Genomic DNA, 144179 nt, shown 5'->3' with positions numbered 1-144179 from the left:
AGATCTTCTAAAGCATATTCATTTTTTTTCTTCTTTTCATTATAACATCAATAAGACAGCAGCTCTGCTTATATTTGTTAATTTGGTTTCAATTTATTAACACCCAATTTCTTGCCATTTTGTCCTTTCATTAAACAATATCCTTTTCTTGTATAATGGTACTAACTAGAATTATTTGTTCATGGCTTCAATCATTTTGGATGAGTGTGCACCCCCACCCCAAAAAACCAAAAAAACCTATGGATGTGCTTATCCAAAACGTACAAAACCAAATGTACTAAAACACCATATATTAATCACATAAATATCGCACACAAGAAAAGAGAAGTTTTAACCACTAATTTTTATTTTCAAATTTATTTATTTTTTGTTGGAGAGTTGGAACATGTGGATAATAGAAGATACAAAAGGAATGACGAATAGGATATACCATGTTGAGGAATATAGATCCTTCGTCATACTGTAGGGTGTACAATGCATATCCTGCGGCACAGTAGAGGTCACATGGCACACATGGCCTCTACTGTGTCATAGGATGTGTATCGCACACCTTGCAGTGCAGCAAACGACTTTTATATCATGTTGAGATGTTGGGAGTTAAAGATTTATAATTGTACGTTGGTTTGTTCATCTCCTTAGTACGTTTATATAATTGAGGAGTAATCTTCACTTAATGCTTTGAGGATTTGAATTAGAATCTCCAACATGGTATAAGAGTCAGATCCCTTTCTTATATCCTTTAATTGTGGGGTATTCGATTACTCAAGCTATAAATGATCCTTAAATCTATTACCTTGCACACGAAATGCCTGATTATAAATCGGGTTGGGTCAATCTTGGACTTCAATCTATCGATGTGGGCCAACTTTTGACAAGATAGTGAGTAGTGTCTTAGGCCTTAAATTGGATTGTGGTCTTTGAGAGGACACAACGTCACCTTGAGACGTCAATCTCAAATCATCTCAACCAAATACCAACTAACTCGTCATGTCGATCATACATTGGGAGCTTAGCACCCCCATGGATGGAACAAAGACAACTTTCTTAGAGTGCGTTTGGTAATGTTCAGAACAGTTCTTCTATTCAAAAAGAACAAAAAAACATGAAAAAGTGTTTGGCTTTGCGGTTTGTTTTTTCGTTCTTTTAGAACGAACCGGAGGTCTTGAGCACCAAAAGAACGTTCTTTGCAGACCGTCTCTGAGACGGTCTGTAAAAAACGAGAACGATTAGACGATCTAAAGTCGCCGAAAACCCGTGAAAATGTGATCAAGGTAGCTCAAGTCTCTCTTTTCTTTATTTATGTTTTATTTTTGTTTTTACCTTTTTTATTTTCATCTTTTAGGGTTCACGGGTGAGGGATCCTAGTACTCAACTTTTATCGAATTATGATCACTGAATTATTATGTTGTAGCAGCAATATACTCTATTTCCCTTTGTGCCTTCATGTTTATGCGTTGCAGCCATTCTACTATTTGCTTTGTTGAGTTCAGTGATATTGAACTGCTAGTTGTTCTGTTCTGATCTGATTTTTGTTTTAAGTTCTCTTGTGGAAGACAATTGTGAGAGATTGCTCCCCAAGCTTATTACAGTGTGTCATTTGGGAACCTAGAGTCAGATAATTAGGGTTTTTTTTTTTTTTTATAATTTTTAGCAGTTAACCCTTAGTTTTTTGTGCCCAAACTATCTATTATTCCTATGAATCTGACTGTAGTTCCATTTCCATTCATCATTTGTTTAAGCCATAAAACATTAAAAAAAAAAAAGAAGCAATCCACAACTGAGTTTTAATAATAGGCAAACCTGATCTTCCTCTGATTTGGGTTTTGAACTGGAATTAGTTGACTCTCCACTTTCAATTTCACATTGCTTCAAAGCTCTCTCTTTCATGGAACGTGTTGAAGCAGGGCTTGGACTACTTGAGCTGAGTTCAAGTGGAGTTCTTTGAGTGCCCACATCTATAGTATTCATATTCTCTATTTTCTTGTCTACATTCAAAACCACAAAAATTTGGGAAACTGGTGATATCTCTCAAACAAGAAATATGATCAGATTCCAACACTATTTACTTCAGATCTGTCCATCAGATTTGAGCCAAAATTTGGGAAACCATTCTTCTCCATATAATTGACCTTGGACCAGCTTTTGGACCATATCTGAAACTTTGATTTGCTGTTATTAAATTTATTTTTAAATCTGGTTTCTAAATCTGTCACTGTGAAAACCATCCAAGAGACTTTGAAACAGGTCAGATTTTAATAAGATATTGATCATGAGATGTGATCTTCAGCCCAGAAGGACTTGATTGGATGATATTGATCTGGGTATGACAGGGGAGAATGGTTCAACCCTGAACTTTTGATTTCTGATATGGGTACCCTAGGGGGGACTACCATATGATTGCCCTTTAAATTATAAGTTGATTCAACTTTCATATCCATACCTTTTCTTCCTTTACTTTTTTCCACTCACATAGGAGAAAGGGGATTGGGGAAGACAGAAATTACTAAGAAAGGAAGCAATGAATGGCAGGTAAGAGCAGGGCCCATCTGTGTTATCTCTTAGGACCAATTTCAAAAGGTACTGGCATTGGCACCACCATTTTTCTGTTTGTACTAATAGCCTTTTCTTTGAAAAACAAAAAATTTCTTTACTTCTCATGTCCAAAATAGCCAAGTGCTTCAGTTAGTTAAGATCATTCAGTCTATGGAATCTCTTGGCTTTCTAGAATCCAAAAGAATGGAGAATATAATTTGGTTTAATCTGTTGTGTTAATTCATTGACAACTTGATGGGCCTTTAGCTCAAATTGGTAGAGCACTTGGAACATGAGCATGTTCCAAAAGGATGGTGGTTCGAGTCCACCAAGGCCCTCTTTATTCAACTGTTCATAGCATAGTTAGTTATGCCACTAATCCACTCAAGAACTCAATTTTAATGGCATATTTGAAATTTGACATCTTTTTATACTTACTTTCGTTATTTTAATGAAATATTTTAATTTTATGCTACGGTTGGTAAGAGAAAAGGATTTTACAAGTTTTTTTTAGTATAATTGACAAAGAAATGGCATTATTGTAATTAATATCAAATACGGAAGAACATATTTTACCAAACACCATTTTCGTTCTGAACAGCGTTCTTGAGAACGTTACCAAACGGTAATTTTCGGTCTCAGAATGCCGTTCTAGACCAAGAACGTAAAAGAACGTTTCTAGTCAAGAACGGATGTTCTTTGTTCAGACCGTTACCAACGTAGCCTTAATAGTTGTAGATATGATGATGATCATCATCCATCAGCCTCAGCCTCTTGGCCCTCTTTTATTACTTTTGGTTCTAAATTTTTTTCAAGGTTTAAAACTCATAATAAAACCTTAAAATCTATTGGCTCCGATCTCAAACCGAGAGTTTCCTTTCCCAAAATCCCTGTGAGTCCTTGGATTTAGGTTGTGTTTGGTATGTATTCTAAGTTGATTTTGCATTCTCAAACAATAAAAAAATAACTATTTTTATCATCCGAGCATGCAAAATCGACCTAGATTACATACCAAACATTGCCTAAGATACCATAATCGGATGAGCCATGTGGCTGATAATGATGCTAGCCAAGGTTTTAAAACACAAATTCGGGAATAGAATCAGTCATTGGGGATTCCGATTCGGATTGGATCAGAATCAGTGCTCACTGCTCTAGAACCCCAGAGTTGATCATCATATTCAAAAAATAGGAAATTTCTAGGGTTTTTTTGGTGTGAATCGACTATGTTGGATCAGTGGAAATTAAGATCAATCACGACCAATTCACCAATCCAATTCCTGATTCTTAAAACCCTGATACTTACCCCGCAGAAATTGGATCGGGGGTATAAAATCAAAATCTTTAAAGGCAAAAACATCCGATCCGTAACAATATGGATATCGGTATAATCGGTAACGAATACATGCACCAATACGATATCCTTGAGTGAATCCACACCTCCAAATATTTCATGGTCTATGTTCACCATGATGAATGTTTCATGTCTAAAATATCATTCTATTCTCCACAAAAATATCATAGGAGGAACTTACCTTATCACTAGGAATTGAAGACAATATCTCATTAGATACCTATACATATACCTTATGATGAGGTGGTCTCTTTCTTTCTTCAGTCGGCTGGCATATGTCTTGTCTGTGTGTGTATGGTTGGAGCTTGGCAAAGCAATGAAAGTTTTGGCTAATATTAATCCAATCAAAAGCTGAAAAGATACCAAAAAAAAATAAAAAAATGAGACCAAGACAGAAAATTTTTATGGAGAAAGCACAATCATCACATATCATGAGTGGACCAAAGCAAAAGATGGAGATGTCTAAGGAATAGGTGGAAAGCCACACAAGGTTCAAATACATTGTAGAGGGGATGTCTTTCTCTCATGTAATTTTATTTATATTTCTAGGGAATTCACTTAGCCCCGAAGAGTTTGTCTATACAACGTAAGACAGTTTGGCTCAATTTCACTCCATGATTGATCAAACTTTATATTCCAATAATGCGTCATATATATGCATATTAATAGATTTATTTTTATCCAAAAAGGGAAAAAAGAGAGGTTATGATATAATGTTACATTTATGATTGAATCCCCTACACCCTCCTCTTACGTGTAGGCAGAATGACTGTATACATGAAAAAACAATGAGAGTTTGAATTTTTTCCAAAAAATCTAGTCTAAAGAGTCTATATATTGAGAGGCGAACGCCAAAGAAATTGTATTTTGAAGTCATAAGGGCATGCGGGCAGCTGCATGCCTTGGGGGCATAACATCAAAAGGGGACATGGCAAGTGCAGTGTCCACACACTTTCAATCCAAAATAAGGGTGTCAAATTGGAACCAGGACAGGACCAAATAAGCAAAACAAAACTAAATCAAATAAAAATTGGTTCAATCAGGATATTGAAATGTATGAACCAAATTCGGTTTGGTTCTAGGATAGGAACCATCGGTTTGAATCCAAACCATATTGAATTTGGAAGCAAGGAGAGTTGAATTCTTCACCTGTTAATTGTGTGGTATTGTTCCTTACCAACTAGCTAAGCATACGCTAAAACACTATTAAATTTTTGGACAAGAGATCGGTGTTTGGTCTCTTATCCTATTTCAGTCAATTACCTTTCCTATATATGCAGAACTCTGTTGAAATTTGCGGCATCTACCTCTGAGAGAAAGGAAAAGGGAAAATGCAGACATTCGTGTCTTACTGACTTCTCATTGGACCAACATCTAGTCAGGACTCAGGGGAGCTTAATCAACTCGTAAATTATGCAATCCAGGAGATTTGATCCCTTGACCTCCTAGGGGGCATGAACGAGCTAGCGGTTGTTTGCATCTCTCTTTGCTTCACTCAACCCAAAACAGTTCGAAGTGTGCTTCTGAACATCACTAATTGAAGTGTCTTCTAGTGCTCCACCACATTTCACAACCAATTTCCTTAACCGACTTCGCTAATGGCAATCTCCAATTCTCCATAGCAGTTTTAACTAACAGAACAAACCGCTGACCGTTAATAGTGTGAATCGAAACGCTTCTGCATTTTTCATTTCTAAGGAGATAAGTCATGCTATTGACCGCCCCTCAATTCCTGCAATCTTTTCTTCCCAAGATTTCTGCAACCAAACCCATGAAGCCTCCAACCTATCTTGGTCCTAGTTCTATTCCTGACACCAACAAATTCTCTGTTTGTTTTCTGACGTCCAGTAGTGTCTACAACAGATTCATTTCCATGCCCCGTCTCCTGCTGGTGAAATGTAGTTTGAAAGAGGGAGATAATGAGGGTTTGAAGGATGCGCTATCTGGTATAGTTGATAAGCGAGTAGAACAACTCTTGAACCGAGAGGAGAATAAGGTTTTGTTAGATGGGTTGGAGGAGGCGTCACGTAGGGTGGAGATGGCTAAGAAGGAGCTTGCAGACATTGAAAGACAGGAACTTGAAGCTGCCCAGTTGAGGGATTACGTTGTGCAGCTGGAGAACAGAGCTTCCGAGGTCTCTAAACACCTTCTTGTTCTTCTGTCTTTTTGTCTCTGGGTTTAATGCGAAATGAAATCCGCTATATTTCTTTCGTTGGATTGGGAACGGATAAATTCCTTTTCCTCACGGTATTCTCTTCATTACTCAATTTGTTATATTGAGAAGCTCTGAACTTGTCTTCCTGATTCCTGGAATCGTCATGAATTTGAACTGTTTGTTCTTAGTTCCGAGAGGGGGAAGGGATCTTTGGAATACGACCCAGCTCGCAGAAGTCTGGCTGGAGACCTGTAAGAAGGTGGGGAGTAAGAATCCACGGGGGAAGAAATATCACTGTCGATCATGGGTAGTATTAAGAAACACTGAACTTATCTTCCTAATCCGCGGAATCCCGTTATGAATTTGAACTGTTTGTTTTTAGTTCCGAGAGAGGCAAGAAATCTTTATAATATGAACTAGCTAACAGAAGTCTGGCTAGAGACCTATAGGAAGGTGGGGAGTAAGAATCCACTGGGGAAGAACTATTACTGTCGATCATGGATATGGGTTTGTGAATGATTGATTGGTGGTTTGTTCTATTATGAGATTTTGCCTTAATTTTCCTCTGCATCTTTCAAAAATTTGCACAGTAGTTGTTCTATTGATGAGAACATATGAACTAGCTCATAGGAGATATGAACCTTGCTGGAGGCCTGCATAATGGTGGGGGTGTAAGGATCCACCATGGAAGAACTGCTGTTGGAAACAGAATCATAACGTAGGTTTGTGAACGGTTGATTACTAGCTTTATTTATTGGCCACCCACGAGAGTTTGCCTTAACTTTCTGAAATGAAAGTTTTGACGAGTTCATTATTTGTTTAGCTGTTGATTGTCGTGTTGCCACTCCTGATGCTGGTTGTCTTTTGTCTGTTCAAGGTTGCTGAATGCCAGAGGGAACTATTAGAAGCACAGGCCATGGTTGAAGAAGCTGAAAGCTTTCTCTCGTCCGACATGAATGGCTTCGGATCCATTGACAATGTGGAAATTGTCAAAGAGGAAGAGAGGTGGGAGTCTATAAAAGCAGCATCTGTCTCTGCTGTGGTTGGCACACTTGCAGGTCTTCCAATTTCCCTTTCTCAAGTTAGCAGCAATTTCCAGCTTATACTTCCACTAGCCATTACTTTCGTTAGCTGTGCTTTATTTGGAGTTACCTTTCGTTATACAATAAGAAGAGACCTGGACAACATTCAACTCAAAACTGGGACTTCTGCTGCTTTTGGCATTGTTAAAGGTATGGTTACTATTATACTCAAATTGTGGTACAGGTTTCAAGCATTATAGTTGTTAAACCAAAATCACTACTCTAGCCTATGAACATTCATTGTGTGTGCACTTCAATTTGGACTTTGAGAGGGAAACTGTATTTGTTTGAAAATGCAGGCCTTGCTGCACTGGGGGCTGGTCCACCTTTGGAATTAGATGTTGGGAGCTTCTTGTCACATGCTGTTGATGGTGCAGTCTGCATATCTGAGAATCTTTTGGTCTTTGTTTTTGCCTCTATTGGTCTGGATTACTGCTTTAAGATGAAGTTGTTGAGTCCTTTTCCAATTCAAAAATCCATTTCACAAAACAGTGCAACGTGACAATTCCTTATTCTGGAGTTTGGGTAGAATTTGTATCTCTAAAACGAAAATCAGGTTGTAATATTTATACATGGAAACAGATACATTGGGTTATTGTCCTCCTTTTTTTTTTTGGGGGGGGGGGGGGGGGTGGGGGGTGGTATTCATTTTTCAGTCGAACATTGCAGAGCTGGTGATTGATATTCTCACCATTGTTCCATTACAAAGTTCAAACTGGATCATTTAAGATGCATTGAAGTGGCAAGACCTATTTGGATGAACTTACTTTGATGATCGAAACATAATTAAACAACCGGTTAGTAACAGGTATTCTTCAATTTTCCTATTGCCTTGATGAGGATGGGATAAACTGGAGCTTCGAACAGATGATGTAATTCTACTGGGTATCTAGACCAATTCAGTAGATTTGCTTAGGCAGAATCTCTCCATGCCAATCCTTTTTGCACGACAGCGAGTGCTTCACTACCAAATTTTCCTCATCTTTCACGTTGAAGTTCTTTCTGAATGAATAGACCCAATGCTCTTGAACCCTATAGAATCAATGTGGAACTTGCTGGCTATACCTTCCCCTTTCCTCCTCCTGTTTTCCCTTTTCTGGGGGCAACTTCAGATGCAATGAGTGGCAATATTTTACAGTTTACACTACTATTTCCCCATTCCAAGGGAGTTCTGCAACTCAGATGCAAAAACAACCAGTCAAAGGCCAAACCCTCAGGCCTATAGACTCCAGGGCATCTCAGACAGAAAGTGCGTTCAAAATCACGGTGAACTGCAATAAAAGGCGGTACCTTTGCTCCCATGGCTCTGCTGTGTATTTCCATTTACTGTGATTAGAGCATCCAGAGACATGCAACCACCATAACACAGACGCTTGTTGAACCAATAGTTGCTTGATAACCACAGATAAAGGTGTATACGATCGCAGATAATTACATTACAAAAACATAGGATAGCCCTCCTACATTCAAATTGCCAATCAATCATATTGGTTCCACGCATGCATAGGCAGACCATATAACTAAAATCACAAAAAGGATATTAAATGCCTGCAAGGATTGATGGTGCAAGCAGTCTGCCTCAAAGGTAAATTACAATTCCTGAGTAAAATATCCACGTGTTAAGATCTTGAAAAACATTTGGCCATTACATCACAAACTACATTCACGTCGCAAATGTGAAAACATATTATTAAGGATCTCTTGCATCTGACTGAAGGTTGATAACTTGTGACATCACAAGCTTAGAGAGTTCGCTGATTGCAATCTGGACCTGGTAATCATCCTGCTCCCTGTGTCTTGACCATGACGGCAATTGTGAACTTAACCTACTGTATTCACTTGCAGCAACCCTCGTCTTTCTAGTTGTAGCAAGAACTTCCCCCAGATCGGATTGTGACAATGGCCTTGGAGTCTATGACAAGCAACCAAAGCAGACTCTGGATCAATTTAGAATTTTGCAATAAAGGTAAACAGTTACTCCCTTCACCCCTTTCAAAAGACTTACAATGTAATTCTATCATTTCCAGAACTTGATACTTCTATTTTTTTGACAGCATTGCTTGCAGTCACAAAAAGATGTAGAGTTTTCATGCTAATTTCTTAGACAAATCCAAAAACAAAAACTCAAATATGAACCGTTAAAGATGAACAAAGTCAATAAAATCAGTAACCAAAGTGTCATGAAACCAACAAAGACTAGAAATACATGTAGCAAATGATTTGGTATACCTCCCAAAAAGACATCAGTCGCATTCATACATAGAAGAATCACCCCCCCCCCAAAAAAAAAAGAAAAGAAAAGAAAAAAGAAATCCATGAAACAGGTGACCATTTTATTGACAGGAAGAGTTCGAAGATTCAAGAGCAGGAGCAATGGAGCATGGTAAAAACTTAAAAAGGAAAAAAAAATTTGAGTATCTTATACCAGTTCATGAAAATTTCTTGGATGTTTTTTCCCATTTTATTTAACTATCACTGTAATCCATGCATCTTCAGAGAAAGATATACTTACTGAAAAAAGAGGAACAACCTTGAGATGGTTACTTACATGAGAGGACCTGCCTTCCTTTTCGGCACGTAGTAGGTCCCTAACAGGGAAGTAAGCTGCTTGCTTGCAAAGTTCAAGGAGATCAGAGCCAGTGTATCCCTCGCACAACCTAGCTATGTGGTCAAAATCAATGTCATCTTCTACCTTTTCTCCCTTCAAAATTACCTTCAGTATCTTCGCTCTCTCACTGCAGTCAGGTATTCCTATCTCAAAGGCTTGTGGAAGACGGCGAAGTATTGCCTCATCAAGTTCCGATGGACGGTTGGTTGCAGCCAGGACCATCACCCGAGCATTCTCTGTTACAACAGCAGAATAGCATCAGCCAAACTATCACATGAACCATTTCAACCAGAAAATTAGTAGATAAATAGTTTTAAGGATGTGAAGCTGGATATGAAAAGCTTAGTTGTCAACTACGTTTTGTTTCAGCTGAAAAAGCCGAAACACTTATTTTCAGAGGCACAAATAAAACATCTCAACCACTGCAATTTTTTTGTTTAAAAAATTCCATTGTTTTTGTCCATTTTGGCCTGTTTTGGGCAGGATAGATTTTTTCAACCAAACTTTATGCTTACCGTGGATATGGAATTTTTGCTTGAAATAAAATTTCAGCCAACAAAATTAAGAGTTTAAGGTATCATTCTCCTGAAACCGCACTCCAATCACATTCTCTCTGTTAGAAGGAGAAGCGGTGGTATCCATAAGCAGAAGCATGAGACATGGAACTAGATATGGTATTGTTGGAGATGGCAAGTAGATCTTGATGAAGAAGATAGAGAGAGAGAATCAGAACTTCGAGGAGAGGATTTATCTTTGCAAGTGAGAACAGTGATGCCAGCAGAAGCAGAGCAGTAAATGCTGCAGAGAAGCATCCTGTGTTCACCGGAGTGACAACAGAGTTGACGATTGAGGGCGACTTCAGTGAAAAGTGCAACGATGCTTGCTTGCAGCAGTGACACTGAAGGAGACGGGCAACAACAATGGCGTTTGTAATGGAAATTACGTGAATCAAATCTCCTGCTCAGTCTCTTGTTCTATGTAATTCTATCTCTCTGTTTTGGAGAAGTTAAGAGTGTCTCTCTCACTTTCTCTCCCTCTGTGAAGTCGGTTGGGTCAAGACCCAAGAGACCCATTCAAGAAATAATACTGAAGATGGCCTTCCTCCTTGTTTGGAAAAAACTTGGCATTCCCTACTTCAAAGTGGGCTGCTATTTGTATTGCGAGGTTAATTCTCAAATCCTTTTTATTTTTGGTGAACTCTCTATTTAATCATGTATTCAAAATGCAATTAAGTGGATATTAGAATCTTTTTAATAGTTTATTTAACATATAATTTAATAGAAAAGGTCACCAGTTCAAAGGATATTGATTTTATTTACATGTGATATCATAGGGACTAATGTTTAGCCTGAATGATAATAGTTTTTAACTACTATCTATATTTGTATCATGACTATTTATATTTACAGCAAAAGTTCCCAAAATATTTCATCAAAGTCACCAAAATAACTAAAATTCTCATTTTGCGGCCAAACCGGAGCAACAACCGAAACAAAATTTACAACTAAGATTAACAAGTACATAGTGGACAACTTTATAACTGTATCCAACTCACGCAGTCCAAAAAACAATTAAAAAAAAAAGAATGAGTTTGGAATCATAAAAAACTGCAGAAAAAATGCCTTCAACAGAAATAGACCAGTTGCACATGAAGCTTAATATGTCATGGCAAGCACAAAGCCAGGCCACCATAGTTTAAGTTTCTCCACAGAAAAAGGCAAATAAAAGACTCAATATTTATACTAAATCTGCCATGACAAGTACAAAGTTGGTTCCTCTGCAAACAACAACAACTACTCAGCCTTATTGATGCAGATAAGTCACCTAGAGGGCTTATTTTAGTGGAAATAAGACTTGGGTTGGGTTATGTATGCACTTGGCCATTGATTCCATGTGTTTTATCTGTAATGTGCCACTTTAATGAACCTAAAATGTGGGTACAAGGTAGGCATACGGGATTAGACTTAGTAGTAGTTTATTTTCATTCCTAGTTCAAGTAGGAATACTTAGTTCTTAGTTGTTTTTTTATTCCAGCAAAGTTGTTATAGCTTTTTAGTACCCCTTCACCAATTTGGTATCAAAGCTAATGGCTACTCCAAGCAATAACCCTACAGGTGATCAGGAAACCCTTCAACAATTGATCGATATAGTCAAGAGTCTGACTGATGAGGTGAACTCACTGAAGCAACCTCTGACTATATCTAGATACGGTGTCACGACGTGTTAATTCATTATCACCACATCAGCCCACTCCAAAAGACCATACAGGTGAGCATTACCCTACATTGGCTGAATCATAGAACCCCAACCAATACCAGGGAAGGCTGCCGTAGATAACTTTAAACCACAGGCACCACTGGTTACTTTTGAGGATCACTTGAGAAAATACTTAGACATCAACAATGTTAAACCACAGGTTGAGCCCCACCATACGCCATTAAAAGAAGAAATGAAGGAAGCATTCAAAGACAAGGAGCCTAAAGTTGAAGATAAAGCTAAAGTGATTACAATGACCTGTGATGATAAGGAAGACATGAAGCATCAAAGACGAGATGTTGAAGTAGAAGATTCCACTAAAGAGGTTTACATCGCAGAAATCAAAGCAGACAAAAGTAAAGCAGTGGAAGATGAGGTAGTGATAGAGGACACTCCACAAGAGATCATCAACATATAAGCTGAAGTTCTTGAAGAGGTAGAGTTTGTGGCTCAATTCTTCAATGAGAAGGCTACCAAAGTTGAAGAGACTATGGATATGACATTTAAGGTTGATGTTGATCCAGAGATTGAGCACATAGAGTTCATCATGCCACAAAAGTTCTTTGAAGAGAAAACTCTACGCCTTGAAGACTACATTCCTAACATCCACAAGCTGCACTATTATGGTTTGAATGGATGTTTACCACACAAAGTTGATTCCTCCATTTTGCCAAACTCGAGGTCGAGTTTTTTTTTTCAACCAGGTGAGAATTGATGCAGATAAATCACCTAGAGGGCTTATTTTAGTGGAAATAAGCCTTGGGTTGGGTTATGTATGCATTGGGCGTTTAATTCCATGTGTTCTGTTCGTAATGGGCCACTTTAATGGACCTAAAATGTGGGTACAAGGTAAGCATAAGGGATTAGGCTTAGTAGTAACTTATTTTCATTCCTAGTTCAAATAGGAGTAGTCAGTTATTAGCTGTTTTTTTTATTTCAGCAAAGTTGTAATAGCTTTTTAGTACCCCTTCACCACTTATCCCAAGTAAATGGGGTCAACTAGATGGATCCTTGCAAATACAAAATATTAGAAATGATAGTAAAATGAAAAGAGCACAGCAACATCCTACCTAAATGGGGTTGGATACATGGTTCCTTGCCCTCCAATCAGCTCTATTCGAGGTCATACTTGAGACAAGGCCTAAACTATGCATGTCTTTCCTCACTACTTCTCCTAGGGTCATTTTAGGCCTGCTCCTAGCTCTTTTAGATTCTTTAATCTGAATCAAATCACTCCTCCGTACTGGTGCATCCCAAGCCCAAGGCCTCCGTTGAACATGTTCATGTCACCTCAAACGACTTTCACAGAATTTATCCTATACTGGGGCAACTCCCACATCAACTCTAATATGGCCATTCCTTACTTTATGGGCCTGCATGATAACACTTCTGTTTCTGGGCCATGTTTCTATTCCAGAAATGTCTTTTTGTGCTTCTGTTACTGGGCCAAATATCTGGACAAAAAAACGCTTTTGATAATGCATAGTAATTTCTATTTCTGGGCCAAAAAAGAAGCAAAAATATGTTTGTTATGCACAATAATTTCTGTTTCTAGAACTTCTATAAATTTTCAAAAATTGCATTGAATACCCAAAAAAATGGTGGAGGTGGTGACGATGATGGTGGAGGTGGATGCGGTGGAGGAGGTGGAAGTGGTGGTGGTGGTGGTGGCAGTAGAGATGGCGGTGGTGTCATTAGAGGTGGAGGCGATGGAGGTGGTGGTGGTGGTGGTGGTTGAAGTTGCATTGAAGGTGGTGTTTTATTTTGAACATAAAATTACTGCTTTGCCCACAAAATTAACCATGTGCTCATTAAAGAGCAACTCCCCCCTTATTTCTAGGACAGAGAAGCTTCAAATTGGAGCTTCTTTTTTTTTTTCTATTTCTCAGCAACTTTTTTGTCCCAGTTCATTCCCAGGAACAAAAAAATGAACTGGTGTCAACAAATGAATTTCTATTCTTTTTTTGTTCCCAGGAACAAAAAAACAGAGACAGAGAAATAGAAGTGTTATCATGCAGGCCCTCCTTCCTAGTTTTGCCGCACATCCATCTCAACATCCTCATCTTTGCTACAATTAGTTTATCTATGACACTTCTTAACTGCCCAACATTCCGCCCCCATACATCATAGCCGGTCATACAATTGTCCTATAGAATTTTCCTTTAAGCTTTAAAAGAATACATCGATCACACAACACTCCGGATGCACCTCTCCACTTTATCCATCCCACTTTAATTCTTTGTGAAACATCATCCTCTATGTCACCTTCTTTATTTATGGTTGACCCCAAATATCTAAAATAATCACTATGTGGTATTTCTCCTCAAATTTCACCAATCTCAATTTGCTTGAGGCTCCATTTGTAAGTGACTATTTTCTGTCACATGATAGATTAGTAGGTTATTAAATATCGCAGACATTGTCATACACCCAGGTGGTAACGTCATGCTTTGTTCAGACACAAGTATGAGAGAAAATGTTTGAACCTGAGTACAAAATTTTTAAGAATCCCCCCCCCCCAAAACATCAACATGACATAACGTGTATAATGAACGGGTCGTGTTCAGGTTAGCTAACAAGAAATGACACAGAAATAATAAAACAGGAAAAGGAGTATAATAAAATCTAAAATACAAGATAGGTAGGTCAGTTTTGGCTTTAGCCAGTTCAACATGAAAATGAAATTTTATTTATTCTCTATTTTTTATTGACTTGAAATCATATTTCTAAAGGCATGCCTAGGTGGACACCTTACTGAATGGTCTGTTTTATATTTTTTATGTTATATGAAAATGGGCGTACCCAGTGGATGAGGCTCCCACCACTGCAGGGTCCGGGAAGGGTCATAATGTACGCAGCCTTACCCCTGCTTTTGCAGAGAGGCTGTTTCCAGACTCAAACCCATGACCACTTGCTCACAATGGAGCAACCTTACTGTTGCAGCATGGTCTGCCCTCTTTTTATATTATATGAAATTGATTCTAATTCTACTTCTCTTATTGTTTTTTGATGAATATGCTTATTATATCCTATGCTTTGTTTATTATATGTTGGTTTCTAATATTAGGTCATTACTAGCATAATTATATCATGTTGCATTGATATGGCTTCTATGTTGATTCTTGATGCAACATAAGCATAATTATATCATTGCTATACTACATATAATGCACACATAGGTGAAGTCCTCCACCGAGCCTGCAATGGCGGGAGCCTCGTGCACTGGGTACACCCTTTTTGTTAATCAAATATTGAGTATATCAAGATCTTCCAACAAGTTCAATTTGCATCTGATTCAGATCGAAATAAAATCTGTTGACACTTGACAGCCCCAGTACCAACATCGATGCAACAAAGGTACACCATAAACCATCAATGACAAGTTGGGAGGCCAAGGTATTCCAGATTCCCAAACATTACCATCTCAGAGATATGACATAAATATTATGGAAGAAAAGTGACAGATTAATATTCAGCAGCAAATTAACTGTTGAGTTGAGAGCAAGCCTACTCACGATCTGTGGTAAAACCATCCCACAAAGCCATGAACTCGGTTTTCATGTTTGTCAATGCTTCATGATCTGTATTACGCCGCTGCCCCAAAAAACTGTCGACCTCATCAATGAATATGATAGCAGGCTGGAGCTTATAGGCCAAACTAAACACAGCAGCCACTGCAAGATTTAAGTAACATTTATGTTTTAGTATAGAGCACACTGAACCTAAAAGTTGTAAATGCATTAATGTGTTTGTTCAACATCATTGTAAATTAAAATGAAATTACTAGACTACATATACAAATGCCATTGTACCAGGACATATTGGCTATATTCCTTTTAGAAAACTGATGTAGACATTATAGTTTGGTGCAATCCTACGCATAGTTGTCACGTCGTCATGGCGATCCAAGTCGGTGGAGGGGTGTCACGTCGATATATCGACATGTCGCTCTAACGCCATGGCGATCATGTCGACCATGTTTTATTTTTTATTTTCTCTATTTTTAATGTTTTAATAGATGTATACTTAAGCCATGTTTTATTTTTTCTCTATTGTTTCTCAAGTTTTAAGGATGGCAATCTTGTAATTAAGCAGAATCTAAGAAAGGGCATAAAAGGGTTTTGATTTAATGACTAAGGGTAAACTTGGAGGGATGTGTAAAGTATGAACAAAGGGGAATAAAAGAAGAGAAGGGTACTTTAGGAAAAAGGCAAAAATAAGGGTTTGTAATAACCCACGATCGGATTATGGATTTATGGTTGTCTTCAACCTTACGACTTCAGCCTGGGACGGAAAACAGCGCAGTACGAAGGAGATAACTCCTTCAACTCTTCTCGGTCCAGTCTAAACCTTCAGGCGAAGCATCGCCACATCATGTTCTATCAATTCCAGCAAGAACTCATCACAGAAATCAACTAAAGAAGGAGTATTTAATTCCTGGAATCAGATCTGGCGACTTCTTAGTTGCAAAACAGAGACAGGGAGATAGGAAGAAGAAATCGAAGAGGGAAAGAAGAAATCGAAGAGGGAAAGAGAGATAGGAAGAATAAATCAAAGAGGGACGCCATGGCGTAGGTCGACATGCATGCTTCTCCAGCGCCAGGATGCCATGGCGGCGCCATGACAACTATGATCCTACGTCCTCTCAACTTGTGGATCAGTCTGCCTACTTGTCTTCTTGTATTTTCAGCTTCGTTATCAAGACGGCAAGGCGACCAAAGCGTTGAAGAGGGTCCAAAATCAAGGCGACACCAACAAGGCAGACCAAGGCGCCTGCCTAGGCATCCAAGGCGACCAAGGAGCCTGAATGCCAGACATCGCCAAGGCGACGCCTTGATAACCATGATTTCCAGTGATATATGTATCAAATCCAATGATGCTCACGTGCCAGTAAAAAACATACACATAAAATGAGCATAGCTGACATGATGATGTCAAGTGGAAAGACCAGGAAGGATTGGAAAAAAAATTAATTAGTGTAATAAAGGTTTCTTAAAAGCATCAAGAATAGGTAACAAGATGCATGGGAGTCAATTGAAATGGCTCGGCATGTAATGAAGAGCAATGGATGCACCAGTGATGAGAAGTGATATGGAGCAAATTGCAGGTATAAAGGACATAGGATCAAAAATGATATCTTTGCTACAAGTAGTTGGAAGAGGCTTGAGGCTTTGGAATGAACTCTAGAGATGAGAGATTGACTCCAGCAGCTGTGATAAGGCTTAGAGAGTTCAGATCCACTTCCTAATGTCATAAATAGTATTTAACATTACTGAGATGTACTGTTATAAAGTCAACAGCAGCTTCCTTTTTTTTTTTTGGGGGGGGGGGGGGGAGGGGGAGTAAATAAGAGCATAATTTATTCCAACAAAAGAAATAAAGAAACAGAAATAGGGAACAACAAATAGGAGGGCTGAAACCCAAACAAACACTCAATGGGGACAACTCGATAGGGTTAGGACCCACATACAAAGCATCCATGTTCACCCTAGCTCTGGTTACATCATCTGGTTAGTCTAGCATCTAACTACCTTTAACAGTGGATAGTAACACACACCCCTTTTTAACACCATCTTTTTCTTTAATGTGAGTAACACTAACCTATCAAGATACATATATCACATCCCCTAATATGCAAAATGATAATGACATACACACTTAACCTAAATGACAATAACATATATGTGACAGTCAAACAGAGTGAAAATAGCACAAACTTACCAAGTTTTTGCGCATCACCAAACCATTTGCTCATTAAATTAGATATCCTCACATTAATAAATACAGCTCCAGACTCCTTTGCTATGGCCTTGGCAAGCATTGTCTTCCCAGTTCCTGGAGGTCCATATAACAATACCCCTTTCTGTGGACTTAGAAGCTTGCCATGTGCAAACAACTCAGGTCTCCGTAATGGAAGAATAACCAATTCAAATAATGCTTGCTTGACATTTTCCAAGCCTCCAATAGAGTCAAACTCCACATCAATATGGTCAGGATTTATGACATCACAAGCTATTACATCCTGTGAGGTCACCAAAATGCAATGAAGACAGGGTCAAACAGAACAGACAGAACCATAATATTTTTACTCATAATGTTTTCCTCCTTTAGTCGTTTTCAATATACTTTTTCCACAATTGCAACCCATCAAAAAGAACATTTTTTCATATTTTAAAATATTTCAACAAGAAAATTATGATAATTTGATCATAGCCTTTACTTGGATTGTAATATATTGCACTGCATTCACAAATCAAATCTATAACTTGATCTACCATACAGAAAACCTCATATACACAAATCAAATTGAGAAGACTCGATAAAGCTCTAAACTCAACCCCCCCTCCCCCTTTATTTTTCAAGGAACAGTTCCCATGTTTGAATAGCTTGCCCGTTTGACATTATTATTGGCCAACGAATCATATAATCATTAGCACTTCCATTTTCCAAAAAGAATGCTACTCTAAACTATCCACATAAACCCTGACCCAAATCTATGACATGGTCAAGATCATCTCCAATTTCCATAAACCACCTCAAAGCACAAGAAGTTTCCATTTTGGGAAATTAGTATGGATAATTATAATTCCACATTCAACACTAGAGTAGACCCCTACATACGACCTCATGGTCATCAATGGTCCACACCCTAAAGAATGCGGACAAGGTAAATTAATTCAAAAAAATTCCAGAAAAGTAGAACTTTATAATCTTTTGCAGTTTGACATCTCTTTCACAAATCTGTCAACATCATACGTTCCTCAGGAGGCTAAATGCCATACTAGGTAAATAATTGGAAAATATTAAAATACGCATTATGAGGTCAATCATTTCATGTTTTAAAGCATTACAAACAGCTAGACTTTTATCTTGTATTTAACAAAGGAGGAAAATAAAATCTTCCGGCTCTGTTTATTTCCAGGCAAAAACTGCATATTCAGGGTTTTTTTTTTCAATAATTTTACCTGAAAGCTTTCTTTGGACATGCTTTTACCTAGAGAAGGAAGGAACCATAATAAAATTGGAGTAAAATATCAAGAAAATAGAACCTAAGCTATTTGACATAAACAAAAATCTTCCTTAATTTTTCTTTTCCTGTCTAGACAAGTAAGTAATTTTATAAATTACTGGTAAAACGGAAATCATATTCTAAAAGTGGTCACATTCATTATGGATTTTGAGCTTTTTAAACCACTTGACACTAATAATCCACCATATGCACTTCTCTGAACTTAGGCTCTCTTTGGTATGATTTATGTTTCTATTTATTGACCTATTTCTATTTTTACAGGTATTTGGTATGATTTATGATACTTATTTCTATTTATTATAAATTAAAAAAATCACAAATAGCACTCTTCAACTATTTGTGATTTGTGGCCACAAACCATTTATTTTGGTTTATGCGCTAGTTTTTTAATGATCACGTGCTGTATTGGCTCAAAATCAAAGGTAAAGAGGTAATTTTGTTTCTATTTTATATATCCCTCTTCCAGCATTTTGTTCCATGCTTCAACATATTTCTTCCCCAAAAAAACCCTGTGACGTGAATCCATCTCTCTCTCTCTCTCTCTCTCTCTCTCTCTCTCTCTCTAAAATCTACTTGGACAAGCGCGACTGTCATGAACAGAGTTTCTACGTTCGTATTTCGGCGATGCCTTCCCAAGAAGTCCAATAATCGCTCTCTGAATGTTTTATTTCAGTCGATCTTGCCGAATCTCAGCTTTCATCAGCTTGCCATGGTGATTCCATCACTCTCAAAATCCACATTTGGATGTGGAACAATCTTTCAATGCTTTTTGCACCGACCGATGCTTCCACCCAAAGCTGTGGTTCTTGATTTGTAACGTAGGGGGGGGGGAGAGACACACACAGAGAGAGAGAGAGATTGAGAGAGAGAGGCACTGGAGAAATATAGAACACAGGGATCATGAAGCTGCAGCCCCAAAGAGTCTGGGAAGCACACGGATTCTTCAAAAATGTATACCATGGCCAGGGTATAGAAGATGAGAATGATGGCAACGAGATGATGATAATGATGTATGTGGTTTGTTTCTGGAGAAAGACTAGATGGTTTATCTGGTTTTTATCATTAGTAAAATAAAATCTTATTCAAAAAGGTTCCAGCCGACAGCAACTCCAGTTCCCACTAGTCACCACGGTTCTGAATTGCTCCACAAGTGACGGGTGCTTTCGTCATCTTATATTGCATCTCGTTAAGAGCATCAAGTGTTCAATGAAGTGTCTCAATCAGGGTTGGTGTTGTGGAGTGCATCTCATTAGTTGCACTTGTAGAGCTACTATAAAAAAGATGCAGTTAAAGTAAACCATAAAGGGGGTTAAGCAAAGGCCATGGTTGGGACACAAGGCGAGGATGCCTTAACAGGGGATGATGTCCAGCAGGGTAGCATAAGTAGTCAGTTTTTTGATAGGAAAGGAATTCCATACATGATAGTTTGATTATTGATTCCACATCAATTCTGTTTTCTGTGCTTAAAAAGCTATTAGCTATATGTAACTACATACAGGCACTGGATGGATTGGTATGTTGAACTTCAACATTAAGTTTCATGGTGAAATATTGGAACTTCTGCACACACAATATGTTTTAATTTCCACCCCCCCCCCCCCCAAAACACTTTACTTCTTTATTAATTTAGAACTTTTCAAGAGATCAAATTTTCTTGATTAGGTGGGCTGGAGATATCTTTTAATTTTTCCTATTTCTATATACCAAATGTGCATATTAACACACTAATAAAATATTGTAAACAGACATAAAATAATTTTCTAATTGGATGGAGGGTGATCCAATTTGAATTTGCCCCATTATAACCAAAACAGACTTCTAAGCCTCAGGAGGTTAAATCTCAACAGTAGAAAACCCTAATTCTTAATTGATAAAACCTACAATATGAGATATGAAGATTAAAAACTTCCATTTTATATCAACTTCATGAACAGAAACTAAGTTGATTTGCATCAAGTTCTTCTCTGGAGATTGGGATGGGGTTGATAAGTTGGGTTAAGACTTGGTTGAGCCATTGAGTACATCTTTTGAGGTTATCAATTTGGGCCAGTATAGGGTCTCCACAACCAGAACCTTCCCTAGTTACTAGTTGCAAAGATGTCTGCCAAGGCTAGTTGCTTAAATTTTGGGTGGTTGTCCATGTATTTGCCTTTTTACCTAACAAACACCTAAGGATACCTTATGAAATGTAACAATGTATAGTTGCTAGAGGAAAAAAAAAATCTAAACAAGTTGTGCAAAACACGAATATTCCATCATAGACACCCCTTTTATCGTGTGACAAAAGAGAAGTGGGCAACTTCCTTGGTAATAATAATCAAGGAGAAGGGAAGTCTATGGTTTGGTGCTTTCAGCTTGAAGCAACGCCATGCACATAAACTATTATGGACAACAGAAGTCCTATCTGGGTCATTGAAACAAAAATGAAGTCAGCAACATTTGGGCAAAGATCAAGAGGGGATTTGGGAGCTTCGAGAATGGATATTGGACCTTTTCCCTTGGGTAAATTCAAACATGTTGAACTGCTGACGTGCTGAAGAGCTGGTTGCTGGAAAGTTTGGCTCACCAAGTCCAAGGAGCTCCTAAACGCTTAGGTACTGAGCCAAGTCCATAAACTAGGTATGCAACAACACACTGTTACATACTGTCGTATGAAACCTTAACAGTTGAAGGAGGTCACATGAGACCATCAACTTGGCAATGAAACAATTTGCAGGCACAACAGGTTATGGAACCAGTAACCATGCCATCATTTCTTTCAGAAGATTTATCTAATCCTCTGTGCTTTCCGTGCCATCTACTTTTGGGTATTTTTACTTTAACAAGAAAACTGTAAGAAGCTAGTTATTCCCAACTGTATCAACAAAACACAGATGCTATTGCCAAGGAGGAATTTCATACAAAGGCCAACTGCTCCCTGGAATCCAGTTTCTGTCCATGCAAACGCCACAAAACGAAATCATTCGGACAAAGCAGATGCAGCACAGAAGAAAAAGCATACTGGTGTACAGAATTACGATCATAAATCCAATGTTCTCCACGTGAAAGGTCCGACTATTCCCATAGACGTAAATTTTTGCTAAAGCCAAGAAATATATTGCTGCCTAGTAGCTTGAGGAAATAGACACCCATCACATTAATTGAAATCGTATAAGATAAAAAAGAATTAAATCACTTAAGCCGCAAATCCTGAGAATCCATACCTCGTAAGGATTGGTTTGGATAAGAGGGCGACCTAATCGCTTGGCAATTTCTTTCTTCTGTTCAAGAGCCTTTTTGCTGGCTGCGCGATTTGGGTCCATATGTCGAAGTCCGGCGAATAACACCAGGCAGCTCAGAGCAGCGCTCGCTGCGTACAAGACCAATTCCTGCAAGAACCTCGTCTCCGTTCCTCCCATGGCTCCACCCTTCACCCCTTAGACCTTAATCCTTATGCTTATTTTACACTGCTGGAATCTAGAGAGAAATGTTTTATTGAACACACGAAGAATGAGCTCTGGAGAGGCTTTCCAGGATTCGATTTGTGGAAGGAAATTAAAAAAATCAAGAAAGAAAAGAAACAATTACTTAAGGGTTAAGCCAAGAGAAACGATATCTCAGCCCTTACCGCTGCCTGGTCTCTTCTCCTCTTCTTCTCTTCTGCACTGTAGGCGGTAGCCGAACCCAGATAAGCGGTCCAGACTCCAGGGTCCGAGGAGCGAAAGAGGATTGACTATTTGACTTGTGTGCATTCAAGTTTCCTGAAAATGGACCAGGTATACAATAATCTAATAAGAAAGGATTTTGAGCATAAAAAGATAACTGGGAAGAGTAATTTATAAACTAATTCACTTATTATTATTATTATTATTATTATTATTTTTTGATGAAAGTGTAATCACACAAAACCACACATCAATCCCAAAAGATTAACCAATTTTTAGGATCGTGAAATGGCGGATATACACAACACACATCACACTCACACTATTCATTTATATTAGCATCTTATACATCAAGTTAATAGTAAATTATTAAATAATATTTATAATAAAAAAAAATTTCTTACAATGATGATAGATAAAATAAAGAATACATACTGACTATGTACATTTCTTTTTTCCAAAAAAAAAATAAAACCATTGTAAAGTTCTGCAAGCAAGTAGCATAAAGGTCATGTATGTGTGTCTGTATACTAGAGAGGGAGGGAGAGGGATCCACACCACCAATGTGGGAGGCCATTAATCTAAGGTGGTTATTCTGATCAATACATTAAAAAAAAATCACTTAATCGTCAATTGTCAATGTAGCCGACTTCATTTAGATGATATAAGACTTAATTTTTGTTGTTGTTATTGTACCAACAATATTGTACGGAGTTGAATGTTAAGCAACATAGAAGCAACACAAAAAATATGGGTGGGGAGTTTGGGAATTTTAAGTGATCCCCTTCGTCCTGGGTGTCTATTTGTAAACCCAAAAGCATGGGTGGGGTGGGTTTTCGTTTCAGTAGTTTACACAATAGAGCTCTTTTACTTAAAAATCAGCATGGAGGCTTCTTATTGAACCGAATTAATTGTGGGCTTTGTTCTTGAAGTCTAAGTAATTCCCCTATAATTCCTTGCTCGATGAGGGTGTTTTGCATAAGAGAGGGTCATCTTAAGTCAATTGTGTGTTGGTGTGTGGGGGATGGGAGGTCTGTTTTTGTTTCTGTTTCGTGGCCCTTGGGTTTCTAGTCTGAAAGGAATTTTTATCGTATGTGGTTCCCTGACCGGTGCGGTTCCCTAGTGCCTCTCACAAGAGGAAGGTGGACCCCACTGGGGCAGAGTGTTCAGTCAAGTGCCTTGGGTGGGGTCCACCCTCCTCTTGTGAGAGGCACTAGGGAACCGCACCAGTCAGGGAACCGTAGACGATAACGCTTCGTCTGAAAGGGTTTAAGATTCCACAAGAGTGTATCACTCCTACTCATTCTATATCCCATGCTTGTGATTTAATTGTGAATGGTGGTTGTAATGTCTTCTTAGTTAGTTCGATTTTCTCTTCAACAGTCTGTGATGCTATCTTGAAAATTCCTATTGGAGGGATTCCTTTATCAAACTTCTGGATGTGTCCATTGGCAAGGAATGATAAATTCACTTTTTGGTCTCTTAAGATTCATGCAAATTTTGTAAATTTTTTTGTGGGAAATTATTGTAGGAGTGTTGTAACTAAAGCTAAGCTCTCTTGTTTTAAGGAGATTGATATAATTTGTTGTTTTTGAAAGAAGGAACTGGAGACTGATTGGCACGTTTTTTTTTTTTAAACCATGCGAAGTTGTTATGCAGCTATCCCTCTTTTGATTAAGTATTTCATTACTAATTCCTCTTTCTCTAAATCATAATGTAAGGTTTTCCTTTCTGTCTGTGCTATAAACTCTTACTCTATATGGATGGCTCGAAACAATTTGATTTCCTCATGTTCTACACATAATCCTTCTCTGCTCATGTCTATTATTAATAAGTGGGTTTATAATTCTAAAGTCCTCTCCATTAGTAGTTATATTGTCCCTGTCGAGGAGAAATCCTATAAGACCCTTAATGAATACCAAGAGTTAGTCTAGTTTTGATCGTCACATTGTTTACGGGATAGCTCCAAGCCCGACGGTTGGTTAAACGGGAACGAAAAGGAATAGAAAAATATCGGGTGAGGGTGGTCTACGATCACAACCGAGAAACCAAGAGTTCTTTCATGGAGCTCTTCTTTCCCAAGGTTGTCGTCCGGTCCATGAATCTAAGAAATAGTGAGAATTCCTGATCTATGCGATGGAGGTATGCAGGATATGCATAAGATTCAGAAGCAAGAGGCCTTCTTCAGGGACTTTAAAACACCAAAGATTTAGGTTGAGATGATGTGGAAGTATGGACAAACTGCCCAAAGTTGGTTTCCTGGTTTCAAAATAATGGTCATCACTGTGACCTTGGTCTTTGTTTTCGTTATTATATGATATGGGCAAGAGATCTCTACTTGATCGCATGATCTCTACACAAGCATCTGAACCAATGGATGAGATACCCAGGGGTACAAAGGCATCATCTCACGGTGCCATGTGAGATGGCATAGGAAACACCACTAAGTAGAGATCTTCTTCCCATAAGATATATATCAATTTATGTTAGCTTTTAGGTCTATTTGTATATTGAAGAAGGATAGACATTTAATCTCTGTTGCTGATAAGTTAGTTAGATGTACTCGGTTGGGTAAGGAAAGTAAGAAAATATGCAAAGGAAGATTTTTACGATCAAAGTGACTTGAGTGTAAAATTTTTTCAGGACAAAACCTGAAAAATGTGATTCCACCATATAAATTTCAAAAATTTATAAAGCAATAAAAAACTATATTTTGAGATAAAATTTTCTTTTCCAATTATTTTACACCGAACCAAACTGATCCGAGAAGAAAAACAGAAGTTTAGCTGGAACAAAAGGTAATTGTGACAACTTCTATAATGGGCTTTTTCTTATATCCGTATAAAAGGACATCCAATGACATATACACTAGTTACACCTTCAATTTTGAGATATAACCAAATATGGACTATTAGGGTACAGCATCATCCACACCACAACTATCACAACACCAGCACTTCTCATCTGGGACTTCTTCACAAATAATCTTCCACTGAATAAATCAAGACATGGCTCATGGTCATGGAAAACCTCACTTCCACTCCATCGAGAGATGAATCAAAAGCAATGCACAAATACCGGAAGCTCTTATTCTTACTATTTGTCATCTACAAAGGCTGTGATCATCCACACAAAATTCCTGGAAATAGAAAAAACTATGGTACCTGCCTCTGCTTCTCACTTCAAGTGCTGCTAATGAACAACAGCCACCAGTTAATAGAATGAAATATTGTCTTGTCAGAAAAGATTAACTGTGGCTGTCTGGTTGGCAGGGAAATGACATTGACAAAACTAAAATAGAAACTTTTGTAATCATTACCAGTAATGATTGTGTAACTAACTCCAAACATTCCAAATCTGGCTATTAAGAACAATTTACTTTGTCACCAAATCCCTTGGACTTGTAAAAAGAAAATAGAGATCATAAGTCCGTTACACAATCATGACTACAAACGTTTCCATTTTCTTTAGTAAGCCAATTTCACTTCCCTTCCCTTTCCTCTACTAGCAACGAGGAGCCTGCGAGGATACTAAATTACCTGAATACATGGAACTCTCTTTTTATGGTTCTGGTTTTCCCATTTTTAAACTGTCCCTTTCCTCCACTGTGCTCCTTTCTTCTTGACTATATGCAACATTTAGCTGCTGCTGCAACTGAAAATGGTAAACAATCAATCCAATGGGGATGAAAATAAAATAAGTTATGTAGTTCCAACTTTGGTATTTGTTAAATCCAAAGTCGAGCATGTCAAAAAGAATAGGACATTCACTGGGGCACAACAAGCAGGAATCCAACTAAAACAAGTTGGGTTCATCGCAAAACCAGCACAGTTTGTAAATTAACCCTACTCGAGAGATATAATTCTCAATGCCAATCATAAGACCAATCTGAATCTCTAATGTACTTAAACCATAAACGAGCCCAAATTTGGGCCTGGCCTGGTAAAGCTTAAGCTTGAATTTAAGCTAAATAAAGAGGCACTCACATTCCCAATGTTGCCACTGATCCTTCTAAACATCTTTATCTCAGCTACCTCAATTTATGCATAAGTTTCCATATATCTCCCAACATTGAGATCCAAAAAGCATTACTGGTCTGAAAGCCATGTATAATACCCTTGGTTTTAATGGAATGCACCTATCACATAACACTTCCAGAAGCACCTCCTCCCTTCCATCTGCCAGTTCTAATTCTAATTGATTATCATCATCAATCTCTCTCCCATTATTTCTTTATGACCGGACCAAGATAACAGAATGGGAGCTCAATCAAATTATTTGATTTTAGAATCTTTATCTAGAAAAGTCACAATTCTCACACAAAATCATGCAATGGCTTTCTACACAGAAAGTACTTTCATAAAAACCTTCCTCAACCACTTACCTGCAGGTGTTTCGACCTTGCCTCGACTAGTTCATCAGTTAGATTTATCATCCTACATCAAAGGAAAGGGAAATAAAATAGAACAGGAAATGTTATTCCTTCTAATCTTAAAAAAAGAGGTCAGAATCACTTCTCTGTTTTGTCAGTAGTTCAGATTCTTGGTCAATTTGGAGAAGCAAAGTAACCACAAAGTACCACAGAAGGAGAACATGACATGCAAAAATGAAGGTTTAACTCAGTCTCTTGATTCACAAAATGAAGACCTACCTAGCTTCAAGCTCTGAAATTTTCCCAAGCAATAATCGCTCCCTTTCAGAAGCAGCTGTTTCAACCTGTCAATGGAGAAAACATGAAACAATTTGATCACGTGGCTCCCGGTATCCACTGTCTTCATCAGCTAACCTTTCAATCACTAAATTTGACTTGCTCTCATATTCCACAATAAAGGACACAGAAAAAAAAGATAAAAAGGAAAAATTGAACAGTTCAATTGGAAGCTAACATCCTACATAGGCTGCTATTGAGATCTTATGAACAGATCTCTAATCTTAACCAGAAAGATTCAAGATAATAACAGGATTCAGGAAATTATGATCACCCTTGTCAACTAACAAGCACAAAGAACAGTTGATTAATCCATCAACATTACTGCAAAACTAATTTGCCCTTGAACTCTTTCTTTGGAAACCAGAAGCAAGTTTGAGTTACTCCTTCTCTCAAGGACCAGCATCCAAGAAAATGTTTTGATTCTAAGTGAGCGTATGGCTTCTTTTTGCTCTTAATTAGGAAGTAAGATGAGCAACTAAGACTTCAGGAAACAAAAAGGAATGAGAGAGAATCTAATGACCAAACCCTTTAGTTGTCTACACAATGAGAAACTGTGTGCATGTCAGGAGGTAAAAACAAGCAACCTCTTCAAATTCACCCTACAAGGGTTTTCTTAGAAGTTGAAGGTATCAAGAAATCCCTTCAAAGTAGATAAAATCCAGGGAAAAACACAATCTTCTATATATTATAGTTAACCAAAAGTTTAAGGCATCATTATGAAGACAGGAAAATTGCCTCCAAATGACGACCAAGTACTAGATTTAATTGATTTCAACATGGAAATATGATGTGTATTCTCCACGTAGAGTTCCCACAAAATCTTGTTCAGGTCCTAATGCATCATCAGACTAGGTCATATACTCACTAAAGATCTTAATTTCATGAATCTACCCTCCAGGTTTCTTAAAGATGGAGTTATCCCTCTGTATAAGAAATGCACTAAGGTTCACAGGTTACTTTTCTTTGGATATGCTTGTTGAGTATGTTACATTTATTTTTATTTTCGATAGATAATAATTTTCTAACACTATTTTAGGTTCAGTTAAGCGTTAAATCAACTCTGATTTTCTCTAAGAAGACATCATCTGCACTCATCCATCTTCGCACATTTCATTGATGCAGTCAGAACAATCCAAAAAAATATGCTAATGTCATACTTACACTTGCATCAATCTCTGAATTTCGAGGTTGCTGTGGAAACTTTCCGGTTTGAAAAGCTGAAACATAATTTGAGTATTTTGATCAAACTTGTCCAACATTTCTATGATGAATTATTACAAGGTACCACAAAAAGTTACACATATTCACTCACCATCTATTGCTTCAGTTTGTTGAAAGCTATTCAACATATTCACAATTATACCCTGGTAAGAAACAATACATATTCAAACAAGGATTATAGGAAATCAAGTTCTCCAACGAAGAAAACATTCCATGAATCAAATTCAGGAAGTATCAGAAAGAAACCAAATGAGCTTTTACTTGTTGGAACGTGGTCTGTTGAAAAAGGTTTTGGAGTTGAGGCATGAGAATTGATGCAGGTACTACACTGTTGCTCACTTCTTTGGGTGGTTGACTGTTGCTTACTTCCTTGGGTGGCTGAAAAAATGAAAGAATGTAGAACTTTTAAGTTACGTATGCAAGGGTGATGATTCTAAAAAAATAAGAACAATATGTAATATGCATTATTTAACTACAGAAGCTAATGAACATCCTCTCTTCCCCCCAAAAAAAAAATGACAATAATAAAAGGACGAATTAAAACCCAGATTCAGATATCCATGTTAGGAGAATATATAATGAATATTTTTCTCACAAAGCATGCATATGTTCATATTTTTTTTTTTCATGATTGAGAGATATATCTCCTTTTTTCCATCACTACATACTACTTTTCCCTATCTGTCACTATTTTGCAAAATACAGTCGAGACACAAGCATTAACACCACCAGTGTTTGCTGACAGTCCCAAGCCCGGATAAAGGAGGAGGTTTGGTGCGACAGGTTGGCAGTCGAAAAAATTCCTAGCCAAACCCTTTTTACATGGATTCTAGAACCTTACATTTTCAACATTATGCTAGGGCATTCCCTGCAAGCGACACACAACAGTTTGACCCAGATGTAGTGAATATTGAGCAAGAGTTAGCTAGGGCATCCTCTGTAAGCGACGTGGATGAGTGCGTGAAAAAAAGCGAATCCAAAAGCGGAGGATTAGATTGGCATCTTGGAACTTTAAATCTTTAACGGGTAAGAGTCTAGAATTGAAAGATGTTATGAGGAGAAGAAGGATTAACATAGCTTGTATTCAACAGACTAGATGGAAAAGTAAAAAAGCTACGGAGTTGGATGACTTTAAACTTTGGAATACGAGAGATAAAAGTAATAGAAGTAGAGTGAGTATAGTAGTAGATAAAGATTTAAAGAATGATGTGGTGGATGTTAAAAGATTTTTGGTGATAGGATTATATTCATCAAGCTTGTGTTGGAGAAAGAGGTTGTCAATATAATTAGAGCTTATGTACCCTAAGTAGGATTGAATCAAAGTAGTAAGTTACAATTTTGGGAACACATGGACGGATTAGCGCAAGGTTTTAGTCAAGAAGAAAAAATTATTATAAGCTATGAAGGTGTACGTGGAGGATATGGTTTTGGAAAAAGGAATGAGGAAGGGAATTTCAGTTTTGGTAATGTAAACCAATAACCTGTAGGACAGATTAACGGGCTACAAACCCCCCAAGACCACAGAGATCAGAATATATGGACAGAATGTGATGGGATTAATAATTCTAAATCTAACCCTTGAATAGGACTGAAGCCATGGATCTGATCAGGATTTTTGGAGGCTTGAGATCTGCTGTAGTAAATCATCAACACTGTAACAGCAGGGGATGATCTTTTGTTTCCAATGATCAGATTTTATGATACTCGAAGGGACAAACTTTAAGAGTTCATCCAGCAGTAAACAGTAATGGGAAAAACCAGTGTCTCGATTCTTCGCAGCTCTTGGTTATCACAGGGTAATGAAAATATAAATAAGAACTTGATGTAGGAAATAAAAGAAGCAAAAGAAGGATAAGGGAAGGGTCTCTCACCAATGGCATCTCACCATACTCTCTCACAGAGCAACTGTCTCTCACTGCATACAAAACACAAAGCTATGTTTTCTCGTCTCCAAACTCAAATTGTTGGGGACTGTAGAGCCCCTTCTCTTATTATATAATAAAACAACTGTTACAAGAATGGAAAAATTGCTAAGAGGTAGTCCCACCCATGGTGTGGGCTGCCTTGTACATTAAGTCAAGTAAATAAAGAAAGAAATAACTTAATCTAAGTAGTGACTGAAATCTAATTAATGCTAAATCTAATTAGTAACTGAAAAAAAAACTACCTAATATCTCTTAAAACAGAAATAGAAAGTGAATAAAATATCTTGTTGACAGCTCAACATCCCTTGAAGAAAGTCTCCATGCAACTGGCCATGGGGCACACCAAAATCTGGAAAATATCTTCCAAGTTCTTCTCCCTAATCTCTTCCATGCGAGTTTGCCATGGGACCTTTAAAAAAAAAACCCTATCTGAACAGGCTGTTCGATGGCTGCAAACAGGGCCTGGTTTAGGCTTAAATAATATCAAAATATGGCCCACAAACACTGGATTGATGGGGAAAATTCTGCCCAGAAACCTGGGCTTAAATAGCTCCAAAATATGGGCCTGCCTTGGAACCCAACTGGTGGACTCGTGTTGCATCATTTGGATTTTGCTGTGGCTTATGATTTATCCATTGTAAATGCTAAAGCTAGCAGTAGTTTGTGGTGGACCTATCCACAATAGGGGGAGAATCCCCATCGCGGTAGGCCTTCTTCGGTTGTCATATTAATCTTTTATTCTTATTGGTAGTATCCTAGACTAAGTGTGAGTCCTTGTAATACATTGTTATTTTCTTATAAATATAAGTTAAAGATCAGTGATAGATACACTGGTTCTATCAATGGATCAGTTTCCTCTCTTCTCTTCTCTTCCTCTACTCTCACTCTCTTTCCCTGGTTTTGGTTTCATCTATAGTGCTTATCTGTTACAGTGAACACATACATTGAAAAGAGAGAGGAGCATTTATTTACCTTCAAAAGTGGGCATCATAGTAGCCGAAAAGATCTCTTTCTAAATAGAAAGTCCAATAGGTTGTTATGTAAGGACTGTATGGTTATACCAAGAGACAGCCTAACCATATAATATAGATTAGTGGTCAAGGATATGTGTCTCATTACTTCAAATCGTAAGAAAAGTGAGCTTATTTGCCCTAGGATAAGGTGGTGGAGCTTAAAAGGAGATACCTTGAAATCATTTACTGATACAGTGGTCAAACAAGGAAATTGGGACTTTGATGGAGATATTAATACGATGTGAAATGAGATAACTATTTGTATTAAGAAGGTTGCTAAAGATGTCCTAGGAGAATTGAAGGACTTTGATGGAGATACTAATACGATGTGGAATGAGATCACTATTTGCATTAAGAAGGTTGCTAAAGATGCTCTAGGCAAATTGATAGGAAAACATCATCCCTCTAGCGAGACCTAGTGGTGGAATGCTAAGTTTCAAGCATCCATTAAGACTAAGAAAGCTGGATTTAAGACATGGTAAAGGACTAAGGATGTAGAGGATTTAAAAAAGAAAAATATTGGCCAGAATGAAGCTAAAAAGATTGTGAGAAAAACAAGGATGAAGAAATATAAAGATCATTATAACAATCAGAAGACAAAGGAAGGGGAAAAAACTACCTAAAAAAGGGCGTACCCAGTGCACAAGGCTTCCACCACTCCGCCACTATGAGGTCTTGGGAGGGTCATATAGCTAAAATGAGGGAAAGGAAGAGTAGAGATTTCGACCATGTTAATGTATTTGAAGTGAAAATGGTAAACTAATAATAAGGGACGAGAACATTAAGGAGAGATGGAAAGATTATTTCTGTAGCCTACTAAATGAAGACATTTTGAATAATAGAGGCCAAAGGATTGCATTACCATCAAAACACCACCTATCGTAGATATATACGAAAATTTAAGGCGTCTGAAAAAAAAGCTTTAAAGAGGATGAAAGTATGCAAGACACCATGTCGAGATGGGGTCCCAATAGAAGTATAGAAGAGCTTAGGAATCAGTGGTTTATCTTGGCTAACCAAGCTGTTTAATAAAATTATGAGCAAAAGGAAAATGCCAGATGAATGGATGACAAACATTGTGGTTCCGACATATAAAAATAAAGGTGATATTTAGAGTTGCAATAACTATTGAGACATAAAACTAATGAGTCATATTATAAAATTATGATAGAGCTATTGAAACTTGCCTCAGACAAGAAACTAATATTATGGAAACCCAATTTAATTAAACCAGGAAGATCGACGACAAAGATATTTATTTACTTAGGAGATTCATGGAAAGATCTAAAGATTGCAAGAAGATCTCCATATGGTCCTTATTGACCTAGAAAAAGCTTAGGACAGAGTCCCTAGAGAGTTAATCTGATAAGTACTATAGAAGAGAAGTGTTTCAAGTAAATATATAGTTAAAGATATGTATTATGGTGTGGTGCCTAGTGTAAGAACTGTGGGGGATCAAGGTAGTGAATTCCTAATTTCAATTGGGTTACATCAAGGATCAACTTTAAGCCTTATTTGTTTGCATGTACAATGGATTATTTAACCAGAGACATTCAAGATGAGGTATCTTAGTGTGTGCTTTTTGCTGATGATATTATTTTGGTGGGATGAGACAAAAGCAAGGATTAACACCAAGTTGGAGCTATGTAAATCAACCTTGGAATCAAAAGGTTGTAGGATAAGTAGAACGAAGACGGAGTATATGGTGTGCAACTTTAGTTACACTAATGGATAATGAGGTGGTAAAATTTGATGAGAAAGAGACTCCACAAAGTGATTATTTTAGGTATCGGGGATCAATCATAAATAAAGAAGGTGATATAGAGGATGATGTTTCATAAAGAATTAAATAAGGACGGATGAAGGGGAGAGGTGTGTCCAGAGTGTCGCACGTCGACATATTCCTTTAAAACTTAAAAGAAAATTTTATTGACAATCATACGACTGACATGTTGAGATGGATGTATGGCAAAACTAGGAAGGATAAAGTAAGTAATGATCATATTAGAGATGATATGGAGGTAGCATTGATACATGATAAGCTACGAGAAAGTCATTTGAGGTGGCATGGCCATGTTCAACGGATGCTCCAGTACGGAGGAGTGATTTGATTCAGATTGAAGAAGCTAAAAGAGCTAGGGGCAGACCTAAAATGACTCTAGGAGAAGTGGTGAGGAAAGACATGCATAGCTTAGGCCTTGTATCATGTATGACCTCAAACAGAGCTGATTGGAGGGTAAGTATCCATGTAGTTGACCCCATTTAGTTGGGACAAGGCTGAGTTGTTATTGTTGTTGTAGTCGAGACACAGGTATTCAATTCTACAGTCCCAAACTAATGCAAAAAGCCAAAAAATGCCATCAAAGTCAAAAAGTTCTTTGGAATTATAACCGGAGGATCTCCTGATAACTGCTACTAGCCCTAGCAGGGTTTTATTTTCAGCTGTCTGATTGCACTAAGACTTCAGCTGCAGAAGGAATCAGGGGTCCACCAACTGTCTAATAATTGATGATAATCGGATGGTTGAAAATGGGTTATAGGGATGGATTTGACTACTAGATTATTCTGCCCTGGGGGGAAAAGAAAAAGAAAACAGATAACATCAGTATCCAAGAAATAACATCAGTATCCTTAGGCTACGGACCGGAAAGGTGTTGTTAAGGTGTTATTTTTGGGTCTCCGAAGTATTTTTTATTTCTAGGTAGTTACTATTCTAGGAATCAATGGTCATAAACTCAGTAGTCAAACTAGGGATTTGAGTCCCAGCAAAATAATTTCCTAGAGAGTTTCCTTGCTAATTCCTTTATGTAAGGATTGTTGGAATCAGTTTTTTTTTTCTACAAGCTAAAACAAAGTTGTTACCTAGGGAAATATGCAATTTGTGGTACTAGACAATTAAGTTTTATTAAATTCAAGTGTTCAAGTTCATTGTACCTGAGGTTTAACCTTGTGTAATGCTTAGGAAAGTAAATTTTGATTTTCATTATGAATAAGTGAAACAGTAAAGTTGGAATGTGGTACTACAATTTGGAGGTCTTTTGGGGCCTCCTACGTCGCCTAGAATCAAATTATATGAATGATTTTGGGATTTGATTCCCCCCCCCTTCGGTTTCTATTTCTTGTAAAATAATAGAACTTTATTTCATCATCACAGGCAAGGAAGAAATTTTAATAAAGAAAGAAAAGAGGAGAAATTTTATGACATGTAACTTGGCCCTTCAGTTGAATGAAAATCATCATTTTTGCCATTGTGTGTGTATTTTGAGTGAGCGTGCTTGGATTGGCAGTTTCATAAGAGGGTTTCCCATTGATTTCTCTGTAAAATAATCCAACCTCGGATGATGATCATTGCACTCTTACAGCTATTTCTTCCACAGCTCATCATCCACTATTTCAAATGCATGTGATACTCTTGTGCTTATTTCACTAGATGTTACTCACATTTTTTATATATCACACACACATCGGAATCACAAATATAAAGAGTGAGGCAAGCATGCTAACCATAAGTTTAGAGTCAATTAACCAATCACCAACACTAGCAGACTTCTTTAGAAGTGATTCCTGGAACCAAAAAGAATAAACATAGGAAAGCGCCATATAAGTCACCGAAACTATTCATAGGGGGAAAATAAGAAGGAAAAGATTGATTACTAACCTGTGTGGAGGATCTTCGTGAAACTGTACACAATGGAATATCCTACATAGGTATATCAACTTAGTATCTCAAAATAAAATGAGGACTAAGATATCATTAGAATGGAAAATTACCTTTACAAGGTCCACAGTTTCAGATGTTACAGAGAACCGGCCTTTTATTTGTACCACATTGGCCTTTGTCTTCTCATCTACAGAATCTCTGAATCCTGGAAGAAAAAAATGATAAATACCAGGCGGGTTGCTTAGCCTAAAACGCCCTTCTTGTTGAAGCTGGATTAGTGTAAGCTTTGTGCAACAGTTACTAAATGCTTAAGAACAATAACATTAGTAAAACCAGCTACATTTTTCCAACATAAACCAGAAAATCAGTTACCACCTGAAGATCTTATGGGAGCTGAGAAGCTGTTCGCAGACGCACGATTTGGTAGCATCAGTGGACCACTAAAACTAGGTGCCTTCCTTACTTCACGTTTTCCTTTCTCATTTGCTAATTGATTCTCATTGTCAAACCTAATAACAATATCAATGACAAACACACAATAATGGATACACATCAATGTAAAGCATGAATTGGACAGAACAAAAAGTGATTTTGCCTATGTCATCCATCAGCTTTTCATGATTGACCAGTTACATGATTGATGACTATGTTACAACCAGGCATGCACATTAACTATGTCGGATAAGAGGTACTCTATTGAGAAGGCACACAAAGCAAAACAAAAACATTGGATAGATGGTATAAAAAGAAGGAATTACAACAGCAAAGGAACATTGTCACAATAGCATTCTATGCATTGTAACAATTTTGAAGAAAGAAATCATCGTATATACAAAGTTTGAGAACAAACAAAAGTGCATAAGCAACATGCTCTTTATTTTCTAAGGAGGCTGGAGGATTGGAATAAGTTAAAAGAAGAAGTGCCAAAACTGTTTATCTAATAGATATGGACAAGTAACGATATATCCTCCTGTTTGTAGAGAGCTGAGGCATCCAAGGAGCCTAATAAGAGCAGGGAATGAGAGAATCACTGACGAAGGGTTGCAGGCAAGGCCATAGGGGCAAGAGCACAGGTAGAAGTTAATGGTATACAAGAAGTGAGTTAGAAAGAAATACAAATACTTAATTTCTGATATTACAAATCAATCCACTCTTACTTTCTGATTGGTGTCACAATAAGGTATCTTTTTAGACCTCAATGGCAGGCACACAGATTCAGGGAGAATGAACTTCAGATTGTCCAAAACTTACTTGAGCTGGCTTTAGCAAGAAGGATGTGGACTGGTGGAGGGCCGGTTAGAGAGGAAAATCTGAGAAAAAATAAGATTTGCAGGGGAGAGAGGAAATGGCATAAGAAAAGAGGGGGGGGGGGGGGGGGAGAAGATCACACAATCACTCTAGCCACACAGCCACTCACAAGCACTTTCATTATTTGATTCTTCAAATATGAAATTTCATCCGAACACAAGCTATTTAAAAGAAGAGAACCCAACTAGCAAAGGAAACCTATTAAACTAAGAAACAAACTTTAACAAGGAAACTAAAAGCAATTGGGAAACGAATATCCTACGCAACTAAAATTCTAAAATTAAAAGATTGCATATTTCCTAAAGAAAATAAATATCTAATTATCCTAATAGACTAAAAACACCGATTTGGATCCGGTTCTTGGTCTGGGTTCCGGAGTACTTTGGGAGATCAACCTTGGAAACAAGAGGCTTTAAGATTAGTAGAACGAAGACGGAGTATATGATGTGTAATTTTAATCACACTACGATGGATACTGACATGGTGCAAATTGATGAAAAAGAGAGACCGCAAAGTTAGAGCTATGTTAGAGGCTTAGAGCTATGGGTATCAACCTTGGAAACAAGAGGCTTTAAGATTAGTAGCACAAAGACGGAGAATATATTTGTAATTTTAGTCATACTACGATGGATACTGACATGGTGCGAATTGAGGAAAGAGAGATATCGCAAAGTGACTATTTTAGATAACTGGGGTCAATCATAAAAAAAGGTGACATAGAGGATGATGTTTTGCAGCAAATCAAAGTGGGATGGTTGAAGTGGAGAGGTGTGTCCGACGTACTCCATAGGAGAAGTTGTGAGGAAGGACATGCATTGTTGGGTCTTGTACCAAGTATGACCTCGGATAGAGCCTGTTGGAGGGCTAGGATCCATGTCGCAGACCCCATTTAGATGAGATTCTCCAAAGTTGCTGGGCTGTGCCTCATTCCTCTTACTTTCATCCACTTTAATCTTTCATTTTGCTGTTATTTTCCATCTTTATCTGTCATTTCCTGTTTTTCATTCCCCATCCCTCTTTTCCCATCTCTTCATCCCCCTATTTATGTTTAGACCATAGTTTTCCCTACTGTGTTTTGTTGTTGTTGTTGTTGTCTTGGTCTGGATTGCCAAATGGGTCAAGTCGATCCATGGAAGTGCTCTTGCATCATGGACTCAGGAATCTACAGGCACAGTAATGTCAAACCTGTGTCTAGTGCTCTTAATTGCTTTCATGACAAGATGATCTCACTTTCTCATACAACCTTATGGATTATCCAAGTTTAAACGAGATATAAGAATATAACACACTTGGTTTGGAAATCACTCATGAAAGGGCGACGCTTTTGATATGAGCGGAGGCATAAGGTGTGGTACTCTATTCATCCCATTTGTCTAATGTTTTTGGCAGACAAGGAATCAGTTGACGAATTGTTTTTTAACTAATCATACCTTGCTTTGAACATCACGTTCAATTTATTGTCTGTGTTTACCCTAGCTTGGATCCTCCCAAGGATAAAGTTTGTCTGATGTTTGTATAGAGAGGTGGCCTCTTCAGTAAATGGGAAAATTTCCTGGATGAGGATGCTATTGCTTAAACTATGTCCGTCAAGAGGAAAATGATTCAGGATACCCATGAAAAATCTCTTACACCAACCCAATTTTGGATGGCCACCAAAAAGCACTGATGTCAACCTGATGTAGGATTTTAACCCCCCTTTTTTTTCAAATTAAGAATTGCAATAGCTTAAGGTTTCTAGGGTTGTTAAGGCAGTCCATTAGAAGGATGGTCATGGAGAGATGATAGGTTGATGGGTTGATACTGTGTTTAGAGACAGAGCTGACTGAATGGTTCAGGCAGTAGCAGGTCAAATGAAAATACGAAAAGATAAGAGAAAGAGATGGTTATACTACAGGAATCAACCATTGGTTCTCCAGGAAACCCATTAAACTTGCAAATAGCCATTATAGACTATTGAATTGAAACAGGTTTTTAACTGAATCACAGAATTTTAAAATCTCTGGTAATCTAGACAATTATAACATGGCAAAGGAAACCAAAAATATAAAAGAATAGTGACCAAAGTGAACCTTTCATTAGGACGCCCCCTTTCTGATTGATTAAACACAGCTGCAGCCAGGAGCGGCCCACTTTGAGATTGGCGGAGGCTGCCCATTTGACTCTTAGAATGGGCTTGAGGAATGTTCCTTTCTGAGGTGGATGATATTGGCTCATTGCCTAATCCATCTTTTTCACATCCTTCAGTGTTTTCCTCCAATACAGGATCAATTCTATCACTTTGTGAAGCTTCTCCATTTGCCTTTGAGGCCTCCGCCTGTGATAATTCAGCACCCTGTATACTTTCTCTGCAAGAAAAGTATGTTGTTTAGACTTCCCAAAGCACTTGGTCATCCAGACTCCAGTCGTCATATACAGCAGTTTTTTTTTTTTTTTTTTAAACAAAAAAACCAGGGGTAAAGGTTTAGCATTTTAAGAGAAAATAATCATAAAGCACTAAGGTTATTTCCTTTCAAAAGTACTATTGCAATATCCACCCTGAAGATTCGCAGTCAGGACAATAAATAACTGAAAGCCCCCTCCCATCAACCCCACCCCCCCCCAAAAAAAAAAAAATTTATTTTATTTCTTAAGTAAAAAAGCCACAACAGCCATCTTGAATAAGGATTGAACCCTTCACAGAACCTTATGGATGGTCCTAATGAACGCAAAAGAGAAAATGCAGTACATCACACACAATAGAAGAAACCATATTATGGAAAGGGAATATTATAAAAAAGATTCTAAATTAACAGAAATATGCCACTAAAAGAAAGGTACATGGGATTAAAGAATTTCTTGTTTTCAATCAAAGAATCATACCTTATAGGCATCACACTAAATTTTCAATCGTATTGGCAGGTCCACAAAGGCTGTGCCTTCAGCCACAGACTGACTTCAGAAGTATTTGTAACTTTACACAGGCACACATCAAGCAACTTTTCCTTGTTTCTTATTTTTCTTTATTGAATTGACAAATAGTAAGGGACCTCTGAAGTCTACACAAGCACACAGCTCCTAACATATCCAAGGTAGCACAGCGACTAAATGTACCCATGGGAAAAAATCCGACCGATGATGATACATTATATGATATGAACTTACCAACTAAAAGAAACAATAAAACAGCAATCCATTTCAAGTGGCAGTTTCAAACTTAATATATTTAAACTTGATGCGCTAGAGGTTGTCCTAGGAGTGAATACATCATCAGACAGATCAGAAGCTGAATAATGTCTCAGGAAGAGGTCTTACGTACAGCATGCCAGATCCTCAGTTCAAATAGATTCAGAAAATTTCAAATTGGTTTTTCAACAAACCACTTAAACTGCTGATTCAAAAGGGACTGAAGACATCATAACTGTCGTCAATGCATGGGAGAAGGCATAGGAAGGGTATTCTATTTATCCACCAACTCATATATTCTTGACAACATGGCTTGTATCACATACAAAACAATAATAGATAAGAATAGTCACAAGAGGAAACTATAAGAGAATAAGATATTCAAAGACAATGTCAAGGATTCACGATGGAATGAAGACATTTTATTGTCAACAATGCATTGGAGAAGTCGTAGGAACGCAGTTAAATCTTCTAATGGATCGATTCTAGTGAGATATCAAACGGCTAACAGCTAGGAGAAAGGGAAGAAGAAGAGAAGAAAGAATGGGAGAGAATCAGTTATGCTTGTTGAGTGATTCTCAACACACATATTAACTTCATTAATAAACTTAAATTACATAAGCCTCCCTAGGGAGGAAAGAAGAAATAACAACTAAGTCATGTCTTATAATAAGACAATGACAGAACTACCCTTACACACCAAACAACAACTCTAATACTCCCCCTCAAGCTGAAGAATAGATGTCATACACTCCCAGCTTGCACAATAAGGTACTAAATAGACTAGGAATGAGACCCTTGGTGAAGATATCTGCTACTTGATCACCAGTCTTCACAAAAGGAGTACAAATGCAACCCGAATCCAGCTTCTCCTTGATGAAGTGTCGATCAACCTCAATATGTTTGGTTCGATCATATTGAACCGGATTGTGGGCAATACTTATAGCAGCTTTGTTGTCACAATAGAGTCTCATTGGTCTTTCAGTATCAAAACTCAAGTCTTGAAGTAGTCTCTTCAGCCATATAAGCTCACACACTCCATGAGCCATGGCTCTAAACTCTGCTACCGTGCTAGATCTAGCTACAACCGGTTGTTCCTTGCTCCTCTAGGTAACTAGATTACCACCCACAAAAGTGCAGTACCCAGAAGTACATCTCCTGTCAAAGATTGTACCAACCCAATTAGCATCTGTGTAACCCTTGATCTGCAAATGGTCATGCCTGGCAAATAGAAGACCCTTTCCTGGGCAAGATTTCAAGTACCTAATGATGCGATACACTGCATCCAAATGTCCACTCCTGGGAGCATGCATGAACTGACTCACCACTCCAACTGCATAGGTCATGTCTGGTCAAGTCAAGGAGAGACAAATTAGTTTTCCAACTAATCTTTGATACTTGCCTGCATCCATAAGAGGAGAACCACATTCATCCCCAAGCTTATGATTCGGATCAATTGGAGAGGTTGTTGGTTTACACCCCAACATTCCTGTCTCTTTCAGAAGGTCCAAGACAAATTTTCTTTGGCATATGTTGATTCCTTTCCTTGATCTAGATACTTCAATACCCAAGAAGTATTTCAAGAGTCCAAGGTCTTTGATCTCAAACTATTTAGCCAGATAAGACTTCAATCTGTTTATCTCAGCAACATCATTTCCAGTTACTACAATGTCATAAACATAGACAATGAGTGCTGTGACTGTACCATTTCCCCTCCTGACAAACAAAGTGTGGTTAGCTTGACTCTGGTAGTACCCATTCTTCAGGATGGCTTGTCTAAATCTCTCAAACAAGGCCATAGAGAGCTTTCTTCAAGAGACACACTTTCCCTTCAACTGAGGGACACTTAAAACCAGGTGGAGGCTGCATGTATACTTCTTCTGCTAAATCTCCATGGAGAAATGCATTCTTCACATCTAATTGGTACAGTGGCCAATCTTTATTGGCTGCTATTGACAGAAGAACCCTGATTGAGTTATGCTTGGCTACAGGGGCAAAGGTCTCTTGGTAGTCAATACCATACACTTGACTGTACCCTTTTGCAACTAGCCGAGCTTTATATCTTTCCACTGTACCATCTGATCTATACTTGATGGTATAAACCCATCTACATCCAAGTGGAATTCTCCCCCTAGGAAGATCAACCAGTGTCCAAGTATTGTTCTTCTCCAGAGCCACCATTTCCTCAGACATTACTTGCATCCATTTGGATCGGATAAAGCATCTGTGACATTTTTGGGAATGGAGGAAGACTCAAGGGCAGTGGAAAAGGCAATACCTATAGGAGATATAGAATCATAAGAGACAAACTGGGCTATGGGAGTACAGGCTCTCTTCCCCTTTCTCATAGCAATGGGAAGATCTAATTCAGGAGGAGAAGTATTACCTGACTGGGGAGGATGAGAATGAGGATGTGGATCCAAAGAGGGGTTTTGGCAGGGCTGCTTTCCTTTTCCCTTCAAGCATTCATCTCTTTTGAATACAACATCTTTGAATCTTCCCTTGTGCTCTTTTTCCTTGCTAGCATCACCACCACAACTAGCATCAATATCAATAACACCATCAGCATCAACATCATCTACTTCTTTGTATTTTCCAATATCGAATAGGAATGGGGAAGTGGAGGTAGGCAAGGGAGATAGAAAAAGAATGACATCAGCATCCTGTTCACTTCTAGTACTACTCTCCCCCTGAAGAGGATGCTAAAGGGAAGAAAAGTAGGGAATAGACTCAAAGAAGGTGACATCTTTCGAGAGAAGCCACCTTCGGGAAGGAGGGTGGTAGCATTTATACCCTTTGGTGGAATCAGAGTAGCCCAAGAAGATGCACTTGAAAGCTTTGGGGTCAAGCTTGGTGCGGGCTGATTTGTTGACATGAACATAACAAACACAACCAAAGACTTTTGGAGGCAAGGAAAAGACTGAGGATTGAGGAGAAAGAAGAGCCAAGGGAGATTTAGAGCCAAGGAGTGGAGATGGCATCCGGTTAATAAGGAAGGCAGCAATAAGAAGTGCATCAGACCAAAAAGTCTTAGGCACATGCATACTAAAGAGAAGACTCATGGTGATTTCCAACAAGTGGCGGATTTTTCTCTCAGCCACCCCATTTGTTGAGGGGTGTCAACACATGCTAGTTGATGGATAATGCCATTATCAGTAAAGAACTGTTAGAGCCCCCATACATGTACTCACCCCCCTTATCAGACCTAACAATTCGAATTTTAGTACCAAATTGAGTACTGATAAATTGATAAAAAAAAAAAATTGAAAGCATCACAAACATCACTTTTTGTTTCAACAAAACAGTCCAAGTGTACCTAGAATAGTCATCAACAAACGAAATAAAGTACCGAAATCCAGACAAAGAAGTAGTGGGAGAAGGTCCCCAAACATCAAAATGAACAGTGGGTCTATTACCATGATAAGGATAAGATGTGTGACAATGTTTAGCAAAAATACATGATTTACACTGAAAAACATAAGAAGGAAAAGAAGTAAACAAATGGGATAACTGTCTCCTCATAACAACAAAAGAGGAATGACCCAAACGTTCAAAGCATTACAGACTCTAAAGTACTATGGTCACTCCGACCACAAACATAAATTGCAGTAGTAGATGGATCAGGTAACTGTGGTTCAAGAAGGTAGAGTCCTCCTTTCTCAGTCCCACTACCAATAACCCTCTTTATCTCCAAATCCTGAAAAAGACAATAGGAAGGAAAGAAAGTGACACAACAATTTAAGGATTTGGTTAGGTAACTCACTGATAATAGGTTAGTAGCAAAATCAGGGATATGAAGAACAGACTCAAGGGAAATAGAGGGAGTAACCCTCACATTACTCTTCCCAGAGACAGAAGAAAGGGAACCATCAGCAACCCTTACCTCGTCCCGGCCAAAGCAAATGGAATAGGAATCATAATACTGTGACATACCAGTCATGTGGTTAGAGGCTCCGGAGTCAATGATCCAAGTAGGGGTAGTAGAAGGTGCAGACGAGACCTGCAGACTTGAGGCAGAAGTAGCTGACCCTCCAGGGGTAAAACTAGTGAAGGAGTGACCAAGGTATGACATCAACCGGCGGAAGGCTACAATATCATCCTGTGAAAGAGAATCAGGAGCAGACTGGGGTCCAGATGTCTCAGTCTCGGATGTCACAGAATGAACCCTAGCTCCCCCTCGCTTGCCACCATGAGCACCAGAAGAACAACCATGCATACCAGGGGGCTGCCCCTGAAGGTCCCAACATTTGTCCTTAGTGTGTTCCAATTTACCATAGTGATCACATTTAAATCTTTCATGGCGATCTCCACGAGTTGGCCCTTGGCCTTTCCCCCCACTCTTTCAGTCTCGGTGGGAACTAGAAACAAGAGCAGATCACTCCACTAATGGTGTAGCATCCATAGTTGCTCTCCTGGTTTCCTCACTTTGTAAGTAACTACACACTTCATCCAAGGATGGAAAGGGAGACCTCCCTAGGATCTGCAGACGAATGGGCTTATACTCTTGATTGAGCCCACCAAGTAGAGAAAAAATCCTTTCGAATTCCTAGTTCTTATAGACCTTGACTTCATCTTCAGAGTAGACAATCGAAGATACCTATAATGATCATACTCCTACCACAGACTAATAACAGTGTTGTAGTAGTCAGAGATACTTCTATCACCCTGTTTCATATTGATGACCTTTTGGTGGATTTGTTACACCTTTACATAGTCACCAACTCGATCAAAGGTCCTAGTGATACTATCCCATATCTACTTAGTAGTTTCTTTGTCCATAAACCTCCTGCTAATTTCAGGTTTCTTGGAGAAAACCAACCATGTCATAACTGTGGAGGGCAATATCCTTAATAGAGCCAGTAATATACACCAACTTTCCCCTACTTTGCAGGGACATCTTCACAGAACGAGACCAATCTAAGTAGTTGGTATGGTCCAACTTCACAACAGAGATTTGGGTGTTGGGGTTATCAAAGGAAGCCATAGTTTGGGAACCACTACTCAGGCTGCTAGCTGTAGTTGGTCCACTGACCTCAGAATCATGCCCAAACATAGTAGACATAATATTATTAATATGCAGACAGTTCAACAGTCAATCTAGTGTCATGCTCAAATGGGGAGTACACTCAACCCAAACAAAGGAAGCAAACCAGTACACAAATGGTTCCAAATCAACTAGGCAGGGGCAAAGCCTAAAAAACAGCAGGCATTTAGAGAGCAAAAACTTGCATACTCACAAACCAAATCCTTCTAACACCCAAAGAACTTTTCATAACACCCAACTAGTGTAACAAGATGCAAACCTTCCATTCTCATCAACTAATAATCATCCAATGCATCAGCTTCCCAAAAAAAGATCAAACAAGAAGCAGAAACAGAGCTGCCGATACCTGTACAGCAGCAAAAAAGAGAGCAATACTCTCCAATCTTCCCCCTTCAATAACCAGGCTCTTAGGGCTTCAAAACAGCACTCCTATACGACTCAAATAAGCCTAGTTTCAAGGCAAAACAGTCTGCCAAAGGCAGAATTGAAACTCAAACATCCCATGGCTGGCGGAAATTCTGGGTTATCTTCAAAGTCTTCACAATAGCTACCAGCCAAGCAACACTCCTCTCAACAACCGAGAGGTTAGGGGTCTGAGAGAGTACCTCTAGGTGATTCAGATGCACTAGCTATCATTCAAATAGATGGAGAGATGAGGGAGAATCGAAACAGTCACTCCACAAGCTTGCGGTAGCTAGGTATGCACCTTCTAGAGCTTCAATCCACTTCAGCAGCTCCTAAAGTCTCTCCATATGGATTTGGTTTGAGGAATATAACTCCAAAGAATGTAAAATGTGTAGTATCTCACATAGTACAGCCTCTAATGGAATCCTCTACCTTTCTAGGGTTCCAAAGAGAGCTGAAGACAACAACTGAGCTCAGTTGACTCTCAAACCAGAGATGCAAGCTTTGATACCAATTAAATCTTCTAATGGATCGATTCTAGTGAGATATCAAAGGGCTAACAGCTAGGAGAAAGGGAAGAAGAAGAGCAGAGAGAATGGGAGAGAATCGGTTATGTGTGTTGAGTGATTTTCAGCATACATATTAACTTCATTGATAAACTTATAGAAATTACATAAGCCTCCCTAGGGAGGAAAGAAGAAATAACAACTAAGTCATGTCTTATAATAAGACAATGACAGAACTACCCTTACACACCAAACAACAACTCTACATCTTTTATTGATTCACTAATGCAAATATTTCTAGAAAAATGGCTTGTATAATTTAAACATAATTTTCCATGCTTAGATTGTTGGCTAAAGTTCTAATTACGTAATTACGTTCGAATGACAAGAGGTGGGAAAAACCAAAAGTGCTAGATTTACATTTTATGGGTGAGTCATATGGACTCCAACAAAGTTTGAAATTGAAACCTGAGCTAAACTGAACAAAAAAATTCTAACTCCTCTCCCCCCCAACCCCCCCCCCCCCCCAAAAAAAAAAAATCTTTTTGTGGCTTCATTATGTCATAGAAGGCTCAAAAACCTCAATTTTGGATAACAAATTCCAATACCTTACCTATTCAACTATCCCAATATCTATTATTGGTTGGAAGAGTAACAACCAACTTTTAGACAAGAAATGTATCTGTTGCATATTTTATACTTTAGGTCTCCAATTAGTTTTTAACAAACTGTTTGTTTTATTATTAGATGCTGAGTTTGATAATAAGAAACTAAACCAATTAGTTTTCCAAAAAATCTCTAGATCATGGAAAGCGTAATTTTTTAATGTAGTTGAAATAGGAAGAAGCTGCCATCCAAACGTATTCAGGATAAGATGGGTATTGGATTTGCAGTTTAGGAGATTGAACCTGGTATCATTCCAAGAATTTTTCCTCATCTGCAGCAAATCCATCAAGCCTGATTCAAGCCAAGCAAGGGGTAATTATGGCACTTGCCAAAGATCTAGAAATGCAACTGCTCTAATTTATCCCACATCTCTGTTTATTTCTTCATATGTTAACCTTTTTCCTTTTGTTATTGGATTCAAATATGTTATGCATTCTATCCAAACCGACTAATCTTATTACTCCCCAATCACTTCAGTCAATCACAGAATTCCAAATCTTCCCCACCTGTTAGAATAGTAATCTAATTTCAATTTAAAGAACTATAAAAATCTTGGAAACAGTACAAAAGCATTATCAGTAAATTTACGAATTTAATCTCACTGTAGCAGATGGATTTTGATAACCTCACTAAGGAAAACTATACTTCCTGCTCCTTCTGTCTTAACTCTAATCATTTGTCAATTAAAGAAAACAGAGCTCACTTTAACCATCTTAAAACAGAAAATAAGATCTCTTGCAACTGAAATTAGCACTTCTCCTGATCCCTTCCTAGCTGGACTGCAAGCAAAGGTAAGTACTGTTTTTACAAGTTCCAATTATGGCACTGATTCCAGTCATGGAAGAACCTGAGATATTCTGGTGATTCAGTCAAAACACTGTAGCTTTCACATTACTTAAGTCAATTTTGAATGGAATCACTGAAAGATCTCATTTGTGTTCCCAATCAAAATTAAAATATTTTATTGATTTCTACCAAAATTTGTTAACATTTACATTTGCTGCCTCTTTACAGGTTTGGCAAAAACTGACCACCTATGTGTCACCCTTTTACATGACCCTTGACTTAATTGCAAGCCATCATTTCCAATCTCCCAACCATATACCATAGTAACTGCTTTAGAATTAAAGTATCTAATGGTGCCAACTAAAATTGAAAAAGGTTTAGAGACATTAGACTTCTGCCCTTTAGATAGTCCAATCATCCTTCGCATGAACATTATTATCATATTACTTGGATCAGAAGATCAGTACAGGAACCTGAATTCCTGCCCAATGTGGATCCAGATTGCTATCAATAGATATCCAGATGGACGACTGGACTATCTAAAGGGCAAAAGCCTGATATTGAAGTGATCCAGCCGATAAACTGTTTAAAATAGTTTTATAACCCCCTTCCCAAACAAAAAGAAAATGGAAAATTACCATGTGCTACCTGGTTTCAAATAATTCCCTACAAGTCACCTAAAAGTTACAACATTACTCCTAGCTGCCTCTCTTTGGGTTTGGAATGCATAACTTAATACATGTTGTGAAATGACCTAACATCCCTCACTTTTCTCATTCAAAGCAAATTACACTGATAGCTACAATGTAAATAGACTTCTAAATGACAAAGGACCCCTTCAAAATCACAAAACATATATTTGAAATGAACACAAAACATTTTTTTAACTTTATTTAATTTTCATAACAAAGAAATTACTCTACAACGAAGACTCTATCTCTCTACATTTTAATTCAATAACATATGAGAGGAGACATTCCAATTTCCACAACCTATAATGCAATGCTATGACAGAATGAGGGTATGTAGGATATTTACCCAATAGATATTAAATTATGCATTCCAAACCCAAAAAGGAGGCAATCAGGAGTCATTGTCAAACTTTGAGGCAGCTTGAAGGAAAAATCTTTGAAACTAATATGTGAGTACCATTGCATGTCAAATGTAGTGGGATCAATGCCACCTACAACAATATCAGTGCAGTTATAAACTGCAGCAATCTTCTCACCCAGGATATGTAATTACACTTCTTGAAGGAGGCAGTAAATTAGAAATGTTAAATACAGGAATTAGACAAGTTTTATAAGAAAACACTAAATACATTTAGGAAGTTGAGAAATTCACGCCAAAGGGGCATTACCGGCCATCAATATCAGTTGTAGAAATTGATTTCCCCATACCAGAACTGGAAGCAGATGCATCCTGTCAATAACAGCACATTATTATGTGACAAAGTTTTAACACACAGAAAAGAAAAAAGAATAAAATATAGTGTAACAGCACTTACATCTGCAAAAGTAGCAATACAAAGAGTTTAAAGATGTGAGGAGGTTGCAGAAATTGGCTAACCTTATTATTGACAAATGATCTCATGCTTTCATCATCTTCTTCCTTCATTCCTAGAACTTCATCGTCATCTTGAACCTACACAAGTGGATGTAAGACATCAGGATATCAATCCCACCAGTGTTAATTTAGTTTGTCCAAATAAAAAAAAAAGGTTATTAATAAAAAAATATATACTAGTGCAACACGAAAGCTTTTGACACTTGAAAATAATTGCAACATACCAGTGATGCCTGCGCTTTCAAATCCTCAATATCAAAGTTCCATGCGCTAACACCTCGTTTGTACTCACTCTGATAAAAGAAAAGCATAAAACAACAAAATAAGACCAGGCACCTATAGAAAGGAGCATGATCACAGTTCCCAAATACACGAGAAAGTGCACCTTTTTCCTGCACTTGAATGATATGCATTAAATAGATGGGTATCCATGTAATGTAGCCATTACAAGTCTGGAAGATGGTGCAAAAATTAACTGTGATTATTGTTTAAGAAACTACTTATAGGGAAACCAAGAGAAAAACTTCCTACAAGCTGCTGATCCAAGCAACCCAAAATTTCTGAAATAACTCAAAAGGCCAAGGAAACCTTTCAGTTGTAGTAGTTCTTTTTTTCCCCCCTTCTTTTAGAAGAGGAAGAAGAAAAATATTGTGATCCCTATCAAAGTATCAAAAGGTTGATTCTTCAAGCATACACAAGGCTCCCAGGATGACGGCAATTTTTAACATTGCCAAAAGTAATAACAAATTAGTAACATTAAAAAAACACACAGTTTAATGATCACGGTTCTAGTTTAAGATCAATTTTCAAGTTTACAATTGAGCCAATGGTTCAAGTTTTGGTTTAAATTTGAACAGCAACAGTCCCCCCCAACCCCAATCATGGGACTGTTTTAGTTAGTTTATTACTTTATTTGCATATTTTTTCTTTATCTTGTAACTTTTAGTTGTTGAGTTCCAGCCTGTTGGGACTCTTATCTTGTTTGTTAGAATTTAAGTCCAATAGATTTTCATTAAGTCTGTACGGTTTAGGAGTTCTATCATTTATGTTTTGTTATCTTTTATTTCTTAAGTCACTAGTAAAAGTAGGTAACAAAATCTCATCTATTATAACTCTATCCTATCATACCTTATAGGCTTATCCCTTGTAATAAAGTTTGCTAGAAATACTCTCTAGAAGTGGAGGTCAACTAAGGGGTTTCTATTTTGTTTATTTGTTTATTTTATTCCTTGTTGAGTACTTGAGTTTGGTTGGAACTCTTTTCCATAACTTTTTATAAATAAAGGCATTAAAGGGCTAAAGCCCATAATTTGATGATGGAATAGAGATTTTCTTTTGGAAGTGAGATCTCAATCTCCCTCTTTTCCCTCTCTCTTCCCCCTTCCCAAGTTTATCTCTCCTTTTCCCTTCTCTAGCAAGGGTACGGTTGCTCCATTGCGACCTACTGGTCGCGGGTTCGAGTCAGGAAACAGCCTCACTGTGAAGCAAGGGTAAGGCTGTCTACATTATAAGCCCCCCATAACCCACAGTGGTGGAAGCCTTGTGCACTGGGTATGCTTTTTTTCCCCCCTCCTCTAGCAGATTGACCCTCTATCCTGTTAATGTATACATTTACGCTGCCCTTCCCTAACAGTTCGAGCTTTTAGGTGAAACGGTAGTGAACATGGTATTAGAGCAGGGAGGTCAAGTGTTCAACTCCTGGGAAGTGCATTGGAAGAGCTTTCCCGACATTTCTTCCCTTCTGTGGTGTCACGCGAAGGAAATGCCGTGTGACCTCCACGTGCAAGGACCATGGGATCTTGGCATGCAAGTGCAGGGGAGTGTTGATGTATACATTTACGCTGCCGTTCCCTAACAGTTCAAGCTTTTAGGTGAAACGGTAGCAAACATATCCTTCTTCTACATTGATCTGAAACACCCACCCCCTTATTTCTCTACTGATGTAGATCACAAGTCCATATGTACCCGCAGGAACAAACCCCAAAACCAGCCCAGCAAGGTTGTGGGATTCAACTGCTGTGAGAGGCAGCCTGGTCTGATGATGTGGCAAGTTTTTGTTGGTTCGACGGAGCATCACCTAAGGCAGCCCCAGCCCAAAGAGAAGGATGTGAAAAAGAGAAGGGACCAAGACAGAAATTTAAAAAAAAAAAAAAAAAAAAAAAAAAAAAAAAAAAGTTGAACAGTACCCGAGTAATTGTTCACGTGAACAGTGATTTGGGGGCTGATATGGACAGCTGGTGTGAAGATTAGCTATTGGATGTTGGTGGAATATTCTATTAGAAGTTGCTATTAACTTAGTTTCTATTTTGGTAATAGTTTCTTAGTTATTAGTCTATGTATCTAGTAGTTTCTAATTTTGTTTCTTTTTTTTTTTAGTATTCATGTTTGTTTAGAAGGCTGGATTCTATAAAGCCTTATTAGTTTCTAAATTCAGTTTTATCAAGTTAGTACTAGTTTCTAATTTTAGATTTAGAAAGTAGGCTTAGCTTATATTTAGAAGTCTCTATTTCTTAAGTTTCTATTTCAGTCCTTTGTTTCCTTTTAGTTAGATTTAGTTTCTATTTTCGTTTGGTTTCTATTTTGTGAAGCTTAGGCCAAGCAATAAATGGGTCCCATCAGTTGTAATTGAATTAAGATTTGATTAATGGAATTTCTATTGCTTGCTTGCAAGTGTTTGGTATGAGAAGACTTGTGTTCAACAGCTGAGATAGCTGTCGGTGAGAGACCCCAGGCTGAGATAGCCTACCCCCTCCTATCCCTATCCCTCCTCCATCCATCTATATCCCCTTCTTCTTCTTCATATCCTTTTTTTATGTTCTTCTTTCATATGTAAACAGGAAGAAAAAAAAAAAACAATAAAAGTTTTAGTTATTCATCCTTATTGTGTTGATCCTGGCTGCAATCAATCTCCCACTGGTTTCCCTGGTTCGAGGTTGACTTTTGCATTATCTACTCTCCCACATTGTGATACATATTCTTCCTCTTCTATGTTGGACTATCGCAGGTACTGTAAACAGACCATCCTGTTGTCTGATCTTCTCTGTAACAGCAGCTACTGTTCTACAAAGATCCTGCAAAAAAATCCCTCCTCCAATACTGTTCAAATAAACAGTTTTGATCATAGTTTTAGTGTTGAAACCCACCACCAGCAGGTCCGTCTACCAGATCTGCATCAATGGTAATTAATGCTCCAATTTCCAACTTTTCTTAATTTATTTTCCTAGTTCATCCTCCATCCACAACATAAATATCAAGTTGACCTTCATTTACAGCATGGGAAGTAAAACTACTTGGAGTAGTGTGTCAAATGGTAAAACAGAAAAGCAACCAAAACAACAATATTAAATGCCTGAGGTGGACTATCATTTTGGAACACTTAAAAATCCAAAAAATATGGACAGTGTCCAAGGAATAGGAGTAAAAGACTAGCCTGACTTAAACTAGCAATAGTGCAAATATAAATTAAGTAATATCATAAATTTCAGCCATGTCAGAAGTCTTTTTTCAGTGCTTCAGTTTCTAAATTACATCATAGCAAAACCCAGAACAGGCATTCAAGTGTTGCATTCAGGAAAAAAATGAGCAACAAAATCAAACAGGGAAAGAAAACCACCAAAATAGTAACACAAATTTAAGACATCACGGAAGCTTTTCTAACCTGTGACAGTGCTTCTTGCTCTGCTGAAGGCATTTTCTTGAGAGCTAGTTGTGCAGCATCCTTAAGCTGCAACGCCACGAATTCATTAGGCTCAAGTTCAAGACAGAACAAAGAATGACCTCTACGTTGCATCAACCAAGGTCGCTTGCCTGGAGGGTTTTTACACGTTCCCAAAGTGGTGGCAAGCCAGTTAAGAGGCTCTTAACAGAAAGCTCTGGAGGCTTAGCATTCTTGAAAAAGGAGTGTTTCAATAACTTTTCTGCTGTTGGCCTTCTTGTTTGGTCTTTCACCAGGCACATGGCAACCATTTCTTTAAAGGACTGATCACAACTGGAAATCCCTTAATTAGATATTAGGATAAAATTAACTCTTCAAAAACTAGCAAGAAAGTTGTATATAACAAAAAAAACAACAACAAACACAGCCTTATCCCAAGAAAGCTGTATATCACATAGGGTCCAAACTCGATGTTCTAAATCCTAATGCATGCCATGAATGAAAACAAAGAAGAAATCATGAAACAGAAAATGGAAAGGTTTATCTATAACATAGATATAGTCAACCACCAATCTTTCACCAGCCCAAATGATCACCATACCTTGGAAAACTTTTTGTCTCGGTCGTAATCAAGTCCAGGAGGAGCATTCTGGATGGTCATCAGGAGAACCTACAGGGAAAGAGAGTAAAATAATAGGTTTCCTTAATTTCCATCAAATCTTCCAATCTTGATTAGAATATCAATTCCCCAATTTCAGAAAATACCTTCATAGGAGGGTACTTTGAAAAGGGAGCATGACCATGAGCCAACTCCAAGGCTGTTATTCCAAATGACCATATGTCAGCTCTGCAAGCAAAAGATAAAAAGTCAACCGGGTGTCCCCACCCCCCCTCAAAAAAGAAAAAAGATATATTTGAATACACTGGTTGTTATACAGAAATTTTGATTCACTTATCGGACTTATATTGAAGTGCTCAACCACAAATGAAAGTTAAAATGTCATCAAATAAAGTTCCTTCCCTCTTTTCGGAAGAAGCTTAAAGTTGTTTATTAAAAACTATTGTATGAAAATATGGCTAATCATATAGACCTCCGATACCATAAGTTCAGATGTTAAGAAAAAATTAAATTGACCAAGATAGGGATAAACAAGGTAGAGGAATCAAGATTTAAGTACATCCAAAAACTGAAACAAACAAAAGAGCAAAAAAAAATTAGAGACCCAAGAGCTTAGCTAAAAGCCCATTACTCAGTGCTAGCCCCACTTATGCGGGGTCCTGGAAAGGGTGACTTTGGAGTCAGTCCTAACCATGGAAGAAGAACTCGACCGAAACCTGTCGAAACCCCCGAGTTAACTCGGTTTCGCAGGTTTCCGAGACGAGTTGAAGGGGGAATTTATAAAGTCCATGGTTTCGACTAGTTTCAACTGGTTTCGACCATTTTTCGGTAGTTTCGACACTTATGCCCATCGAAACTTGGGGAAATATGACTTGAAACTAGGACAGACAAGTATTTATGCCAGAAACCAAGACAAACACTTATTTATGCCTAATAGCATTTAAGTAAATGTTTTTGTATTTGTATTTCATTTACTTAAGATATTATTCATAAATAAGCAAAACCCCCCTATTTGTATCCAATAAAAAATAGTTAAAAAATAAAATTCCAAAAGGAAAAAAAAGTCAACCCCCCCGTTCAAGAACAAAAACTGGATTTTCGACGGTAGGTGCAATTTTCAACTTTCTAAAGCTAGGGTTGTTCTCAAATCTAAAAATTCCATAAATCTTAATATGGTAAAACATTGCTAAAAACCAAAAGTGCGGTAAAATATTCATTTGTTTTGATGTCCAAAAAAATATTTTCATTCAGAACGATTTTGACAACATTTGTGCATACCAAATTAACTTTGACCGGTACATAACTCCTTCAATATAAATCAGATTTAAGCAATCCTGGATTTGTTTGGAAGCTTTGCAACAAAGCTTCCAAACAAATCCAAGATTGCTTAAATCTGATTTATATTGAAGGAGTTATGTTCCGGTCAAATGTTATTCGATATCATGTCCAAGAACAATATACAGTATCAAACTTGGATCAAAACCACAAGTATTATTTTTAGTGTTCTCTATGTGAAACTAATGCGTGGATTGGGTTTAAAATGTAAAAAATAGGTAGCAAAACAAGAATCAGGGCAAAAATACAACTTCTCTGCCTCGAAACCAAGGTCTGAGTTAGCCTAGAGAAAGTCCCAGATTTTGACTGAGATATGGTCGAAACCTAGACGAACTCAGTTTCTGGCTAGTCGAAACCCGAGTTTTAGAACCTTGGTCCTAACATTTGTCATTTTTATGCGCAAAGTGGCCGCCATCAAGACTCGAACCTAGGAATATGCCCCAACAGCCCGAACCTTTTACCATTGCTCTAAGGATTGGCCCCTACCGAAGAGCTTAGCTACACTACATAAATAGACATATCAGCATCTTGTGAAGTACGGGGGTTCAATATCAAAACAAATGAAGGAGCAATGCTGGATGACCCAGCAATGTCCAAAATGAAACAATCAGCTGATTCAGTTAAATCACCCAAATGGTCTTATTTTATAAGAAATAAGCCTAGGGTTGGGTTAAATATGTGTTGGGCCTTTAGTCCAATGGATTTTCATTGTAATGGGCCACTTTAATGGGTCTATAATATGGGTATGACTATATGCTAGGCATACGGGATTAGTTACTTAAGTGTCTTTATTACTCTATTTTAGTTGTCATTAAGTGTTTAGTTAGGCTGGATTAGGATTCTACAAGTCCAATCCTGTTTTGAGTCAGTTTAGGTAACCTTATTAGTTAAGGATGGGGTTAGGCCTTTCCTTTTTAGTGTAGAAGTCTATTTTTGAGTCTTATATATAAGTTTATGAGGGAGGCTAGCATTGTACGAAAATTTTGATTAATGAAAAGTGTTTGCTGCTCTTTTTCTCCATTGAAGACCTCTTGGGTTTGATAAAAAGAAAAAAAACCCTTGTATGTGATCAAGGTAGATTGGTGTTTGATCCAATCAAACACCTTGCGGTGTGAAGCCCGAGTGGATTGTTCTATTGCTCATATTCTGAAACTACTGTTCTAATATTGGATTTGCTGGTTATTTCATCTCTTGCTCTGCCATTAACAAGTAAGTTCTGAATATGTATCTGATAGTTTTAGCCTTGCAAATACGATATGGTAGAAAAATCCTAGAGTCATATCATATTTTGACTTAAATGTTATTCAGTCCCACAAAGGAATTTGATTCAAAATTGACAGGGTCTGACCTGTCGATCTGGAAATATTTTAGATTTCCTATTCTGTCCCTACCCCATTCTAGCTACTGTTTTACGATTTACCGAGCTACTGTATATGACTTGTTATATAATTAAATTCTGATACATAAACAGAATCAGTTGACAAACTGAACCCTAATTCTGACTCCAGTTCTGATCCCCAAAATTACTGCATTGCCCCTGTCCTGGTCTAACTAGGATTGGTTCATATTTTCTGATCCAACCATCCGATTGATCTCAGATTTTCAGCAAGTGTTACAATCCCCTATTACCAAAGTCGATTTGAGTTTTAGCCTATTCTAAGTTCTAACAATCTGATCTGATCTTGTGCTATCTATTATCTCACTAATCTGAATTACTTTTTTATTAAAAGATCTTGTTTATTGGCACTGTTTTGAATTTTCAAATTCAGTTCTACATTACTAGCCCTTTGAAATTATGTTTCAAAATTTAGCATTCTTTTTTAAACCTTTTGAAGCTTTATCGCACACTTCAAAATTTTGCACCTTTTGAAACCTTTTGGAGCCACCCAGCCTGCATTTTTCTCTTTTATTTTCTTGAATACTGTTTGTCAAGAGTTCAAGACTATTTTTAGAAAACAAACTCCGTGCTTTTTATTACCTTTTGTTCTCATTTTATTTCTAATAAACAAATGAGGGGGAAAAGTTGCATTAATTGAGGCAGGATTTTTCATATACTAGTCTCACTTTTCTAGGCTGGAGTTAGTCAAACAGTTTCTCACTATCAACATATTATATCATTTCTTTAACACCTGCATAAAATATACGTAATAAGCATAGTCCAGGTGGTTAATGGTCCAACCAACTGGATGAATGGTTCAAATAACCAAGTTAGGTGGTCTGTTAGACCTCTCTTAATCCTATGGATTTTTTCAAACGTAACTTTCATTTTTTTCTTTACTTATTTATTTTATTTTTTACTTTTTTTTGGGGGGGGGGGGGGGGGGGGTGGGGTGGAGCAATAGTAGTTTTTTGTTTCCTTTCTATGTTATTATCTTCCTAAACTTCTCCATGCATCCAAATGGCAGAGAATCTTATGTTTCTTATCTCTTTCTCCTTTTCCTATTATCTTTTCCTTCACTTTTTTTGCAACCAAGCATAGCATTAAAGACATCAGCCACAAGAAGATAGATATCTTATTCAGTTGAATGGAAGTATAGGTTCAATGGCTGGGGACTTAATCTCTCAAATCATCCAATTCATATGGAACTATAGTCTATAGGTTCATCTGACTGAAACACAATGTTCAGTTATGTAAACCCGATAAGGGTGTTTTAGTCTTTTTGTTCTGTTTTTCCCCATAGCTTATATAGTCGGCTATGTAGGGACCTTTATGTAATTCTGCCTCTCTAATTGAATGTTATAAATAAAGCTGCTTAGTGATCACATTCATCACTTAAGCCATTCATAAAATCCTGTTTTGTTAACATGACATCAGAGCCAAACTTTTCTCTGATCTAGGTTTTCAAAACCCACCACCCTCCCATCGATTTTTCTTCCCTCGATCTCCTTTCTCTCCTTTCTTCTTGGTTCCCCTTCTTCACCTTAGGGCAGCACTAATGAGGTGATCATATCATCTAGCTGCTGCCCTCAAACCTACCTTTTTTTTTTCATGACCTGATTTCTGCTCTATAGCTGCTGGGAACTATCTCTGCGATATTGAAGTTCTCCATATTTTTTGAAGATCAGGCCTCTATCCCTGTTGAAGGCTGATTTTCCATTGTTGGGGCTTCATCTGCAACCTTGACCAGCATCTATCCAACCTCTACAAGTTTTTTTGAAGACCCCTAACCCCAATCGATCTCTACTTTCAGGGTTTTACAAAACCCTGACACATATCGATTTTTGTGTTAAGGCTGGTTGCTGCTGCTGATTTTTTCAGAGAAGTTTCTACCACCAAGAGGGTCACTCAAACTCATATTCAGCCACAACTTCTGATTTTTTCGCAAAAATTCTGCTCTTCTTTTCTTGGGATCGATTTCTCCCAATATCAATTCCAGGGTTTTGGTTCTTCCTGGCTGGCTGCATCGGTTACTTGCTTCTTCAACTCATTGATTGGCTGCCCCAATGACAGGCTCAGATTCTTCTTCTGCAACTTCTGGGATTGATGGACAGCCCCAGACTGATTTTCTTCCCTTTGCTGCTCCTATCAATCTTGATGGAACCAATTATCTCATGTGGTCTAGGTCTACATATTTGACCATTGCTGGTCGTGGGCTTACTGGCCATATTCTTGGGACTACCTCCCATGCCGGCTGACCCTGGTTCTCTGCAAGAAAGGTGGCTGTCTCATGATGCTATGGTCATGTCTTATTTAATCCACTCTATGCAACCAGATCTATCCGGCAACTATTTACTCCTGGAAACAGCCCATCAAATCTGGAGTGCTACCAAGACTTATGGGTGTGTTGGAAATGATGCTCAGGTGTATGAGATTCGCAAGAAAGTTCATGACACCACTCAGAAGGAGCTGTCCATATCCAAGTACTATGCTGTCTCATGATGCTATGGTCATGTCTTATTTAATCCACTCTATGCAACCAGATATATCCGACAACTATTTACTCCTGGAAACAGCCCATCAAATCTGGAGTGCTACCAAAGAGACTTATGGTGTGATGGGACTGATGCTCAGGTGTATGAGATTCGAAAGAAAGTTCATGACACCACTCAGAAGGAGCTGTCCGTATCCAAGTACTATGCTGCCTTAAAAGCTTGTGGCAGCAACTGGATCATTACTACGACTTTCAGCCATTATTGCTACTGATATTGCTGCCTATCGCACACACGTCAACAAAATCCGTGTATATGACTTCTTGGCAGGTCTGAATGTGGAATATGACCCTATTTAAGTACAAATTCTCAGCCGGTTTCCATTTCCTACCCTAGAGCAGTCCTTGCCTTGGTTCATACGGAGGAGACTCGCCGGGCTGCTATGTTTCATTCTTCTACTGTTGATCACTCCGCCTTACAAGCTAATTCCAGCCTACTTCTATTACCATTACTGATAGTGGTATTGCTGCCTCCAAAGAGCCTGTCAATTGTGAACACTGCAACAAACCTTATCACACTAAGGCTCAATGTTGGAAGTTACATGGGAAGCCTGCTGACTTTGAGGCAAAACGGGGTCATGGGAAGTCCAAACCCAAGGCCAATCTTACTGAATCTCCTGCTGCTGCTGCCCCTTCTACCAACATTGGGCTTACTCAGGATGAACTCCTGGCTTTCCGTCGCATACTATAGGCCTCTTCCACTGCACCTACTATGGCTCCTGCACCTGCTGCCCCTCCTTATTCTCACTTTGCCTCAGGTATTCCAGTCAGTAGTCATTGCGCATCGGCTGTCTCCAGTCCTTGGATTATGGACTCCGGTGCTACTGATCACATGACTGGATCCTCCCATGTGTTTCACCAATATTCTCCCTCTTCTGGAAAAGATAATGTTCGAGTGGCTAATGATTCCCTTTCTCCTATTATTGGAAAGGGTTCCATTCGCTGCTCTCCTACCCTTACATTAAATTCTGTTTTGCATGTTCCCTCCTTTTCTACTAATCTTCTTTCCATTAGTAGTCTAACCAAAGATTTGAACTGCAAAATAACTTTCTTTCCCTCTCGTTGTGTCATACAGGATTTGGTGAAAGGGCACACGATTGGGAGTGGTAAGGTACATGGTCTCTACTTACACGACATGGGTCAGCCTTCTCCTCTATCTGCTTTATCTTCGGCTCATCAGTTACATTGAACCACTTCTCCTGATCTCCATTTATGGCATTGTCGGCTTGGTCACCCTCCACTTAGAACTTTAGCTTTTTTGTTTCCCCACTTAGTTAAAGATTGTCAAACGGATGAGTTTTTATGAGAGGCCTGTGTTTTGACCAAACAGACTTGTTCCAGTTATTTGCCATTAAATAAAAGAAGTGTTTCTCCCTTTGCTTTAGTTCATACTGATGTGTGGGGCCCTGCCCCGTCATGCTGCTATTTCTAGTCATAGATGGTTTGTCTCCTTTATAGATTGCTATACTCGTACTACCTGGGTGTACATGATGCAACACAAGAGTGAGATTTTTACCTGTTTTCAGCTTTTTCATCGTATGGTTCAGACCCAATTCAATGCCACCTTAAAAATTATGCATAGTCATAATGCCAGAGAATACATGGAGGTTCCAAAATTATTTGGCTGAAAACAACATTGTTCATCAGACCAGCTATGTTGACACTCCGGCCCAGAATGGAATGGCTGAAAGGAAAAATAGGCATCTTCTAGAAGTGGCTCGGGCCATTATGTTTGCACGGCAAGTTCCTTCTCAATATTGGAGTGATGCTATACTTACCGTTGCCTACCTCATCAACCGAATGGGATCGACTATCAGGAGACGTTTGCCCCAGCTGCAAAGTAGAACACTGTTTAGGTTTTGCTGTCATATGTTATCAATTTAGGCTGGGATTTGTAGCAATTGCACGTAAAGAATGCATTCCTTCATGGAGAGCTGGAAGACATTTATATGGAGGTTCCTCCAGGTTTTTCTAGTGACAAGACTCATGGGAAGGTTTGCAAGTTAAAGCGGGCATTATATGGGCTGAAGCAATCTCCTCGGGCTTGGTTTGGCAGGTTCCATAAAGCAATGATCTTTGATGGATACAAACAGAGTAACGTTGATTACACTTTGTTCATCAAGCGAAATGGAGATAAGGTCACTGTTCTTATAGTCTATGTCGATGACATAGTTGTGACTGGAAATGATGCAGATGAAGCTTCTCACTTGAAGACTTTCTTGGGACGAGAATTTGAAATAAAAGATCTAGGACAGCTCAGGTACTTCCTTGGGATTGAAGTTGCTCGTTCTCCCAAAGGCTTTTTTCTCTCCCAAATGAAGTATGTTCTAGACTTACTCTCAGAGATTGGTTTGTTAGGATGTCATCCGTGTGACACTCCTTTGGAAGCTACTACTCATCTACAAGAGAAGGATGGTGATCCAGTTGATAAGGGTCAATATCAACGGTTGGTAGGAAAATTAATTTATCTCTCCCATACTAGACCAGACATTGCATTTGCAGTAAGCTTGGTCAATTAGTTTATGCATGATCCCTACTCCACTCATATGGCTGTTGTCCTTCATATTCTCCATTACTTGAAGTCAGCTCAAGGAAAAAGGGATTCTCCTGTCCCCGCATGATCATCTTTGCATAGAGGCTTACACAGATGCAGATTGGGGTGGTAATCCTAACAGGAAATCCACTTCAGGTTATTGTACTTTTGTAGGAAGTAATCTTGTCCTGTAGCAAAGTAAAAAATAAAATGTTGTGGCGAGATCCAGTACTGAAGCTGAATTCCATGCTATGGCCCAGGGCATATGTGAGTTATTGTGGCTTCAGAGTTTACTCCAAGATATTAGTGGTTCTATTCATCTTCCAATGATGTTGTACTGTGACAACAAAGCAACGATCAGCATTGCCCACAATCCAGTGTAGCATGACCGTACCAAACATGTGGAGATTGACAGACACTTCATCAAGGAGAAGTTAGATTTTTGGCAGATTTGTATACCTTCTGTGAAGTCCGGTGATCAACTTGCTGATGTCTTCACCAAAGGGCTAAGTGGGAAGTTGTTTCATCCTTGTTTAGTCAAGTTGGGCATGTGCGATATCTATGCACCAACTTGAGGGAGAGTGTTGAGTTATGTAAACCCGATAAGGGGACAAAATTGGAAGGGAAAAAAAGGCAGAAGTTTTTTGCTGGGCAACCCAAAAAGAGAACTGAGTACAAAGACCATGGAAGTAAGGAACTTGATAGAATCAAGATGACTCCTGTTTTTTTATGTATTTTTAACAAAGTAACAAATTGATTTTTTACAATGACTTTAAAGAAATCAAGAGTGGAGGCATTCGCTACGTAACTTGACAGAATCAAATATGACTCATTTTTATCTATGTACATGTATTTTTAACAAAGAAAAATATTAAATAATTAGACAAAGTAACAAATTGATGTTTTACAATGACTTTAAAAAAATCAAGAGTGAAGGGGTTCGCTTGATGAGCTACGTAGCTTTCTATGCGTAGGAAGCTAAGGCACAAGTAAGTATTAGAGGTCATCCTATGGCTATGTAAATGGGAAAGTACTCACTTGAAATCATATCCACTTCCTGGCTGCAAAACCTCGGGAGCCATCCTGCAAAATAAACAATGTGTTGGAATCCAGCAAATGTAACAATATCAGACAAGAAAACAATGGAGCATAATATCAAAAATAGAGCACCAGAAAGCAAAATGTTCTCTGAAAGGAAAAAATTCTAACCAGCATGGTGTCCCTACAAAAGTATTTCTTGAACGCTGCCTGTCACCCTTGTCAAACATGCACGCTGAAACTCCAAAATCACCAAGTTTCACCACACCATTACCATCAAGGAGAATATTTCCAGCCTGCAAAGAAAAATGTTACAAAACTATCCTGTCTTGTGATATATCTGAAAAAGTTCATCTTTTAAACATGTTAAGATAATGAAGAAAACAATGTCCCGTGCATTTTAACCAACCTTGACATCACGATGGATATGTCCATGTCGATGGAGGTACTCCAAAGCCTTGAGGGTTTCTTTAAGGATAGAAGCAATTACAGACTCTTCAAATCCATCAGAATATGCTACCTTCATAAGGTGCAGGCAAGAACCCTCTGCCATGAATGGCATAACCACCCAGAGATTTCGTTCAACAACAAAAGAACAGTATGCCTTTATTACATTCGGATGATCTATTAAAAACATAGTTTGAGCCTCCTTTCGTATGTCTTCCTATGAAGTACAAAGAAACACAGTCTTTAACATAAAATTAGAAATCACCAGAAAGAAAACATCATATATAAGACTAATTGAGAAACAGCCATGACCACTCACCTACTCATATCATATATGACCTGTTGACATCTCGTCAGCAAAATGCAGTTTTTGAAACTTGAATGGCTTTACAAGCCTAATAACGAAAATGCAAACAACATGATAAGAGTTCAAATGTGAACATTTCCTCACCCTGGTTAACAATCAAGTTGGGTCCCACAAGGGTTCAGCTGTGGGTGCAGTGGACTATAGATTCAAGCTAGAAATTGGGTAAGACTTCAAAAATGGAAGGTCTTATAAAAAGCCTATAATCTATTTTGATAGAGACAGTGGTATCTTTGAAATTAACAACATTGTCTTCCTACAGGCATTAAGTCTGCTTTCTATGGTGCTTCAAGTCACTCCAGCAGAATCAAACTAGCTTTAGTATGCAAGATTTCATTCCCTTCTCCTCTCTCCATTAGTTCATTTTTTGTGTTCTGTTTGTTGCTGAATGCTCATTGTCTGTACCCCTAAGGTAAACTATTCCTAGCTTTATTTTCCATTTTAATTAACCTATAAACAATATCAAAATCTTGCCTCCAATCACACAATCAACTACAAGAAACCCAACAGCCTTCTAATAGTTTAATTTGATTTTCACATGCATTGCAGAGTGATTATCATGTCTTCTGTAAGAAAGTATTTCTTCCTAGAACTTTTCAATCCAGAAACTTTATGATAAAATTCCTAAAGATGATTTTCTTTTAGTCCACTATTCAAATTCTAGCCTCCAAAACCAAGCTTCTGCAATTTCATAACCAATTCCCATTAAAGTTCTACATCAGTAACATTTACGAATTAAATCTTCATGATGACAGAACAGAATCGAGTCTACTGAAAGAAGCCTTATCCAGCTACTTGGGTCACCCAGAAAATCCTCACGAGAAAGGACATTAAGGTCATGTTTGGATGATATTCTGATTCTGGATTCTGGGCAACAATCAGAATCAGGTGGTGTAGAAAGACAAAGTTGGGGCCCACCAAGAAACCAAGACAGTGCCACAGAGCTTATCACACTGCCAAGAAATGGATTATCAAAAGGATATTATCGTTTTCACAGTTCAGTTGGCTCAGGTATCATATTACATGTCTGGAAAAGATTATTCTAGAAGAAGCATGAGTCCTGTTAAAAAACAAATAAGCACATGAAACTGTGAAAACGGGGTTGTTGGAGAGTAATACAAGTGCCGTGCTGCTAGGCAAAGCGGTGGAGTACTGCACCCTAGACATATAATACAAAGTAATCTACGTAGATCATTTCTTGCAGCAAGTAGGCATCCTTGTCAGAGCCTTGACACAAAAAGCCCCCAAAAAACAGAAAGGCCATTGTGGTCTCTCACAGTACCAATTATCTAAGGGCCTTCCTAAAGATTAAAGAGCAACAAACTCCACAGAATAACTTGCCTGGCACATCTGAGCTATCAGGATATGTAAAACAATTAAGTAATTAACATTACCTAGTCAATCCAAGAGTCATATATGATGATTTTTGGGGAAAAATGACTTGTGTCTATGAGAAGATTCCTCATGCTGTTTTGGTCCACATCAAAACTAGACCCAAACCGTAGGGCCAAGAACCAGCCCCAATTAAGCCCAACCTTGGGTTAACCTGGCGAGGGTTAGCCCCTGTGATATTATTGCTGGTGGGGCCCATTAAGTCGACTCCAAAGAGCCACCAGACCTAAGTTTAATTTTCTTAAAGTGCCTTTTCATATTCCAATGTGTCTTTTCATTTTCCTAGGCTTAGTTAATGAGCTGATTTCTTTTTTCTAGGTGCTTTAACTAGACTTTTCAGCTTTCAAGTTGGGTCTTTTAAGATTTTTATGTAGGAGTTCAAAAGTTTGTGAAAGTAATTAATTTTACTGGGTATTAGTTTCTAGGTAATTTAATGCTTTATTGGAGATAGCTTCTAGGTGATTAATGCTTGAGTCCAAGAGTCATATTTATTTTCTTTATATACTCGTGTAATCAAACAATGAAAGGAAGATTTGAAGAATAAATTGCATATTGGATTTCATTGGAAATCAGCAGGTGCGTTTGATCACCTTCTATCTCTCCCCATCTCAATCTCATCTCTTCTCCTCTCTCTCACGATACTCTCTCTCATCTCTCGTCTCTTCTTCTCTCTTCATCCAAGATCAGAATCTGATCTTAAAACCTCGTCTTCTCCCTTTATCATATCCCTAACCTCCCTATAAACTAGATCTGATCTCTCTATTACAGATCTGAACATTCCGCCTGCGTCATGGGTTCATTCTCTTGATCTTGAAACATTGGCCCATCAAGAGAAGAAACCATCGGCACTTCTTCCCTATAAATAGTGTTCTCCCCCTGAAGAGGTGGCAATAGAGGGAAATATGCTTCAAACTCATGGAAGATTACGTCCATGATAACCAAGACACAGCGGGAAGGCGGATGATAAAACTTGAGCCCTTTTGTGTAGCAGAGTAACCAATAAAGATACATTTGAGACCCCTGGTATCAAATTTCCCATGAGGGTGATCGTTAAAGGCAAAACAAACGCAACTAAAAACCTTTGGTGGAACTAAGAAGGAAGAGGAACCCAGAAGACCAGCAAGAGGACACCGAAAATCTAAAACTCGAGTGGGCATTCTGTTAATGAGGTAAGCTGCAGTCAAAACAGCTTCACTCCAAAAATAAGCAGGAGCATGCATCTCAAACATTAGGGAACGAGCCACTTCCAACAGGTGACAACTCTTGCGTTCCGCTACACCATTTTGGGCAGGTGTATCAACACAACTAGCGAAGGATAACGTCATCTCCTTCTGCTTGGTTTCGTGAATTTTCTTCCTCAACTCATAAACCTAAGCATCATTCCCACCTGGGAATAGGTATCCTTGGCCGCTTTCTAGATCTTGGCAGCAGTATCCAACAACAAATAGCCCCTTGCAATATTGGGGACCATTGAATTAAGAAGAAATGACATTACCAGGGAGTTATCTGAACTCCATTTCCTTTGAGATGGACCAGCAGCAATAGGTTTCTCAGTTTCACCTATAAGATACCCGGCAAACTCTCGAAAATCAATAGATAGGAAACAGGAACAAGACCATATCAGGTAATTGCTCCTATCCAACTTGATGAAGCAAACAAGAAACGAAGGAAAATCACTACGTCTCACGACTCACTCCGTCAGTTCTAGTTGATGCAGTAGTAACGTTAGACATGATTGATGATCCCTGAAAAATCACAGGTAGAGAGAAAAAGTATCTTTCGAACATGTAGCAACGACTGATCTTCACAACGATTACAGATTCACAAACAGAGGCTCTCAAGCCATATAGATCCATGCTGAAGAGCACCAAAGAAGCATAAAAGGGGGGCTGCGAGATGAAAGGTGGCCCGATGAGAAGGGGCGCTGCGAGAAATAAAGAGAGAGAGAGAGAGAAAGAGGCAGAAAAGAGAGGCGAGAGAGAGAAGTGGACGACAAGAGAGAGCTGAGTATGAGGGCGAGGGAGGCGAACGGCAGTGGCGGCTCCACTGTGGTATTAGGGTTTGGATCCAAAGGTGGATCCTCACTCTGATACCATGATGATTTTTGGGGAATAATGACTTGTGTCTATGAGACACCAACCATGTTTTATTTATAACAGAGTAAGATGAGGTAAAAGTACATCAATCCAGAAGGTTACCTACATACATCTTATCCTACAACTTAGTTGGTTAATAGCAGAACCAATGGAAGATAATCAGAAATGGGTTTTCATGAACGGCTATTGATTAACTAAGCCAGTATATCTATTGCTGACAAGTTCCTACTGCTATGAGTAAATCTATTGCTGACAAGTTCCTATTGCTCTGCTTGGCTGTATAAAAAAGAGATAAAAGTGAAAAAAAGTGCAAGTTTCTCCTTGGTTGGAGAGGTGAATGGGTTGGTTTTCATTATTTTTTTTTTGTTATGATGTCGAACCAAACAATCCATGGGAAGTGAATCTCCTCTCTTTTGCATCCTTTTGCTTTCCCTCATTCTCCATCCAGCCAAATAGAGCCTTGTAAATTCTGATAAAATCAGAAACCAGTAAGCATAAGCATGATACCGATACACAACTTACTATCCAGGATTATCAATGGAATGTCACTCATTGAACATGTAGGGATACTAAGACTTATTGTTCACCTAATTACCATATAAAAGGTAATCACTTTTGGCATCGATAACACCCCACAAGAAGCAATCAACAATTCCCGATCCCTCTAAGAGAACTAATGCTCTTGATTTATGATTGATTAGAATCATTTCCACAAACTACTACTAGTTACAACAGCAAGTTTGTGAGCTATCCCAACAAAGTCCCCTTCGTATATTATTTCCTTGAAATGCGTTGGAGTCAGTTATGTGGCTATCAGATCAGCAATTACTCAAAAGCCTTCATAGAGATTAATCACTCATATAACAACAAAAGCAGTCAGCAGTCCCAGGTTCTTCCAAAAGAGCCAATGTTCCCCAATTCACTAGAATCCTTTGCTACCAATGGATCCTAAATACCTTCTGTGGCAATAGTTGCCCAACAAATGTGGTTGAAAATTAAGAATTTAGTTCCCTTATTTCTTCAGCATCAGTGACAACTTTTGTAAGAACATCCCAGTGCATGAGGCTCCCACTACTGCAGGGTCTGAGAGGGGCAAATGTACGCAGCTTTACCCCCTGCTTCTCAGGAGAGGCTGTTTCAAAGTTTTGAACCCGCAACCAACAGGTTGCAATAGCCCAACTTACCCGTTGCGCCAAGAGAACCATTCTTTCCTCCTAAACACTTCATTCATTTCTAGTCCATGAAAAATAACCTCCCATAAGAAATACAACAATAAATTGGCAGTTGTAAGCGAAGGCAACGTTCCAATGCTGGCTACTGCTAACATAACCATGGAGGATTCTCCATAAGCCATAATAAATCTAGCGTGCATAGAAACAATAAATTTGGTGAACTTTGTATTCCTTACATTGACATCTCAAACCTAGACACTTTCTAAAGTTTTCACTCCAAACTGCCAATTATTCATGAAAGTTTCAATCACATGAAGCAGTTGTTTTGCAAAATAAAGTTTAGTCTTTGTGGGGGTTTATTTTCGGTTAAACAGTGAAACATGCAACCGCATGTCAGCATAAACTCCCCTAGAATGCTAACATGCAAAATGAGTTGTACAAAGAATCAAAGTCCCATATGGCAGAAATATATGCTTCTGCGGCACACAGCATTTGACTTCAGTGGCATTAGTTGGAAATGCAAATGGTCAATAAGCTAAAAAAACTCCAATCTGAGACATCCATTGGGTGTAGAAGACGGAGCCTCGTTCACCAAACAACTAAGCAACCACATATTTCTCATTCTAATATGAAAAGAGGCATGACTGCTTGACCTAATTTTAAACATGCAGTATACATAATGAAGGAAACACAAATTTTCCATGGCATGCATCAGTTGCAGAGGATTGACAGTGGGATCGGTATTTGTCAATACAACAGAGTGGAAATTCTGTAAGCATGCATGACATATACTGCAAAACAACAAAATCAGCTACCTTGCAGAAACTGAACAAAACCTAAATAGGGAAGCCAAATCAAGAGTTAGAGTCAGCCGCTTAATTCCCCGTTATAAGCTCATGAAAGAATTGGAGCAACAAAGCAACAAAGGAGACGGTATATTTGTACGATCAGTTCATAACACTACTTGTCTCTGAATCTAAATTTGGAAATTCAACTCTCTATTACTTCAGATAATACCAAAAACTAAGCTTCACTCCATGATGTCGAACCACATCATGGTTCAAACTCGTAGGGTGAATTGGAAAACATGCTCAATGGAAGACTCAAGATGATCAATCCAATTCCATTCTTGAGCAAGACGTGAAATTCAAATACCAGTTCCAAAATTAATTCATAAACCAATGAGCAAAATCGACACCCTCCTACTATAAACCTCAGCAATCAATTTAGAGTGTGGCAAATAAATAGTCTTCCGTAATATATTGGCGTAATTTAAAAAAAAAAAAAGAAAATTGGGATACGAACCAGATTGCTGTTGCAACGATCGAGATCCAGACACTTAACGGCAACAAGTTCGTTGGAAGGGATATAGATCGTCCTATAAACGGTAGCGCTGGCGCCATGCCCGACCTCCTCAAGGAGCTGGTAATCATTGGGATTAGCGGAGTAGCTTTTCCGGCCGTTCCCCATCCTCCCCATACACAGAAACAAAGAGCGAAATAACCCCTAATCGGACAGCCGCTTGCTTCAGTGTGTTCGAGTTTGGTTTCCGTTTATAATCTGCTTTTTATTATAACCCTTGTTCGCCGCTGCGGATGACTCGGTGCCCGCAGCTCTATTTTTCGTTGACCCTCAAAAATTCTACCTCTACCCTTTTAGAGACGAGACGACACGAGACAGGGGAGAGAGAGATGAAGACGATGGATGGGCTTCGTCTCGTCAGTCATCACCCGTCAGGGTGGCTCAAAATCTTTCGATATGGGGGAGATGCCGAGTATGGACATGGCCCAGTGGGTTGCTCTGTGATTGGACCATAGACACGTGGGTGCCGTACAATACTGGACGGCTGGCCCCATTTGCCCTTTTTTTTTTAAATAAATTATTTTGTGAGGAAGAAGAAAATAAATCACAAGAAAATCTCTTTTTTCCTTTTGGCGTTTCTGGACTCCCGGAGATCCAGCTTTTCCTTTCTCAGTCATATCAGTCGATGATTCAATTGCCTACTCAACATCTCATGTTTATCGCTTTTGGGTTTAGACTAATAGAAAATATGCACAGATCATTAACAGGGAACAGTGCTTAGAGTAACTGAACAGACTAAACAGTTATACGGAACCGTATGATTTGCTAATGTGCGCCGAATGCGCTAATCTGCTTTTGTCCTCTTTTCGCCCAACCTCTCATGGAGCACACCTACACTGGATTATTATCTTCTCTAGTCCTAAAGTGTGGCAGTGCATAGTGCTAGGTAGAGATGTTGATATGGACCATTGGAAACAGCAGTTGCTAGGCTTCAACATCTCCACCTAGGATTACAGCACTGCCAAATTATCACATTTTAAGAAATTAAAGAGGATAATTTTCCCACTTACACTACTCACCAAAAAAAAAAAAAAGGAAAAATTACATCTCTCCCCTGTACTGTGCCCTAATTACAAGTTCTTCCCTTTAATTTTCCCATCTTACATACGATTTTCCAGTAGTTTCCAAAAAATATTAAGACCTCCGCTGCCGTTAGCCTCTCTCTGTTCAGTGGTGACGTGGCATATTTATACCTTTTTTAATATCAAAATTAACCCTTAGACCTTGTGAGAATACCATTATACCCTTTTGATTAATACCAAAACTAACCTTGAGACCTTGTAAGAATACCATTATACCCTTTCGATTAATAACGAAGAGAAGGGGTTTCTTTCTCTGCTTCTTCTTCCCCACTTCGTCTTCCTCCTCTGTACCTGGATATCGCCGGCGATGAAACCAACTGCCATTGACTGAGAAGGAGTTGAGACGAGCATTCTCTCCTCTTAGCCTGAAGGCCTCGTGATCATAGGCCAAGGCGGTGTCGAAGGTGTCCTGCCAGAGCATGAGCCTGCGTCATAGGTTTGGCAGCAGAGGAAGAGGAGGAGACGCAAATGGACAAATGAGAGCACAGAGACCAGATGAAGGGGGTAGGGGACCAAGAAAGAGGAAAAATTCAATAACAAATAGAATAAATACACAAAATCTACATATTAACAGCTACCTTGGAAAAGAGATCACTTCATTCTAAATAAATCCTCTCAACATCATCAAATGCTTCTCCCATACACATAGAGAGAACTTGAACATGGCATAACATGTTAGAAACACAGGCCCATCACAATCACGAACATCTCCAACGCACAGCAGCTATCCCTCACTAAGACATTCACATGTGTTTAATCAAACATCAAGATGCGAGACCTAAACTCTAGGAAGGATATGAACAGAAACACATGCCAAACATCAAAGAAAATATCACAAAGCTTCCCCTGGATTGTAGAATTGTAAGCACTGATCACCCCATTTCTATATAAATCTCCAACCCAAACATTTTGTCCGTTAGCAAGATAAATTCTGATTATATAAATTGAAATCGCTTGAGTTGGCCAGACCAAGTGATCACCGGCTCCCAAGATTGACGGTGAACGACGTCGAATTACCACCGACCAGAAGGCTGCCATCAACCGCCTTGGATAGCCTATGGATGATCATGAATCGTATCACAGATCAAGGAAGAAAACCCTTTTTTTAAGCAAAGAATCTGGAATATTCAAGAATTCATCTTCAACTTCCATCCACGATTCCAGAAGACGTAATCCGTTCTATTAAAACCCAAAATAAGATTGCGATGGCAACAACCCCAACCCTTCATTCCCTGGTGGGTTCGGAGTCCTCAGCTCTTCAATGAGCGATCTGATGCATTTTCATTCGATATCAAACGCAACCACCGGACGTGATGGAGTGATGTGTGGATTGAACTTAACCAGTCAACATGCCTTACATTCTTTCAGAAAATCCCTCGACCTTCGTTTTCGCCGGAGATACCTTAGAGTTCACTGGAGATGAAGACCGGTGATTCGTTTCCTCTGTTATGGGTGTTTTAGGTTGAAGATGAAGGAAAGGGCAGCATTGTAATATAATTTCTGTTGTTTTAGTACAAGGGTTAAATAGTCTTTTCCAAGTAATATCTAACAACAGGTTACCACCGTAAGCTGGAGGGGATCAAAATATAAGGTGGGAAAATCAAGGGGAGGAACATGCAATTATAGCAAAATACAGGGGAGAGGGATGTAGTGCCGAGTTGCCTTGTCCTGCCGTGCTACGTAGACACAGCATGATAGGAAATGACCGCCTTACCCCCACTCTGGCAAGGCGTTCGGGCAAGGGTAAGGCAGTCATTTCACGCCTTGTTGTATCTGCACAGGCAGGCAGCTCGACAGTAGAGGATCCAAATTGAAAGATTTCTATCTCCTATTTTTGCCATGCAATGGTGATATGTCGTACCAAAATTTTTTAAGAAAAAAATATGGTATCTTAATTCAAAATTAATATAATTGCAGACTCAAATTCAATTATACAATACAATTTGGAATGATAATAGGACGAGGCGATGCAAATTTTAGTTGAGACTAGATTAGGGTTCAAACCCGGGATCAATTTGGATCTGCCTCCAATTTTTAAATGGTGGAGGTTTTTTTAGAAACTTAAATTACATCTGAATTTAAAGTTTTTTTTTGGCGTCTCTTGAATGCAGGATTCCCTGTCAGGGTTACCATTGTCAAATGGATTACTATCGACCCATCTTGTGTTCTTTGTGGCAATAGTGATGAATCGATCTGGCATTTATTCCTTGCATGTGATTGGTCTAAATGTATTTGGGTTTGTGGTCCGCTTGGACTAAAAACTGAGCATCTCTCAAGCTCTTCCTTCCTCAATCTCTGCTCTTCTCTTCATGCATCGTTGGCTATGGACAAGCATTGCATCGTTTGGTTTTTTTCTATTTTTGCCATTACTTGTTATTTTCTTTGGTAAGTAAGGAACAAGGTTTTAATGTAGGCTGCTAAGGAAAACCCTCTAATTGTTTATGAAAAATGTTACTAAGTGGACTTCTGATCTTCGGATCTGTCTCCCATCTTTGAACCAATCTGTTTTCTTTGATAGTAGTTCTCATCCACTAACTTTATGGTATCCTACTAACACTATGACCACAATGATTGGTTTAATGGTCGCAGGCCTCTATGAACCCGAACTTAATTTAACAAAGTGGACATTTAACCTTTTGATAGATGGCAACAGTCTTGCTACAGATGCAAGTTGTATCAATGTATAGGACTCAACTACAGCAGCTCTCTTTGGGTTACTACAGGGCTGGAAGAAAGTTCGACAGGAGGGGATTGATATCCATCATGTTTGGTTGCAAGATAAAGGCTTATATTCGTGGCTGACTAATCCGACTGCTGCCACCATTTCCTGGTCTTCCCTACCCCTATTTTTGCAAATAGCTAAAGTCTCACACAACTTTATGAACATTACATTTCACTACGAACTGGAGAAGGAGATAAATGCTCCTTTTCCGCCACTTGGAACTATCTAAATTTCTTGTTTATAAAGTTTTTCTTTATTTCATCAAAAAAAAAAAAAAAAGGATCTGCCTTGAAATCGTTATATTTCAAGAATCTAAGATTTTTTGTATTGATTCGACCAAAGCCAATCGAATAGAATTTGGATTGGCCTTGAACGATCCCAATATGTATCACTGATCGAATTTTTTAAACCTTGGACTAGATTCAACTTGTATGAGACATTGCTCAACCCTCCCATCCCATCCATGAAACAAGCATGAGTCTTACCAATTTTACAATGCGACTAGAGCAGGGTAGGGGGGAGGCTTCTTATGCTATTTTTTTTTTTTTTAATTTATTTAAATGAAAGGCTTCTTATGCTATTTGAAACCCAAACTTGCCCTACAGTCAATTTTGGTCTCATCAAACACAACCCTTTATTGTTGCCTTAGGGGATGTTCCCACCCATTGCCATTCATAACTTGAAACTCCAAGGGTGTAGCTCATTTGGTAAGGAAGCGTGTCTAAATTGACATGCATCCTGAGTTTTACTCACCTTACCCCCTTGGCCAATCCCATGGTTTCTATATTTTCCATAGATTTTATTGCTGACCTGGTGCACGTGTGTAAAAGCGTATATACGTGTCGGGGACTAGTTGGACCTCAAATCTAGACACCTTCGTTAGCAATATATATATATATATATATATATATATAAATAAACGTAACTTGACATGTGACTAAAAACACTAGCATCTTGCATATTAAAAAAAAATTGAGATCTACCCATCCACAAAAGTTCAACCCAACTTGATCTGCCTACATTCCTAAAGTCAATAACCCATAAAAATAATATGAAAGGTAAATGAAATATGTGAATGATCAGTTTCATCTGATCCTTGTCTTGTTCTCGCTCTTATCAAAAAGAAAAAAATAGTTTCATCCGATTAATATTAATAAAAAAACAAAAGGCATAAGAAAGGGTCTTATTAGATATCAATTTTTTATAGGAATATTATTTGTCCTTACTAACTTTCTTAAGATTCCATATTTCCATAATGTTACGTGTACAATTTTAAGAAAGTTTTAACCCAGTTTTAACCACTTTCTGTATTTGTGTATGACTGAAATTTGACATACAAGAGAATGGTGTGGGTCATCTGATCACATGAACCCACCTTTGTTTTTTTTTTTTTTTTTTGATGAAAATAGAAATATAAAAAAAACTATCTAGTTAACATGTACATAGATTTAGACATACTAGCAGCTTTAGCCAGATTACCAGCCAATAACAGGCAAAAAGGGCGAGGACTAGTTCTAAAAGTGACATTTTGGCCTAAAGAATTTATACAAAATAACTCCTTCACTAAAGGCCACGGCCACGGCTTTGTAGATGGATGTGGGAGGAGTTCGGCTATCTCCTGAGAGGCACACCAAACTTCTTTAACCCGTAATCCCTTGTTCCTTGCTATCTCGAGCCCATATTTAATACTAAGTACTTTAGAGGCATAGTCACAAATAGATTTAGTAAACCCGGCTACACAAAAGCTGAGGCTTCCGTTGATCAAGCTAATGCACGCCCATCCTGCATGGTTTACGTGAGGATTTTGGTATCCTGCACAGATTAAGACAGGGTAAGTAATATAAGGGATGGAAATAGCTTGTAATGCGAACAGATCAATGCTATCATTCTTTACTTCATGGGTTGTGGTTTGGGGGGGGGGATTTTTAGAAGCTCCAATTAGCTGGTTGTTTGTTCTATAATCCAACTTGGATTGGGTTTTTCCCTTCCTATTACCACCTTGTTTCGCATGGTCCAAATGAAATAGCACATAATAATGAATGCCCTAAAAAACCAATTTAAAGAGTTCTTATCTAGAGATCGATTAACCAAAGTAGTAATGCAGTAATTTTTCAGAGAAGAACTTCTTAAGCTTTCAGTTCTCAGGCCCAATGGTCCTGCAGCCCATATTCTTTTGGTCCAATCACATGATAGGAACAGGTGCCAGTAAGATTCCGCATCTGTCCACAAAAAACACAGGTTATATCCATCTTGGTCCATTTTGATAGGACCACCTTGCTTGGGAGACCTGCATTTAAAAGTTGCCAAAAAAATATTTGGAATTTAGGGTGAATTTTTAATTTCCAAAAAAATTTCCACCATATGGATCTAATAGGATTATTAGCTGACACAATTGAATTTAGCGATTGAGCAGCTAATTTGGTGCTAAATAATCCATTCCTGGCGAGTGTGCACCACCACCTGTCTTCATCAGGAGTTAGTAATATTTTGTACACATGAGAAGACACATGCAAAGGAATAGTAGCATTATGAAATGTGTATTCCATCTAGAGTTTAGCGTAAGGTTAGCAACTTTGGCATTTCGCAAATCCATATTCCGTATAGAGGGAAGGAGAGTACCTCTGTAAGAAGGGATCCAGGGATCGGTCCAGAAAAAAGTGGCCAGATTCACTCAAGCCCAATGACCACAGCTTCTACTTAGGTGGGCCTAGGCCCGGCTTGAGCTTGAACTCATTGTCTGAGCACTTGGGTAATCACCCTAAGGATCCACATCCTCTACTTCCACTACATGTACTTCCATCCTACTTCCCTTGCTTCTCAGCCCGCCACCTGTCTTTTTGAGCATCCAACGACTGGGATTCAATATCTGAACCACTAGAAACCCACTCAAACCAACCCAACCCATTCGGTTCTTATCGATCAAACCAAACCAAAGTCCATTTTCAAAACCCTAACTTAAAATCATCTACATCGTTTTGTTCAAGTTCAAACCCTTCTTCCCAAACGAAGAGAAGAACCGCCGTTGCTGCTCTCTTCTCCCATCAACCCGCCATTCCATGAACCAAGAGGATCGATGGGGAAGAAGGTGAGTTTTGAACGACCCTTCTTCCCAAATCCAACACAAACTGTCGTTGCTTTGCTCTCAGACCCTTCTTCTCGTTCCTCTTCTTCTTCCCACAAACTCATAAGCAACGAACATCGAATAGAGCTGAAGAGAAATTAGAGAGTTGGGTTGCCAACCACTTTGCTTACTGCTACTACACATCTTCAGGAATCAGGAACAAATCAAAAGCATTCAAATCACGAAATCTAAAATTTAAAGAAAAGGAAAACAAATTTATTGTTGCTAAGACAACGATGACATCAATCGAAATTCCAAACAGAAAAAAAATATGTTAATCACACCTCTTCTTCTCTTTCCTTCCACTCTGTTCATTGCTTTCTTGCCCTAAACCACGTTCTTCTCCCTTCTCGTCTCATCTGAATAAGAAAAAAAAATCGAGAGATATACAACATAGGTCAAAGAAAATCTGAAATTACAATCTCGGATCACACCCAAACAAATCCTTCTTCAATGACCATGAGGATTGGGGCTGAATCAACTATATATTAAGCGATAATTAAATTTTCCATCTTCAATCAAGAAACAAGTGGAGAATATTAGCATAAATTAAACTCAATCTCATTACGTAACAATTTCGTCAATTTCTTTTCGTTAATTAGGAGGTAAAATCCGTACGAATCCCCTAAAAAATCTCGAACTATCCAACAGTATCAATAAAAAGAAGATGATACCCAAGGTAGAAGAAAGAGAAAATTTATCAACCACTACAGAGTATTTCTGTTTTCTTTACACATATTTCTTACAGAGCTAATTCTATAGTTTTCCACATCCGATTTCATGCACTCTTTCAACTTGTAACATCCGGAGAAAAGGAAAGAAGTGTGGGTACAGAGGTTCAGACAATAAAGAAGTTCGACACGGGTTCGAACAAGAAACCACCGGCAATAGCTGTCAACGCCAGGAAACTCGACGAGGAGACGGAACCGACGACGTTGAACTGAATAGCGACGGATGTGAGACAGGCCATACAAAAGGCAAGGTTGGCTAAGAAGATGAGTCAGGCTGATCTGGCTAAGCAGATCAACGAGAAGCTACAGCTGGTTCAGGAGTATGAGAACGGGAAAGCTGTTCCTAACCAGGCTATGTTAGCGAAGATGGAGAGGGTCTTGGAAGTCAAGCTGAGAGGAAACTCAAGGTCGGGAAAGTGTAAGTGAATGTGATGGATTCCAAGTTATAGGTGAAGTTGTCCTGAGTCTAGTTCGTTTTCGTTCTATTGTCGGAGCTTCAGTTGCTACTACATTCTGAACCGCCGAGACGGCCAAGACCATGAGGATCACAGCGGCGAAGAGTCTCATCTTCAATGACTCCATTTCTGTCTCTTCTTCTTCAATGGACTTTGGTTTGGTTTGATCGATAAGAACCGGTTGGGTTGGGTTGGATTGAGTGGGGTTTATAGTGGTTCAGATAGGGCTAAAGTGAAATTCAAAAAAATTTTAATTCATTGAATCCCAGTCGTTGGATGCTCAAAAAGACAGATGGCGGGTTGAGAAGCGAGGGAAGTAGGATGGAAGTACATAGAATGGAAGTAGAGGATGTGGATCCATCACGCTAAATGAGCCTTACTGCATAGCCATGTCACAGTCTCGGGCCCAAGTTGTATGCTTAATCAAGCTTTCGCTTTGCCAAAATCAAGGTGGGGGCCAAGGATTTTCAACTCGGAATCAGGTCGAATCAAGGATTTCAAACTCGGAATTGGGGTTCAAATCAATCCTTATCGATCAGAATCGGCCCCTCTATCTGGAAAACTCAGCGATCCAATCTAAAAAACAATACAATTGAACGTTCCGAAATGACTGGAATCAGATCTGTGATCTGTCATGATCAATTCCGATTCAGGTCGGCTGACTCGGTCGATTTTTTTTGAAACAATAGTGGGGAGTTTCCTCTTAAATGGGGTCCAATGGGCCAATCCCCTGTGTAAAGTTGATCAAGGTGCAGGGTGCTTGATCGGTTGGCCCTTGATTGTAGCTTCAAATGAAGTTTTTCTTCATTGTGGAAGTGAAATGCTTGGAAACTCTTTCACTGAGAGCGAGGCGCCTAGCAGTTCGATAATCTTTGTTCGCCCTGTCTCGCAGACTTAGAGGCAAGGTCATATTTGATCTTACTCCCAAATCTCTCATTCTCACCCCTCCTTTGTTGACTGTAGCGGCTGCAATCCAGTCCAGTTGTTCATCTCTGATCTTACTCCCTGTCTCGCAGACTTTGGGTTGTTCTTCAATACGCTGTGGGCTTGGTGTCTGGTTGGCAATGGCGTAGCGTAAGGACGATCCAGGACGAGATCAATGAGCTGAAGAAGCAGATAAAGCATGCCCCAGTTGCGTCAGCCAGAAGGAGCGGCTGAAGCTACGGCATCGGTTTCCCTTTCGCCTGTGGAAGCCAAAATCCAGTAGCTCACTGAGGTATATTATCAAGCACATGCAGCTTTTTGGTTTAACACTTTAGTATTTCAAGGGATAAAAAAGAGAGGAGAAATTCTGTACCCTTTGGTGGATCGATACATAGCCGATAGTTAATTTAGACTGCTTTAGTTGATTATAATAACCACAATTATCATGAGCATAATCAGTATTTAAAAAAAAGAGAATCGCATTGTGCAGACCACTATCGCACAAACTGAACACAGCTCTAAAGCATTCTCTGACATTGATATCGCTTGCTGGAGAAAGCCATTAAACATTTAAACTTGACCCTTAAACCTTGAAATATAAAAAGCGAAACCATGAGTCCCCCATCTTAAACTGGTGGTGGCAAAAGGGCTCGAACCATGGGACATCATAATGGACTAATTCCTGAGATGGTTCACTGTGATCCAGCTCTCCAAAAAACAATGAACCAATTGCCAAATTATTTCCAGTAGATCTAAAAGAAGTACATGTTTTTGAATAATCATCTTGATCTGCATCAGGGCATATGCCCGTTGTGAAACGGAAGCAACACGGGTTAGGGCATTACTTCAACGATGTTTCCCACGCAGCAGAAAGGGTCTGGTTGCTCTATGCTTCAATCCGCATTAACTCCGATAACGCAGGCTTCATGACGATCTCGCTACTAGGTTGTGGGAAGACGATTCTTCACAGCAAACCACCCTACAAATCCAAGGACAATGACGGAGATCCATAGAGACACTCACTCAGGATTTGGGAGAGACGAAGACGAGAGTAGAAGAGGCAGTCAGGGCACCAATTCTTAAGAGGCGCGGCACTCAAATCCCGATTCCTTGTGGGCATGGGATTTGGATGCAAACCAAATCCTAACGCCCGTTAATATGGATCATCCAATTGATAAGATAGGCTCAAGCAGGAGAGCTCTCATGGTCTCATCTGATGGTACTATATGACCAATCTACTTTCCCGTGAATTACCAGAAAAGCAGGTGTTTATATGGCTTGTTTCACCCCACAATTGCAAATTATCAACCATTATAATTGTTGCTCCATTCACAGAGGTAATAAATTTCTTCAAGGATAGCAGACAATTTCTCATCAAGTGTTTACATAGGAAATCAGTACCTTTGTCATCAGCTTGTGTCTGTAAGGACAGCAGACAATTTCTCATCAAGTGTTTATGTAGGAAATCAGTACCTTTGTCATCAGCTTGTGGCGATTATTGATCTGGTAGCATTGAACTGCATAATAATGAATGTTAAGTAATGATTATTTCCAAAATTCAGGAGAGGAAGGAGTTGATGAATGGTTCCTACAGGGATCAACACTTGAATCAAGTTCGATACTCTTGGGATTTAGGGTGTTCGAGTTGGTTCTGCAACAGGAAAGCCGTTTCCAGGACCCCATCTATTTGCAGGAGCAGGTAATGACCAAAACAATGCGCTTTCACCATCCAAAATGCATATCATTACCCCCTCCCTCTCTTACAGATGAAATTCAGATCCCCAACCCCCACTCCAAAAACCTGGATTGTCCAAAAGAATGCATATCATTACCTCCTTACTGTCCCACAGACGAGGTTCAGATGCCCAACACAGCCCCCCGAAACCCAAAAAAACCCATGAAGGGACCCCTCTGCAATTGTAGTCAGTTGCTCTTGCACAGCATGGAATGGAGAACTTATTTTACACTATGGAGAGAGCTCAAAGTCTTCTTTTGTTTTTTTCTTCTTCTCTGTTTCCATTCCCAATTCAACTCAATCAGGTGGGCTGGGGGAGGTTTGCATGCAGAATTCTCATGTGTTATTGTTTGCATGGTTGTTCTGGTACAACAATCACTGTGTTATGGGCAGCTGCAGCCGTGCTTGTTCCTCCAATGTAGAAGGGAAGCGAGACAGCGAGGAATCTCCATATTAACTTGAATGCTTTGAATGTTCTGCTCTTCATCTCGGAGATCCCAATGGGAATTGATATTGCTTTGAAAGTGTTCAAGGTCACAAAATGGCCTTGAGTTCAATACCACAGAACATGTGAGCTCATTTGCACATTCATCTGTTCCTCTCTCTGCCTTAGCCGTTTCAATTTATGTTGTTTTCTATCCCCACCTAGTTCCTATTAATACATGGTAACTTGCAGTTAAAAGATTTTTCCAAGCAAAGTGGACAATAACATCACAACTAATATAAGATGTGCATTGAACAGACATTTGTATTGAGAAACATGATTGTAAATTTATCATTTACTTGTTTCAACTTTTGATTTACTTGTTTTAACTTTTGCTTTGACATAGAACTCTTAATGATCAATTACTTGGTTTTCACCATGTATATTATAAAAGAACTTGTGGAATGGAATATTTATTAAGGAAGCTATTTTGTTCTTCTTCCATTCCATGCATGCTTTCCATTTCTTCAAGACTGTTTAGTATGATAAAATCTCAACATAAATGTGAATAAACCATGAAAGAGGGTGTTTCCTTAGTCAAAGAAGCTTTGCATTAAGTCCATTAACAAAAGATAAGATGCTATGACCTAGAATCTTCTAGTTTCTATCTTGTTCCCTATTTCCGAACAGGTTTAGTTTTGGGCAAGTCCCTCATCCTGATTCAGATCAGAACAGGCCACAAGACTCTCTCCTTTGTTCTGGGCTAATGAACTAAACCTATTCATGGATGGTCATCCCACTGCTCATTTGTTAATCATAGCAAACCAAAACCAAAGAAATCACATAAAAATTGGAAAGCCAAACCTTTCTTCTTAAATTTCCAGTCTAATAAATACAAGTTGACATCAAGTATCAATTCATGAAAAAATGTAATCAACCATAATTAACACAAAGACAACGAATTCCCCTATGAACAAAAGTTTCCAAAAAAAATATAGATAAAAAGAGGACCTGAAATATTACAATTTCCTGTGAGGAACGTTTTGACAGGAGATGCATCACCAAATAAATAAAAAGCGGCATAGAGATAAGGTCACTGGGGGTTTCAAGTTTCAGTCTAGAAAACCTGTCTTCTGGAAAACGGCATTCCGGACACGGCGTAGATCCCTTCCTTTGAGTGTCCGCCCCACCCCTTCGAACATAGAGAAAGTGGTGGCATGTGACCTTGCCACGATCTCGTGCGGTGGTAGCATCTCCTCCACCGTGTCCTCATCGTCCTCGTTGAAAGTCCCCAAATTGGAAGATCCATGGCCTCCATTGACAACCCCCCTAATCCAGACTGGCACGTTCACTGGAGCAGACTGATGAAACTTGGTTCTGCCTGAAGATGAGTTTGAAAAGTCTTCAGAGGTTGATCCCCCGGAGCGTGGAACGGGCACTGGTGGAATCGTTCTTGCCGCACTAGCGGCGGACAGTGAAGGATTCAGGGATGGTTTTCTCTGCACAAGCGGGCGGCGGTCGTCCGACAAAGCTGCCGAAAGACCGAATCTTTCCGGCCGATATTGGCGGTGGCGATGATCGGGAGGGGAAGTCGGTAGTACAGTAGAGGAGGAAGAGCGAATCGAACCGAGGGAATCAGATTGAGGGGAATCGGAGAGCTCAGCTGACCAAACCACCTCGCTTTCGTCCAATTCCAAGGGCACCGAATCGGAATCCGGCTGTTTTAGGAGGCCAAGAAACCGGACCGTCGAAGACGATGAGCTGTTCTTATGGAGGGAAGCCACAGGCATCCCCATCTCCTTTTCCATATCGAAGAAGAAGAGATTGATGGAGCCTTGGGGCCTGGAGAGGTTTTCTTTCGAACACTGATTCCTATCGAGTCTCGACTTCGCTCCACAACTTCAAAGAGCAGAGAAGGGATGAGATGGGAAGAGCCAGATGTCTCGCGTGCGAGAGAGAGAGCGGAAGAGGTGTTTTTTACATTGTTGCCCGGCTGATTCTCTCTATTTGTCTCCCTTTCTCTGAGGAGTTTATTATCATCGAAAGAAGAGTTCTCGTTCTCGCCGTATCCATATGAGCGGTGGGATGACAGCTGGCGTATGACGTACAACGAAGCAAACCACAAGTACAGTTATTAACATGTTCATACGTGGCATCCTTTATAAATATAATTTTCCTTTTCTTTATATTTCTCTCGAATAGATGGGGTGTTTGCTTCGTTGTCCTCAGCGAAGTCCGAGCTGTTCTATGCTCCGTACACCTGGCAGAGTTTAGAAATCAAGCGGGTTGCTGACGTGGAAGTGTGATTTGGCAGGAAATGATAGTGAATTGAAAAGAAAAAAAAAAAAAATGTGATGTTATGGTTGTCATGTGAGAGATTCCGATTCAGTTGAGGTTCACAGCACGTTAGCGCTTCCGTCACCCATGACGTGTTCATTCTTCATAGGGAATTTGAGGCAAACAAAGAAACACGTGCTGAAACGACTGATTATTTTGGAAATAGCGCCCAATGATTCCTCAGATTCTCATGCCAGCTTCTTTTCCGAAAAGCGGCGAAATGAAAATGGAAAATTGGAAATTGATTTTCATGTCAGCTTCTTTTCCTTTTCTTTTCTATTCATTATTTCCAATGATTCCTCAGATTCTCATGCCAGCTTCTTTTCCGAAAAGCGGCGAAATGAAAATGGAAAATTGGAAATTGATTTTCATGTCAGCTTCTTTTCCTTTTCTTTTCTATTCATTTCTGAACATCCAAACAAGTCTCACAAGCTAATGCCACCTCTGTGTTTCTCCATGCGTTTGTCTGCCCCCTTCATTTTTCTCTCTTCCTCGACAGAATTTATAGACTTCCATCCACCGTTTTAAAAAACGGAATCGGAAAGGGGGAATCGGTCGAACTCGTTCCCAATTCAAGTTGATTTGGAATCATCTGAACCCTATTTCTGGAGGCCAATTCTGGCTCTTTTAAAACCCTGGTTCCACCATGTTTAGAAAATTAAAATTTTCTTTGAATGGTTTTAGACTAATGGTGATTTTTTGTCATTCCTTTCTAATACTATGAATCTATGATAGGTGGTTAATATAATCAAGATAGGACCCTAAATTTTAACTAAGTGCTTAATATGAAAATCTCTCCATTTATGAAACAATTTTGATTACATGATTAGCCCATTACATTGCTTAAATCAAATCATCCGTCTTATGCTAGGTCCATCGACAAGATTGCCCCAATGGATGGGCCGGTTCTAGTTCTTAATCCTTTTCAGATACGATTATAATATCCAAAATTCAAAAAAAAAAAAAAAAATCTTAATTAAGCATACAATTCCTTAATGTTTAAATAATTACATATTCATTCATAAGTATAAAGATAACCAAATATTCCAAATCAATGTAAAGAAGAAATGAGTGTTTTAGATATATGAGTGCATCTTGTGGTCACCAAGTAGGTGAACAAAGAAGTTTTAACCGGAAAATTATCTTCTCCACTTCCCTATCCGACCCAGTCCCCCAGTTCCTCTAATAGGGGTGGTGGTGGATTTCACCCAGGCAGAGTGTTCGAGCAGGGGCAGGGTGGTCATTCCAACCCCCTTGTTAGAGGAACTGGGGAACTAGGTCGGTTAGGGAACTGGAGGGAATAAAGATCCGTTGTAACTAAGGGTGTCAATTTGGGACCGGAACCGGGAACCGTCCCAATACCGTCCCGCTAAAACCAGGTACCGGACCGTCTCATTAGTAAATGGGATGGTACTGGTATCTGATTTTGGTACCGAATGATAAATGGGACGAGACGGTTCTGGGACGGGATTCCCAACGGTACCAGTACCGAAATACCAATTAGGTACTGGATGGTACCGAAACTACTAGTACCGTTTAAAAAGAAAGAGTATATAAGATCTTTTTTTTAAAAAAAAGGGTATAAGAATTACGACTCATTAGGGTTTCACTAATTGCCTTTTGAATATGAAGAGGAAGAACAGGTCAATAGCCGTAGCTTGAAGTCTCTCCTCACAAAATCTGTTACAGTGCTACTCCCTCCTCCCTCGACCAACTACATCTACCAGGTTCTTTCTTTTTGCACTTCATACTTCATACCATACCACCATGTGACATGTGTGATAAATAAAGTTTTGTTTGGGAAAATCAAAAAGGAAATACAACGGGATTCTTCCATTTTGTAAGACTTCTCTAGATTTTAAAAAATGAGAAGCTTATTATATGTGATCTTAGGAAGTTTGAAGAAGTAAAACTATGATTTCATAATTTAAGTTGCTTTACAAAAAGCAGTAGACAACTTAGATTTCATGATAGTGAACAAATTCCACAACACTAATAAACCCGCCTTGTTAGAAAAAATTAAACTTCTCCCTTTTTCTACAGTGCTTAGGACCGTTTAAGAACCAGTACCGTCCCGTCCCGCTAGTAATCGGGACTGGGATCTAGGTTTGGTCCCGTTAACTAAATGGGACAATACTGGGATTGGCACTTTTGGTACCGATACCGGTACCGTCCCGTCCCAAATACCGGGAACTGTCCCAATTGACACCCTTAGTTGTAACCTTAGTTTTTTGCCCCTTGTTTTATTCCCAAAAATTATTTAATATATAAGTAATCTTGTGATTTCACATGGACAGTGACGATTTTTGAAAATGACATGATGATAAATCACTTTCAACTTAGATTGAAAACCATTTTTTATCCATGATTAAAATAACTTTTTCAAATAAGACAATGGGTGAAAAAGTAAAATTACAATCTTGCTGTAACTAAGATTAGTTACCACAAAATTTTCCCTTTAGATATACAATGGGAATAAATATTATATGTGGGTGTAGAGAATATATGTAGAAGATAGATCAAAAGGATGAGTGACACTTGATCATGGTTTCTATGAGATGGAGATAATCCGTAGAAGCTCTTTGTGTTGATCTTTCCTAAATACTTTGCCCAAAATTAGTGTGTTCGCATACATCTAAAGGAATACTAGAATGCCTACGACAACAAGTGAAGAAAGAAATATTGGAGCTCATGTTTGCAGTAAATTCCTTTTGTAGGTAGGAAGATGGAGAAATAAATCCAATTCGACTTATGGAAGCAAATGTTGGGCAATGAGGAATTTAGTGGTAGTTTTGTAGTTCTCCCTCACTTTGGATTCAATTTATGATACTTTTAATACTTATTTATAATTAAAACTTGACCAATAGGGGTTTATATGGGGAATCAAAACTTAAATTAAAGAAAATGCTGATGTGGCTGTGACAGATTGTCTTAATCTCATAGGAACAAATCATATCAAACCTTAAAAGCGTTTGTGGATGTGAAGGGCGCTCCACTGGACCAATTCCACGTACACCTGTGTTTAGTGTGGCAAATTTGCTGATGTTAGCTAAAATGTTTTGGAAAAAATTTAAACATAATGTAAAGAAAAACATCCACCACGAGGTGAGAGAGATTGGATCAGCATCAACACCAACTCTGTTGGACTACTACCATATAATTTCATTTCGTCAGGCATGTTGATGGGTTAGAAGAAAAAACTGCCCTCGTCGTGTGGCCCCTGCGCTTAGGTATAGCCCCACCTGAAATGATCGTCTCGTCCCTTGCAAATGAATAATCACCTCTGTTGATGTTCATGTGCATCTCTTCATTGAGGGGTTCATGGGATTGGGCATCGTTCTTCTTCCCAAACTTTAGACTGTACTTAATTACAATGGTTTTTAAATATCAGTATTAGTGTCGGCATCAGCATTGGTATATATTAGTGATTGTATCAACACAGTTCAATGTGTTAGTATCGGATTGATCATATCGGTAAAAAACCAAAACTTTAGTATTTTGAACCAGTATCTGCTAAAACTGATCTGAGTACCAATACCAATCCCTAAAACATTACATATATCAGTTATCGCTGATATTGATACGGTTCCAATATGGATCGCCAGGTATCGACCCATATTGGGACAATATGAAACGTAAATTAAAAAACAGATCATTTTTTAGTCGATATTTTCAATCATATCTATATATAGCGTCCTCATTTCTATATAAAGAAGGGGATAAAGTTCTCTGCATTGGAGCGCATGACATGCACAAATACATGGAGGGTGAGCGAAATGACCAGACAGAAAACATGCGCCCTAAAAAATAGACTAGTATAAAAAAATAGTGTTTTTTTTTGTGGAAAAAAATATGTTCCATGATTCATCCAAATATATTGAAGAATCCACAAATTTTGTGCGAGACAGGAAGAATCTAAATATACCGCCAGAAAGGTGTAAGAAAAAATTGTGAGTTGTTGGAGAATGAAATGGTATTTAAATGGGATAAATATAACCTGTAATCCAGTATAGGAGGAACCTTTGTTCAATTAAAAGGTTACAAAAGTTTCACCAGAACGTATTATTAATTGGAAGGGAAACAGGAGAGTAGCTTTTCGTGGATGCCAAGAGCTAATCAAGATTTGTGGAAGACAGCAGAAAGTCGGTGCGTGTCACTTCTAACTAAATACAGGGAGGAAATCGCTGCCAGGCTGCTTGACCCTGCATTAATGCATAGTTAATTCGTTAGTATCCAATAGGATACAGGTGGAAATTTTCATTTCATGGAGGTCATTTTGGCCATTCTTATGCTTGATCGTAGGCACCACGCAATCTGACAGCCTTCTTTTTTTGGTAAATAAATACCTTTTATTTTATTGTTAGTTGCATAGATAAAGATACCACTATCACTGATATGTATCGATGTCATCGGTATTCAATATCGATATAGGCATCGGTGGTGACCGATACAGCATACTGATACACATAACCATGGTTAGTTGTTACAGTACATACCACATGATTGAGTCACTCCAAGTCATGTGAACTCACCAAGTCTGTTTTTCTTTATTGGATCATATGCTATTCATAGACCATAAGTTTGGTCTACAACTAAATAAGACTTAAAATTTTTGTTTGTTTTCCTCAATGTAACACATTTTCTTTTTCTTCTCACTTAAGAAGCAACCATAGCCTCACTCCCTCCTCACTTGGAGAAAGAGAAGGAAAACATCATAAAATAAAAAGAAAACCATGACTCGTTCAAATCACTAGGTTTTGAAAAGAATGAGTTGAGTCGAAAACCTGATTTTCCAACTATGATGTCCATCTATAAATACAAATTTAAGAAAAATTTCTCACGATGTTAGTATACCATCATCCTCTTACATCGATTTTTTTTTATTATTAATTTTTCTCTTGCTTTAACCATGTGGATCCTATGTGAATTATGTTATATATCTCCATGCTACTACTAAAGTGGTTTGACAGATTCTCCCACTACCGCTGTGTGAATGCTTTTCCCTCCAAGTTTATAGAGCTTATATATGTCTGTTTCCAACTTCTATTATATGAATGAAATTTGGGCCGAGCTCGTCCCTACTACTCTAATAGGTCCCATTAGAGCTTTGAATACTACACATTTTGAATGGAAAATGTTTAGAGGACATGAGCAATATAAAGAAGCACACCAATGACGTGGGACATGGGACATGGGACAGAATGATTTCATATATAAGAAGACAGTAAAGTCATTTCATGTGAAAAGGAGAGATGGAGAAAAAGGGTGCTAAGTGAACCCTCCCCTAGCAATGATTGATATTTATCCATTCTCCCCTCATCCATAGGCAATATAGGTAGAATATATCCAAACAACCAGGTAGTCCAATCACCGTAAGAGGCTGACTAGGTTATTGATCTCTGGACCTCATGGAGCAAGGTATTGATGTCATATCAGTCGGATTGGTCGATATGGACTGGTATCGCCGATATAATACCTAAATGGTTCTAGTATTGGTAAAAACATGAAGTGTTTTTGAATTTACGTCCGATTTAGGGCCTATATGCCCATCGGTATCAATACTGGTACCGATTCCTATAAACTTGCATTGGTGGTCCTTGTATTGCTTCATGCATGTTCCAAATGGACCATGTTGTCGCAGTTATAAGTTTGGTGATGTTTTTTTGCTTGATGTTTAGCATAGGAACAAGTTGGGCTGGCCCAAAAGGATACACATCCTCATATTGGAGTCCCTGACCCAACACCGTCTCTTTCTTTCTTGGGCTGATGTTTTTCAAAATTAAAAGGCAAAAGTTATTGGAGAAAGTTTTTCTCCACCGTGGGTGAGGGAATAGCACACCCATTTAGGATCATTATAATTCCCCCTCCACTGTATGAAGTTTATAGTACCCTTCCAATTTTTTTTCTTTTTCCAATGTCCATTCCAAGGCACCCACACTCATCGGCAAGGGTGTCAATTCTAGTTCTGCACTGATTAATCCGATTAAGCCCGACTGCTGCTGAATTGCTATTGCTGTAGATGAATATGATGAATCAATTTAAACTTTTATCGTCAATGAGCCCTTTTGAATTAGTCAAATGTTCAATTGTATATCACTAAACTCTATACCTTATTATCTTGATAATATAAGCCTTTGAAAATTGAAGCATTTAATTAATAGCCCGCTGAGGTGCATACAGTCCATTTAGAGATAAATGACTCCATTTCCCATCTAAGGCCTGTTTATTCTGATTAAAGACCGGTACCTGACCGACCATTTATAAATGCGATCATGCCTAACCTATGATATGATCGATTACTTAAAGGGAAAAATATAAATTTGGCTGCAACTCTAGCTTTGTTCCTGCTACCCCAAATGATAGGTACCAACTTGCTTGGAAAAATTCCCTTCTCCTTTGGGTTCATAAATACCCTTTCAGTTTTTTATATTTCTCAAAATATCCTTCAAGATTCCAAGTCCGCATCTATGATTGGGGCAGTAGCCAAGTTTTGTCCTACTTAAAGAGGTCTGTCACGGTGTGGGAATCCTAAAGTAGTGGGGACTGAGTAGGCCTGACCTAAACCAGCCCAGACCAATCGATTGACACCCCTACCCATCGGTGAAGAAATTCCACATTCATCGTGAGGTGAAGGGAATTGAAACTGCTTCAACATAGAAGAGCACAAGTGGAGGGCAACTAGATCATTTCATGTAATTAAAAAGGCCAGAGAGAAAGAGTATTAGCTAGCTTACCCTCCCTTGGTGAGTCAGAGATTTCTCAGTACACGTCCACTCACAAAAACTAACATTCTCACTCTCGTCACTAAATACGTAGATGCCCTTGGTAACTCAGAGAATCTTTTTGTAGTACATGTTATCTCACAAAGATTGACACCATTGCTCTCCTCACTAATTAAATACGCGAATGCTCCTGTATGATAGATTTGACACCACTGAATTCTTCTCTCTCTTCACTATTGATTTGACATGTAAGATGCCGATATAAAACGAGAGCAACATGTCAACATCTTTCTCCCATACTATATATGCTCACCAGGGCTTGGGAACGTGCGTTAGCTGTTCAACTCGGATGCTGCTCCGACACTTTTAGCCCAACATAATTTTTATTTTGGGGAGGGGGATGGGGATGTTCTGAGAGCATGCACATAGTATACCCTTATTACAACCTGCTTAAATTACTGGCTATTAAAAACTTAGCAGGAGATTCGGAGAGGACGCAAGAGCCAACAGGATATATCCTAGACAGGTACTTGGGGTTGTTGTCTGTAGTATTTAGAGTTTGGAGGAGGTCTCTATCTTATGAAAGTTGGTGCATGTGCCATGGGATAACAATTACTGATCTTCAAGACTGGCCTTTCAATTCGTTAGCTAAAGTTTGCTTACAGGAGCTTTTTGTGGATGTGATTTGCCCCCGCCCTACTCACTCACTCTTATATTACCAAGTCCCTGTCGTGTGCAGGGAATCTTCACGTATGTGAACGATTCACAGCCGTTCAGATGGAATCTTAATGTGCATGATTCAATTCAATTCAATGGACTGACCAGCTGGTTAATTAATTAGTGGCCAACCTTACATATATAAATGAGAATTTATATATATGTATATGAATTGTGGACTACTAGTTTGAATGATCTTGAGCTAGCCCTTGTGAGGCTTCAAAAGCCATATCCAAATATGTAAAATTGTTAGAAGTGTCCCCGTAACACAGAAGAACCAAAATGGCCTAACAGAGACTTTATTATCACTTTAGAAGAATCCCAAGTGTTCTGAGGTATTATTGTTAGCTTTTAAAACAACAACAGGTACAGTGAACCCAACACTCCATGCTCTCTACTTTGTTGCTTTTTATTTTGGCTTCTGCTACAACCCGACAGGGGCTAATGGTCAATGTCAAAATATCTGAATTAATATATAGAGATGGGATTCACCAAGACATACATGTGCGTGGGTTACTAATGGAGCTTTCACTGTCTCAACGAGGAAGCTATAGCTAGACATGCCTCTCCTTCGTAAGTAAGTAACACCTGAAATATATATGAAGCTGTATGCCTAAAGCCTGATTGGATAGCTACAAATGCCTCTCCGTCATTTGCCTAATGCATGGGGGGGGGGGGTGTCCGAAAAGGATCCTGTCCTGCAATGGCGGGAGCTGGAGCGTCCAGCCTAGCAAAATCACAGCAAAAACAGGGGTGGGGTGGTCATTTCACAGGTGGATCCCACCTGGGCCCCATATGTGAAATGACCACCCCACCCCTATTATTTTCAGGTGGTTTTATTGGGCTGGATGCTCCAGCTCCCACCACTGCAGGACAGGAGACAAATCCGGGGGAGGTGTCCTACTGCAGCCCAAGCTGAAAAAAGACGATCAGACCAAACCAGACGGAATTCTTTATTATTGGTTCAGCTTAGACTTTGGGTTTTTGGAAACTGATTGAACCATTAACCATCGGATTGGGGGACAAAATAGGAGGGGTATATACGTCTTTTTGGTTTTTGATCTAGATCCTCTGCTGCTGAGTTGCCCGGCAGGACTGTGCTGCCCAGACACGGTGCTGTGCTCAAAGATCGTCTTATCCTCACTTGGGCAAGGCATTTGGGCAGGGGGAAGGCGGACATTGCGTACAGCACGGTCCTGCCGGGCAGCACGGCAGTAGAGGACTTTTTCGGTACAGAGGCTATATACGTCATTTAAGAGAATTTTAGCAAACATCGATCGTGCCAAGAGGAGGGATATGTACGTCATTTAAGAGTATTTTGGCCAACATCGATCGTGCCAGCGGGACCTTACTTACATCGTGGCTTCTCAAGAAACTCCTTACCAATAGCCAATCGAAACCTGGCATTATTTGAGGGGCCCTCTCCGATTGACAGGTGTTTATCGTGTAGAGGTGCCACCAAGTTGGCATTTCGTTAAGTCTCCATCATCTCACTTTACAATCAGCTTTCTTTCTTCCTTTTTCTTCACACTCTCTCCCTGAGATTTTTCGGTTCCATTTGATCGGTAAGTAAAAGTTGCAGACAGAAGAACAATGAAGGTAAGAGGAACTAACCACATTTCATTCATCCGTCCATACAAACTTTTTCTTCTTCTTTCTTTTTTTATTCGATCTCTACTTCTTTCTTTATGTTTTCCTCTGCAGCAGATCTTCAACTGGGTGCACCGGAAATTTCACTTCAACGTGGACAGCCATTCATCATTTTCTCACATTAAAGGTCTTTAAATGAATTTCTCGCCCTAGAAATGCTTCTCGCAATCTTCTGATCTTTTCTTAAAATTTTTTATTTGCAGATGGAGTAGAACAGAATGCAAACAAGTTTGAAAACGTTACAAGTGAGAGCGACACGGACGCGTTACTCGATCATGGGCTACTGTCAATAGGCACGTTCGGCTTCGATCCCTTAGAACTCTACAACCACCTAAATGGACATTTCGTCAAGCACATAGAGGACGACTACGAGGACGACAACGAGGACGACAACGACAACGACAACGACAACGACGACGAAGCAGATGAAGAAGAAGGAGAAGGAGAAGGGAAAGAAGAGCTGAATCCTTTGGTGGTTAAAGTGTTTAAGGGAGAATTGGATAAGGCATTGCGCTCGAGTTCAGCTTCAGCCATGAAAACTGATCTGTCATCAACGGTTGATGATGAGATGGATACCCCTCTTCTTCGGTTTCTGGAGTCAGCAGAGCTCCAAATCGACCTTGAAAACTCGACTTGGGAAGAGAAGAAGAACAACAACAACAAAGGAGAGCGAACAACACTGGCGGATCTGTTCTCAGCAGAAAAAGTTACTACTGCGGCAGCTACCGGGAATTCAGATTCGAGCATTGTTCATCAGCCAGGTCGCCTCGAGAAAAAGAGCTGCAGAAAGAAACACGGGCTATCATTCGTCAAGAAGTTCCTGTCTCGTAAAGGGGAGAATGATTCTCTTCCAATCACAAACCTACACCGAGTAAATCTCTCTCTCCCTCTCTCTGCTTAATTCTCTTGAACACCACAGATTCAAAGTAGTCCACTTGATAGCTTAAGGCTGATAATGGTGGTTGGTTGGTTGGAAGTTGAAACTTGCAACCAACACCACCAGGTTTTGTTTTGACGACATCAAGAGACACAAAACTGTGGTGTATTTTGTGGATGATGTAGGGGCGCTGTTCTCTGTGCCGCAGCGTAGGCTGTGCCCAGGCACATGGGGTGGGTGTAATGATCATACTGTCCCCTTGAGTGGCAAGCCCATGTGGGATCCAGATCCTCTACTTCCGAGCTGCCTGGCAGGACCGTGCTATCCAGACATGGTACTGCGTGCAAAGACCGCCTTACCCTCACTCAGGCAAGGCGTTTGGGCAGGGGTAAGGCAGACATTGCACGGAGCACCATGTTTAGGCAGCACGATCCTGCCAGGCAGTTCGGCAGTAGAGGATCCAAATTGACCCATGTGTCTGGGTGCAGCCTGCACTGCGTCACAGAGAACATGCTTTCGATTATTTATTTACTTTTTAAGGAGAGGGAAAAATATTTAAAATTTTTTGTGAGGGATAATAAGATACTCGTACATTGAGGATTCAGCCCAACAAAACAAGGGGTGTTTGGATCACATACCAGTGGCTCGGAAACAGTTTTTCCTTAAGATCTACTATACTTCTAGTTAAACTTTGTGGAATATGCTATATGTCCTCTCATTCTATTTTATTTTAATTTTTTGTTCTTGACCTATATTTATACATAATATATGTATATATATACTAAATTATCATATTAAACAAAACTACCTATTACCACAAAAGCGTCACCCTGTTTTTTTTCACGTAGGTTGTTTAAAGTGAGCCTTATTCGACATGTATTTCTTTTTGTCATGCCTAGTTGATAAAGAAGATGTTGAAGAAGAAAATCCATCCAGAGCTCCAAGGAAAAGTTCATAAAATGAATGGCCCAATCAATCCACATAAGTCTGAGAAGGGAGAAGGAGATGCCGCATTAAACGAATCATTGTCCATGCTTCAAGGTAATTATGCTTTTATTAAAAAATATTCAATGAAGATTATGAAGTAACTTTGATTTTCATCGTCTAAATAATAACAATTATTTCTAACAATGGAGAAGGTTCTCTGAGCAAGCGGCATAGAGGAACACACACCTACGAGGTGAGGTGAGACAGAATAATTTTATATATAGGAGGGCAACTAGATCATTTCATATGAAGAAAAAGAGAGTATACTCTTCCCGCTTAGAGAACCTTTTCCCTTCCAATAATAACCACATTTTGAATAAGGTGATTGGGTTTTAGACTTTTAGGATACATATATAAGTAATTTTCCTTGGAAACCAAAAAAGACTACACCATTACAAAAAGGGTACAATATTTTTTGGGGTGTGTGGGAAAATTAATGTCTCTAGATCACCGAGACATCTTATGTTTTCTCGCATCAAATTTTTTTTTTTTTTAGACAGAAAAAATAATATATAGGATTGAGTTCTTGTCAAATTGTGTATGAGACGTAGACATAAAAATGCACTAGTATATGCTATGGAGCCTGACAACATTTTTTTCCCTATAAAATAATTGATGTGAGAGGTAGGCATAAAGTACCTTGACGGAGAATCCTTACCCTTAAGAGCTATAAAGATAAGGCATAGAGGTGTTCATTGATTAAAAACAAGGGGAAAAAGATCTGTCTGGGAATGTGGCCTACACCAACATTCCCCTGAGTCTATTGTCTCTTTCCTCCCCATATCAAAAGACATTTCTACCCCCTTATTTTGAGGATGTGAGAGATAGATATATGAGAATACTGGCGTAGGCGTAGGCTGACGCAGGCCACACTCTTGAACAGAAAACTACTTTCCTGAAAACAAAATCATGAAAAAAGATTGGATCCACTGTTGTATGGGTCCCATTAAAGAGATTGCCTTGGCTAAAAGTCAGGGAGATATAAGTTCCAAAATACAACTACAAGCCAATTAAACAAAAAGTTGTACGATCGTGTAGGATTACGATTGTCATTTCAATTGTCAAAATAGGTGAAATGATAACGTGTAATATCATTGTTTTGGCCCCTTCGTGATGACACACGAAGGGTGACCATACACACACATACAAGATAGCATTTAAAAACTAGCTAGATAGACCTCCAACTAATTTTTCTCTTACCTTATCTCTTCAGGTTGTGAGATGGATAGTTGATGGTTTGCCGAAGTGAGTGATTGAGCAATTTGATTCAATGGAGAGTTTGGTCTAGCATGTTTCACTTTGTTTGTTGTCTGCCAATTTGGTTTTGATCAAGTAACATAGAAAGACTAAGACTGTACGTATGTGATTATGGACGAACCTGGACATCAATCCCTGTATTTTTCTACTTGTTTTATTGTTCTTCTTATCATTGTCGCCACTATTATTATTACTACTATTATTGTGAAAAAAAAGGCAAACCCAATAGGGTGAGATGTCCTTACCCAGTGAAGAGATGCATGTTTGGGGGATCAAGCTCCTCTCCAGGTAGTCTATCGTCCAACGAGTGCCCAGTGAGGCATCCATCAACTGAGCTAACTGGACGCATGCTGGAATATGCGTAGGCATTCATCCCGGCGTGAGCCTAGTCAGCCTAGCCATAGGATGCTCACTGGGCACTCCCTAGACGATGGAGATCGTTGGAGAGGAGCCTGATGCTTGCTCAGGGGCTCAAAGAAACAATTGAAAACATGAGTCACCATATCATAAACAAATCTAAGAGTTTCTTCCTTTGGAAATTTTAGGTTGTGAAGGTCGTGCTTGGCGCATTGGTCAAGTGCTCACTTGCTGAACGCTTGATCATGAGTTCAAGTCCTAAAAATAGCCTCTCTGGAAACAGGGGTAACGCATGCATTGTAAAATCGGATTTTTCTTCTTCTTCAGAATACATTCTAAACCCATAATCTATTTTGAGAATGAATACCAAACACAACTTTAGTTTGGAGATGCCCATTCAGTACGTCAAATTCATCCCAGACTTTCATTTCTATATGTTTGATAGATCGATCTTGTTCTCTTTTCAGAATAATCTATCGTTTCTCACCTTCAATAAATGTGAAAGAAAGTAGTTTTCTATCCGGGAGTGCTGGCGTAGGTCTACGTCTCTCCTCATCAAAACAAGGGACATAGACTAGTGGGAGTGCTGGCGTAAACCACACTCTTGGACATAGTTCTTTTTCCTAAATTTTAATTTGTTGTTATCTAGGGATTGAACCTCCAAAATCTCTTTGCAATTTTGTTTAATAAAACCCATTCTTCTATAGAAGCATATAAAGCTGTAAATTGGATTCTTGGGGTATGTTTATGTCAATTTGGCTTCGACATTAATGTTCTTTGTGCTGGGGCGTAGGATGCGCCTAGACACATGGGGGGTGGATAAAATGACCACCTCGCCCCCTGAATAATTGAAATGACCGCCCCATATGTCTGGCGCAGCCTGCACTCCCGGGCAAAGAACAATCGCACATTTGTTTAATCACGTTCTTTTCTAGAAACATAGAAGATGTGACCAATAGCTTCTATATATTTGTGTAATTAATATTGTCAAATCGAAGGCTGAACCGAAAAGATTGATCAGACCAAACCAAACCTGATTGGATGAAACTTCTTTTTGGTTCATTTACGGTTTGGTTTTAGGAACAACTCAGAGTTCAGTTCGGTTTCAGTCTGAAACTATTGGACAGCTAAGATTGATCGAAATTGACCAAATGGACTTGAAAAAATAAATAGTATAAATTGTTATTATTTATTTATTTTTATTTATGGATGATAGACTAATGAGGAACCGTTAAGGCTGCGTTTGGTAACGGTCTGAACAAAGAACGCCCGTTCTTGACTAGAAACGTTCTTTTGCGTTCTTGGTCTAGAACGGCGTTTTGAGACAAAAAATGACCGTTTGGTAATGGTCTCAATAATGCGTTCAGAACGAAAATGGTGTTTGGTAAAACCTGTTCTTTCAAATTTGATTTTAATTACAATAATACCATTTCCTTCTAAATTATACCAAAAAAATACTTGTAAAATCATTTTCGCTTACCAACCTTAGCATAAAACTAAAATATCTCATTAACATAACCGAAGCAATTATAAAAATATGTCAAATTTCAAAGATGCCTCTAAAAATTGGATTTTTATGTGGATTAATGTCATAACTGACTATGCTATGAACATTTGAATAAAAAGGGCCTTGGTGGATTCGAACCACCATCCCCTTGGAACATACTTATGTTCCAAATGCTTTACCAATTTGAGCTAAAGACCCATCAAGTAGTATTCAATCAGTGGAGACAAAAGGGTATTTCAGCAGCTAAGATGAATTAAGGAAAGAAACACTCAACAGATGAATTTGGCTTTAAGTTCTAAGCACCAATAGATCAAAGAAGCACACAACAGATGAATTGAGATAACAATATGATTGGAAAATGATTCAAGTAAATAATAAGCAGCACACCCATTTACTTGTTAACAAATGTAAAGAAAAGTATTGACTTGTCTAGCAAATATTAGGTTAAACAATAGTATAATCCATTCACATACTTCCCCCTTGCATACACCCATTCACAATAGTAGTCGATCTTAACTGGGACTTAACCACATCAAACATTAACCATTTGCACTTTACTTGATTGCAGCCTCTATCTATTCAAGGTTGGGTGAAGAAAAGGCAGATCCCTTGAGCTATGTAAGTTACATAAAGTGTATTACAGTTTTTTTTTTGGGTAAAGAAGTGTATTACAGTTTATAACTAAGTTATGAAGTAACTTTCTGCAGATTTAATCGATGGTATATATAAGAACTATTTTACAATTATTGGAGCATATGGTACCCTCTCAATACACACTCTCCATTGATGGCTGCCTCTAGGGATGAACATGGTCAAGAAAGAACTTACCATAGTTGAATCTTTCTTGCTGTACCATAACACGTTCTTTGTTGGAGCATATGTTATCCAAACTCTCCATTGATGGCTGCCTCTTTGGATGAACAAGGTCAAGAAAGAACTTACCATAATTGAATCTTTCTTGTTGTACCATGACTTGTACTGAGTTGGTTTTAAATTTAACTCTACATGACTGTTGGGTATAGCATTACCTTATATTGTTCCATTTAGTCATCCTAGATTGGGGGTGATGGTCCAGAAACAGGTTTTGCTATCAGATGACTATATTTATCTGTCCAATTAAGCATCCTGGATTATGGACTCTGATTCTGTGATACGGATCAATGAGCAGAGGAACTGGAGGGAGAATTAAGCTTATATAGTGCATGAGACCCAAGAAGTGGTCATTTTTGGTGTACCTACATAAACTACAAACAGTATGAATAGAATACGATAATATCTTTAGAATTGAACATTATTGATTCTTGCTTCTTGGTTGAAAATAGGAATAGCCTAAAACCACTGATGTTCATTACATATATATCTTGAAGAGCTATAATTTGTTCCATCTGCTAAGTTATTGTTTCGTCATTTCATAGGCCTGGAAGCTCTACCAAGAAGGAAATGCATTGGACTTAGTGGACCCTAGGCTTGCCGAGTTCAATCATGATGAGACAGCAATGTGCATTCAGATGGCATTGTTATGTCGTCAGACATCTGTTGCTGAGAGACCAGATATGAATTCAGTGAGGTTGTAAGTAATAAGTTTACATCAAGAGAATCAGGTTTGAGTGAATGACCTAGTGATCAAATCCTCAACTAGAACCTGACCCAATTACTAACCGAACTGTTCTGTGTTGTGCAATTGAAAATAAAAATGAGGAAACTCATTCATAATGCACTTGAATTCACATGGCAGACAAGCACACGGCTTCTTCAAAATTCATATTCCATAATCTCAAATCATACCAAAAAAAATCCCTAAAATTACAGACCATACAAAATTCCCAAATCATACCAACAAATCCCTAAAATTACAGATCATACAAAATTCCCAAATCATACCAAAAAAATTCCTAAAATCCCATACCTTTTTGGCTGAATTCTTCCAAGTATAGGGTTGGTGATCCAATTCCTGAGACACAATGACACACAAAAACCCCCCATCAACCGCTGATTTTCGCACAACAGGGACTACCTAGACAGAGAGAGAGAGAGAGCGAGACAGAGAGAGCCAGACAGAGAGATTGAGAGAGAGAGAGAGAGCGCAAGACAGAGAGAGTGAGAGGGAGAGAACGAGACAGAGAGAGCCAGAGAGAGAGAGAGAGAGAGAGAGAGAGAGAGAGAGAGAGAGAGAGAGAGAGAGAGAGAGAGTGAGAGGGAGAGAGACATGAGGTCATGGTTTGGCCGTAGTTGCAGGTACCTTCTCTTCCTTTGCTCCTTCTATTTCCTTCTCTTCCCCAGATCTATCGCAAGGAGGCAACGAGCCTGTTGGCTTCTTTTCTCAAAATCACAGTTTTTCACGATATCGCGATGTAATTGTCGTTCTTGTTCTTTACAGACGGTCTGCAAAGAACGTTTTTTTGGTGCTCAAGACCTCTGGTTCGTTCTAAAAGAACGAAAAAACGAACCATAAAACCAAACACTTTTTCATGTTTTTTTGTTCTTTTTGAATAAAAGAACTGAGCGTTGCTGTTTTGAACGTTACCAAACGCACTCTAAGAGAAATCGACAAGTAACCACAAACTATCAGTTCTGACCACACCAAAAAAAAAAAAAACCCACAAACTATCAATTTCAGTTTCAGTTTAGATTTATAGACCAATTGGTTAACGGTCCGGTTTTGATATGACCCGATATATAATTAAAAATCAATAAGATCGACCGAAACCAAACCAAATCTATCAACGAAGCAACTGAAACTATTTTTGGCCCAAAACAACAAATCATATGGTTTATCAACACATGATCATATTAAATAATTACCCATTTTTCTTTTCTTTTTTTTAAGGATATGATGTTCATAAGGAAATTGGCAACCTCATGGATCGTGCTCTATAATTTCACCACAATGCCAATAAGTTGTTTGAAAAACAATTTTAATAATTTTTATTTCCTTGCCTCCTTAGTTAGAGGGAATCAATGTCGCCCAAATATGTTGGTATTGGAATTATAACCATTGTTTTAAATGATTTTTTCTATTTTTTGATAATATAAAAATACAAAAAAATAGGTTTTTAATGAGAATGATAACAATATTTTACATTAAAAAAACATTTTTTTTGTATTTTTAAACAAAAATTACATTTTTTTACACACAAGTTGTAATTTAGGTTGCATTTTGTGTAATATTCTACCAAAGATTATTCTAGGACTGATCTGAATCGTTATTCCCTCCAATTCCTCCAATTCCTCACATGGGGACAGAAATGACCACCCTACCCCTTACCTGAAAACGCTGCCCAAGATGGGATCCACTCCCCCATATTAGAGGAATTGAAAGAATTGAAGGTGCCCGCGAATTGGAGGTGATAATAATTCGGACTGATCTATGGGACCTCGGCCGAGTTGCGCCCTTAAATGGAAGGTATATAACCGTGCAACAAGTCAAGAACAATAAATTCACCAAAATGCCATTAATTATCTCATTTTTCCCCTTTGAGGTTGGTGGTGTAATTGGTCGGTTCAGTTCTGTTTTTGTCGTGTGTTGTATTGGTTTGGTCTAATATTAAATTGGTTCAATTTCAGATTTTCATTTATATACATTAAAAATAGGAAAAAAGAACGTTAACTGGTGTTGTGCCTTGATGTGTACCTACGCTCAAGCACAGTCGTGAGTGAAATGACCAGCTCACTCCTATTCCTTTCCGCCTTTCCAGGAGATGCACCGATCATTTCGCGTGCGACTATGCCTAAGCACAACACTGGTTAGCGTTCATTCTCCCTTCAAAATAATAGGACAATATGTTTTCTCTATAATGGTTGAGTTTATATTGGTTTTTGGTTTTCGATTGATCTGGTTTATTTGGTAATAATACTAAACCGTTTCTTAAAATTCCAAATCAAAACTAAACCGTTAAAAACCCGATTAGGTTCAATTCAGGTTTTTCCGATTGCTTTTAGCCGGTCCAACCGGATCTGGTTGAAAATCGACACCCATACATGAGGCGCACCCGTCGCCCGTTGATTTTGGAGTCGCACCAACGGGCGCCACACCACACTGATAGAGTGATCGGGATAACTGGATAAGGGATCCGTGTCTGAATTGTCTTTAAAGTCTAAACCGGTTGGTGGTTAAAAGGTAGACTTGTTGGTGCTTTTTGTTGACTTTTGGACTGAAGACTGTGCTTGGATTTGAAAGCGAACTCAACTGGAAGGGAAGGGAAGGCTTGGTGGAGATCGTAAGGGTTTTTCTGTGTCTCTTCTCTTCTCTTCTGCATTAGAATATATACCGGGAGAGGAGTTGCAGACTAGCTTGCTTGCGAGTAGGTGAGACGAGGAACTGAAACGGTTGGTGACTGATTGATTCCTTATTTATAATTATTTTCGTGATTCCGTTCTCTCACCGTCACCCCTTCCCTTTGAAACTGTTCTTTTTCATTTTTAAATTCGTTATTCAAGCGAAATTTCTTTTGGTCATCTCTGCTACTAACATCTATCGACGATCCTTTGTGATTGGATAATTTTGTTGTTTGTGTGAATCGACAGCAGGCATGGCTTCAGATCGAAAAATTTATCAGTTTGAAGATGTCGCAAACCACAGTCACCACAAGGATTGCTGGCTTATTATCCATGGGAAGGTCTGTATCAATTGATTCCGATTTCCTTACTTCTGATCCTCTCTTGATTTTTCATTTAAAAAATAAGTTGGTGTGAACTTGATGATGAATTTTTATATTTATAGGCAATTCAATTGACATGTAATAGCAGCTGTAGACAATCTGTCTTTTCATGATAAATAATGTTCAATTTCCTGTCAGCAAGTGGTGATCTGAAATATGGAATTTTGCTTTTGTCCTTCCTTCTCGCTGATGAACCTCCTAGTGATAGTTTGCTCTATCCTTTTCAATGAATTTTTCAGAGGATAATTGTAAGTGTGAGGAATCAGATCAGAGTAGGTTGTTGCTAATGTATTCCTTTGATGATACACTTAATTTTTTTTCCTTCTCTCTTTGTCTGGCATGCAAGCATGCTAGCTACTTGCTAGGTTGTTATAAATTTTTTGAAGCCAGGGGATGGTATTGATTTCCAATGAGTTGCTAACTTATACATTACGGATTCCTGACATAAAACCAACTTCTTTCCATTTATCCAGACATGATTTCAAACTACTTGATCGTTTGGAAATTACTAGATTATATTTTTCATTCATTAATTAATTGATATCTATATCCACTTGAATGTTTCCGATACTTCAAAATTTCCTTCTATGATATAGATGTTCTGCTACCTCTGTTGGGTTACTGAGAGGTATATCATGAAGAAGAATTAGGAAACAATCAAATATTTTCATTGGTATTAGGGAAAAAATCAAATATTTTCTTTTGCAAAGCTCTATCGGTCTAGCAGGAGGTCCAAATCTGGTATTGATCCATGACTCTCTACTGCCTCTCCTGCCTCAGAACTTATTCTATCCTCTAGCCCAGCATTAAGAGATAAAATAGACTATCCATCCAACAAGCAACGTCTTCGCGCTAGAGCGCTCATCTGCTGTGCGTTAGCACGCACATCCGTCTTCTTGCTGGGTGCATTTGGGGAATAAGATGATTGGAGATTATATCTGCTGGCCCACTGACTGAATGATGATTTCCTCCCTAGCTGCGAGTAGACCAATTGTAACCATGAATCCGAAATCCGATACTCCCTATTGTTGGATTCGATATCAGCATTCCCTGACTCATCATCTCATATTAAAGCTGGGAATGGAAATAGAGAGTAAATGAGCCGTGAAGTCGGTGGAACAGAAAGAAATGTTGGGGATGGTTTTGAAAAAGCCTCTCTATTATTGAAATTAATGGCTTGCAAATTTTCCAATGACTTAGCTGCTTCCATGGTTGTTTGTAGCAAAGGTTCAGTTATAGTGATCTTAAATTCTAGAATTACAAACTTGATTTGGTTGATTTTAGCTTCATTTGTGCCTTACCATGTAGACCTTTCTTCGCCCTTTTGACATGTATCTAATAATAACAACTTCTGATCTTAAACCAGTTATCTTATCAATTATTACGCATCAATCACCTACTTTTCTCTTCAATTTGCTGTTAAAGCCTACAAAAAGTTTTCTATTTTCTAAAGGAGTTGTATACTGTTGGAGATACGTATACTATGGAATAAAATTCTCATATCTTTCTATTTTTATAAACTAGAATGAGAGTTAAAATGTGTCACCCTTCTTTAACAGTTGATTTATTTTAATATGTCATTTTGCATGGCTGGAAGCCTGAAACATATTAAACATTTGCGGTGGGAAGGCTGCGTACAGTATGACCCTCCCCAGACCCCACAGTGGCTGGAGCCTCATGCACTGGTTTGTTAGGTTTTAGAGGAGAAAGAGAAGAGAGGAGAAAAGCTCCAAGGGAGGCAAAGTTCAAACACGATTTGGTGTAATGTGTTATGTCTCTCAACTTGAGACAAACAGCCTTATATTGAGAAGAATATCTAATTACACTCAGGCCCTTAGCCTAATACAAATAGCACATAAAATACATAAGTAAGTGTCTAAGTACAAATATACCCCTGAAACTAAGTACTCTTAACACTCCCCCTCAAGCTGGGTGGTATATGTCATACATACCCAGCTTGTCTAACATAAAACTGAAGTGATGACAACTAAGTCCTTTGGTGAATATGTCTGCCACTTGTTCACTTGTCTTCACAAAAGGGGTACAAATAGTCTTAGACTCTATTTTCTCCTTGATGAAGTGCCTGTCAACCTCAACATGCTTTGTCCGGTCATGTTGGACCGGATTATGTGCAATACTTATGGCTGCCTTGTTGTCACAGTATAGACTCATAGGTTCTGTCATCTCAAACCCCAATTCTTGGACAAGTTTCTTCAACCACAAGATTTCACACACACCATGAGCCATGGCCCTAAATTCGCTTCAAGCCTTGACCTAGCTACCACAGTTGCTTCTTGCTTCTCCAGGAAACTAAGTTTTCCCCAACAAATGTACAGATCCGAGGTGGACCTTCTATCGAAAATAGACCCGCCCAATCGCATGTATATACTTCAATTCTCAAGTTACCATTCCTAGAAAAGAGAAGACCCTTTCCAGGACATGACTTCAAGTACCTGAGGATCCTGTAAACTGCATCAAGATGTCCCACCTTGGGTGCATGCATAAACCGACTCACCACTCCCACAAGATAGGTAATGTCGGTCCGGTGAGGGAAAGGTAGATTAACTTGCCTACTAATCTCTGGTATTTTTCAGCATCCACAAGCGGTTTACCACAATCTTCCCCTAGTCTGTGATTCTGCTCAATGGGGGAGGAGACTGGTTTACATCCCAAGTAGCCTGTCTCTGTAAGGAGATCAAGAACAAACTTCCTTTGACAAACATTGATCCCTTGCTTGGATCTAGAAACCTCAATCCCCAGGAAATACTTCAATGGACCGAGGTCCTTGATCTCAAACTGTCGAGACAAGTAAAGTTTAAGCTTTGAGATTTCGGCTTCACTATTTCCCGTGACCACAATGTCATCAACATAAACAATGAGAGCCGTAATAGTGCTGTCCTTCCTTTGTATAAACAATGTGTGATCAGCTTGACTTTGAGTATATCCGTTTTGCAGGAGAGCTTGTCTAAATCTTTCAAACCAAGCCTTAGGAGACTGTTTGAGTCCATAAAGAGCCTTCCTAAGACGACACACTTTCCCACTGTCACCAGTATGCTTGAACCTAGGAGGAGGATGCATATACACTTCTTCTTCTAGGTCACCATGTAAGAATGCATTCTTCACATCCAGTTGGTACAAAGGCCAATCAAGATTTGCTGCCATTGAGAGAAGTACCCGGATGGAGTTGTGCTTGGCCACTGGAGCAAAAGTTTCCTGAAAGTCAATGCCATACACCTGTGTATAACCCTTAGCGACAAGTCTTGCCTTATATCTCTCCACGGTACCATCAGACTTGAACTTGACTGTGAATACCCATCTGCACCCAACAGGGACTCTCCCTTTAGGGAGCTCAACAAGGTCCCAAGTATGATTCTTCTCAAGTGCCAACATCTCTGTGGTCATTGCTTCTCTCCATTTTGGATCTGCCATAGCCTCTACTACATTCTTGGGAATAGATATGGAGGAGATAGCCACAGAGAAGGCTATACCTGTAAGGGAAATAGAATCATAGGAAACAAACTTGGCAATGGGATTAGTACATGCCCGAGTTCCCTTACGGTGGGCAATAGGAAGGTCCAAGTCTGAGGATATAGGAGTAGAAGAAGGTATACCTGTCTCGATGGATGGAGACTCAGGATGAGGTGATGAAGAAGGATTTTGGCAGGTCTTCTTTATAGGCAGCCATGAAGCAGGATTTCTCCTTTCCTTCGTATACACCAGTAGCTCCCCTTGTTCTCTGTTCCCCTGTACACAAGGGTGCTCCCCCTCAACTGAACTTCTCTTTCCCTTGTCAATCTGAAAAGGTGAAATAGGAACAGGATAGGAGATAGGAAGTGAGACAGACTCGGGAACCTCTTCACCTGCAATACCACTACCAAGCGATAAACACTCCCCCTGAAGAGGTGACTGAAAAAAAGGTATGGTTTCAAAGAAACGGACATCTCTGGAGAGAAGCCACCGACGAGTGGGAGGATGATAGCATTTATATCCTTTGGAGGTGGAGGAATACCCGAGAAAGATGCACTTCAGAGCCTTAGGATCCAATTTAGTGCGGGCAGATTTGCTAACATGTACATAACAAATACAACCAAACACCTTTGGAGGGAGAGAGAATGAAGAAGACCGTGAGGGTAGGACAGCAAGAGGAACTTGAAATTGTAAGACACTAGACGGCATGCGATTAATAAGAAAGACAGCAGTGAGTAGAGCATCAGACCAAAAAGTTTTGGGAACATGCATGGTAAACCAAAGGGACCTAGCCACTTCAAGAAGGTGGCGATTTTTTCTTTTCAGCCACCCCATTTTGTTGTGGGGTATCAACACAGGCCACCTGATGAATAATGCCATGGTCAGAAAAAAAGGTTTCCAAACCACTATACATATACTCCCCACCTTTGTCAGAACGAACAATTTGGATCCGGGTTTGAAATTGGGTATACACTAACTCATAGAAATTTGTAAATGCAACATGTACATCACTTTTATGTTTCAACAAGTACACCCAAGTAACCCGAGAATAATCATCAATAAAAGAGACAAAGTAGCGGAAGCCACGCAAAGAGGTAACAGGGGAAGGCCCCCAAACATCAGTATGTATAAGATGAAAAGGTGAAGTCGATCTATTACCATTGGATGTATAAACTGTTTTACAACTTTTGGCAAATAGACAAGGTTCACAATGAAAAACATGAGAGACTGGAAAGGAAGTAAACAAGTGAGGTAACTGTTTCCTCATAACAGAAAACGAAGGGTGTCCCAACCGACGATGCCAAAGCAAAATATCCTCTTGAGTACGTCCACCTTCTAGCCCACAAACATAGGATTGAGGTTGTACAACAGAGGAAGCACCAGTTTCCAAAACATATAAGCCATCAGCTTCATGACCACTGCCAATCACCTTCCTCGTCACCAAATCCTGAAAAAGACAATGGGTAGGAAAGAAGGTGACAAAGCAGTTCAAAGATTTAGTCAATTGGCTAACGGAAAGAAGGTTAGTAGCAAAGTTGGGAACATGAAAAACAGACTTCAGGGGTAAGCAAGGTGTAACCTGGATATCTCCCTTACCAGAGATGGAAGAGAATGTACCATCGGCAATTTTTACCTTATCTTTCCCAAAACAAACAGAGTAGGAATTATACAGCTGGGACCTACCAGTCATATGATCCGTGGCGCCCGAGTCAATAACCCAAGGTGTGATGCCGGAGGAGGAAGAGGCATGTAGTGCAGTAGAAGTAGGAGCTGCAGGTGAACTGTCCAGGTGGGCTACAACCCGGCGAAAGGCAGCAATGTCAGCTGGGGAAAGAGAGGATGAATCAGCTTCAATGACCCCAACATGAGCCTTAGGCCCCTTCTTCCGCTGTCCCTTCAGTCCCCCAATGGAACCAGGTGGGGGCTTCCCATGGAGATCCCAACAGAAGTCCTTCGTATGTCCAGTTTTACCACAATGGTCACATAAGAATCGGCTCTTCAAGACCCCTTAGCAGCCCCCTTATCAGCTCCCTTAGTGGAGTCCTGAGGGATGGAAGAAACAAGAGCAGAGCGCTCAATAGTGGTGTTGATACTAGTCTCTATGGCACCCCTACGGGTTTCCTCACTCTGTAGATATCCACACACCTCCTCCAGTGAGGGAAGACTAGGTCGGCAGCAAGGATTTGTACCCTTAGAGGCTCAAATTCAGGATTCAGGCCACCAAGAAGAAATAGTACCCTCTCCTTCTCAAACAACTTGTGTACCTTGACTTCATCATCGGACACAATCAAGATCTCTATAGTGATCATACTCCTCCCACAGGCCCACAACAAGACAATAGTAGTCGAGATGCTTCTATCACCCTGGCGTAGGCTAACAATCTGTTGGAGAAGTTGGTACACCTTTGTAGAGTCTCCAACCCGATCAAAGATACGGGCTACACTGTTCCAAATATCTTTGGCAGTCTCTTTACCCATAAACCTCCGTCCAATCTCAGGCTTCATTGAGAAAAGAAGCCAAGCCATCACCAGTGAGTTCTCAGTGTCCCATTTGGAATACCCTTGCTCGGTAGGAAGAGGTGCCTTGATGCTGCCATTTATGTACCCCATCTTTCCCTTACACCTAAGGATTAGTTTCATGGATCGAGACCAATCTAGGTAATTGGTATTGTCCAACTTGACAATGGGAAGCTGCACATTGGTGTTCTCATATGAAAGGACAGAGGATGATGCAGCAAGTGGGTCTACAGACAAAGGCAAGGCTGTTTCCTCATCTTTGCCACCCATATTTAACTCAAATCAAATGCTTAATAAGTCCAAACAACAGTATTTCAACCACAGCCACTGCTCCTTGAACACAGCAGTAAAAACAGGCAAAAACAGAGACCAGAAAAACTGAAAAAAGGCTTGTAAAACCCAAACGAAGCAGCAAACAGCAGCGGAGCAACAAGGGTAAGTCTTCCTTACCCAAAAACGATGCTGTATGGCCCAAAGAAAGCAGCAAACACAGCTCACACTAAGAGCTGGATCACTCCAAGAGCTCAGTCTGGCGGAACTGGGAGAAAAAACTGTCTGGCCGAAACTCAGATTCTCTCCTCTGATGCTACCAGCAGACTTGAGAGGATCAAATGATAGGGAAGAAGACTTCCAAACGATGCTAGAGCATCTGGTTGCTCCCCATTTGGTTGTCAAACAAGGAAGGAGAAGCTTGGTGAAGATACCCCAAGGTTTCCTTCGCAAACCAGCAAGAACAAGTGGATTGCAGCTCACTCCAGCCTTCCACACAACCTTCAAACTCCAGGAAGAAAGTGCTCTGATACCATGTTAGGTTTTAGAGGAGAAAGAGAAGAGAGGAGAAAAGCTCCAAGGGAGGCAAAGTTCAAACACGATTTGGTGTAATGTGTTATGTCTCTCAACTTGAGACAAACAGCCTTATATTGAGAAGAATATCTAATTACACTCAGGCCCTTAGCCTAATACAAATAGCACATAAAAAACATAAGTAAGTGTCTAACTACAAATATACCCCTGAAACTAAGTACTCTTAACATGGTTATGCCTTTTTTGTCTTTGTTTCCTATTGTGGTATGCTCTTCCTTGTATGAACCAAGGTGTGATTGGTGTGAATCCAGTCAACACCTTGCAGTGGGAAGCCCGGGTAGGCGGGTACCATTGTGCTTTGTCTATTCTTCGATCAAGGAACTGTTCTGTTGTTTACTGTTCTGCAATTCTGTTCATTAAAACTCCCTGCTTCACTAGGACTACTGATTTTGAAGGTGAGTAGCATGTCTGATCTAAATTCTGACTACAGAATTCATCATTCGATAGTGTTCTCTTTATTACTCTGTTTTCAATTTCAAATCTGCTGGCTATTTCATTCAGTCCTACTCCATGTACGATTGTTCATTGTGACCTTACGTATTTAAATCAACATAGGCTTTTATCACTCTGTTGGTTCTGAATCTAATAATGCATATTGTTATGTGTGTCTCAAATTCTTGGACCCGTTTCGAAGAATGACCCGCTCCGACATTTTTGGTGGCGACCCAAATGGAACTTTTTCTGAGATCTGTGATGGTAGCGGAGGGGTATTTATGTTCTTTACCCGCTTTGTTGTAAAGAGGAAGAATTTTGGGGTTTTCGATTTAGGGTTTCTGGGAGAGAGCAGCAGTGCCGTTTTGGGTGTTCTTGAGAGATCTCCATTGTAACTTTCTCCGATTTACATAGTGAAACAGCTTTGCCTTCGCCTGTGGATGTAGCACACCATACTGGTGGGTGAACCATGTTAAATCTCTGTGTCATCTTGCTCTGTTTTTGTTTCTTTTCGTGTTTTGGTTGGTGTTGTTGCTCTAACATATTGATAATCTGTTGGCCTATAATATTCTGTAACCTGAATATCAATCTGAGTTCTAGTTTGGCAGTTTTGTTCCTATACTAGTAGTACTAGGAATCCTCCATAAAGTCAGATCCACCCACTGGATCAAACTAAAAGTTTCAGTAAAATTTACACCTGCCAATAGGAGAACTCAACCTGAATTTTAGGTTGATCTGATTACCTGATTTCATTCTGTACACTTTCTCCTAATCTGGAATTTATTGCCTCCGCTTTTGATTCTGTTTAGTACTGTTTTAACTCTTTAAATCAGTATTACATTAAGCATGAGCTAATATAACACTGAAATACTGCATATATTTCAATATTGGCTTCCTTTCAAACCTGGTGCCAGTGTGCTGCTTCCTATGTGGAAGTATGTGTCCTGTGTGTCAGGTTGGTGGGGGTGACCTCTAAGTTCAGTTGGGGTCATCAGGCTAATCAGTTCATAGTATGAAGAGATTTGGCACCTTTGTCATGTCCTTGGCTTCAACAAAAGTTCGACCATTGAACTTTGAGGTATTTACAGTGCTCTTCCTGCTGCCTTAGATTCTTGTGGTGCTCCTCTTCATTGCTTGGACATCATTTGCAAGTTCAGTACTTTAGGTAATCGTGTACATCTCTCTTGATCTTATGTGGCTCCTCGTGGTATTATAGCAATGTCAGCCTCCTGGCCAATGCCAAGTAGCACAGGCCAATATGGCATTCAACAATTGTGTAGTTTCCTAGTTTGATGATTAAGCTGATGTTACTACCGAGATTCTCCATCTCCCATTCCTTGTAGTTGATATTGATGTAACATTCACCAATTGTTCTCCATCCTTCTCAAACATAGTCATAGGATCTATAGAGGCATAATTGCATAAAAATATTTCTAGAAAGAGTTCGGTTGTTGAGCTGGGCCAGCCTGGCCCTGGGTTATGTTTTTAAAGGCTGAAGTTGTATTTGTGCTAGGTTTAGACAAAACATGTTCCAGTTCAGTTTAATACATTGAGGCCTAGATGGAATGGTGGATGTTGGCCTAGCTTGGATATATATGGCTTCAAGGTTAAGACAGATAGTCATTGTGAGTAGGATATATTTTGTGAAAATATATATTCATTATGTTATTTAGTATGCATGTTTATATGGTGTGTGCATTGCATTTTGTAGTACATTTGTTTATGTAAAAACTGCAAAAGATTAAGATATGTGAAGTTCAGGAACTTTAAGCCCATTCTAAGCCTCGCGAATAAGCATCTTGCAATATTGAAAAATAGAGGGGCAATCAGGAACCTAAAAATGAGAGATTAGGATTTCTGGATGCTAATTGGAGATAATGGAAGGTTTAAAAATGCTGGTTGTTTTGTATTGGAACTATAAACTGTAGAGTAGGGAATCTGACTGAAGGAAATTCATAAACTTGTGTCTTGAATTTAAGATTATAGAGAAGAAAACCAATGACCAAATAATTAAACAAAGGAATTCCTGGATTATATGGTTGATCGGAATCCACCAAAAAGAAGTTGTGACATTGCTTTACTGAGCTTATAAAACCACATATTATTCAAGAAGTGGTTTTGTTTTTTTGAAGGACTATTTATGTAGGAACAGTAACTCTTACGATTTCTTCAAGAACTTTCCAGTTGTTCGTGAATTAACTTGATACACTCGAGGACATTCAGTTTTATAATCATACAAATCTTCTTGTTCAAAGCTCTGCTTTATCCTCGAGGTAGCCAAAATTCACCATTACATATTTATAGAGAAAAATAATACATGATTCCTTTTCCAGACTTGAACAAATATCAAAATAGCAATGCCTTTAGACCTTAAACTGAGGTTTGTAGAAGCTTCAAACATAAGAAAGAATAACTATGACTTTTAATTAACAACAAGAATTTACTAAACATTCAAGAGAGTTTCTAAATCTGGACTCTCTAAAGTAACCAAGAATGTATTCAGATCTTCTCTCTGAATCTACTGAGAGTTTCTTTTAAAGCTTGGCCTGCCATGCTTCCTATCAGAGGTATATATATGCCTTCAAGTTGCTGGCCCGTTGTTGATCTTCAAAACTGATTTGGTTCTGTTTGTCAGTCCTTTGTTCAGGCCCATTTGGTTGGATAGATTAGGGAGCTGTGTCAGTAAAGATTGTTTATTCTTTTTTCAAATGGATCAACTGAGGTGTCCATTCTCGTCCCTGCGATTACTTGTTCCCCTGGATCGTCTTTTATGCATTTTCCCACTTACATCATCTCTATCATGCATGCGGTTGTGGTATGGGATATTGGGTTTCTGCTTCATTCTTTGTTCATGGGATCTCAAGGAACCTTTTGAGCAATAAATTTGGTAATGGATTACATATTGCCAATAAGGTTGCTCCATTGCGACCTAGTGGTCGTGGGTTCAAGTCACGAAACAGCCTCTCTGCGAAAAAGGGGTAAGGCTGCGTACATTATGACCCTCCCCAGACCCCGCAGTGGCAGGAGCCTTGTGCACTGGGTATGCCGTTTTTTATTACATATTGCTGATATAAAATGCTGCAATTCCTGTACTATATCTCTGAGTTGTTGGCATCACTATTTATATTCTTCATTAAAGTTATCTGAAGGATGGATTCTTTTTATAGTTTTTAATATGCTAAAGTTCTGTTATCTGATTCATACCGAAGCACCCTTTTCCCTGGCCAACTTCCGTAGATGAATACTGTGGGCTGCATTCAGGAATATCGTTTAGGGATCTTCAATCCAGCCCTAGATTGAATTCTGTTATCTGAATTCACTATCTGCACTTTGTAATGTTTGTGAGTCAGCCTAATGGAATCCACAGAATTCAAAAGTATAATGGTGTAAAGTTCTTACCATACCTCCTTTATTGCATGATTATATTTGTTTTTTTTTTTTGGGGTGGGGGTGGGGGTGGGGGGTTGGTGTTGTGCTACCCATAGATGAACGTATTGTTCTTCATAACCTTGGGGAGTTCAACTCTTAGGCCGGTTTGGTTCCCTTGACAGAGTTGGAATTGTTACCATATTTGAATAGAAAGCCGCTTCTTTCCACCTGGGAGAAGATTTCTGGTGTCTTCACCTACCCCTGTTGTTTTTCTCTTTTATTTTTAGTGTACAGTTCATAAATTTGCTATCAAACCACTGTTGCAGGTGTATGATGTAACTTCATTTATGGATGATCATCCTGGAGGCAGTGAGGTCTTGCTATCGTCCACTGGTAATGATTAGAATATAAGCCTCCCTCCAAATTAATTCTTCATTTTACAAGGAAATCTGTCACTTAGTGTTTCAATGATGTATTGAGATGTGCTCACAGATTCCTTCAATCTTGCAGGGAAAGATGCAACAAACGATTTTGAAGATACTGGCCACAGCGACGATGCCAGAGAACTCATGGGAAAATACTGCATTGGTGATATCAATGCTTCAACTATTCCGCAGAAACGTCTCTACGTACCTCCTAAACAAGCACCATACAATCCTGATAAAACTCCGGAGTTTGTGATTAAGGTATTACAGTTCCTGGTACCTCTATTGATCTTGGGCTTAGCATTTGCTGTCAGACACTTCACCAAGAAAGACTAGCCAAATCATTGTTGCCTTTTCGGTCTCACATAGAGCCCATTAGTTTCTTCTGCCTTTGTAGACTCTGCAACTTTGAAGCGAACTTGCAATTTTTAGTTTTGGCTACTGCTATTGTGCTGTAAGTGAATCGAGACTCCTATGGACAATTGTGTGGTGTCACTAGCGTTGATATGTCAATTAAAATCAACTGTACTTTGATAAATGGAGTTCCTTACAGTTTGGAACTTAAAATGCATACTAATAAGTTCTGATATATTGAGTTCCTTACAGTTTGGAATTTTAAATGAATACTAATAATTTAAGGTGATAAGAAAACAAAATAGAACCAAGTTATCCAGGACAGGGCATCCTTATAAGCTTCTCACAATGGGCTTCGTGATAGAGTCTAACTAGCTTTTTACTAAAACTAAAGAACCACTTTAGGACAGTGTCCTAGGCAATGGAAGATGTGAATTGACCTCATTACCAAAAACCACCCCATAAAAACTAATAAAAATCAGAAAAATGATCTCCGCCTGAAAGCGTGGCCTATGTCAGTGGTCTCATGTGTCTATCACTTTGCTTTCCATGTGAAAAGACATTCATGCTCCTTGTTTGGGGGGAGGAAAGAGAAGACACAGGGAGTACTGGTGTAGGCCTTTCTCCTGAACAGATAAAGGGTCGTAATTTTTTATTTTTTTGATGAAAGTATAATCACACAAATCACACATCAATCCCAAAAGGTTAACCGACTTTTAGGACCGTGGAATGGCGGATATACGTAACACATAAAGGTATGGTTGTCCTTTAGATGGTATGGTCTGAGGGAAAGCCTGAAACTAGCCCAGCCCATAATTTAAGCTGGAGGTATAAGCTTAGGCCAGACCTGACCAGCAGGGAAGCCAACAATATATCAGATACTGTACAAAACAAGAATCCTCCTGCAAAAGCAAAAAATAATCAAAGATTTAAAATAGTAGAGGACTGATCTAGTCATTTTAAAGTGTTTCATGTGGAGCAGTGTGGTCCTGCACGCACGTGGGCCAATAGGATTGTACACACAGGCATTAACCAGGTGAGGGGTACGCTGCATTTCAATCTTTCACGAGGGGCAGGACGGCACAGAATTCTTTTAGGGCGTGTTTCTTTTTTGTGTCAACTTTTGGGTTGTTTGGTATGCATTCTCAACTCAGAATCGATCCTGAGAATGCATACCAAACACAGCCCTAGGGTTGATAATTCATGAGTAGAGGGGATGAAGGTCGGCAACATATTTCCAAAATTTGAGCATCAATTCAACCTCTGATGGCAAATAGTGTTGAAAAACGTCAACATAGTCTCCTTGCCTCGGGTCCCCACAAGATAATATTATCAGGGATGTCAGCTTGGAATGCAAATCTTTGATGCTGATCAACCTAACAGAAACAGTCTGTCTACCTGAAGTTTAATGTGGTCTATGATGCAACTCTTTCAGATATGTTTCTTATGGTAGTAAGAAAGTAGTCCCCACCAACATAGCACGGGTGTAGTGAATTCTACAGTGAGCTCTGATCTCGGTTCTTAGTTCTTAACCCCCGCTATCTGAGAATGTTATCTCATATGTTGGGTTTTCCAATCCCAACTGTAACTCTTTCAGTAATGAAATTGATTGTTTTGCAAAAACAGAAAAGGTTTTCCCCCCTCTCCTCATTTTTCCTGCCACCATAGCTTAATGAGCTCAGCAAGTGGGCAATACATAAAAAGTACATTGAACGTAGAGATAGCCCTTGGATGTTCTTGATTTGCGGTTCGAAGAGACTAGGGAAGGCTCCCTTTCTTCCCAAGCCCTCAAAACTCTTGGGTGAAAGGAATCATTCATATGAACTCCCCTCCCCCCTCCCTTCCTCTCTTAAGAAGAGATGCGTTTTGGAGGGTTTCATATTTTGTCATGGAGGGTTACCACCAAATCGTGTGCATCATCTAGAAGCTTCCATACGTCCAAGTGACCAGCCATGTTATTGCACTCCCTTAAGATCTCATCCATAGTGCTGTACTTCTCTATAATCAGCTTCCTCCTCTGCAATACACAGGCTGCAATGGCATATAGTAGCAGATCATCAGTCGGTGGGGCACGCTGTCTAATCCTCCCCCACGCAGACTTGCCAATCCTAGCTCTTATTGCTGCCTGATCTGCCCACATCGCCTCCCACAGGCATAAGGTTTGCTCAAAGTTTAGCTCCCGTCTAAAGAGAACCACCACCATCCTGTAAACGAAGAAGCAGTCCTCAGCCTGAAGCTTCTGCAGGTGCCTGTAGAGATGGGAGTCTTTACACTTAATGATCTTTGACACGATGTTCAGCTGCCTCCTGATTCCTACCTCATCAAGCCTAAAGTTATGACGAGCTTTCCTCATGAAACCCGCAAAGCACCAAAAGGCCTCATGGTCGTCCTCTATCACGGCAATTATTGGAGAAAGTAGATCACTCATTCCCTGGCAGTACCCAATCTCTGAATCATAGAGTGCATAGGCTTCCAGGATGGCAACCAAGCGAGCTGCATGGAAAATTCTGCAGGGCTCTAGGTGGTCATAGTCCTTCAGTCCAACAGCCTCAGCTGAACGCCGTGACCTGCATTCCGAAACTGCAGCCTGGTTTGGGGAGTATACAATCCATTCTGAATTTGCCCGCACTGCATCCAGGCGGATGATCCTTTGCCACGTGGTAAAATCTTCAGCCGTATAGGGTTTGGAGGAACCTGTCCTGGAAGGGGAAGAATCCCCCTTGGAGGGATTGTCAGGATCAATCTCTTCAAAATTCTGCATGCTTTCAGGTTCCTCAACAGAAGAGTCCGAGTCGGATGACTCTGTGTTGATAACAGAAGCATCTGCTTGTGTAACTTCACTGTTACAGCCATTTCCATCCACCAATGAGCTGGAGACTTTATGGACTCCATCATGAACAAGGTGGCCTGAGTCCAAGTCCTCTGGGTTCCCCTCTTCAGTGGAAAGGGAATCCCTGGCACTGACGATTTCTTCTGAGCCAGGAGAGTCCAGGTTTTGGACCAGACTCCCACCATCCCCATTGCTGCTAGTTCCCCATGTTTCTTTTAGCCTAAAGTTCTCATTATCACTGAGCTTTAGCAGCCGCCTGCATTGCCTCCGTAGTTTCTCATACTCCTTTCTGTGTCACCAATTTAAAAAATGATATATTGACCAAGTGAACAAAAGGTACAGAGAATTTCTTAGATCCACATAAATGTAAATTGTTTAATAAAGTTCATCGACAGATATTTCCCCAATAAAAGGGTGACGAAATGAAATTGAAATGCTACCTTTTCTGAGCTCTAATGGAATCTCTTTCTTCCTTGGAACTGTTCAAGTTGTAACTGTTAACAGAAACACTAAAGAATCAGAACATAGACAAATTCAGGTAAAACTTCACCTATACAATTAAGGGTTTCTGTCTAAGCAGTGCTACAGAACAAATTATCATAGGCAGCAGAAAAAAGAAAATGCAATTAAGAGGAAAAAGAAATATACTTCAGGGAATTAGTTTATTCTGGAGTCGTGTTTTTCTCAATGGGCAAGTTTACATGTATAGATGGATGAGAACCTATTTTCTCACAGGTCAAGTTTCAGCTTAAAAAGAGTAAGCAATGTGGTAAGCTAAAGTAATGAAAACTAAGGACTACCAAAAGTGTTTTCACGAATGCTTGGACGACTGAGAGATGCATGGATTTACATGGGAGGGAGGACAGAATTTGGGGCTGGAATTTTACATGTGACCAATCCAGAACATTCCCTACATATCCAATGGTCAGAATGGATGAAATCAGTCTTCCATGTGGAACATTTAGGTGTCCGTTTACCTATTTTTGTAGACATACCCATCAAGACTAATGCAAGGCTAGAACTCAGATAGACAACTTTGAACCTAACCCACAATAGGACTTCCCGATACTAACAACAGTACCTTCTAACCTCAGTTTCTAGCAACAGAAAAATAACAGAATACCTAAACAGTAGGTGGACAGCAATGTATTTTAACTCTTTTAACTCTCAACAAGATTTAACAGTACTTTACGTTGATGTCCAGCCACAGAAGAAACAAGACAATACTAACTCTGGTTGCAGAATTAGCAACTAGACTCCTTTGATGAAATCAAGGGTAGGGTACTAGGAGTGGAATAGCTCCTCAAAATAACAGCCAAATCTGATGGCTGGATTAGAAGATTTCAAGGGAACTCAGAATTAGAAAATAGGATTCAAAAATAGCAATTCACTGTGACAGCCAAACCAGCCTTTGAATCAGGCTTAAATCACTATTGAAGGAAGACACTAAGGAGGGCATTGCATGTCGAAATAGGTGTTGAATCTAATGACTTGATCTGGAGTTGCAATCCTGAAGTCTGCTGTAGGAAATCACCAGTACAGTAGAATTGCAGGGTATAAGTTTGCACTTTCAAGGACCAGCTTCTGTGACACTCGATGGGATAGTCTTCTAGGATCAAACAGCAACAACACCAGCGGGAAAACAGTACCTTGATTCCTCTCCGATGTTGAGTTATTGCAGGGTAACAAAAATAGTAACAAGAGAACTCGATGGAGAGAAGATTAGGGTGTGGGGGGGGGGGGGGGGATATGACCAAGGCCTCTCACCTATGGCTTGGTCTCTCACCATTGATCACTCACCACAGCTGAATTACACAGCAACAAAACAAGCTTTCTTTTTTTTTTTTCAAAACTCAAAGCATGGGGGCTATAATGCAGTCCCTATCTTATTAAATAGTCTAAAAAACAAACCCCTCCTGTACAAACTAAATAAATCTCTAAATAGAAATTAGGGAAAATTACACGACGACCCCCTGAGGTTTACCCTAAATACAGTGCGACCCCCTGTGTTTCCAAAATATACACCCAACACCTTTAAGTGGACGGTGTTAAATATAAAATTTAAATGACAATTTTACCCTTCAATTAAAATAACCTTATTCTAATTTTTTTTATTTTTTTAACATAAAAAAATTGGGACCCACCACTATTCCTATTTCTTCCTCTTCTTTCTTCTTCAACCACTGCCCCTGCACCCACCACTATTTCTTCCTCTTCTTTTTTTTCAACCACCGCCCCACCACCGCTGCAACCTCCGACCACACCCACTATTGTGTCTATGAATATCTTTTATTTGTGTAGTGTTTCCATCGACAAAACATGTCACAATAGTAAGTCCTCTCAGGTAATGACTACCACTTGAATGTGTAGCTTTATCTTCTTGACTTTGCTCAGGAAGGCAACACCTTAAGGTCAAATCTGTTGCAGGCCCATAGAGATGTTTCCCAATCGCCAGGTAGGGAACTCCCCTCAAAGATTCAACAGCATCCAAATTCAAATCCTATATGTCAATTCTCAAACGCTCTAAAGTCAAGTTCTCTGTTTGTCGTAGACTTCGATCAGCCTTGAGCTTGCAAGACTTCCGTTCGACTAAAAACACTTTATTGATACCATAACAATCTGCAAGCATTTGTGTTAGGTATGCTCTCCCTGCCCCAAACTCAATGACGGTAGGGACCTTATCCCCGGATGACCCATTGGAGCACAAAGGTTCTGCAATGTTTGGACAAACTATGTTCCCAACAGAATTTTCCAATATTCCAAAGTCTGCCAAGTTCCCGAGAATCGACACCTGTTGCAGAACATGTTTCTCTTGGAACGGCAATTTCCAATCTATTCCTTTATTAATCCACATGCCCCAAACTTCAGGTATGTTATACAACTCGTGAATCTCCGAACTGATAGAACCGTGAATCAATTCTATCTTTCTCATCAGTTCGGAGAATTCTGGGACGGTCATGTTATATAATGCATTCCTCTTCATGTTTGAGGTAATGTCATCCGAGGGCTTAGACAACTCTTTATTTGGGAAGGTAAAGTTTTCGGCATCTTTCGAAATGACTTTCAAATCATCAACATCATAATCTCTCCAGCCATTGATGCCCTTTTTGTAGAAAGGTTGTTGTTTCAATGATTGGAATTGTTTCAGAAACGGGCATCTTCTCAGATGTGATTCTAGATTTTCTTGCAGTACAGAATTTTCAAAAGAGAGCTTACTGAGAGGGGTCTAGTGGACATGTAATCCTCTATTCTTCAGACTTAGGGTTGCGGTTTCAGCAGAACAGAGAATTGCTGAGACATTTGTTCAAACAGAATCGATTTTTATTGGGGAACCAGAACTTGCAGCGTCCCTCCTCCATTCTCAATGGCACTACTGAGAAACCGATGTCGGTAAGCAGTGCTTCCCTTTCACTCTCACAGCAACACCTCCGCAGTCTCTGATTCTCGTATGTACCATCCTCTGCCCTCCTCTAGATCTTCAAATCTCTGTTCGTACCAATAAACACAAACAAGCTACATCCCGATGTCTTAATTGAAGATTTGAGAACAATTTAAGGCAACCGATACCGATGCCCTTTTTGTAGACAGGTTAAGCCTATTGCAGATTTGACCTTCTTGACTTTGTTCAGGAAGGCAACACCTTATCTTCTTGACTTTGCTCAGGAAGGAACACCTTCCTGAGCAAAATAAGAGACTGGGGGGGGGGGGGTGTTAAGCATGTGTGGATGGGGTTGCAAAGGGGTGGGGGTAGGTGAGTTTGCAGGAGGAAGAGGAAGAAGAGGAAGAAGAAGAAGAAGAGGAAGAAGAAAGATAGCAGAGACAAAGTAAGAGAGACAATAGTGTGAAGTTTGGGCTTCTCTAAGGGCAAAATGGTAAGCTCACACCTTTTTAAGGCTATATTTGTCATTTTAAGGCATCAAAAGCCAACACATCAGCAACTAACGGGAATGCTCTAACGGATGGGGGCTGAGTGTAACAAGTATCCTAAACTCAGGGGTGCTGGTTGTATACTTTTAAAACACAGGGGGTTGCTTTGTATTTAGGACAAACCTCAGGGGGTCGCAATGTAATTTTCCCTAGAAATTAAGATCAAGCAAAATCTTCTTTAAGGAGTTCTTCCTACGCAAATCAATAACCATTCCAGAAAATATCTCCACGCAAGGGCCTTATAGGCCCCACAAATCTAACAAAAATATTCCTTTGAAGAGCTGCTTCTTGATGGCTTGATATATGGGTTCAAGTGTTGTAAGAGTATGGGCCCAAACATGATGGTTCGATGGGGAAGAGGGGAAGGAATCTGGATAGGTTGTTGCTGATTTTTCTTCAACCTCCATCGATCTACATCAGCTTGCCCCGTCTTAAAAGAAATTCAACCTCAAGTTTTAGAAAGTCGAGGGATCATTTTTGTATGACGAGTGTCTCATTCCAACCTATAACAATATTCCGGCAGCTCACAGATGTTTGGATATAATATTCCAAGCGTGAGTTCGCTCTTCAAAGTAATTGGGTGGAATAACAAACTCAATATGCTCAGTGTTGATTTGTCATCAAAAGTAAAAGATGGTCAACGCAATTGAAGTTGGCACATTCTAAATTGGTGGGGGCAAGGGAATGGTGGCGAAATTATGAAGAGAAGTTGAATCGACGTAGGCAGGAACCCACTACATGGGAGGGAGATGGAGGAGGAATTAAAGGGAAAATGTATACCTCAAACTTTTCGCCAAAGGTTGCACAATCGACTCAACACCCTTCAACAAGTGTCTCTATCGGTTGAAGATTATATAGACAAATTTGATGATCTTATTGCTCATACGTGACTAGACAAGGAAGATGATCGTTTGATTTCTCGTTACAGATTGGTGTTACGACTTGAAATTAAAGATAAGATGGGAGTGGTCAGTATTAGTAGCATCCATGATTGTTTTGAGAAGGCTCTTCTAGCATAAGACTTGGTGAAGACATCAACCCGGAGATTCAATTTTCAATTCGAGGAGGGTGGAGAACATTTTCTAGCCACCAAACCTGTTGGGTTCACAAACCGAGCTACAACTATGGTTTTGAAAAAGGGTAAAGCGCCTACTTCTAATGTAGGGAAGATCAGGTGCTACCATTGCAACTGTCACGGGCATTATGCTAAGTTCTGTCTGCAACTTGCAACAGTAATTCCGTCATTGCGGCCATCGAAGCCAGCCTGAAAGTCCAAGGAACCCAAAGAACTCGACACCGTAGAGGAGTTTGTAGTGGAGGAGGTCAAGGATACAATTGTAAAAGACTATGAACACAACAATCAAGTAAGCGTCTGACTTTGAGGTTGAGCACATAGTGTTTGCCATTCCACCTAGAGTATCTTAAAGAACAGACTCCTCACCTTCAAGATTACATTCATAATTTCAAGGAGCTACTGGACTTTTGCTATGGCCTTAATTGAAGGATCAACTTTGCATGATGACTGTCTAATTTGTCCAAAACCCGTGGTCGAGTTTCTTTTAAGTGGGGTAGAGTTGATGTAGATTGAAGCATGAAGAAGAAAAGGACCAAAACAGAATTCAGCAAGTCCATTGACCCAATATATTTAGGCACATATTCTAACAACCGGTTCAACCCTGATTTTTGGACCACCATTGGTTGGTAGTAGTTTAGTTATTCTTCATATCTTTGATTCATGTTTTGCATTGGATACATAGGAATAGGCTAGTTTAGTCTTAGAGTTGGAATAGGAAATAGATTAAAAGTTAATTTTTTTAGTCTTAAGAGTCTAGCTAGGAGTCTTGTTTGTTTTTTCTTATATAATTGCATGTACACAACATTGGGAACAGAGAGTTGAATAAAAGTTTGGTTGGGTTTGCCCTCCGTGAGTGTATGGTGAATTTGTGATCCCCTTTCTCCCCTGCAAATCTGAGACTCTATCTCAGATTGCTCTTCTTCTCTAACCAACCCTCCAACATGCGCAACTTCAAGCTTATGTAGTGCCACACAATGGCGCAGATGATGCTCCTTCATCACTAGGACAGACTGACAGAGTTCAACATGGATTACAAAGTAATCTCTCAAGAGTGCTTAACCACATAACATAGGTTAACAGCTTTAAATATGCTAAGACATGGAACAGAAGGAAAGAGGAGATCAGTTGACACATGGAACTTAATTTTGGGTACAATAGATCATGGAACTTAGAAAGAAATATAATGACCCAGCCAGTATTACTACAAGAATAGCAATTGTATTATTTAGAAAATCTAGACCAAGATGACAATTTTAAGAGCAATGATGGTGGCATGATGAAGTTGAGGCAACCACTAGCACTAAGACTCCTGTTTTAAAGCATGGCAAAGACCAGAAATCTAGAGAAAAAAGACATAAAGCAACTGAGAAAAAATTAAGAAAACAATTGGCGGGCTAATATTAAAGCATTTGATATAAGGACTTGGGTGAAAGGACTTGGGTGAAAGTTTTTATAAATTTGGTGAAATATGAATGACATGGAAATAAAATAAGGATGGAAAAGTTATTCAAAACAATTATTAAATCAAAAGCATATAGGAATGACTATTTAAGTGGAATCAATGGCACTGAAACTGAAAATTGGTGTTTTTATAGAATTAGGTCATCTGCAATTAAAGAGGCATTGAGAAGTATGGAACTGAGATTAGTTTTAGGATCAGTCACTTCACTGACAAAATATATAATATAGGGAAAATTACATATACCTCCCCTGTATTTTGGCCTAATTACACGTTTCTCCCCTTGGTTTTTCCACCTTACATTCGATTCCCCTATAGTTTTCCAAAAATTACTAATTCCTCGCCTGCCGTTAGCATCTGTCTGTTATGTGCTGACGTGGCGTAGTTAGATTTTTTATAATGCCCAAACTAACCCTTGGTCATTTGAGATGACCCTTTTGCCATTCTTCTTCATCTACCTCCTCCTACAACTTCGTCCCAACCATGCGCCAGCAACCTCTGATTTTGACACTGAATCAAACTTTTCTGAACCCAACAATACCCTTCTTCTTCTTCATGCTGCAATCCCACCCGCCCCCACCCACCTCATCATGGATAAATCCACATTATTATTACCCTTCTTCCATTTCATCTTGCTTTCTAGGGTTTGGTAAGAATCGTTCTAACTGGTCTCTGGATTCCTGTGAACCCAATTAACAGGTGTTGAAGATGATAATGTCCTAAGAAAACAAAGTACAAGAAGTAATGCTATGGCTTGCAACACAGGTTTTCAAGTTCATGACTCCTTGAGAAGCAAGTATCACATTCAATCGAACTGGAATCAATGAGATCAAATTAACAACGAAATTCCTGCAAATTCTAAAATTCTATCAATACCCATCAGTCAAAGCTCCTAGAATAAGAAGGTTTGCAATCGAGCTAGCAATTTGGATGATGAAAAACAACAAAGCAACGATTCGTACTTTTAGGGCTCTTGGGATGGAGGGGGAGCTTGAGATTGTGAGAGAGACGATATCCGAGATGGAAAAGGCTATAACATTTTCTCAGGAACAGTTGGATTAAGCAGGCACACTGAAACACTCCACTCACTTGTTGATAACGCAGTTGAGTTTCTGCAAATTTAATATTATTTGACTAAATGCACATTGTGTATAGTTATTGGTTTTTCTTGGAAAGATTTAGAGATAAAATTCTTCATTCTTCATTCATTCTTGAACCCCTACTTTCCATCTATAAATACCTTTTGCTCTCCTCCCTTAGAATCAATCAACTTTGAAGCTGTAAATAGAGAGGAAACAGAGAAAGGGAGAGGTAGAGAGATGGCGTTTTTTCAGTTTCTGCAACTTCTGGGATTATCCATGGCAGCCATTCTCATGTTCATATGCTGGATTTCGCCCATCCAAGCTATAAAAGGCTTGAAAGAATGGTTTTGGAGGTCCAAAATCAAATTTCCCTTTGAGGAATATTGAAGATATGTGGAAAAAGGATAAAGATTCTCTTTTGAAACTGTAAATGAAACCCATAACATCCATTCAACTGTCTTACCTTACTTTGCTCGGTGGAGAAAATTATATGGTAACTAGTTAAGCTTCATGGTCCATGGATGGATTATCTTTGTGTATATATTGCTAAGAGGAACAGAGTGAAGGAGAGGAGGTAAAAGGGCTTTGCCATAAAACCCATCTGCAGGTGGCCTCGCTCAAATCATGGCTGATTTCTTGAGTGGTTTGGAGAGTAGGGTTTTTATTAGAAATGAAAAAAGTCAAATGGGTTTGTGAGTTTTTTTTGCAGAGGGATCTCAACCCTGTGCTTGGTTTTCTTTCTTTTTGGATGGCCTACCTTTGGCTAACTTTGAAGATGCAGAGATATGGGGTATCTTGATCACCGAGGCAAGTGGCAGCGAAGTCAGCGATGGAGTCGACAATGGGGGGGATTGCAGAGGGGTGGGGGTGGGTGGGGTTACACGAAGAAGAAGAAGAAGAAGAGAAGATGAACATCGTTTTTAATCAAAAGGGTGAGAGGGTCATCTCACAACGACTCAGTATTTCTCTGATGTTGCTGACCGTGAAAACAATCTCTGAAATCTCTTTCCTGAGAAAATTCCCAACAGTACTACAAGTTCTTGCGAGCAACTTCAACAATTGCAGTGCTCGTTTCATCATTTCTATTCGATTATTTGTTTGGTGACTGTTCCTGAGAACCCTCTCTCCAGCATGTCTGAGATCAACAATTTTTTGCAGGAGACCTCTAGTGTTACCGTATAAGAGTCCGAAGAGGAGGAGGCGGCGGCAGCAGTGGTGGCGGTGGAGGAGGAGCCAACGGCTGTAGTGATGGCGGCTACGGTGGTGGTGGTGGCGGTGGAGGAGGAAAGAAATGAGTGTTTTAAGGTTGAAGCTGATGAAAAGGGTATCATTGTAATTCTACTTGTGGTATTTTAGAACAAGGGTAATATTGTCTTTTTAAACCATTAACTAACAGCTCCCCAACACCGTCAGCCATAAGGGGTCAAAGTGTAAGGTGGGAAAACCAAGGGGAGGAACGTGTAATTAGGCCAAAGTACAGGGGAGGTATATGTAATTTTCCCTATAATATAAAATAAACTAAAAGGAAAGATCCCATGCAGTACACCAACAGTACTGCCATATCACCTCCAATGCATGAGACACTCTTCTAATGCTTGATTGCTTCAATTGAATCCAAACCAATGGACCTGTTAATCCCTTCAAAGGAGATAAAATATTTTCCTTAACATGGGGAAGAACACGTCCAGATTTTAAATGAATGGGTAACATGAAGCATCACAATGCTCCCAGAATTTTTTCTTTTTCTTTTCTTTTTTTTTTTTTTTGGGGGGGGTAGGCAGATGGATGATGACTATAGAATAATATTTCTTCTTCACACATGGGGCGGGCTCTTTTGTACAATTCCTTTTGTCCAGATGCACAATAAAATTGTTCCTTATCTACCCCACCCCACAAACCAAACCAACCCCCCCAACCCCCAAAATGATAAGAAATTCTTCAAAAAGCACATCACAAAATAACAGGCAGGCTTAATCCCAGCCCAGGCCCGCAAAGCAGACCCCCCCCCCCCCCCCCACAAATCACCACACCCTATTATACCATGATGTCTGTTATATGATATATGGCATAATGTCAGAGAGAGAGAGAAAAATCAAATGCTTACAATCCTAGGAGAAATGGCCAAACTTCTGCCCTGATGCTCGGATCAACACCCTGCATCACAAAAATATGAGGAATGAGTTCCCCAACAAAAGTAACAAAGATATCAAGTGAAATGCAAAGCAAAATACAACAACAACACTCAGCCTTGTCCCAACTAAATGGGGTCAGCAGCCACACGGATCCTTGCGAAGACAAAATATTAAAAATAAAAGTAAAAGAAATGGAACACAACAACAACTACAAAGACAATGAATAACTCACTCCACTGCGAACTTTTTTTAAGAACTTCACACCACCATCACGGAGTTTCCCATCTGGTGTAAATAGGCTTTTCCACAGTTGAGGTGAAAGGGCATGTTTTCTTCTTCTACGGGACCATGGTGATTTAAGACTACCCCTGACAATGGGGAAAAAAAAAAATCAATTCCTCCAACCATATGTAACTGGGTGACCGCTAAATAAACCAAACAGAGAAAATAATTTATAATGGTATATCAATAAAAGAAAAAAATAAATAATATGGCTCAAATCAACACAGTGAAACATATCTTCAAACAAAATTAGAACTGGCAACATCTAAAAATCAAAGCACTAGGATGCATACACTCAGAATAGCCCAAATAGCATCTCAGTGAAAAGAAAGATTGAAAGGCAGGGTGACAGAAATTCATAAACCTTTAATGTAATTTCTCCTTACTTGTAGAACTCATAAACCTTTGATGTAATTTCTCCACCTAGCTTCCCCTAAAATACTGAAAGGAAAGAATTCTAACCGCAAGCATCTCAATGAAAATGGACAGAAGAGTGGGACCCCATCATCAATGTTAAATGCACATTTCCCCTAGCATTGTCAGGTAGAAAGTTAACTAATGAAAAACAAGGAAGCACCCTAGGATGGCAAAGAATTGAGAAATAAAGGGCAGGGTGACAGGAATTCAGTACTAAAAACTTTTTCCACTAAGTTGATCAAATGATGTGAAGACTGTATCTTGCAAATCTTGATAGCTTCATATTTTTCATATGAGCTACTCTCCTATATGCATGCTTAATAGGTCATGAATCAAAATGTTAAAGACTGCAGGCTTGAAAACCAAGTACATCACTGCATGCAATCACTCTTGTAAGCCTAAGAAAATCCTCAAGTGCAAAGATTATTTCTAATATTTTCTTCATTCAAACTCTAAAAATTGAAGGATTGAGGTATCTGTCAATTTTAGCTCAAGAGCTAAGATGAATACTTTGTTGACAGTAATAGTTCAAGAGCAACATGAGTAGAAGGCAACATTCATAAGCATTCCATTAACTAAAAAAAAAGATTGCCATGATTAAGAGGCAAAAACTTCCAGAAGATAGGCACGCAATCAAGAAACTATTAATCGACTTACAGCCCACATACAAATTTCTTTCTCCAATCCTCCAACATCAAGCAACTACCTCAAAAGAAAATTTACCGAGAAGCTAAATAGTAGACGAACCCTAGAGTTTGTGAGTAACAGATTTCCAACAGCTAGACAGATGCTTTTATTGTAGCCATGTTGCTGCAATAACCATGGATTCAACAATTGGATTGAGAGAATATAAATTAAATAAAAAATAAAGGAAGAATTCCTCATCACAGTAATCCTCATCCAAAATATCCCCACCAACACTCATTTCCTCTGACATATTCCATTCTGGCTTACAATCAAGCCTTTCCAAGGATACAGTAGTCAACTCAAAACTCCCAAAGCAATCGTACACATGGGGTGGGGGAACTGGGGAATGGGGGAATAGATGAAAGATAAACACTCGATTCAACCAATACCGATCTATCTAATTTTTGTACCTTAAAAGAGTAAAAAACGCACTTCAAACCCACTTCAAAACAAGCAAATCCAAGACATTGAAGAACAAATCAAGCACAAGAAGACCCGAAGGGTATCAAACTCTTGGAAAAAAATCGAGAAAAACAAAGAGGAACAAAAAACCGTTTAAAAAAAGGATGATAAAGGAGAAGGGAAGCGAGAACGTAAGGAGTACTTCGAGATCTGATCTGTAACGGAAACAATGAACACAGAAAAAAGAAAAGAAAGAGAGGAAGTAGAACAAAGGGTAGAATCAAAAGGCAAAGAACGATTGAAACAAAGAAGAGCACTCACCGATCGGAGGGAACTGGTGAGGAAGAAGCAACGAGGAAAAGAACCGAGCGTAAATGAACCCACGACGAAGACGAAGACGAAGACGTAGACGTAGACGGCGATGAGGAGGAGGGGTTCGAATTGGAGGACGACATCGTAGAGTGCGTGCGGCGGAGGGCTCTCATTTAGGTTATCCTCTTTCTTTTCTTTTTTTTTTGGGGGGGGAGGAGGGTGATGATTTCTACGTGTAATATCTTCTTCCTACTACTTCTCTAGGGTTACTCTGTGGTTGTTGTTGTTGTTATTGTGGTTTTATTGTTCTCTCGCTGTTGACGATGAGGTTTATTTCTTTTTCCTCTTCTTTCAAATTACCTATGGGAGTAGACGATGGTAGCTGCCAAGGCGAGACCAGCCATGGCCGTCACTGCGATCGCAATTCCAACATTCGAAGGCGCCGCTGCCCGCCAGAAACCTCCACCACCAATACTTCCAATGAAGCCTCCAGCTTTGTTTCCGCCGCTGCTGCTGATGCTTCCACCTTCGACGACTGAAGCAAATCCACCCTGACCATTACCACCTGAATTCCACAATATCATTGATAGCACCACTGCTATTACTCTCACACTCCTCACCACGCGCGATCGCGATGATACCACCACCACCATCACCCAACTGCTTTACTCTCTCTATAACTCAAAGCTACTACCACCACCAACAACAACAACAACACGAATCGGAATCCTTCATCATCATCATCATTATAAAATTGATAATAATTATCTCTTTCTCTCTCTCTACTTGGTGAATCCTCTCTCTTCTCTTCTCTCCTCTCTGCAGTCTGCTTCTTCCTCTTGGCTTTTCTCTTTACCTTTCTTTCTGGAGTTGACCTAGAGAGATTGAGAGAGAGGATTAGAGGGACAGACCGATCGAGTTTTTATTTTTCTTTTTTCTTTTTTGGGTTTTCTCTGATGTAAGATTTAGAGGGATAGAGTTCGACAGACTGACGCGGGGAGGGGTAGGGGACTTTAACCGAATACTTGGAGAGCCCAGCCCACACCCTTTTCTGTGAGTCATGTGGTCTTTCTGCTCTGTCCTATGAAATGAAATCAAGAGTCTCATCCATATTGATGCTCTTACGGAGGGATGTCAATTTTGAATCAAAACCGATAATCAGATTGAAATCGGCCCGCTAGGAATCGAAACCATCTCATCCAATAGCTTATTGGTTTGATTTCGAATCTACCGATAAATTCACATCCTAACCTTAATTCTTAATACTCAAAGTCACGAGAGTTTAGATCAAACCCTTTTATTTTTTTAGTTTTTCAATTTTGGCCGGTACCACTTGTCTCATATAATAGTGTACCAAAGATTTGGCTGTAAAGTTTTAAGGTCTATCTAGGAATGCTAACTTGAGAACATACCTTAAAATAATCCTAACTTATGAGGGTGGTAATGTTCTTAAGTGATTGAAATTAGTGTCTTATTATAATATTATTAAATATATAGAGCATGTGTTAGATAATTTGTTTTTAAAATTTTGATTAGATTGTTTGGAACCGTTTAGGAATCAGAACTGGCCCACCATTAGTTAATGATCATAGGTCTCAAATTTAGAACCGATTAGCTTATTGGTCTGGTTTTGGTCCTGCCTCCTTAGGACTAAAACCATTAAGGAACTAGACCGATAACCCAGAACCGGACCAATTGACACCCCTACTCCTACATACGTTCTCATTGGCCCCATACTGATGCAAGAGTTACACTACCCGACTGCAATCTCTTGCCCTTTATCATTGTTATTTTTCGGGCATGGTTGCGTGGGTGTACACTAGAGATAAATCTCTAAGATGCATCATGTGATCTAGTCATTAGTTATTGGTCCACATGATCCCTTCTCCAATATTGTAATAATCACATTATTTTATATTAACTTTTCATTCATTTGAGAGTAGAGAAAATGAGGAGTGAAAAAACTAAGAACTGAATTTAAAGAGAAACTTGTTTACTAAAAAGAATTGCAGAAAATCTCTTAAGCCATGAGATCTAACCTTTTCGATTGAAACTTGATGAGACTTGTTGTTATATGAGTCCACTTACATTGTCACATTATCGTGAATGAAGAGATTCTTTCTTCACCTTGGATAACGAAAAACTTTTGCCAAAATTTAATGATACAATCAGGCATCGAGCTCCTCTCTAGGGAGCCCATCACCCAGGAGGGGGGAATCCAACAGCTGGGCTGGGTTGCACACCCAACAGCTGAGTGGTATGGGCCGGGATGTGTGTGGCATAGCCCATCTGTTGGATGCCCCTTGGGCATTCCCTGGGCGTTGGGCTCCTGGAGAGGTGTCAGATCCTACAGTCAGCCAATAAATTCCTCATAATGTGAAATATAACCACCAGCCTATGGATGAGAGAAAAATCAGATTTGAATCACTTGAATTGATTGAACTGTTGAACGATACCAAATTCCTAGGTTCAGGTTGATTCCACTTACTTGAACCTTTGGATCCTATTTTTTTTGGGTAACAACTTTTGAAAAAGATCCTGTGCATCTGGGCAGCCGGGCTGCATGTGCAATGCTAGACTCAAGGCGTTGCACTTTGACCGCTTTACCCCTGCTCGAGCAAGGCGCTTGGGCAGGGGTAAGGTGGTCAAAATGTGCCGCCTTGAGTCTAGCGCTGCACATCAGCACATGCAGCCCGGCTGCCCGGATGCACAGGAGCCAGGTCCAACAACTTTGGATCCAATTCATTGTGTGCCATACTGTCATGTGGAGGAGCTTTTGGCTTTTTATTTTTTTTAATTTGTTTTTCATTTTCTTCGCTAATTGAATGAGGAAAATTTCTACCAAAAATTTGAATGAACTATTGCCCTTTTTTTATATTTGTTTTTCATTTTCATCGCTAATTGAATGAGGAAAATTTCTCCCAAAAAACTAAACGAGGAAAATAAAAGAAAGAAATACTCTTTGATTTGCAAGTATTTACTCAAGAGTCAAGACCATTGCCCTTTATGGGAAGCAGTTTTCTATCCGGGAGTGTGGCCTATGCCAGCACTCCCATGTGTCTATCTCTCTCCTCCTTAAAACAAGGGGGCAGAGGTGTCTTTTCACATGAGGAGGAAAGAGATAGACTCATGGGAGTGCTGGAGTAGGCCACACTCCTATCTTTTTCCCGCCCTTTATATATTGTTCAAGTTCAATGTATTATTATCATTATCTCCCGGTGCCATGGATCTTCAAGTTTTCTATATTTAAACAAACAAGACTCTGTGTTAACTAAAATACTTCATCTTCTCTTATTTTTAGGGTAAGAAATCTCTACTTGATCGCATGGTCTCTACACAAGCGTTTGGGCCAATGGGTGAGCACGTCTGGGTATCTACTCAGGGGTAGAGGCATCATCTCACGGTGCCCTGTGAGAAGGCATAGGAAACACTACCAAGTAGAGAGATCTTTTTCCCTATCCCTATTATAATCACAAAATTCAATATCAAACTATAACTAAAACACAGGGAGAGAGAAAGCCACCCCATTGTACAGCACACGCTGCCCCTGCACCAGACACAAGGTGTGTGCATAATGAGCATCGCACTCCCTGGAAATATGAAAATGACCAGGAGTGCGGTAGTCATTTCACATGCCCCTGTGTTCGATCGGGTGATGTTCTCTTTTCCTAAAACATAATTTAAAAAAAAAAAAAAAAAGATATTTGTTGGATTCATGTGAGAAGGAAAAGCAAAGCAATGGAAGGATCTCGACCACCCAAAAGAGAGAGATCACAATAAATGAATCCAACAGTATGGGATGAATTGTGTTGGGAATGCATAACTACAAGGAAAAAATCAAACAAACAATCATACACAATACAAGGGATTTAACATGGTTTAATATGAATGCCTACATTCATTTGAGAGAATCACATAATTTTTTGTCTAAGGTTTTCCCACTAATCCATGTATAATTACGATTTTACCTTCGTATATGTAATGGATCCAAAACCTAACTCAGTTACATATATACACCCAATAAAATGACTAGGGATGCTGCAGTCATTTCACATGCCCTAAGTCAATTGACTCAATTATGTATCTATATCGACCGATTCCTAAAACTTTGGGAGTGAGACAATGAACGCTTACGAACACTTGTAGTCTTTTCTAAGGGTGAGGGCTAAGAGATGTCAATTATATTCCATACAGTCAAAGTAGTAAGCCAAAGGCAAAGGCAACCAAGGCAATGGCACTCTCAGCCTTTATCATCTTTTGTTTTTTTCCCCTTTTGGTGGTGCCTATGGTGAAGATAAAATCCCCCCTCACCATTGATATCGACTGGGTAAGGAATTCTTCCTTCTCTAAGGATTAAGAAAAGCTTAGTCTAATACGGAAATTGGAAGCTGGAGGTTAAGAAAAATCAACCCACCTATATTGAAAGCATAAAGCATGTAAGAGAGACTGGTTCAAAAAAACCAGACATATGGAAAGTGTATAAAAAAAATAAAAAAAAAAAAAGAGAAAGAAAATGAGATGACCGAGGGCCAAAGACTATAAGAGACTATAAAAACCAGGCCATATGCATGGATATACATAGGGATGCATGCCAATTCAGGAGTTATATGATTGAATTATATTTTTAAATCTGTGACTAATCAAGACCATTTAATCTTTGTTCAAAAGGTTAGAATTGTCACATCATCATTTCATGTGACAATAAAAGTGGTAAAGAAGAATCATTTATTTGGAGGGTAAAGGTCAAGAGGAAACTCTTCGAATATGACTTGTGCAAAAAATTTTATGCTTTCTATTTAATAATATTTGACTATCACATCCAGGGGTGTCAATTCCAAGCCCCGCCTGGCTAAAGTTAAGCCGGTCCGTTTACTAAATGTGTCGGGCTTAAGCTCAACACGTTTAGTAATCGAGCGGTCTTGGTGTGGGGTCCTAGCCCGTCGAGTGCCTGATTGGATTGACCAATTCCAGGCCCGACCTACCTCGCAAGATTACAGCCTGACCTAGCCCAACCCTTTTAACTTGTAAACTTCCCCTCCCCTTTTAAATTATATGGAGTTTACCAGAATGGAGATACTTTACCTGAAATGTTACACCAATTATAGACTTTATAGTAACGGATTTCTCACCAACTCCAATAGCACTCAAGAGCACAAAGAAAATAAGAAAATATAGTTCAAACTATTAAAAAAGGGGCACAAGCCTAAAGCGGGAGGTGAACGAAGTGATTGAAATGGTTGTCATTTGTCAGGATTTTGAAAATTAGAACCTTACTTGGGTGGAGTCACGAATCCCAGATTTGGAAAGGAATGAAATCGAGCATATCACACTACTCGAAAATGGTTGCACTGTTCTAAAAATCCGTTTAGATTTAAACAGGCCAATAACCCGGTTATGCACTGTTTAAGACCTGATTATATTATCCGATTATAATCCAATTATATAAATGGGCGGTCATGGTGCAATCTTTAAGAACCATGAGACCCGGCTAGGCCTGAACGAGCCCGATCGATTGACACCCCTAAATCACATCCTATGTAACGCAATTACCAAGTATTATACTTTGTATTTTGGGCATTAATGGTGTCAAGATCCATCTTGAGATGTTGGCTATAAAGTCTACAACAGTTTGAGTGGAACTTTTGGTTAGTATTGAAATTAAGAAGCGCCTTGTTGTCCATATCATCACATGGAATCATGGACATGGTTAATTTTGTGTTGAAACTTTTACTTTGTATTGTGTTTTTTTTTTTTTGGTAAGTGAACTTTTACTTTGTATTGTTAAAATTATGTTTATGCAATGTTTGAAGGGAATACCCCAGTGGCGGGCCCGACATAATTGCAGGTAAGTGCATATATCATATCTCCATGTATACGTGTAAAGATTAGTGATGATGGGCTTGGGCTTGGGCTTTTTGATTCTTTATTTTTATACTAGAGTGGGCTTTGTGATTTGATCCAGTGTTTTGAAAGGATTGGGCTTTTTGATTTTTTGATTTTCTTGTATTTTAAATACTTTTTAACCACTTCTTATGCTGTGTGAATGTGTGATGTGTATATGGGCCTCCTATCACATGGAGCCCACACACATCCATCTATGTGCTTCACGTGGCAAGCAATGGCAACATCTTGACGTCTGTAACTTTGGTGGCACCAACCAAGATTTTCCCTACGGCTATATGTGTTGCATAATCTGTAATGAAGTAATTTATTGTTACTTTTATATATATATATATATATATTTTTCGGTAGAAGTTACTTATATTTATATACAACTAGCTATAAAATATTTGATAAAAATAGGTTAGTAAGACCTAACTTAACCATGGCCATATTGGGTGGGCTTGGACTATGTTTTGTCTTATTTTTTTTTCCTAAATAATCAACTAGCTCAATATAGGGGTTTGTTTGGCATGCATTCTTGGAATAGATTATGGGTCTAGAATGTATTCTAATTTTATAACTTACTTGTATTGTATGTGTTTGAACAATGAATTAAATTCCTTGCATCGGAATGATTTCTTGTGACTAAAATCAATTTCATCTTCTGTGACTAAGACATGGATGGAAAATTCTTTCATCACATGAGCAAGTAAACATCTTATGATATTAGAGGCAGCCTCAGGTTGATGCCTGGATCTACTGGTAGTAGGGGGGGGGGGGATCCTAGACTAGATGAGCAATATGAGGTATCAAACTTGAAACCTCATTAGGGCTAGGCTCTACTGCACTAGCCTCAAGGTGCAGCTATCCTCCAAAAAGGGAATTTTTGCAATCATTATCTAAAATTATTGTCGAGAGAATGTTCTTTGTGTCGCAGCGCAGGCTGCGCCCAGACACATGGACAGCCTGTGCAGGGGGCAGGGTGGTCATTGCGCCCACCCCTTGTGCCTGGGCGCAGCCTGCGCCGCAGCACAGAGAATAGCGCCCCATTATTTTATAAACCACTTAATATTTTTTTTATTATATTTAGTAATGATGCTTTATAGATGTGTTTTTATTTTACTTTTTAAATTCAAGGGATTTAGGTGCAAAGTAAAATAACAAAATAATGAATGATTTTGAATTAATGATATAAACATATGAGGTAATAATTGTGCAAATTTCTTTCTTGGTTTGAAAATTTCATTCCTTTCCCTTTAATTTCCCTTGCAACCAAACAGAGCCTCTGGGCTTACATATAAATTAATGATACTGGGCCTAGGGTTGAAGTTTGGGCAGCCCATGAGTACTTGGGGGTTAAATTTGAACTACTTGGGCTTTGGGCTCCATGCCATCCAAGTTCACCTATTGTGCGTCACTGCCCGCCCCAATTTGAATCCCTTAACAGAAAGCCTCTCTACCGGTGAAGGAAAACTTTCTCCTAATCTTAAAAACAAAAATGTGCGGTATTTGACTATTTGGCCGTTATGAAAGGTGCCATTTGTGGGCCAGCGAGCTTAGTTAACTCGATGATGGACCTTCATCAAGGAGCACTTATGATTATGGGCCCAACGATGAATGCTAAAAAGTAGTATTAGAGCTCTCAAAGAGGATTCCTCACTTGGGTTTGAGAATGAAGATACACTGCCATCGAGCACTAGTCTATGCTACAAGGATGAAGAAATTGGGCCTCAAGGTCATATACCCAACACTCACTTTTGAAGTCAACGGGGAACCGAGAGTACAGGTTTGGTGGTATTCTATGTGTTAGCGGTGAAACAGGGCCGGATTTTTTAAAACCCTAGTCCAACCCTGAGTCCTCTTAGCTTAACGCAAGCCCAACCCGGCCCTAGGTCGAGCTGAGATATCTCAGCCCAAGCCCAACCCTGTCGGGCTCAACCCAGTCCAGCCTGGCCCTAATTGACGCTGATCGGGCCGAGTTGGGCCGGGTTGGCCTTGATTGACTAGTCTCGTGTGATGGATCTTTATCCCCTGCAGTTCCTGCCCGGTACAGTTCCTGCAATTCCTCTCATAGGAGGGCAGAAATGACCACCTTACCCCTTGCCCGGATGGGGTCCACCCCCCTTTTTTTAAAGGCATTAGAGAACTGTACCGGACAGAGAATCGCATGAGATAATTTTCCCTCATGTGATTTTGGTATTGGTTTGTTTGATACTCAATTGATTATTAGATTTTTCTTTCGGTTAAAAAACTTAGCCCAAACTTAAAAATTTTAAATACTTTTGTTTAATAGATAATTAGCCTTTTTAAAAAAAAATAAAAAATCAATAGATAATTAGATACTAAACAGAAATTGCATAATGTAATCAATAAATTGTAAAGCATAACCTAATACCAGACTGGGCCGGGCTTAGCCTGAGATCTCAACCCTGACCCCGAGCCTGAAAATTTCAACCCTAACCCGTCCTCAGGGTTGAAAATCCCAGCCCAAGCCCAGTTCGGGCTCAGGGCGGGCTTGGGCCGATAGGGCCAAACATAAACCCCTAGACATGGAAACTGAGGAGCGGGCCAACCAGTTGATGCACCAGTTGCAGAACTGTACACAGTTTGGGTTACTATGAGACCCTCATGTCATGCTCTGGAAGTAGTAGTAGCAGTGAGATGAACATCGAGGAGAAGGAGCTTGCCGGCATCTCCCCAGGCTTAGTGAGGATGTCTATAGGGTACAGTGGGACTCTGGAGCAGAGATGGAGCCCATTCCAGAAGGCAATTTCTAGGATCCAAGATGGTCTAGCTCATGAGTTGCCTTGTTAATGTTGACTTTATGTAAGAGGTTTTCTTGAATGCCAATGGTTGCTTAAGATTTTGTAATTGTGTTAATGTGCAACGGATGTAATAAAAAAATGCAGGAGGGTCTAATAAAAAATCTCAATGAAGACACCAAGGACCACCAAATAGATCAAATGGTTGGTGTAGCATATTTAAAATTAAGATTGATGAGAAAAAGGAAAAAACTACCATGAGAAATTTGATGAATAAGCTAGGAAACTTGCATCCATGGTTTTAAGATCCGGATTGATCCCGCAATCGGACTGGGATAAATTAGAATCACCCTATTTTCCGTAAATTTTTCAGAATTGCTAGGTTTTCTCCTTAATCAGATGAAAAATGAGAAAAACAAGAAATCAGAGAATTTTTTTATTTGAAGTTTTGAACTCCAATTCAGTTTAAAAAAACATCTATGCATGCATGTAGCACTTCTAGTGCTCTTCATGACTGAGCCTATGAAATAGTTAAAGCCAAAATTTATAGAAACTTAAAAAGAATTTATTAAATATAGGGATGTGGGTGCATATAGGAACCTATTTCCACACACTTAATATAATTATTTATAGGGAAAAAGATCTCTGTCCGGGAGTTTGGCCTACACCACCACTTCCATGAGTCTATCTCTGTCTTCCCCATGTGAAAAGACACCTTGGCTCTCTTGTTTTAAGAAGGAGAGAGATAAACACATGCGAGTGTTGGCGTAGGCCACACTCCCGTGCTAAAAACTGCTTCCCTTGTCTAAATTACCATGTGATAATTTTGAAAGTGTTCAAATTTATTGGACATGTTTTTCACACCATCACCTAGTCATGTGTTAAGGCCAAAATAATTTCTCCTCATGTTATTACATACATTTTAAAATTATTTAGTAATGTTCTTTGAGGCCGGCAGTAGAAATTAATAAAAAAACAATTGCAAATCTTTTATACATATATAGTGTGTCATTTGGTTGAGATAGCTCATTGATGACATATGTTCTATGTAGAGAATTCTTGATCTATCCAATTGTTAGAATATCAAATTATCTTATTCATACGATGAAAAAGAAATATAAGGATGTGGAAATTGTTTCCTATAATGGGCATGAAGGAACCTTTTTTCATTGGAAGGATATAACCCAACATCATAAATCATTCCAAAGAAAACATAAAAAAAAGAAAAAAGAATTGGCATGGTTCTCTAGATCTATCTAGAAGTAGTGCACTCGATTCTTTGGCTTAGTAGAGTGTCTAACTGGATTTCTACTCTATCATGATCATCTTTTATATGACAAACTTCTAAGCTTTGATACTTAAATTTTCTAATAAAGCTTAAGAGGAGAGAGAGAGAGAGAGAGAGAGAGGGAGGAGGGGGAGACTTGATTTCAAAGAAATGTTTGTACTCAATTAAGAAAGGTAGTTAATTTCTTCACTGGGTATCTTACTTTTTTTTCTCCCCCGGTAAGTAACTATAGGTATCATTCATAACAAGAAAAAAGAACTAAGAAATCATTCCATAAAGTCAGAGAAAGTGGATTTAAAGAATATAGGATTAAGGTTCTAGCTATTTGTTAATAGAGCTTCTCATCAGTGCTTGACTACAATTCTCATTCATTTTATTGTTAAAAGAGCTTGCAATGGGTGGTTATTATTAATTTAAAATAAATAATGGGAAAAAGAAGGTTGCTTGGTTGCGTCCGCTATTCTCAGACACATGAGTGGTGAAATGACCACACCACCCCCCATGTTGAATGCTTGGCATGCGGCCCCATTGGTCCCCACATTGATGTAGGGGCTACGTGACCAAATAGCATTCACAATCCCTTAAATAATATGTATTGTAAATTTGAAAAGTATTCACATTAAGAAATAGTTTCAGCTTTGTTTAATTAGTATTTTTTTCTTCTATATAATAGCACCTTAGGGTTGGGGGAGAGCTTCTATAGTTCTATATATAGCTATGGTCCCCGGGACCAAATATTAAACTAATCACAAGCCATAGTGGTTGAAGTTGGATACAATGTATTATGAAATGGTAGCAAACATGATCCATTGCATCACAAATTAGACCGTAGAAACCTATATATTTTCTCCTTTCTTTCTAGCGTCCAAACTAATATAAATACATAGTTAATTTGTCTTAAACTATTTAATTTATTCAGTCAAACCTACTCACTTGTAATTCCTAGCTAATCTCTATAAATAAGACATGAAACATGAAGCACATCAACCTATGTTGTCTTATTATGGAAAGTGAGTATTTGATGACAAATCAACTCCATCATCCTAAGTGAATTTCTTCTGTCTTATAAACATTTTTTTTATTGGATTATTCCATTAATGTATATCTTTGATGGAATATGGTCAAACAATTTATCTATTCTTTCTTAGTGTTATTAAATAGATAATGTTAGAATTTCAATGATTAATTGAATTAATATTTTTAAAGGGAATTAAAAATAAATACTAAAGCAAATAAGGGGGATGGATGTACACACCGCCTGCATGTATTATTATCTTCCATACCAAGCTAGCCAACGACCGCACAGTAGAAGGTGCCTCACGAATTTTATATATAAGGGGCTAAAGTGATCAGGGAGGAAAGAGAATGAGAGAAGAAGTATATGTTACCTGCAATGTGTCCATCATTTTTTTTTCAATTAGATTTTGATTTGAAGGAATGGAATAGATCAAAGAAAATTCCAGACCTCATAAATGACAAAACATGGGACAAAAACATTGTTATCCTATACACTCAATTGGACGTCCTTTGCAAATATCAAATTTTTAGTAGAAAATCAATGAAACTTCTTCTAACTTGATCTACAAGACTTCTAAATAAAAAATTCAAAGAAAAAGAGGGAAAACAAGCCACCTTGGATTAAAAAACAAGAAAGATAACAAGGTCTCATTACCCATATGGAAATTGTTTATCACTAATCAGTTTTACATTGTTTGGTAAAGGAACGAATACAGGATTATTAACAAGGATAGGAAGTTTTTTGACTTTGCCCGTAATCTTATTGTTTCTTAGTGTTATTAAATAGATGGCAAAATTTCAATGGTTAATTGAATTGATATTTTTAGAGTGACTTAAAAGAATAAAACACAAAAAATCAAGGCTAAAACTAATAAGGAGGAGGGATCTCCAAGCCACCCACATGTATTGTTACCTTCCATGCCAAGCTAGCCAATGAGCGCACATTAAAGGGTGCCTCACAATCTATATATAGGGGGTTTACATGGTCAGGGAGGAGAGAGAAGTCTCCAGTAGTTTGTCTTTTTGTAAAATATTCTCCAATAATTGTAGTCTCCCAAAAGAATGAAAGAGATGGTTAAAGTAGCACTGCATTGTACTAAGGAAACCTACCTTAATTGAAGTTACCCAAATTAAGCTTATAATCTCTACGTAATCTCAACCCTAGGATTTAATTACGAAAGTAGTTGAGATTGATTAGGGTTTGTTTTGGTTTTTTTTTAAAAAAAAAAAATAAGTAAAGGGAGACCAATGTAAGGGAATTGATTATTGAATTGAATTTGGAGTTTCTCTTTTTTCAAGCCTTACAGAATTTCTCCCCTTCCAAGCCTTGAAGAGCTTAAAGATAGACCTAGAAGAACTTGTATCGTGCCGGCTGAGCATATCTCCACTCTCTATCATTCCTTAAGGAGTACTGTAGTCGATTTCACATTTTTGAGCCTGCGTTATGAACAATCCAATCTGTTCAAATATTTTAATTAGAAATCTTTAAGTATTGACAACTTAGTAAATTGGATGAACTCTAATTTTGTGGACAGGTAAACCCGATGGTCCCTTATCTATATATTAATATTCATCTCAAGTAGAGTACACCAAGAGGCAATTAAGACATATTTAAGGACTGTACAAACTAAAATCTATCCACGATGCAAAAAAACACAATGTAATGGCAGAACAATCAAACAACCACAACACAAGGATATATAATTGGTTTGGCAAGGTGCCTATGCCATGGTGAGATGAGAGTAATTTTACTAGAAATGAAGAATAGGGTTACGAGCTCTCTTTCTCTCACCTCTCTATTTACAAAAAATTCCTTCTTAACCCTAATGATCCCCCTATCGCTACTAATTTAAAACGAAAACATAGAGATACAATTTCTAAAATTATCTCCATCACAATGTGGAGTCTTTACCATGAAGACTCCTCCGGGTGTCAAGTCCTATGGGCTTTTAACGGCACTTTAGAGGTGCCTCACAACTCAAACAACAAAATATAATACATCAATTCTCAATAGGGACCACAAAATATGCATGGGCATACACAAATGACTAAAGATAAAATTGAAGGATATATACAATACACGAGAAGATATTTGATTGAATTAAGTTATACATGAAATTTGATATGTGGCTGATACAAATTTTACCTATCTATCCAACAGTTAGAATCACCAAATCATCATACCATCAAATAACTAGTGTCATAACGGAATGTGAAAATGAAAATATTCCTCATTACTAAACATATTTTCTTTGGAACACGTTAAATCAAGCCTTTTGACTTATCCTATACTAGGTTGGCGACTGGTCCATTCTAACGGCCATACACTAGATCGAGCCCAATTAGGCAAATAACTCCGGAGGAGGGGGTAGATAAATGACCCACAAAGGGCCAGCAAGGGGGCCATAGGGTCACACTTATTCTACTATTACTACTACTATTTCAAGAAGGGAAGGGTTGGGGTAGGGAATTTTTCTCCTCTCAGGTTTCCTGCCCGGTTAGGTTCTTCTCATGGGGAGGGCGGAAATGACGACCTCACCCCACCCGGGTAGTGTGTTCGGGCAGGGGGTGAGGTTGTCATTTCCGATCCCCTATGAGAAGAACCTACGAATCTGATCGGATAGGGAACTTGAGAGGTAGGAGGATCAAAATCTCGAGCTTTCGTAGAGTTAGGTTAGACACAATTATGTAACCGCCTATGTATAGAAGCTTATCCCCAGCCATGTTCTCCCTGGATTCTGAATCTTTGGATTTGTTCAAAAACCTGTCAATTTATCTACATTCCGAAAACAGTCCTTTTCGATGGCTTAAGTACTACTGTACTACGATGCTTCAGCTTTAGAATCAAACAGAAGAGTTTCAGAAAGTAGAGAAGTCCCTTTAGATGATTAAAGTTGTAAATGATTGATACCACTTAGCACGATTCTTGGGATCTGCCTCCATCAAAGATGTGAACTGCTGCTGATTAGATGTCACAAACAAACAATGAGAAGTAGATACTTTTAAGTTTTTATGAGATACAACAAACCAACTTTTTTTTTCCCTAAAAAAAAATCAAGCTAGGTTTAATCTCTTCTACATCATTAAAATAAAAGTCATGACTAGAGACTGAAGTCACTGAATAGTACTAAATCACTAATAAGTCGGGTCAGATTAAGGAGAGGATATACAACCAATCACCGCCATGAAATGATGGTGAGATTTATTAGCTGCATGGTGTGAGGAGAGAGTATTTCAATGTATGAAGGTCAAAATGTCATGCATGTCATCTATATCTCGGATTCTTGTATCCATTTCGAAGATTGATCCGCTCCAACATATCTTGGTGGTAATTTAAATGTGATTTTTTTTGAGATATGTGATGATAATAGAGGGTTTGGGCCGATAGGTCCAAGGCACGGTTCAACCCGACTTGACCGACTTGATAGATCAACCCGAGAGAGAGAGAGAGAGAGAGAGAGAGAGAGAGAGAGAGAGAGTTAATTTTGGAATTTTTTGTGTCAGGGTTTTGAGAAGAGAGAAGTAGCGCTGTTTTGGGTGTTCTTGAGAGATCTCCACATTGTAACTTTCTTCCATTGCATAGTAAAACATCTTCAGCTTCGCCCATAGACCTACATAGCATATCATATTGGTGTGTGTAAACTACGTTAAATCTCAATGTCATCTTGCTCTGTTTTTGTTTTTGTTTTCTGTTTGTGTCTTTTTTTTTTTTTGGGTGATAGAAATGTTTGTTGGTGTTTGTTTGAACACTGCAGAGGTGAGGTAATGATCCTAGTCATTGGTATATGAATCAGGTTGAACCAGTTTCAACTAATACTTGATCAAATCGAACTCAATTTGTTGAATCAGTTTTGGTTTGGTTTGGTCCAATCTTTTATCTCTTATCGGTTTATTATCATATTGTAATTGGTTCAATTTCAAATTTTCATATATATATATATATATATATATATATATATACATTAAAAATAATATATATTCTTTATTATTTTTCAGTTTTTATCTCTTTTTCTTTGCGTTCAGCTAGATTTTTTGCTCCCACTCTTTCCCTACCCTCGTATCCTCCATAGTTAAAAGAAAGAAATCTTTGCGACGACCCAATGGAGACAAGGAAAATAGAATAATAAAGAAAAAAAAGTAGGGTGTATATATGATATATCTTCAACCACACCTCTTGTCAATTTAACTAGTTTGGATAGTTGCGTAGATATTGTCAAACTCAATATACTTTTGGCTTCGACCAAAAAAAATATACTTTTGGTTAATAAAAAACACACTCAAAATATATAGTTGGCAATTACTAAGGTTTGTTTGTTTTGTTGCTTGGGCCGTGGGGGAGAGAGAGGAAGGAGTGACTAAGAGAGTTCACCGACTTCCCCCATGGACAGATGGATGCCGGAAAGTCCACAGACAAAATAAAATTTGATTTGATTTGCAAATATATTTATCATGCTAGGTAAGCTCTACGTTGCACGTACTGTTCTTGCTACCTTCCAAATGCACGTGCCAATCGAGAGAGATTTTAATGTTACGCTTCTCACGCGTAACATGATGTGGACTAACCACTCACATCCTCTCTCCTGTTTTGACTCACGTGGATGATACTATTCCTTGTATTGTCATTGGTGTGATGTAGAGGCTCTTGTCCATTCCCCCATTGTGAGGAACCTTCTTCCTAATGGTTAACTCCTCCAAAAAAAAATCTAATAAAGTTTGAGAAGAGGGTTTTCTGAGCAAGCAGTATAGAAGAGGAGATGCACACCAATAAGTTGCGACAAGAAGGTATCATACATTGGAGGGCAACAAGGTCATTTCTATGAGTAGGAGAGAGATACACTCAGGTGCTAGTGTACCTACTCCAACAGCTCAGAGAACCTTTTCCTTAAGGTCTATATATAAAGTGGGCAAGAGATCGATGCATGGTCATGTGACCCTTGCACTAGCGTGGGGGCCAATGAGAGTGTGCATAGGGGTATCAACATGGATTGGATTTTTTCAAGGAGGTAAGGTGATAATTTTACGCATTCTTGTGTCTTGGTGTAGGATCCACACAACCAAGCACCATAAATGTTACGCTAGCAAAGAATGAATCATTTGCATGTACGTGCAAGTTAACATACATGTGAGAGGTAGCCACTTATCCTTTTGTTTCCATTAATACCCCTCCTCCCGTTGTAAATGGAAAAAATGGGATGGGTGGTTAACTCTTACATGTACGTACACCCACACGTACGTACAGAGGAACTGGACTCACGCTAGCACCCTCTCTCTCTCTTTCTTACTTGTATCCTCCTCACATAAAATGACCTTGTTACCTTCCTCATTGGTATGGTCCTCTATGGTGCTTGCTTAGATAAGTACCTCTCCCATAAAAGCATAAACTAAACTATAAAGTCGTCCTCTTCCTCACCCCCAGAAAAAGGAAAATAAAAAAGGATTGAGAGTGGGCTATTGGGTGAACAGTGACCATATGGTCCATATGGGTCCTTATCGCCCTCAGTATTGGTGGGGGGGGGGGGGGTGCTGTGAGCATCGTGCGGTGCAGCACCACCCATGTGTGCACGGTGGTGAACAGTGACCATATGGTCCATATGGGTCCTTATCGCCCTCAGTATTGGTGGGGGGGGGGTGCTGTGCCGCACAATGCGCACAACACCGCCCCCAGTACTAGGGGCGATAATTTTTCGTGACCATATATACTGACCCTCGTAAGAGAAAAGGAAAAGACAGTAGCTTCCCAACAAGTGTCCATGAACGTCGCTTAGAAGATCTTATTTGGGTTCTTTCTTACCAAGTTTCTGTTTGGGTCATATATCACAGATCTCCATCGGTGTCTCAGTGTCTCTCTCTTGGAGGAAGACCTAATAAGGTGTGCTTAATATATATTTAAATCTGATCCCGTGGATGCTTCCAGGGTAGCATCTCTGTCAGTGTATTTTAGAATTGACATCCTTTATTTTCGTCTGTCCCTATTTTCGTGTGCGTCTTATACACAATGAGGTGCGTAAAGACCACTTTACCCCACTCGAGCAAGGCGTTTGGGCAAGAGTAAGGCGATCTTTGCGCGCCCGTTGTGCGTTATACTTAGGCTTTTAAAGCTGGTGGGATGTCATTATCGATTACCTCGGGAGAAGGGTACCCGTAGCTTCTCAAGTCACCGTCTTTGCTAGTCCTTTCGCTGTCTTTAATTGCTCAAACCAAAACAAAAGGGAGACAGCAACAAACGACCACTCGTAAATTAGTCCCCCCCCACCCCAAGTCCCCAACCAAAACGATCCTCACTAGTAACGTCTTACGACGTCGAGTGTTTTAATCAGCGTTCCGTTGTGTCGGTGATGATAAGGGAATTATTTCAT

At 39.1% G+C, this 144179-nt stretch overlaps 7 protein-coding genes and 1 long non-coding RNA gene across 11 annotated transcripts; 2 read left to right on the top strand and 6 right to left on the bottom strand.

Moving 5' to 3' along the window:
• The first annotated feature begins 5547 nt into the window (after positions 1-5547).
• LOC122647847 lies at positions 5548-7677 on the top strand. Its single transcript, XM_043841152.1, has 3 exons — positions 5548-6020; positions 6919-7273; positions 7423-7677. The coding sequence occupies exons 1-3, from the start codon at positions 5595-5597 to the stop codon at positions 7623-7625; spliced, it is 984 nt and encodes a 327-aa protein (XP_043697087.1). The 5' UTR covers positions 5548-5594; the 3' UTR covers positions 7626-7677.
• Positions 7678-8687: 1010 nt separating this feature from the next.
• LOC122639496 (outer mitochondrial transmembrane helix translocase) lies at positions 8688-22553 on the bottom strand. Its single transcript, XM_043832365.1, has 5 exons — positions 22221-22553; positions 17709-18009; positions 15503-15661; positions 9672-9967; positions 8688-9035 (listed from the first exon to the last, which is right to left on the bottom strand). The coding sequence occupies exons 1-5, from the start codon at positions 22413-22415 to the stop codon at positions 8814-8816; spliced, it is 1173 nt and encodes a 390-aa protein (XP_043688300.1). The 5' UTR covers positions 22416-22553; the 3' UTR covers positions 8688-8813.
• A 2895-nt stretch (positions 22554-25448) lies between these two features.
• Positions 25449-68870, bottom strand: LOC122639609 (serine/threonine-protein kinase BLUS1-like). 2 transcript variants are annotated; one of them, XM_043832487.1, is made up of 23 exons: positions 68521-68870; positions 62154-62408; positions 61916-62040; positions 61745-61789; positions 53056-53137; positions 52892-52960; positions 52443-52613; positions 52294-52359; positions 48860-48928; positions 48639-48713; positions 48430-48491; positions 38570-38845; positions 35568-35701; positions 35303-35397; positions 35190-35231; positions 35036-35095; positions 28855-28971; positions 28685-28736; positions 28534-28589; positions 27313-27377; positions 27046-27097; positions 26201-26315; positions 25449-25850 (listed from the first exon to the last, which is right to left on the bottom strand). In XM_043832487.1, exons 1-22 carry the CDS (start codon positions 68692-68694, stop codon positions 26223-26225), a joined length of 2235 nt encoding a protein of 744 aa, XP_043688422.1. In that variant the 5' UTR covers positions 68695-68870; the 3' UTR covers positions 25449-25850; positions 26201-26222. The 2 variants fall into 2 exon arrangements, with proteins under 2 accessions (XP_043688422.1, XP_043688428.1); XM_043832493.1 differs by lacking the exon at positions 35190-35231.
• An 8843-nt stretch (positions 68871-77713) lies between these two features.
• On the bottom strand, positions 77714-89186 carry LOC122649074. Its single transcript, XR_006331162.1, has 3 exons — positions 89176-89186; positions 79399-79403; positions 77714-77842 (listed from the first exon to the last, which is right to left on the bottom strand). It is a non-coding gene; the product is annotated as an uncharacterized LOC122649074 (long non-coding RNA).
• LOC122649072 lies at positions 80622-81770 on the bottom strand. The gene has a single exon (XM_043842435.1). It carries the CDS (start codon positions 81577-81579, stop codon positions 80884-80886), a length of 696 nt encoding a protein of 231 aa, XP_043698370.1. The 5' UTR covers positions 81580-81770; the 3' UTR covers positions 80622-80883.
• A 1918-nt stretch (positions 89187-91104) lies between the features above and the next one.
• LOC122649071 (protein TILLER ANGLE CONTROL 1-like) lies at positions 91105-112503 on the top strand. 2 transcript variants are annotated; one of them, XM_043842434.1, is made up of 9 exons: positions 91105-91146; positions 91255-91324; positions 91401-91562; positions 91602-92068; positions 92974-93115; positions 98205-98211; positions 100708-100798; positions 111816-111882; positions 112000-112503. In XM_043842434.1, exons 1-9 carry the CDS (start codon positions 91141-91143, stop codon positions 112248-112250), a joined length of 1263 nt encoding a protein of 420 aa, XP_043698369.1. In that variant the 5' UTR covers positions 91105-91140; the 3' UTR covers positions 112251-112503. The 2 variants fall into 2 exon arrangements, with proteins under 2 accessions (XP_043698369.1, XP_043698368.1); XM_043842433.1 differs by having other exon boundaries at positions 91252-91324.
• Positions 112504-113865: 1362 nt separating this feature from the next.
• LOC122649070 (rab GTPase-activating protein 22-like) lies at positions 113866-143106 on the bottom strand. Of its 2 annotated transcripts, XM_043842430.1 has the most exons (8): positions 143087-143106; positions 127642-127657; positions 127234-127549; positions 125006-125141; positions 124746-124795; positions 115539-115592; positions 114127-115387; positions 113866-114092 (listed from the first exon to the last, which is right to left on the bottom strand). In XM_043842430.1, the coding sequence occupies exons 3-7, from the start codon at positions 127524-127526 to the stop codon at positions 114145-114147; spliced, it is 1776 nt and encodes a 591-aa protein (XP_043698365.1). In that variant the 5' UTR covers positions 127527-127549; positions 127642-127657; positions 143087-143106; the 3' UTR covers positions 113866-114092; positions 114127-114144. The 2 variants fall into 2 exon arrangements, with proteins under 2 accessions (XP_043698365.1, XP_043698367.1); XM_043842432.1 differs by lacking the exons at positions 127642-127657; positions 143087-143106 and having other exon boundaries at positions 126883-127376.
• On the bottom strand, positions 117388-118416 carry LOC122649073 (tRNA:m(4)X modification enzyme TRM13-like). Its single transcript, XM_043842436.1, has one exon. The coding sequence runs from the start codon at positions 118079-118081 to the stop codon at positions 117599-117601; it is 483 nt and encodes a 160-aa protein (XP_043698371.1). The 5' UTR covers positions 118082-118416; the 3' UTR covers positions 117388-117598.
• Positions 143107-144179: the final 1073 nt, after the last annotated feature.

Source organism: Telopea speciosissima, chromosome 1, assembly GCF_018873765.1.
Source record: "Telopea speciosissima isolate NSW1024214 ecotype Mountain lineage chromosome 1, Tspe_v1, whole genome shotgun sequence".
In the NCBI taxonomy this organism is placed as follows: Eukaryota; Viridiplantae; Streptophyta; class Magnoliopsida; order Proteales; family Proteaceae; genus Telopea; species Telopea speciosissima.
Note: the sequence above shows the minus strand (reverse complement) of the source record. Positions and strands in the feature narration are given on the sequence as shown.

Coding starts and splice junctions, on each gene's coding strand:
- LOC122649070 (XM_043842430.1), bottom strand. CDS start 127,526: ATGGTGGTGGTGGTATCATCGCGATCGCGCGTGGTGAGGAGTGTGAGA. Junction 125,142..127,233: donor ACCATCGTCTACTCCCATAG/GTAATTTGAAAG, acceptor CCCCATTGTCAG/GGGTAGTCTTAAATCACCAT. Junction 124,796..125,005: donor TAAAAAAAGTTCGCAGTGGA/GTGAGTTATTCA, acceptor TTTGTGATGCAG/GGTGTTGATCCGAGCATCAG.
- LOC122647847 (XM_043841152.1), top strand. CDS start 5,595: ATGCTATTGACCGCCCCTCAATTCCTGCAATCTTTTCTTCCCAAGATT. Junction 6,021..6,918: donor TGGAGAACAGAGCTTCCGAG/GTCTCTAAACAC, acceptor TGTCTGTTCAAG/GTTGCTGAATGCCAGAGGGA. Junction 7,274..7,422: donor TGCTTTTGGCATTGTTAAAG/GTATGGTTACTA, acceptor TTGAAAATGCAG/GCCTTGCTGCACTGGGGGCT.
- LOC122649073 (XM_043842436.1), bottom strand. CDS start 118,081: ATGAAGAGGAATGCATTATATAACATGACCGTCCCAGAATTCTCCGAA.
- LOC122649072 (XM_043842435.1), bottom strand. CDS start 81,579: ATGGAAAAGGAGATGGGGATGCCTGTGGCTTCCCTCCATAAGAACAGC.
- LOC122649071 (XM_043842433.1), top strand. Junction 91,325..91,400: donor ATCATTTTCTCACATTAAAG/GTCTTTAAATGA, acceptor TTTTATTTGCAG/ATGGAGTAGAACAGAATGCA. Junction 100,799..111,815: donor GGCTTATTATCCATGGGAAG/GTCTGTATCAAT, acceptor CCACTGTTGCAG/GTGTATGATGTAACTTCATT.
- LOC122639496 (XM_043832365.1), bottom strand. CDS start 22,415: ATGGGAGGAACGGAGACGAGGTTCTTGCAGGAATTGGTCTTGTACGCA. Junction 9,968..15,502: donor GGATGGTTTTACCACAGATC/GTGAGTAGGCTT, acceptor CTGTTGTAACAG/AGAATGCTCGGGTGATGGTC. Junction 9,036..9,671: donor AGGAAGGCAGGTCCTCTCAT/GTAAGTAACCAT, acceptor TGCTTGTCATAG/ACTCCAAGGCCATTGTCACA.
- LOC122639609 (XM_043832487.1), bottom strand. CDS start 68,694: ATGGGGAGGATGGGGAACGGCCGGAAAAGCTACTCCGCTAATCCCAAT. Junction 28,972..35,035: donor TAATTGACTCTAAACTTATG/GTTAGCATGCTT, acceptor TCATTTTTTCAG/CCACCCAAGGAAGTAAGCAA. Junction 27,378..28,533: donor ATTCAGAGATTGATGCAAGT/GTAAGTATGACA, acceptor CTCCATTGACAG/GTTGAAACAGCTGCTTCTGA.